Below are 123,553 nucleotides of genomic sequence, written 5' to 3' on the forward strand. Positions count from 1 at the left end.
AAGAGTGAAACTCCATTTCAAAAAAAAAAAAAAGAAGAAAGTGAAAATGAAAAATAGACACAATTAAAATTCCTGGAAAAGATGGGGTGGTTTTTACTAGGTCGATTTGTTGAGTATCCATAATAACTAGGGAACCTGAGTATACACACACACACTCATAGATTCTATGTTCTTATGAGTAACAACAATGCAGGTAATGTAACTCACATATAGCAGGGATAGAGTAAAGGAAGTTTTCAGTCCAGACTCTCTATGTACTATTCTTGGGTTTAAAAAGGAAGAGATATCAGTGTCAGAGATGTATAGAAATTGTTTTAATTGACAAATTAAAAACAAAGCAAAGGCCGCCAGCGAATTAGGAAAAGAACTATCAGAAGAAAAGTGGGTCCTTGTTCTAGTGCTCAAATGATGAGTGAAAAATACTGTTTCTACATATGGTCAAGATTATGAGTAAATTTAACATTAAGTGCATTCATATGTGTTTAATCATTGTTCTCAATTTGGTTACCATTTCCATTTTTGAAGTACACAAGATTGCTTAAATCCACACAGGAGATAATGTATTGTTCATGATTTAAGAAGTTAGATATGGTTTCTTAGCAAGAGAATTACAATAATGTTAAAATATTGGAACACAACACAGAAATACACTTACTGCTTGTTACTATTCCAGTTAATCAACAAATTGATGGAATAAAAGCAGGTTATACTTATTATACTCGTGGCTGTGGCCAATATTACTGTGAAGGCTGCCAGAGTACTTCCCGTTTTTCACCCCCTCGCTTCTTAGAAAGGCTTATGTTTTCAGCTAAAATGCTATTTATTTGGCATCAAATCAAAGATAAATTGCTAAGGAAAGCTTGAGTTAAGACTTTAGCCAAAGTGAATTTTATTCCTAAGTGGCCAAAACAAACATACAAAGCCCCAGCTGCTACCACTCCACCAGTCTCCCTTCCTTGCTGCTCAGAAATGTATCCCTTTATCCTTGAAGTATGACAAGTCACCAGCCCAAAGCCTGGGTTTTGGGAATGATGTCTGAGCCCCTGAAAAAGGCTGACTCAGCAGTTACGATGCTCATTGATGCCAAACAAGTCTTGTATTACGGTAATGGTGGGAAGACATACCTGAATGGTGAAAGGGGTGAGCTTCTTTTTGTTGATCGTTCTTTCATCAATTGTGTCGGGCACTGACAGGTTGATCATTTTACTGAAAGAGAAACAATTAAATTAAAGAAAGCAGGCTTCTGAATAACAAAGCCCAGTAACATTGAATTTAAATTCTAGCAATACCATAATCAAAGAAGATAGCAACAGAATTTGTGATGTTTAGATATAAAATCAGTTACGCCGTTTGACTAGACTCAAACTCTCTGCGGGAGAGGTGACTACTGCTGAAGCCATATTAATATATTGAGGTTGGAAATGAGGACCCCACTTCATTCTCTCACCTAAACAGCTGCAAAATTATCCTGATTTTCTTAGCACATTAGGAGATTCTGGGTGGATAACCAAAGTAATTCTACCATAAGTAGTTTATTTTCTTAGCCATGAAAATTGTCCCCATTATATAAAAGACTATCTATAAAATTCTGAGCTTATTATTGTCTACATTTCTATTTGACACAGGACCAAACTTTCTATCTTCAGCTAATCATATGATAACATTTTTATATCCTTCTCAGTGCCCTAGGCTGAGTACCAATGAGTCACAGGGGTCTTAGAAGGTAAAACTAGGAGATTGAGGGAAGACCATGGGGTGCCTTGGGTGGCAACCTAAAAGCTAGAATTTTGATTTTTTTATAGCAATTGAGCCTTTTAAAAATGAATTCTCAGGACAAACTAATAAATAAAATATCAAAAGTAGAATTGCTCTGGTCAGAGCAGAGGAGAAAGCTCAATGTCTTGCCCACCCATTGTTATCCTTTAAGTCCTGGGTCCCCCACATATTGAGCACCTCAAGTCACCTCACTTACAACATGGCCTGTGATGACAGAGAACCTGCTGAAGCAAGAGCTACAGAGGTATTTTCAAAGACACCATGCTGCATTGAGCAGCACCGTATTTAGAGGCCTCCCGTGGGTAGGATGCAGTCCCCCTTTTCCAGGTGTCCTTAATGTTTGAGTTGTGGATTTCTGTGCACCACTCAAAGGTTTCTTTAAGGACTATAGTTTAAGGACTGCTTCCATCATCCTGCTGCTATTATCAATTCTATCTGCTTTCATGGTGAGCCGTGCTCAGATGAAGCCAAGCAGCATATATTCCAAAAATATATAACCAGGAAAATTGTCCCCATCATAGAAAAGACTATCTATGTACTTCTGAGCTTATATAATGTCTACACTTCCACTTGATGCCTGATTCAACTTTATACTTTAAACTTGTCATCAGATAAACTTTTTAATGTCTTTCTATAGTCATTATTTAATCAGTACTTTATAAATTTCCCCCACTTAATTATCTAATACATTGATATCTAATGCTTTTGACTTGATATTACTATACCGTCCATGTTTATCTCTATAATGTGTATCCCTCCTCTCCACTCAAGCAATAGCAATTTTACATTTCTCATTATAAATTGTTTTTGAATTTAGTTTGCTGTCCTGGACCCGGCCAAGTGAAAGTCCAGAAAAGCCTTCTAGGTGCAGCTGAGCACCAAACAAAGTTGGCCTACGATAAATACAATTAATTGTTGATGGTCTAGAAAACGGGCAATTCTTTGGAAACCAAGAAAGAAGTATTATTTACCAAAGGACAATGCCATCTCCAACAGCATTAAAGAGATCATTTGTGTTTGGATTCATTGGGATGACATGCCGACAATCAGGATCATTTTCCAGGGCTTTGTTTATCCAGTTGACAAAGGCATACTTTTCTTCCTCTGCAAGTAAATGATTAAAGTGACTCATTTGCAAAGTGAAACTCTATTATAAACAAAATTATGCATGTGGATCTTAAATTCTCATTCCCAGCAGAGAGATGTGAGTTCATTCAGTCCATTATCTTATCATCTCATATTTATTAACATTTAAAAATCTCAGATCAGTTGGGAAATAGGCATTGAGTCTGTGTACTCCAAGTCATAAAACATAGAGCAAACAGATTTAAAAACTATCTCTTTATTTCTTTTCTTTGTTTTTTTTTTTTTTGAGATGGAGTCTTGCACTGTCACCCAGGCTGGAGTGCAGTGGTGCAAGCTCGGCTCACTGCAAGCTCCGCCTACTGGTTCACGCCATTCTCCTGCCTCAGCCTCCCTTGTAGCTGGGACTACAGGCGCCCGCCACGACACCCAGCTAACTTTTTGTATTTTTAGTAGAGATGGGGTTTCACCGTGTTAACCAGGATGATCTCGATTTCCTGACCTCATGATCTGCCCACCTCAGCCTCCCAAAGTGCTGGGATCGCAGGTGTGAGCCACTGAGCCCGGCCAAAACTATCTCTCTGTTTCTATAAATATGCATAATCCAGATATATATTTACATTTAGAAGCAAATATATACATATGTTTATTTTCTATATATAAATACATAAATAATAAAAAATATTTTATTTATATGTGCATGTATACATATATATACACATATAAATACAAATGTGGTATAATGCTTACAGGACAAAACTCAGGATTCCACTTTTAGCTCTGCTGGTTTACATGTTGGATCACTGTGGACAATCCTTATTGTATCTCTGAGTTTCTTGATATAATTACAATTAAATTGCTATAAAATAAAATCATTTGGATATAATCTTTTTTTCCTATCAGTAAAGCTGCCAGAAGGTGATTTTTAGATGTTTCAATAAAAACTCAAGTTATGTCTTCATAGCCTAGCACTGGGTTTCCCAAACTGTCAGTTTTTGAAAACAGTAGTGTCCCTCAGAGATATCCTGAGTCATAAAAGTTTGGGAAACACTGTGTAGTGTATCTCCGCCTTAAAGATTCATATTGCACATTTGACCCAGCAAAGGTTCTGAAAATTCCTGTATTTAAAAACAAAAGGCCAAACGTTGTCTTAGCAACTATAGATGGTATTTAATCATGACTTATCTTTTTTTTTCTTTTTTTTTTTTTTTTGAGACAGAGTCTTGTTCTGTCGCCAGGCTGGAGCGCAATGGTGCAATCTCTGCTCACTGCAACCTCTGCCTCCTGGGCTCAAGCGATTCTCTTGTCTCAGCTTCCCGAGTAGATGGGATTACAGGCATGCGCCACTGCACCCAGTAGAATGGGGTTTCACCATGTTGCGCAGGCTAGTCTTTAACTCCTGACCTCAGGTGATCCACCCGCCTTGGCCTCCCAAAGTGCTGGGATCACACCCATGAGCCACTGCGCCCGGCCTCATGAGCTTATCTTTAAGATCAACTAACATTTTGAAGAATTCAGTTTTGGAAATGTTGCAATAACTATACTGTTTGGCCTGTTGGAAGTTTCCATTATGGCTGTTGGATGGCAGCCTTCAGAATAAATATACAAATTTATTCCAAATCAATGAAAACATAATTTTTTGATCACTTAGCAGGTGTTAAAAATTATCATGAAGTTTAAAGATAGAAGCTTGAGTAGCTAATTTTGTCCATAAGATTTAGAAAGGAATCTGGGCAGCCTTTAATGATTGTTTAAATGATCAAATCATTTTGTATTGGACCCTACCCAGAGCTAGGACTGCTCCTATATTATGTACCCGGAACTGACCCACTTAGTCACAGGAAAATTAGGAGTCATCCATAAAGCTGTGTTTGCTTCTGTCTTTGTTTACATCCTTTAGGTTTGAATAACAAGTTTAGAATCTGTAATCCTGAAATCCTGCTCCCACCCAGGAGTTGAGCCTACCTGAATAGGAGTGTTGAGTGCCAACGCTAGACTGCTCTGAAGTACCACCGATCGCACAAATCCCTTCCTTCTTATTGATTGCTTTTCTAAAGGTCTTGGCAACATCTGTGCTTTTTAGGCCATGGAAAATCTGTAAAAATATAATGTATCTTTAGAAACTCAAGCAGTGATCAAGAAAATCACAAAGGAAAGAATATGTAATGTTGAAGCAAGGAGGTAAGGAATGCCTTTCTGGATATTTTTTAAAACAGAATTCAAGTTCCAAGTTTCAAATGTGTCTCCTTGTATTCTGCATGGTACTCACCTTGATAAACTCATCAAAGCTGATCCTTCCATCCTGGTCCAGATCACCTGTAGCCATCAGGTTTTCTGTAATTTCTCTTACTCTATACCCAGGCAAAGGCAAGCAAGCAGCCTTGAACAAGTCATTCAACTCATTGAAGCTGATGTATCCATTGCCATCAGTATCTGTAATGTACACAATATACTGCAGCTTCAGGACAATTCAGGCAACAACTTTTAGAGAGGTGAGGGAAGACTAGACGGAAGGTGAAGGGATGAGAGAGGCTATCCCTCAGGCATTGAGGCATGATCCCAGGGAAGAGTCAGAATCTCACAAGACGCCTGTTGCTACTGAATAGGGGCACTAACATTACTTTCAACATCCACAGTAAACGAGTCATAATTTCTATAAGGTACCTCTGTTTCCACAAAGAACTCTTATAGAAACTCTTAAGGAAACCACAGGTTTAGTGATAAAGAGTAAGAGAAAGTGTGTGATGGTATTAAAATCAAGGAAACAGCAAAAAAGAAGACAAGATATAAAAGATGAGACTTACGACCCATTTCCAGGAAGAAACTATGTAAGAGTAGACTCCATATTCCATGTTTCGATAGAGAAAGTCATTTTATTGAAGTATATCTTTCAAAAATAAGTTCTCCCAGCTCCTTTAAATGAATACTACTGGTTTCTTGTCATCTCTGAAATTTTGCTCATGTTCCCATTTCATTGAATCTACCCTGAAGCTACTCAGTGAAGAAGAGAATGATGCAATTTGGGGTACCAGGTCTACTCACCAACTTTGGCAAAAGCTTCTCTGAGCTCCATCATTTCCTCATCGGACACTGATCCTCTGGCCATTTTTTATTGCTTTAGGTAACAGATCTGGAGAGAATAAGAACATAAGGGATAACTTTTGTGCATTTGAATTCTTAAAATACCACATTAAGAAGCAATTCCCATTTATTACATGAAGAAATATTCTTCTGCATCCCCCATGATTTAGAACTATCTTTCCAAAATGTAAGTCAGAAATATGCTTTTTCTCAATCCTCCATGTGGTGGTCTCCAAGGATGGCTCTCAACAATTTCTTCCCTCCCAGTCTATACAGACTGCTCCTCACATCAAGAGATAGAGCTTATTTCCCTCCCCTAGAATCTGGGCTGGTTTTTTAACTGCTTTGACCATTAGAGGGTGGTAGAAATGATGTCTGGGGCTGGAAACTTCTGCTTCCTTCTTTTTGGAATGCTCATTCTTAGGATGCTCCCTCTTGGTACCCAATTGCCATGACATGAGACATTCAAGCCACATAAAGAAGCCAATGAAGGAGAACTGGGTGCACTGGTTAACAAACTTGCTGAGATCCCATCTGACAGCCAGCATCAATGCCAGCAACCTGAGAGGGCCACTTTGGGCTTTCTGGCCCATTTGAGCTCCTAGATGACCACATTCCCAGCCAACATCACATTAAGCAGAAGAATCGCCCAGCTGTGCTCAGTCAACCAAAAGAACAGAGAAGACAAAACGAGTGATGTCTTAAATCACTACGTTTTAGAGTAGTTACACAGCAATAAGCAACTAAAACACTTAACTTTTACATAAATGTCTTTTTTAAGAGGTATCTTCATGTTCATATTTAAAATTAGTATTTGACCAAGCCAACAGATACAGTTTATAACTTCAAAGGAAGTTAATCAAAATTCTCCATATTATTTAGGGATGAACAAAGGGAAGCTGACCCTCTCATAATTCAGCTATGGGAATCTGAGGCGCTTTCTAGGTCTTTTCTTCCCAGAAAAGCGAGTCTTGCTGAGAAACAGTGCTTGAGTAACTTCCCTTTTCCTGTGCATTACTGCTGCCCTCTAGTGGGTGAGAAGAAAATAAAACAGAAAATGGATGATAATCTCCATGCCCCTAGCTAATCCACACCAGCATGTTTCAAATCGGAGACCCACTGAAGCTTGCTGAACTTACTGGCGCAGAGGGGATAAGTGGAGTGGGACTGTGGGGGTTGGGGTGTTTCTAAGCATAGTTATGTTTTGGATAGTTCAGGGAAGTTATCGATTTAAAAAAAAATGTGTGACAGGATGTTGTTTTCGGTAGATTTCTTTTTTATATTTTCATATTATTCTATAGTGCTGTATTTGTTCCTGATGGCAACCAACAACCACACCAAACAGAAAACAGTCTTAACATCGAAACCTGTAGGCCAAAAATGCGTTACACGTAATTTTGCAAATCCATACCCATTATCCACAAAATTACCACCCTGCCACATACATATATCAGTGGTTTCAAACTTTTATTTCATCAAGCAACCCTTTGTTGACAGAAACCTTACATGTAAATCTTACGTGTAAGCAAACAAATAAAAATAACAACTCTGAGAGTCTTTGGTTGAAAAAACCCAAATGTCCCCCTGCCCCTGCTATCTTATCTCTTTGTCACCTTCATCTGTGGGAACTCCAGGGAGCATGATTTGAAAATCATAGAATTATATATGTATTCATTTAAATTTAAATGTATTCATTAAAAATATATTTTTGATATAATAAAAATTTTATTTTATTATTGTCTGAGATATCTAAGAAAGTATTGATACATTGGATCTTTTAAAGGATGACAGAAACTGTTGAGGGGTTAATTGTATTAAAAATACAGTCTCACTAACACATCACAATAACCCTAAGAGACAGGCATTGGCTATCTGGCTTTCTTGTCTTCTCTCTCTCTCCCTCCCTCTCATCCTTTTTTCTTTCCTTCTTCCTTCCTTCTTTCCTACCTTCCTTCCTTTCTTTCTTTTTCAGAATGCCTTTTTCCAAAAATAATTTGGCTAAGTTACAAAGATATATCCAAACCCAAGAGTTAAACCAACTAAATGATGTAATTGATAAGAAAGAAAGCATAACTGAAATAAGATGATGGTCGGGAGGAACTCTAATACTTAAAATACATGCCTAAGACCCTGCATGTTTTGCTACAAGTAGGCTGAAAATCTAGCTTCCAAGTTCTCTAGAAGCTAAGGCAAAAAGGAAAGTATCATCGGTTATACAATTCACTATCTATGAGACAAACCATTTTTCTTAGGGCAGCAGATCTGATGTCTGACAGCAAAATCTTCACACAGGCTTTAAGAAGAGGCCATTCGTGGGATGGGGTAAACACAGGTTTTGTGTTTCTTACAATGTCCTTCAGTGTAGGGTGATGGCATAGGTATGTATATTCTCATTGTATAGATCAGAAAACAGAATCTCAGAGAAGTTAAGATACAGATCTCAAATCACACAGCTGGGTGGAGAAGCACCCAAGACTCCAATCCTCAAGTCTTTTCTCCTCTCCCAGGCTGTCTGTTCAGGTACTCTGCCTTCATGTTCCTGTTGGACACACATCCCATCCATCCATTTATTCACTCAGCAATGAGTTATTAAGTATATGGACTATGGACAGTCCCACAGGAGATTTTTTTTTTTTTTTTTTGGAGACGGAGTCTCGCTCTTTTGCCCAGGCCGGACTGCAGTGGCACTATCTCGGCTCACTGCAAGCTCCATCTCCCGGGTTCACGCCATTCTCCTGCCTCAGCCTCCCGAGTAGCTGAGATTACAGGTGCCCGCCACCGCGCCCGGCTAATTTTTGTTGTATTTTTAGTAGAGACGGGGTTTCACCGTGTTAGTCAGGATGGTCTCGATCTCCTGACCTCGTGATCCACCCGCCTCGGCCTTCCAAAGTGCTGGGATTACAGGTGTGAGCCACCGCGCCCGGCCTCCCATGGGAGATTTTTAAAACTACAATATAGTGAGCTTGGCCAGGCATTCTAGTAGAAAGCTCTTGCTTTCCTGTGTTCAGAAATCAAGGCTTCTGTTTTAAGGAATTAGTATATAACTTAGTATTAATATACTTTGCTAAATCCTTGTGACTAACTTGGATTGGGTCTCTTTTATACCCTCTACCATATCCACATATGCATGAATAGAATGCTCTCCAGCTCTCTGGCTGGCCAGCCCTTCATGTTTTTAAATGTCTTAAGACCTATTGGTTCATAGGTGTTTATGGGATTATAAGATACATTCATTCATTTAACAAATATTTTATGAATGCCTACTGTAAACCAGGCGCTGTTCTTCATTTTAGGTAAGCACATCTATATTGACTCAGTTACCCTGAAAGCATGGAACAATGTCAAAGGTAAGGAGGACAAACAAGATCTCTGACTCTAAACCTGGCCCTATCCCTTGACACAAGAATGTTAGATTTTAGAGCACTATCAGCAGCTAGTGATAAATATAAGTAGAAGCAGAGAACAAGACTACATTCTAAGTGTCACAGGTAAGGCCAACGAAGAAGCAAAACAATTACAGTGTTGGGTAAAAAAAGAAAATCTAAAAAATATCCAAAGATCATGGTATAATGGGAAATTTTTTTTACCATAAAAATTGCAATGGTCCATTCATTTAAAAGACATAGCAAGTACACGTATTTTACAATCATATTATTTTTAAACCACAGCAGGTAGGTCAAGATGAAAAGCCTTAAGCATCTGTAACAATATTTTTCTACGAGATTCATGAGTGGAGAGGATCAACTCAGAGAAGCCAAACAGCAAGAACACCTTTAAATTTAAAAAACCCAAAACCCTTCAGTGATTTAACAGCAAATGCAAAAGAGAAGTGGATTGACTTAGTTTAAAAGGTAAAGTGGAGAAGGGATAATCAGCAACTGACATTGCTGTGATACTGTTTGTTGTTGTTGGGCAGAAACATGAATAGATACCTGGAGAGAGTCCCTTTTACCATCAGCATGAGCAGCATATCCTGGAAACACAATCTAACTTTTGGAGACAGAAGGAACCTCATAAATAATTTATTACAATGTCCTCATTTTATAAATAAGGAAGCTGAAGGTCCGATGAGAAGAAATGTTTTATCCATGTACAAATTCTCAAGGCGATGCCAGGCTGGAGCTTGTAAATGCAGGTGCTGATAAGTAGAGCAGGAAAAGGATGGAGTTACCATTAAAAGGGCCCCTAAGGTCCATAACTGAGCAGAGACCTTTAAGTAATTAAACTGAAGGTGCAAATGGCAGCAATTTCACAAAGCAAAGCAGCAGGAAGAGGACATAATTAATGTAAAAACAGGCAGACCAGATCATTTTTAAGAAATACATTGAGCCAGGTGCAGTGGCTCACACCTGTGATCCCAGCATGTTGGGAGGCTGAGGTGTGCAGATTGCTTTGAGCTTAGGTGTTCGAGACCAGCCTGGGCAACATGGTGAAACCCCATCTCTACCAAAAATACAAAAATTTTCCAGGTGTGGTGGTGCATGCCTGTGATCCCAGCTACTCAGGAGGCTGAGGTGGGAGGATCACTTGAACCCAGGAAGTGGAGGTTGCAGTGAACTGAGAGCATGCCACTGTGCTCCGACCTGAGTGACAGAGCGAGACCCCATCTCAAAAACAAAAAACAAAACAAAACAAAAGACACCACTGGTGTTGGAATCAAGTATTAGGTACTTTACATAGTCCATGAATGTGATTTCCTGGAAAAAAATGCACCCATTTGAATTCATGCATATTTGAAAATATGAGTTATGATAATATTAGTCAGATTAATAAGTAATATAAGTAAGATTAGTTGGTGATGGCTTTAGTTTGCAAATTACTGGCACCATATAGGCAGCAAACTGTAGGGACATTGCTGCAGTAATGGGCATGCTGAGGCATCTGGAGCTTAAAAGGAGGGGCTAAAGAAAGCACGTATCTTCCAAGGTATAAGTGAGTGGTTTCTTCAGCTCTGCCCGGCTGCTCCTGCATTGAGTGTGGCCCTTTTAAATGACTACATCATCTAAATATGCCCTGCCACAAACCATTTTTAGGTCTTTTGCAAATCCGTGGTCAATTTGGGAACTCCCCTTCTGAATTACTGCCCAAATCAAAAATCTATTATAAGAAGACAAATCATTCATCAAGGTCATGTCTGGGCTGCTAGTTTTGTGTGTGTGTGTGTGCATGTGAGAGCACTTAAATTTATTAAATCAATAGTTGTAGAATCTCAAGACATTGGCCAAAAAAAAAAAGCATTGGTTGTTCATTTTTTAAAATTATATTATTTTTAAAACCTTAAGAAAAAAATTGCCCCACCACAAACTGCAAAAGCCACAAAGCCTGTTCATTTCTTAAATCAGTGAGTTTTGAGCTTCTGCTTAAAGAGTGCTGGTATTTCCTAAGTCAGTAGCGAAGGGAATTTCTGAGGATGAGTTATCATAAAAGTACCTGAACTTAAGTTCTCTAAAGTCTGAATATAGAAACGATTTGTGGGAGTTTACTCTTGAACACAGTGTTGCAGAATTTACAGAAGAAAAAACATCCTCTAAAGTAAATGTAAAAATGTAAATGGAATTTTCTCTGAGGAGTTTCATAACTGATAATTAAAAGAAGCAGAAAGGCTGGAAGAGGTGACCTGTCTAGAGAGAGATGCTCAAGGGGTGGAATCATTTCTGAAAGATGGTAGTGCTGGGCTAGTCAGTATTTTGATTCAATATACTGATGCCGAATCATATAACCTGCCAGGATCAGGGAGGCATCTGTGACCTGGTATCACCTTGCCAAGGGACTCTTTTGAATGTGCCCCACTTTTCCTGCAACTTGATTCAGTAGTTAAAGTCAAACCGGACACTCAGGACTCAAGTTCCTAGCTCTGCCTCAATAAATTTCAGTACATTTCCAGAGGGGAAATTATACAACTTCCAAACATCTCAAGAACAATCAGTAATCCAAAACAACACATCATCTAGAATAACATTAGTATTGTAAGCTTTAGCATTAGACTATGACAACTAAAGAAACGAAAAATAAAATATGTAGGACTCTGAAGCAAAATAAAATACCCATACATTTTTAAAAAGCCATCAAGATTAATCTATTTAAGGAAAAAACATTGCTTTTACTTAATCCTGTCCCCTTCATTTTATGAAGTAGACTACTGTAGGAGATCTTACTTTGCGAATATATGGAATTTACTGTATATTCTTGGGATATCATATCTCTGTGGATACAGATATGCCTAAATTTTACATAAAGGATGATTCAGAAAATATAATTTTAAAATGACTTTGTTTTTAAGAAACCAAATAATTATAAATGGCCTTAAAAACAGATGGCCAGTTAAAGGGACTCTTATGAATCTTTTTATCAAGTCAGAATCTCCTCCAGATTGTCCTTTTTCTCCCTGAAGATACATGGATTCTCTCAAAGCCTGCTCCAGAGTGCAGAATTCTCTCTGCAGGCTCTGATGTAAATGCCACAGGGTGGAAGGTAGGGGAAGGCTATTCAGGAAGAGAGACTCAATGGCTCTGCTCTGACACTATTATCTCAGGCCACATAAACACTTATGGGAAGCTAGCAATCCAGATTACTCCAAACTTCATCAACCTCATATTTCTCTGGGTGCCTCTGGTTTGACCACTACATTGAGGGGCTTCTGAAGCTGTGTAGCACATCTTACAGAGCCTGGCTCTGTCGCCAGCTAAGGAGTTCTCATTCTTGCCTTCTCTCCCTTAGTACATTCCTGATACCTCTGTTTTCTACCAAGTTGCCCAGTCCCATTAAGGGTGTGACACAAGAACAAGCCTCTTGCAAGAAAAGGGGATACTCCAGGCTGGGGCTTGGGGAGGCCTTTCTGTGCCTTAGCATCTCTCTCCTTCCCTGAGCTATAGACAGTGATGCTCCTGGTACTAACATCTTTAAATTCTACAGCTACCCTTTAGCCCACATTCTACCAGAAGCACTTTAAGATCCAGACTTTCCCCTACTGAAAGCTCAGAGTACCCCAAATGCATCTTTTCAATAAATTGAATATTATTATGGGCTAGCTGTTTAACCATGATTTCACTATTACCTTGATATCAAATGCCATTCATTCATTCTTTCACTCCATATATGTGTCTACATACAAAGTACTGCCCTGGCTGCTAGGGGTTGGTGAGCGGCTTCAGGCATGAAGCCCACAGTTAAATATCAAGTTTCAAATGCAGCACATGGATTACAGCTAATTTACTGTGAAATGGTTAATGCAATGAAAAGAGTTCTGAAGATCAAAAACGAACAAGTGAAAAGGTTAAACACAAGGCTCTGAGGGAAAAATAAAACTAGATAAGTGTAAGAAATTAGCACAGAGGCTTATCAAAAAAATAAAAATATAAAATACCTAAAGCAGCCCAGGCAATTAAGATATTGAGATAATTAATATACTTGAACATCTCCAAAGAAATCGAAGTGGAAATAACTGGCAGGAAATGGAAGGAAGTGCCGAGCTTGGCAGTCAGGAGACCTAGGCTGTGTAACTTCAGGCTCCATCTTGCCTCTATGGGACTCAGTTTTCTCATTCGTAAATTGAGAAGCGGAGTCCCTTCTATGTTAAAAGTTCCAAAATTCTATGCAGTAGCTGACAAGTATACATACAAATTAGAGCTAGATTAGAAAGTATTGCAAATGAGCTGAGAAATAGCTGCTGGCGCCATTAGCAGCTGCAGCTTTGGCCCGGAGGTGCCTCCTGTGAAATGGAGCAAGTGGGGGAGTAGGCAGCTCCCAGCCCAGCCTCGCTCCCGGGGGCTGGGGGGCTGTGTTCCTGCTCTTACCTCAGCAGCACGTAAAGCTCTGTCTAGATGCATTCTCCTCACTGGCCCCAGGCAGATGCCCTCTGCTCAGCTCCCTAGCTGCTGGACTGCCCCGCGCAGATCAGGGAAGTTCCCAGAGCAGCACGTGAGACCTGTTTTATGGGATGTCACCACACACAGCTTAAGACACGTTGATCCAGTTCACTCCTAGTTTCTAGGCAAGACGGTACGCAAACTGTCCCAGAAAGAGAGCCATCTACTATTTTGTTAAAAATATCCAAATAAGGAAATCCTACAACCTCTCTGGTGTCTCATATCCCTACTTTGTAACCTAAATCTTTTCTGATACGATTAAAGGTCTCTCTTTCTTGGGCTATTCTCAGAGGAAATAACAGGAGCTGTTCAATTCATAAAGATTCCATCACATGCCTTGGTCTCTTTATATTCTTGTAACCTGCTTTGTTTGGGCTTATTCTCCAAATCTTTCATAGTTTTCTTTGCTATCTTCTGGGTCTGTGCCAACTTCCTTATAGAATGAATGTAGTAAGAATAGCAGTCATAGAATGTAGAGGTGGAGGGATCTTAGAGACGATCTATCTGGCCGCTCGCCTGTCACAGAGGCATGAAATGACACCCAAGTTAAAGACCATGCCCAACATCACAGAGCTTATTGGAGGTGTGGCTGGGACCAGAGTCCAGGCCTCCTTGTTTCTCTTCTTTCCTCTTTAATAAGTTTTAAACCCTAAGATAGGACTCTTCTCTTTAATTAAGACCTTCTCCACATATAGTAAGAACCATCCCCCAAGATTTCAAATGTCTTACGAATATAATTTCATGTATGTTTCTTGTACATGAAGGGGAATTTATCTAGGTATGGCAAAGGCACTGTTCAGGTTTAGGCTGCAATTAACATGTGCCAAATCACATACAAATACTGTGTACACTGGCATCTTCTAGGTCACGATGATTCTTACCCCCTGCATTTGTCTCTACATTTATTCTATTTTTTTTCCTTAAAGAGACAGATCTCACTATGTTGCCCAGGCAGGAGTGCAGGGGCTCTTCACAGGTGTGATCTCACTACTGATCAGCACAGGAGTTTTGACCTGCTCCATTTCTGGTGTGAGCCAGTGCACCCACTCCTCCTTAAATAACCTAGTGGTCCCCTGGTCCCATATTGATGCCAGACTTAGTGCTGACACCCAATTGACATGGCACACTACAGCCCAGAACTCCTGGACTCAAGCCACCCTCCTGCCTCAGCCTCCTGAGTAGCTAGGACTACAGGCGTGCACCACCACACCTTGTTGTACATTGATTCTTGACCTTGCACTAAGGCCCTCCAAATTTCCTTAGCAACCAAAGAGCAAACCCAATTAAAACAACTCACCACAAGATGAAATGTTCAAAAGACAAGACAGCAAAATTCATAGATCAATACTAAAATGACACCCTCAGACTTATCGCAACAATCATCATGGTTTCAGGCATCCTGTTCTGGAGACGGAGGAGAATCAGTGAGCCCTTCCTCCTCTGAGATTTGGTCCAGATCTCTGTAGTGTGGTCCCTGTTTCCATTCATCTCTCCTAGCAGATTAGTGTCTGACACATGTGAGGTACTCAGTAAATCAGCTGTATACATGAACAAAACAATCCATAAACTAATGGTATACAGGACTTGAAAAGCCCCCTATCACCTTCTTTGAGGAGTTTAACAATAATATGCTTCTGTTTATACTTAGACAATCCCATCCACTGAAAGGTACAGACACCCAAAACAAGGCTAATAAATGCTTCAAGTTCACATTAAACCACTTTGCTGGAAAGACAACTTTGGTGAGTTAATTTGGTGTCTAAAGGGCAGCTGCTGGCCCGAGGTAGTCTGTGAAATGGCACCTGTGCCTGCTCCCTAGCCCTACCTTGCCAGCCGCAAAAGCGTTTCTGTCTGAGATTGCAGATCCTGAGGCTGGGCTTCTTGGCACTGTTGCTGTAAAACCTGCTGGCTGCCAGTAATGCTTGGCAGTAGGTCTCTATCCAACTCTATACGGCCTGCTTGTAAGCTGAGTGCCGCTGAGGTGGGAGGGAAAGGAACCTTGGAGACAGGGCAGTGACTGAACGAGGGGCGAACCCACCTGGGATGCACATATGCGGTGTACCAAGGAGCATGCTGGAAATATAGGTGCTAGCATTTACCTGCATGTAATTTGCGTCTCACTGTCTGAACTATGATATTCTTCCTCCAGTAATTCTAAATGTCTGTCACTAAAAAAATTCATACATTTGTAAATTTCTTCCTTCAATAGACATCTGCCAAACACCTACTATACGCCAGGTCTTGTGTTAGATGCTGAGAATAAAGAGATGTGGCTCTGGCCTGTTGAGTAGGGGAGAGAGACACAGTAACTAGAATACAGGGGAACTTTTTAGATCCACAGGAAGAGGGAAAAAATAGCTCTCCCCTGGAGAGTCAAAGGCAGCCCCCTAGAGGAAGTGCCATTTGACCTAGATTTCAACAGAGCAGTAGGAGATTGCTTAAAGGTCGGTCTATTTTTTTCTTCATTCATCAGAGAGTCCATGCCCTCTCTATAGAAAGTCTATCTATTTGGAGTCAGAGAAAGGGCAAATAGCTACAGAACAAATGAGAAGACCAGTTGGTCGATAATAATAACCGTTAACATTAATGAGTGGTTAACTCAGTGCTAAATGTTTTATATGCATTCACATTTAATTCTCACCACAATCATATAGGGTATTACTATGATTCCCACTTTATAGATGAGGAAACTGAGGTTTAAATAACTGGCCCAGGGTCACACAGCTATAAACTGGAGTGGCCTCCTGCCTTTCCTGTCATTTCTGGCTATGAGATTCCTGTATCTCGAGTTTCCCTGCCATCCTTTGGGGTTACTCAAAAAGAAACCCTTAAAGGTCAAAGCTCTGACCTCATGTTAATTAGGGAAACACATATTTCTGCAAGACTTTACTTAGGACTGGGCCCTTCCTAGGCTCTTTAGGGAAGTTCTAAATGTGTCTTCGGTTTCTCAACATCTTTAAAGGAAGTATTAAGAAGAGCAAGAACACAACCAGGCTTGATCTTTTCTGCCTGTGTCCCCCCTGCCACTGGTGGAGAAAAGGGTCCTCTTTGCCCGTGGCCTCCACACCTCAGTCATTCACTCACATTTAATAAAGCACATACCTTGTCCTAGGTACTAGAGATACCAAGATGAACAGCAGAGAATCCTTGCTCCTGAGGGGAACACAGTCCAGTAAACAAAATAGTCATGTAAATGCAAGACTACACTCATATGAATATTTTCAAGATATTATTTGCATGGAGCTACAGGAGCACAGAGAAGGAAGTGCAGTGGACCCATGAACAACACAGGTTTGAATGGTGTGCATCCAATTATATGCAATTTTCTTCAATACAGTCAGCCCTCATTGTCCTCAGGTTCAGCATCTGCAACCAAATACGGATGGAAAATACAAGTATTCACAGAATGCGAAACCCAGGGCGACCAAGGGCCGACTTTTCGTACATGTGGGTACCACAGGGCTGACTGCGGGACTTGAGTATGTATGGATTTTAGTACCGAGGGGGTTACTGCAACCAGTGTCCTGTGGATGCCATGGAACAACTGTATTTAACTCTGCCTGGGAAGGGAAGAGAAGGTTTTCCAGAGAAGGTGATGTTGCCCACTGAGCTAAGTCTTAGGGAACTAGTAGTTTTCCAAACAGATAAAATAGAAAAGGGCATTTCAGGCAGAGAAAATAGCTCTGCAGGGCGGGGCACGGTGGCTCACGCCTGTAATCCCTGTACTTTGGGAGGCTGAGATGGGTGGATCACCTGAGGTCAGGAGTTCAAAACCAGCCTGGCCAACACGGTGAAAACCCATCTCTACTAAAAATACAAAAATTAGCCGGGCATGGTGATGGGTGCCTGTAATCCCAGCTATTTAGGAGGCTGAGACAGGAGAATCGCTTGAACTCGGGAGGCAGAGGTTGCAGTGAGCCAAGATCACGCCATTGCACTCCAGTCTGGGCCACAGAGCAAGGCTCCATTATAGAAAAAAAAAAAAAAAAAAGAAAGAAAGAAAGAAAAGAAAAGAAAGAGAAAATAGCTCTACAAAGTGCAAAGCAAACGCACACAGAGGAAGCTGTGGCAGGTTGGGTGTGGCTAAAGCCAGGGATGCAGGAGGAGACCTCCAGGATGAGAGGTTGGTGAGGTGGTGTCAGCGTGCTGCTCATTCTCACTAGCTCTTGTTTCTAGAGGCAAAACCTCGGTGATGCAGGCTATACTCCACTCACCACAGGTACTGTGAATGCAAACAACAAAATAATTCTGCCCAGAAACCATTTTGGTTTGTTTGTGTGTGCATAGCTTTCTCCTTATGTCACTGTCTCCCATTTAGAAAACACTGCAAAGACAGGAGGGAACTGACCATGTTAGAATGGGAAAATAGGGGCCCTGGAGGGTGAAGTCACTCCCCAAAGTCTCAAAGTGAGTCAGTGACTGGTCCAAAAAGAGAAGTAAGTGGAATCTCCAGAGTCTTAGTTTGATCTAAGCAATGCATGGGAAAAACACAAGTCAGTTGGCATTTTAAGAACCTAAAGTTTTATTTAAAAAACCCTTGAGATGCACAGTCTGTGAAATGTGCTTTACTTCTTAGATGTGTGGATCTAGGATACAGGCATACACCCAGGTAAAGGCATTCCAAACAAAAGCTAATGTTCCTCGCTTCCTTTAGGAAATTAGGATCATTATATATTGTTTTTAAAATGAATCAGCTAGGCAGTGACGTGGTATTGTGAAATGCTGGATTTGCTGACTCAACTATTTTTTGCTGTGTGTATTCGAATGTGTTACTTAAATTTTCCGAGACTCAGTTTCTTCATCTTTAAAGAAGGGGTGCTAATCATACAACCACACCGTTCATTTCATAGGGCAGCATTAGGATTAGGTGAGACAAAGCATTTAAAATCTATACAACAATGCCTGGTGACTGAAGGGAGGAAGAGAGGAAGGGAGGAAGGAAAAGAAGGAAGAGGGAAGGAACAGAGGAAGTTAAAAGAAAATGTAAAAGAACTAGAACTTTTGCAAAATTATCTTGGAGAACAAACCCCAATTTCTAGTATAAACTGTAGGAAATATTGTCAAGTCGCAACTTAAAAGCAACACTTAGTTGTGTGTATATTATGTGTTTTGTGTGGGTGTAAATCTAGATCTCACATCCATGCTCTGTGTTTTAATGTTCTCAGTCTGGCTTATTTTGGCTTTGGTACCACATTTCTTATTCAGAGTCCTTGAAGTCAGGTATTGTAGAACTGGTGCATGATACCAACCCAAAGCCAACAGCACTGGTATTAGCTCATCCTGAGTGGCAAAGGGGCTCCGGGCTTTGCCTTGCCTGAGATACTGACAGTGGAAAGCACCTTCTAACATTTGAGGAAGTGTGGCCAGAGTGGAAAAATGTACAGCAATCTTAAGAAAAGCCCAACCACATACACTATGAGCCATGAAAAGAGAAGAGATCTCTGGGCATCTGTGATGAGGACCACTGGGCAACATCTCCTCCCTGTCAGATGCACCAGTGCTCAGAACTGATTCCGTTATCCTGCACTACACTCTACCTGCCTCTCCACTCTCTAATTCTCCAGGCATTTTCACCATTGTAGTCTGAGCTGAAAAACAGAGAGACAATGTACAGCAGACATTTGTATACAAGCAATGATAACAGAAACTTCTATTTATTTTTAATAATGTGACCTCATTCTCAATAGGCTCCTTGGATTTTAGAATCTCTAATGACAAGCTTATTTGCAGAAAAAAACAAAAGGAGGAGTTACAGATAAATTGAGACAGGAAATTTTTATTAATTTGATGGGCTCTCTTTATCTTCATTTTTTTGGAAAGTTATAGTTTAGTTGGTAAATATTTACCAACACCAATGTACAATAGAATATGTATAACATTTCTTTTATCAAAATTTTAAGTGTCTAAATAGCCTAATATAATATCTTCATAGCTATTATTTTAAAGACTTCCCACCATAAAATCCTGAAGCATTTATATTTATTTCTCAAATATGTTTGGTATACCAGCCGACCTAACAAAAGGAGACTTGAGATCTCTTCCTGATAGAACATGTGGAATTATAGGCCGGGTGCAGTGGCTCACGCCTGTAATCCCAGCACTTTGGGAGGCCGAAGTAGGGGGATCGCCTGAGGTCGGGAGTTCAAGACCAGCCTGGCCAACATGGTGAAACCCTGTCTCTACTAAAAATACAAAAACATTAGCTGAGCGTGGTGGTGTGTGCCTGTAATCCCAGCTACTCAGGAAGCTGAGGCAGGAGAATCTCTTGAACTCAGTAGGCGGAGGTTGCAGTGAGCTAAGATTGTGCCTGGGCAACAAGAGCGAAAACTCTGTCTTCAAAAAAAAAAAAAAGAAAAGAAAAGAAAAAGAAAATGTGGAATTACAAATAATCACTCAATAATCACGGAATCACAAAAAGGTATATAGACATATTATCAGGAAGCAACTAGTGGATCATGTTAGAAGATACAAAACAGTTTAAATAGACATGGATTATACTTTTAAGAAACTGCCAACATAAAATGAGAGAGAGGAAAGGTGTGAATCTTGACTCTGCCAGTTACTGGTTCTGTGACCCCAGACAAGTCACTTAACCCTCCCTGAACCTCAGCTTGGTCATCTGGAATAAGGATATAATTAATAACAACTTTACCTAGCTATCTATGAAAATAAAAGAGTAATTATCTTTCAAGCGCTTGGCATGATGCCTAGTAAATATTAGGGGCTCGGTAAGTCAGTGGTGATGCTGAGTGGAGTAGATATGCTCCATATCTACATAGACGACAACGTGGGAAAATGGAAGGGGAAAATAACCCACATCACACCTAGTGAGTAGATAGATAGCACTTGCCTGATTTTATAGAGGAGGAAACTGAACTTTAGAGGCCCCAGAGACCTGCTCAGGCTCCACATTTACCAAGAGGCCAGAATATAAATCCAAATCTGTCTCTACCTTTGCTCCCCTTTCCTTATACCACATTTGCCTCTTTTGTGCCTGGGAGCTGCAGACACTCAGCTTTAAAGAACTGGTACTGGAGATATGATACTGGAGGAAGAACTGCGTGCAGTAAACAGTAGGGTGGGTACTGAGGGAGGAGAAAAACTGTGTGAATATCACCAGGTAGATGAAGTATCACAACTGTCATTCTCAGTGGTCACAGAAAAGAAACAGAATTCATGATATTTTGAGGGACAGTCCCAACATGAACGACAGCAAGAAAAGGAAAAAATCCAAAAAGTTTCCCAAGGTGCCTACCATATTTCATATTTTCTTTTTTTGAGATGGAGTCTCGCTCTGTCACCCAGGCTAGAGTGCAGTGGCGCGATCTCGGCTCACTGCAAGCTCCGCCTCCTGGGTTCACGCCATTCTCCTGTCTCAGCCTCTCCGAGTAGCTGGGACTACAGGCACCCGCCACCACGCCCAGCTATTTTTTTTGTATTTTTAGTAGAGATGGGGTTTCACCGTGGTCTCGATCTCCTGACCTCGTGATCCGCCCGCCTCGGCCTCCCAAAGTGCTGGGATTACAAGCGTGAGCCACCGCGCACGGCCATATTTCATATTTTCAGAGGGGAAACTTTAAAACTGTTTATAAAGCGTTAGAGGCCGGGCGCGGTGGCTCACGCTAGGCCGGGGGGGGTCAGAGGAGAGTCAGTGAAACCCCTTCCTATAAAAAAAAAAATTAGCCGGGGTGGTGGGGAAAAAGCGTTAGAAACAGTGGGGGAAGTTCAGTTCGCATTTTTAAGATGAGGAGAGGGTGCTCAACGGTGCAAAACTGCATGCATGATCTTCTCTTTTTTCCTTACTCCCACTTTGCACCTATTACCTAGCTTTCTCTATAAAAAATTTATATCCCACTCTTCTTTGTTCACGCTGGCCTTTCCGGTGAGGGTGATATGAGCCGAGGATGTCAAGGAGGTACAAAGTATCTACTTTTTAAATGTTACACCTGAGATTACTAGAGGCTGGGAAGGGTAGGGGGAAGGTGGAGGATAGATTTGTTTAGATACAAAATTACAGCTAGACAGGAGGAATAAGCTCTCATGTTCTATAGCACTATAGCATGACTATAGTTAACAGTACATAGTTTTAAAATAGTTAGAAGAGAGGTTATTGAATGTTTCCAGCACAAGAAATAAAAAATGTTTGAGATGATGGATATGCTGATTACTCTGATCTCATCAGTAGACATTGTATGTATTGAAACATTACTAGGTACCCCATAAATATATACAATTATTATATGTCAATTTAAAAGTAAATAAAAACTTAAAAAACATTTTCAGGATGGAAGCTATATTGAATGCACTCACATCTATTATAATCTCATGAATTATTATAAAAAGGTTTTTAATGGAAAAAAAAGTTGCACCTGAGGTTAATAAAGATCCACTTCTAATTTTAAACTTTGCCTAAGGAATGCTGAATAGGGAAAATAAGCAAATTTTATACAAATAACATTTGTGTATCCTTTTACTTCACACATTTGGATACATAGCTTGGATAAATTTTAGTGACTACTACCAGACTGAGGAAACAAAACGCAGGGTATTATTTAAATGCAAGGTAATTGTTCCATTAATTCACTTCCCTCTGGAAAGTGCAACCAGAAAAAGAAGGAAAGCAAATTATCTGGGAGATTGCAATTCACATGCATAATTAATCTGCCTGCTGAATTTGGTGTCAGCTTTTCTGCTATGGAGAACATAATCTCTTTTCCACTTTAGCTTATCCAGTCAAGAAGGAGTGTGTGAGTGAGTGTGTGTGTGTTTGTGTGTCTGTGTGTGTGTGTGAGAGAGAGAGAGAGAAAGAGAGAGAGAGGGAGGCAGACCCTCCCTTCTGTCTATGTAACCGATGCTGAAACAAGAATCAATGCTGCAACCACAGAACTGTGGGTTTGCTAGTTCCCCAATTTAACATAGCTTTTCCTTCCGCCAGAAAGAACAACTGACCATCTTTGAGAAACAGGCTCCTTGTACTTGTAAGTGGGGCTGACACAGCCATGGCTCTAAAGTTAAGCAAAACTTACTTAAACCCAGTAAGTGGATCACTTTTACCTCTCTTCCTCCACTAACATTTAAAACAATGTTTCATTCTTTCTCAGTTTTTAGGACACTTATATTTGGCCATTACTATACAATCATAGATAAGTGTGCTTGGGTATAAAAACTAGAATGTTTAATCTATTCATGTCTATCAGTCACAACAGACTAGAAAATGTGAATGCCACTTGACTAAAATTATTCTGAACTTTAAAGGCCAGGCACGGTGGCTCACGCCTGTAATCCCAGCACTTTGGGAGGCCAAGGCAGGCAGATCACGAGGTCAGCAGATCGAGACCATCCTGGCTAACACAGTGAAACCCCGTCTCTACTAAAAATACAAAAAATTAGCTGGGCGTGGTGGCGGGCGCCTGTAGTCCCAGGTACTTGGGAGGCTGAGGCAGAAGAATCGCTTGAATCCAGGAAGCGGAGGTTTCAGTAAGCCGAGATGGCGCTACTGCACTCCAGCCTGGGCGACCCAGGAGGCAGAGGTTTCAGTGAGCCGAGATTGCACCACTGCACTCCAGCCTGGGCGACCCAAGAGGCAGAGGTTTCAGTGAGCTGAGATGGCGCCACTGCACTCCAGCCTGGGCGACAGACTGAGACTCTGTCTCACAAAACAAACAAACAAACAAAAGACTAGGAACCTTTTAAAGTTTTTGAGGGTGGAGATCATGTTCTGTGACCCATGCAGAGCCCTATAATTGTTAACAACCAGCTTCTACTCAGTCAAGTGTACAGAGGGGCTGACTACTGATGCTGCTGCTGCTGATGATGACGATGATGATGATAATGATGATGATGATGATGATGATGATGATATAATGACACAGAATAATCTGTTTAATAAAAGCACTTATCATATAGATGCATTTATTTGGGGGTGTATTATGATTATTTGAGCTCAACTTGGGGGCTTAGTTACAAATAAGCACCATGGTTTGCTACCTGTTTATTCCAGGAAGTTGCCTGAAATTCAACAGTTAAGACAAAATTGATCCAATTGTAGAAAATTAAATAAACTACGTGAATGAATGAACTTGCCTTCAAATATGAAGAGGACACCAGACACTACCTCACAGGACTGTATGACAACTAAATGCTTTCACAGGGTTAAAGCACTTAGAAAAACACCTGATTCAATGTAAGTATTAGCGTTATTATTAGGATGATTAATTGAAACGCCTTCCATTCCCCCCACCCCCCACCGATATCTTACAAGATGGAGCAGTTATGCAATTTCTGGGCAGACTGATGTAAGCATCAAAACTGACAAACCAAAACAACAGGAACAGTCAATAGTATAAGGCAGGAAGTTGGATCAGAAGGGAACTGAGGAAAGCAACAAGGAGATGCCATCTGGGGAGTACCACGGCTACAGCAGCTGTAGGGAGATATCCCGAGGAAACCAACATTTAATCAGGAGGTGACTTCTGAGAGCCTCAAAATGAAGACACTGTGGAACATCAACACTTTTTTAAGAAGTGCATTTCCATCTGGCAAAATAGGAACACTTGAAACTCTCTAAATCTGCGGACACTGATTAGTTTTATATTTTGATGTGTCCTAATTCTAATGTTTATTTCTGCCGTGTTCAAGATACAGATGAAATAGTATCATTTCATTTGATATCTGTAAGGTGGGAAACTAGCAGATAAAAAAACACTAGGAAGAAAATTAGATTAACTGAAATAATGTCACTCTACTATAAAATCTACTGTTAGTCATAAAGTCCAAGCCTTTATAATCTTATTTTATAAGTGTTTGACTCTTCATAAATATAACCTTATAAGCAGATTTCTTAATTTTATTTTACCTAACCTGGTTTTAAAAGTTGCTTGCCATTTCTCCTGTATACACAGAAGGGCCTGTACTCTTTAGGTAACAAGGAGAAGTTGACTTGAGAATTTTCTGAGAATAATCCAAAGTGACTAAGTAAAAGTTAACAACTGCTCTTGTGTTCTTTGTCACCAAAGAGGCCCATTATTGGGTATATAGTTTTGGCAAGGGTAGCTAAGTTTTGGCCCAACCACTGTATTTATACTAAAAAAATAGATTATAATTTTCCCTGTGTGTTAGTCATTGTACAATTTTTTAAATTTCTTGAGGTCAATGTCTATATGATACTTTGAAGCTAAAATGAGACTAGGGCTTTGGTAAAGCTGAAGCATGGTAGAATGCAAAATATTATATTATTGTTGCATCTTCATTCATAGCAATAAATGGAAACTCAGTAAATATTAAGTTAATAAGTACAATCAAAGTCTTTCATGCGTATGTAAGAAGCTGAGAAAAAAAATACTTGTGACAAATTTTCAATTCAATAAATGCCATTAGTATCTACTATGTGCCAGGAAAGATGGAGAAGGAGCTCAGGTCTGTCAGCAAATAAGGACTTGAAACTAAATTAATGTGATTAATGTTATACTTACTCCAAGATCAAAGCATTTAGCAAATGCACACCAAATAAACAATTAGTGGGGGCAGGGAGAAGACGGGAAGGCCTCCAAAGGGGTATGTTTCTTGAAGTCCGCCTTGAAAAATGATCAGAAGTTTTAAAAATAAAGAAGAATGCAATTAAAGAAACAGTTGCAGTGAAAAAGGGTGAAAGAGAATGGAACTTTCTGGTGGCTTGTGGTCTGGTGCACCAAAATGTGGGTTAGCAGTGGCGGGGGAGGGGATGAGGTAGTGGGAGGTTGAACAGAAGGAAGTGACAAGAAATAAGATTGGGGAAGTGGGTCGAGGCAAGTTTGTAAAGGCACACAATTCTTTAGTAAAATTACGCATTAATTTAAAAATAGTTCTTCATCCCATTATTATATAAAACCTGCAATGGTATCTCTTATTTATAAAAATAAAAATGTTTGTAATTGTATTACAAAGTTTTTCTTCTCTCCCTCTCTCCTCTCTTTCTCTTGCTCTCTCTCTCTTTTATTCTTTCTTAAAACTGTGAGTGCCAAGATCTTGTTAGCTAGCTTCAGTAATAAAAGTCTACAATCACCTACCTCTGAGAAAAGTATGCTGGCCTGTAACACACGCAGTCAGTAGGAGCCTGAAATCCTGACCATCTACTGCCCCCCACCCCAACTGCCCAGTGACCTATGGCCGGTTCCTTCAACCATCTAGCCCATTCCTTATCTCTAAAGGTAGCTGAGAGGATTAAACGAGGTAATGCATAAAGAGTAGCTGCCTACACTACGTGCTCATAATTATTGAGTGCTATTATTAATTTCCTGTCCTCTCCAAGTTAAATGGTTACATTCAAATGAGACTTTACTTGTTGGTCTTCCCTTCCCCAAAGGGTTCAGAGATAGAATTACAAATGAAGTTAAAGGGCTGAGATTGTTTCCCAAATTACCAGTTGTTTCAAGGCATAATTTACAAAAGAGACAAAAATTTAAATGCTACAAAGAAAAGGGTCTCTGGGATTGCTAAGGAAATGTCCTCCTAGGCACAACTCCATTCCATCACAGCAGTGCTTGTTCAAAGGGCAAGACCTAGAAGATGTTTCCCCTGATGTTCCTGGGGGTGAGCTAGAATGAAGAGGAGTATCTTTGTAACATATGGGGTTGATGCTTTAGCAATGTAAACTTAATTTTAAACAGGGGACCTTTATATTTTGAATTAACTTTCATGTAGTTCTCTTTTATTCCTTCGTAAATATAAGAAAAATACTGACATTCCTTCGCATTTGAATTTATTTTATTCTCATTAATAGTTTTACTTAAAATAAGACACAACATATTTTTAATCTGTTCTTTTACGGGGTTCAAGTCCCTCTTCTCTCAGTTTCACATTTTTGCTTGTTTGAAACTATTCAGGTGAGATGTTGTGCAAAGTAACATTGGTGGTCACATTTTGCAGTTTCCAGAAATTCACATTTATAGGTAAATGATTAATTCTATTCAAATTTGTCTACAGAGACATTCTTTAAACAATTATACTTAATAGAAACCAAACTTATGACAAATGTATGTAAATTCAAAATCAAGATGTGTGTGGATAAGCCACCTCTATTTGCTTACTGATAGTCCTGACAGAGTAATTTTAGAAAACAAGGTGCTATGTAAAAGAAAAGTTCGGTTTTGATAAATATCCTGATTAATGTTTCCATTTCCAGTCTGAATGGCTTTTATAGTTATCATTTGTCAATGGTTCTTAGTGTTATATGATAGTGGTAATTAAGTAAAAGCTTATACTACAAAATCCGAAGTGTCTATGTTTGGGCAAAGTTTCTGGAATAAATATCCCATATAAACTGTATAAAAATTTCTATTGTAGATAAAAGCCTTTCTTCCAGAATTTGAGTGAATATTCATTGATATGGTCATAAGCATAACAAATAATTCAGACAATCCTACAAAAACACTACAATTAAGCATTACACAAATTGCTTTTATTTTTAGAGAACAAATGGAAAAGAGAAAACCTCTAATTCCATGTGGTTATAAAGCACACCCATTAAAAACCCTTGGCGCCAAAAATCACTCAAATAACCAGTATCACATTCAGTAACATATGACTCAAGATATTAACATATCCACTAAAGTACTGTAAAGAAGTTTTTTAGAAAAACAGAGCCTCAGGAACTAAAATTAAACTACCCCCATTAGGCCAATAAGCAGTACAATCTAAATTATCAATACGCGCTTTTCCTGAAAACATTTTAAAGAAGATAAAATCACAGTAAATAGCCTCCCTGAAATAGAGCAATAGAAATAAACCAGAACATGGTTTGGTTTTAAAAGGAAAAAGAAACCTTAATTTTGGGCAGGGGCGATAACTGCAGATAAGCTGAGAAGAACCCAGCCCGGAGAGCCGAGGTGCTCCATCTTGGATGGCCAAGCGAGGTGGCGGCAGATGTCCTGGCCAGTTAGACAGTGGCAGGAATAACAGAGGTCTCAGGTGACATGCTCATATCTCTGGTCCCCTGAAGGCAAAACCCATAATCCACAGAAACAGTGCCGGAGGGCATCACAAGCACTTAAAACCAACAAAAACACATGAAGAAAATTTACCTTGTAGGAAAAAAGCTGTCCTTGGTAGTACTGGTGTATGACCAGGAACCCCTTCTTTCTGATCTGCAGAACAGCTTTGTCAAGCCCGGGTGTGTGGTCACAAGGCAGGAAGTGACTAGAATGACAAATCATCAGCCAGGAAAGAAAAAGATTTTGTCTTTATAAGGACATTTTAACTTTTTTTTTCATGTCCCCGCCCCACCAAAAATCACCTGACAGAACAGGTCACAGTGAAATTCAGACACCTCCTACCACTTCCTCCTTTTTTTTTTTTTTTTTTTTTTGAGACAAGGTCCCGCTCTTTTGCCCACCTCTTTATAAGCATTTTTCTCGCTCCCTTTCTCCTCCAGCTGTCTTTGAGTAGTCCCTGGGCTACTTAAACCTTTCTGATTCTAGATAGCAAGGCGAGATCAGCCTGATAACTTGACTTCTTTGACTAGTTGCAAAAGCAAAGCCCAGGTGCCTACCTACTTATAGCAAAGATCAACAAATTTTTCATTTTTAGTGAAAGAGCCAGGGAAAAAAGGTGGCAGTACACCTGAAACAAATGAAAAGGGACTTCCTTGGGAAAGCCCCACCACACCTGAAATCAAACCTCTCTGGAGTCCTCTAACAGTGATCTTACTGGTGCAAACAAAACAGAATGATCTCTTTAAGTGAAGGACATGAAAAGGAAGGTTACTAGATTATTTACTCATTCTTTTATTTATAGAACATCTATGTGCTAGGGATCTGTTTAACCCAATTAAGTATCTCAATGATTTAAGCGTTTCCTATAAAGAGCAGCAGTAGATTGCACAGGCAGCTGTTATATTTAAATGGGTAGCTTAATTCCTTCTTACAGGCAGGATTTGTTTTTTGAATGCAGATTTTATAAAATTAGCAGGTGGTGGCAGGGGAAGCTCTATTCTGTACCCAAACCCCAGATGCTTGAGGGCAAATTCCTATCTTCAAATGGAGCATCCTCAATTGCTCACAACAGTTGTGAAGACTGTGGCACCCTGAGTTATGTTGACTAAATATTAGACATGTCTCCACATCGCCCGGAGACTGTGTGTGGCTCCAGTAGTCAATCTGCTGTTTAGGAATGAGGGTATGTGGCTGTGCTCCCAGGTCAGATGCTGTGCTGAAGATACCTGCTCCAGAGTCGACAAGCGTCCATGCCTGCTGGGCCACGGGCCTCTCAGGTGGTCACGGTATTCTGACTGGTTGGAGGGCTGCCCTTATAACTCTTTTGCTTTTTTGATTTCTCCTCTAGAAAGTTCCTGTTTCTGACCTTAAATGTTAAACCAAACTGTTCTGGTTTATCTACTTCATTAGCCAGTGGTGTGGTGACTTCATCAGAAGCCCACAGGGGCTATCTTGAGGAACTGGGTGGGCGGAAGAACAGGACGAGACGGTGGGGATTCTGGAAACGGTTCACCTCACAGAGAGCTATCAGCCCTCTTGTGATTTCCCAGGGAAGACTGAGGGGGTGATGGGACTGTTTTCTCCATTGGATAATCACTCCCAATTAATAAGTTGCAGAGAGCTTTCAAGAAGCACCTAAATTCTTTCAGGACACCAGAGGAACATCCATGCATCACTGTTACAGCACTGCTCACGCTACAAAGCAGCAAAATGCTCTCCTCATTCGGGGCCCTGCAGCAGGACCCTGCAGATAATGTTCTGATGGTGTTACAGATACAAGGGGTTGTAACTGTGGACCTCCCTGATCTGGTTCCACATCCTGGTGGTTTCAGGATGGCATAAAGGCCCAACAGTAACACTTCATGAAGGGGAACAGATATTTATTCCTTTACCTTGGAGAAGGAAAGCACAGTATTCTGTATCTAGTGGTGCCTGGTCATCTGAGGCCAGAGGAATCTATAAAGGAGAGCAAAATATATTTGTGCATTGGTTCAACAAGTGTTTGCATGCCTGTCTGAATTGGTGATTCAGCAATAAATGAGACACAATCGCTGTTCTCAAGGAGTATAGTCTAGTGGGGAAAAAAAATGTGAGTCAATAAATGCCATCTATAATAGAGGGGGGAAAAAGGCAGTGTGATATCAAAGCAGTTGCGGATTTGAGCAGAGGTGATGTTTGTTAAGTGAAGAAAAGGATTTAGGATTCCAGGCAATGTCTAGGTTGTAGAAGACGAAAGGCATTGACCTGGGTGCTGCTTATAGCCACCCAGTTAATAGAGTCGTCTTCTACCCTAGCATCCACGGTAGGCACCCACACCCCCTCAGCCACATCCTGGCTGGCACCATTGCAAGCCCTGCCTTACTCCCTCAATCTTAATCTCTTTATCTGCCTCTCATTGGTGTAAGTCTACCCAATTTCAGGCAATTGTTTAGGTCCTAGACCAAGACTTTTTCAGAGAAGAGTATTTTTTTGCTGTTGGTGTTTTAAATTGCTTGTGCAGCATAATAATAGTAAACAGAAGACTGACTTTTGGTTTTCTTACGTTTTTATGTTCTCTACAGACAGTGCGCCCCCTTAAGGCCTGAAGCGGGAGTGGACCTCTCTCAGCCCACCCTCTATGAGCCTCCACTGCCACCTGTCCCTGGCCTGGGTCTTGCCTTCCTCTAAGCCCTACCACCCTCTCAGACTTCATCCCACCCTCTCCTGCCCTGAAGCTTCTGGCCTCAGTCCCAGATATCAGATCACCTGCTACTCCCAGGCCTCTAAATATTGCTGAGGAAAGTCACAGAAACGCAAACTTGGAATGCTAAAAAGTCAAGATGCTTGACTTCAAATTACTTCTCAGAAATACTTTTATTCAATTTTATTAAGTCTTGAGAACAGGCATTCTCAACCTGGAGTCCATAGACCCCTAAAACTAAATGCATAATTTTGTGTGTATGTACTTTTTTTCTGGGAGAAGGGTCCATTGTATTAGTAAAGAGATCACAGACCCCAAAAAGTTGGGTATTTATTCTAAACTCTCTCCTCTTGTCTCAACCTTCCACTTCACTCTCCTATGCTTTGTCCTGGCCCAAGATTCTTCTGCTGTCCCTTCTTGACTGAGATGATCCAAGTCGTCTGGTATGAGCTTCCTCTGTAGTCTCCCTCTCACAATATCCACCTCTTCCTCCTCTCTTTCAGTCTTAATGGAAGCAGCATTCTTCTTTCTTCCCAAGGTCAGTGTTTCAACACTATCTCACTCTTAACCTTCTACTTCCTTAGATACCTTGCTCCATCAATTATCTCATGTTTTTCTAGCATCTTAATGCTAGCATCTTCAGCTCTCCCCACTTCCTCTCCATGCACTCATGGGATATGTACAAAGAGAAAAACACCTTTGCTTCACTCTACAGCCCACCCTCATCCCAACATATCATGGGCAGGGAATGAAGAGGAATTAAGATGGGTACAGTCCTTGCCATTGTAGAATGTCCACTATAGTTGAAGACACAGACAAGGAAAAAAGGCAAGTGAATAGTTATTTACTTGGAAGCACAACAGATGAAAAGCAGTGTCCCTGGGAGCACACAGCACTATCCCAGACATGGGACCTGGGAGGCAAAGAGAGTAAGCAACAAAGTGGTGAAAAGTAAAGATGCTGGGCCAGCTGTCTGGGGTCAAACTCCAGCTCTACTGTTGTACTAGCTGTGTGATCTTGGGCAAATTATTTACTTGCACTGGCCTCAGTTTCCTCATCTATAAAATGGGGGTAAGAACAGTGTCTATTTTAGACAGTTGTTGCAAGGGTTAAATGAATTGATATATGTAAAGAACTTAGAAGAGTGCCTGGCACATAGTATATCCTGTGTATATGTTAACTAATCTTTTAATATTTACATCAGGCTCTGGACTAGACCCCTAACATACATTATTTCATTTATTCCTCACACCAACTCTGTGAATTAGGTATGATTATTAATTTTTTTCTTTAATTTTTAAAATAATGGCTTCATTGCAATATGATTTACATACCATAAAATTCACCTTTAAAAAGTATACAATTCAGTGGTTTGTTGTATTTTAACAGAGTTGTGCAACAATTACACTATATAATTCCAGAACATTTTCATCATCCCCAAAAGAAACTCTGTACCTGTTAGAGATTCCTCCCCATTCACCCCCATCTCCTAATTCCCAGCCACAGCCAACCACTAGTTTGTTTTCTCTATATATAAATTTGCCTATTCTGGACATTTCATATAAAGGGAATTACACAATACATGTTCTTTTGTGACGGGCTTCTTTCACTTAGCATGTTTTCAAGGTCCATCCATGTTGTAACATGTCAGTACTTCATTTTATTACTTATTCCTTTATTTTGAGACAGGGTCTCACTCTGTCACCCAGGCTGAAGTGCAGTGGTGCGATTATAGCTTGCTGAGGCCTTGAATTCCCGGGCTCAAGCCATCCTCCCGCCTCAGCTTCCTGAGTAGCTGGGACTACAGGCACGCACCATCACACCTGGATATTTAATTTTTTTTTTTTTTTCTATAGAGACAGGGTCTTGTCATGTTGGCCAGGCCGGTCTCGAATTCCTGGCCTCAGGTGATCCTCTTGCCTCGGCCTCCCAAAGTGCTGGGGTTACAGACATGAGCCACTGCACCTGGCCTTCATTCCTTTTTATAGAAGAATGATATTCCACTGTATGAATATACCACATTTTATTTACTCATCACCTGATGGATATTTGGATGCTGTCTATTATTTGATATTGTAAAAATGCGGCAATTAACATGTGTGTACATTTTGTGTGTGTGGACATATGTTTTCTTTAATTTATTAATCAAAGTAATATATGTATTTAGTTTTAGAAGTCAAATATTACTTCAAGGCTTCTCATGAAACACCAGTCTCCCGACACACTCCTTCACCTCTGATTCCCATTCCCTAAAACCAAGTATTTTCAACAGTTTTAGCTAATTCTTCTGTTATTTTATTACATATTTCTAGATGTTATGCTTATGGTGTATCTTGATTGGGTTCAGATACATACATATATTTATGTATATGTATATGTATGTTCATATATTTTTTCCTTCCTACTTGAGAGATAAATATTTGACCCTCTCACATCCCCCAGTCCAACATATACATGTTAACCTTCCCATCATCCTCCAGAACAGTTCATAATACCCTTTTATTTAAATCAATACTCAGCTTTTACAGTGACTCAAAATATTCATAACTGAGTTAGGAATATTTTGCATTATGTTTTTGTATCTTTTTTTGATATGCTAGGTTTCTATGTACTTATTACTAATTCTCTATAAACTCTCCAACAGAGCTAAAATACAATTTAAAACATCAAGAAATGAATCCATTACTTGTTTCCCCCTTGGAGAGGCCCTTCCTCTGTTCGGTCCTGCTGCCCAGCTGCCTTCTAGAAGCTTCCCTACTTCATCACTCTGGGGACCCCTTTATTCTCCATCTAGGCTGAATCTCCTATTTCTGGACCACACACCATCTACTTTCTTTGTCTACTTCCTTGTTTTAATGAGCATATCCTCTAGTAGTTTCTTGAGAAAGAGAATATGGAACATAAATTTCATGAGACATTTTATAGCTGAAAACGATCTCCATTCTTTGAAATCCACACTGGAAATCATTTTCTCAGAATTTGGAAGGGATTATTCCTGTGTGTTCTAGGTTCCAGGGTTGCTGTTGAGACATCATGTCATTTTTGGTTTCTCTCTGAAAATTTTTAGAATTTTTTTAATGCCAGGTGTTCTGAAAATTGTTGGTGATTTGTTTTAGTGTAAGTCTGTTTTCACCTACTGTGCAAGTTACTCAGTGGTCTTTTCTAATTGGGAAGTTCAAGTCTCTCAGTTCTGGGAAATATTTTCTCTCTCCATCTTTCATTTCCTTTCCTCTGTTTCCTATGCTCTATTTCCCTTGGATTACATTTATTTGCATGTTATCCCTCTTGGATTAATCTTCTAATTTTCTTTTTTTCCTCCCATTTTCTGCCTCTTAGCCTTCCTATTCTACTGTCAGAATTTTTCTACATTTTCTTCAAAACTTCCATTGAACGTTTTATTTCTGCTTTCACCTCAAAATTTCTCTCTTAGTCTGTTTTGTGCTGTTATAACAAAATATCTCAGACTGGGTAACTTAAAATAAACAGAAACTCATTGGGTCACAGTCCTGGAGGCTGGGAAGTCCAACATAAGCTGCCAGCATCTTACGAGGGTCGTCTTGCTGCCTCATCCCATGGCAGAAGGCAAGAAGGCAAGAAAGCAAGACTGGGATAAACTTGCTTTTTTATAATGGCATCAATTCTACATGGGGCAGTGTCCTGATGGCCAATCACCCCTTAAAGGCCTCACCTCTTAATACTATCACAATGGCAATTAAATTTCAACATGAGTTTTGGAGGGGACATTCAAACCACAGCAATAGCTAAAAACTCTTTTTTTCTGAATTTTTTTTTTTTTATTTTATATAGCAACATGTGGGTGAGGATAAGGTGGGGAATGTCTTACTGCTCCTTATATAAACTTTCTACTAATCTTCCTATTTTTCAAGTCCCTCTTGCACTCTGCCTCCAAAGGTATCTGGTGCCTCGGAGTTCTGAGCTTTGCTGAGTGTCCATGGTGGGATTTGAATTACTTCTCTTTGGCGTCTGTCATTATAGGCTTAGAATTCAGCTTTTCCATATGTGTTAAGGCTAGTGTTATCACCTATTTCATGGTCTCCAACATGCTGCTGACATCTCTGGTATACTTATTGCCTCATTTGATATTGGTGTCTCCTACTAGGAATTCCATGAGGCCAAGGGCCGTGTTTGCTTTATTAACTTCTAAACACTGTATCCAACATTTCAAAGATGTTTGTTGAATAAATTAATGAAGCATGACACGGAAAGGAAAGGTGGAAATGTACTATAAGCATAATGGAATGGCATGTGTGAAAGATCAGGTGGGAGAAATAAAGGTACATCAAAAATATGACCAAAGCTGGATGCTACTGCAGTCAAGAGTGCGAAGCTGGGGGAAAGTGCAGAGAAAGAGAAAAACTGGAGGATTTTGCAGAGACCAAGTCATGGTGGATCTTTTAACTGTGTTAAGGAGTTTGGGCTTTACCCTGTGTATCAATCAGTTTTCCAGTGAAACAGAACACTAGGATGTGTGTGTATGTGTGTGTGTGTGTATGTGTGTGTGTGTGTATGTATTTATGTATGCATGTATGTGTATGTATAAAGAGATTTATTACAAGGAATTGCTTCATGTGATTAGGGAGGCTGACAAGTCCCAAGATCTTCATGACGATTCAGCAAGCTGGAGACCCAGGAGAGCCAGCGTTTCAGTTTGAGTCCAAAGGGAGAAAAAAGAGGGTCTCAGCTCAAAGGTGGTCAGTCAGGAAGAATTCTCTCTTACTCAAGGGATGGTCAACCTTTTTGCTCTATTCAGGCCTTCAGCTGATTGGATGAGGGCCACTCCCTTAGGAAGGGCCATTTTCTTGACTCAGTCTACCAAGTTAAATGTTAACATCACCCAAAAACACTGTCATCAAAACACCCAGAAGAATGTTTGACCAAATATCTGGGCATTCCATGGCCCAGTCAAGTTGACACATAAAAAATTAGCCATCACACCCTGCAAGCAATGGGGAGCCATTTTAGGATCCATATTTATTTCCTAGGGCTGTTTTAACAAAGTACCAAAAACTGAGTGGTTTAAAATAACAAAAATGAATTGTCTCACAGTTCTGAAGTTAAAAATCTGGAACTACAGTGTTGTAGGACTGGTTCCTTCTGAGAGTTGTGAGAGATAATTTGTTCCATGTGTCTTTTCCAGCTTCTGGTGGGTTTTCTGGCAACATTTGTCATCCTTGGCTTATAAAGGCATCACCCCAATTTCTGCTTTTATCTACACATTTGTGTCTAAATTTCCCCTTTTTAAAAAAGATGACAGTCATATTGGATCAGGGCCCATCCTAATGATCTCATCTTAACTTGATTGTCTGCAAAGACCCTATTTCTAAATAAGGCCACATTCATAGGAATTTGGATTTAGCACTTCAATATTTTTGGTAGGACACAATTCCTAACAGAGTCATAAGTGGAAAGTGACAAAATTATACTTGAGTTTTAGAAAAATCCCCCAAGCTCCAATGAGAAGAATAAGATGGCAAAGACTATGGGAAGAGTGCGGAGAATAAAGACTGGACCACCCCAGAGGTCTTTGCCTTGGCAGGGCATAAGGTGATGATGGTAGCAGTGGGATAATGATATGTAGGTGAATTCCAGAGACACTTGATAGGCAGAAAGGGGAAGAAAAGACTGATTGACTATGGAGGAAGAGAGATTGAATATGATGGAAGGAGCATGGGAAACTGGGTGGTACAGAGTAGTAACATTCAATGAGATGGGGAATTCAGGAGGAGTAGTTTGGACAAGAGGATTATGAATTTAAGAAATGCTACCTTTGTTCATTTCCATAGAATCTCTATTGGGCTGCTGTTCCCATCACTCTTCTGAAACTGGACTCTACTCAGTCTTCAATGTCCTTGTTTTTATGCAATATTTGACACTGTTAACAATCCTTTCCTTTTTCCAATTTCTCTTCTCCATGAACAGTTATTCATATTTAAGGGAAAAATAAACAAGTCTATTTTGAAATTCCAGTAATAATCTCCAATGTCTAAAACTGAACTCGTCATTCCTTTGACAAAGAAGCTGCCCCTAGCCCATCTCTTCCTTCCTTCATTCTGCCAAGAGTGGACTACACCCCCAGGATGGTCCAGAGTACTCCTTGAGTCCTACTTTTTTTTCTTTTTTTTTGCAATTCCCACATGTGGTCGAAGTTTCATTTATTTTTCCCTCATAGTATTTCTCGGTTTTGTTCTTTCTTTGCCACTTTTACCTTATTATCACATTTGGATTAGCTTCCTGATTTCCCTGTTTTTTTGCCTCACTGCTCCTCTCTCCATCCTGCATAGCAGCACCACATGACTCTTCATAAGGCTACAGTTTTCTCCCTTCACTCTCCTGCTCCCTGTGCATCTGAAGTTACTCATTCCTGCTAGAAAAATGTCCCAACTTTGCCTCAATCCATCTTCCAAGCCTCAGAGCAACAACGTAAGCCCTCTAGTGCCTTCAGGCTGGCCTGTCCTTGACCCTCTGGAAGCCTCACACATTTCTCATTATGCCTGTGAGATTTTTGTGCTCACTCTCCCTGCCTGTCTGTCCACTCCCCTTGTCTATAAATCTGAATCATTCTCCTAGAACCAAGAACAGAACCAACTACATAATTTGTGGGCCCCAGTGCAAAATAAAAATGTGGAGTCCTTTGTTTAAAAATTAGGAATTTTTAGACAGTGACAGCAGAGCATTAAGCCAAGTGTGAAGCCCTTCTGGGCACAGGCTAGGAGGCTAGCCTGACCAGGAATCTTCCCTTGACCACCAATCTATTCTTTCCTCTCCCGCTAAAGCCTATAGTACTTGTTTATAAGACATTCTTGACACTTATTGCATGCCACATTTGTCAACTAATCTTTATGACTATATATCTGTATGTATTTGTTACATTTTTATTCATTCCTCAAGCTCTTATTAGGATCATACCATGTACCAGGTACTCAGAAAACAAACCTAAAAGACTCAGTCTTATAAATTCTGGAAGTTTGCAATCAGGGAGGTTGCCAAACATAACAATTATAATACCTTGTGATAAACTCTGACAGAAAGATGCATATGGTACCAAAAGCAAAATGACAGTAAGATGCCAGGTAGGAAGGCATCTTAGAAGAAGTATAGCTTTAATCACAATGAGATATCACCTCACCCCTGTTAGGATGGCTATTATCAAAAAGATAGAAGGTAAGCATTGGCAAGGATATGGAGAAAAAGGGAACCCTTGTACACTGTTGGTGGGGATTCAATGCAAATTAGTATAGCCATTCTGGAGAATATGGAGGTTCCTCAAAAAATTAAAAATAGAACTACCATATAATCCAGCCACCTGTGCAGTCTCACACAGGCCTGTGCCCAGAAGGGCTCCACATTTGGTTTAATGCTCTACTGTCACTGTCTAAAGATTCTTAATTTTTAAACAAAGGACTCCACATTTTTATTTTGCACTGGGGGCCACAAATTATGTAGTTGGTTCTGTTCTTGGTTCTAGGAGAATGATTCAGATTTATAGACATGGGGAGTGCAGAGACAGGCACTTAAAAGCTTAATGAGAAATGTGCCAGGCATGGCAGAGGCATATACCCAAAGGAAATGCACTCAGAACAGATACCTGCTCTCCCATGTTCACTGCAACATTATTCACGACAGCCAATATGTGACATCAACGTAAGTATCCAGCATCAGATGAATGAATAAAGAAAATGTGGTCTATATACACAATGGAATACTACTCAGCTTTAAAAGAGAAGGAAATTTTGTCATGTGTGACATCATAGATTAATCAGGGGGACATTATGCTAAGTAAAATAAGACTGGCACAGAAAGACAAATACTGCCTAATCTCCCTTTTATGTGAAATCTTAAAAAGTTGACTTATAGAAGCAGGGAGTAGTTGAGCAATGGGGGGAGGGTAAGAAAAATGGGAAGATGTTGGTCATAGAGTACAAAATTTTAGTTAGACGGGAGGAATAACTCCTAGAGACCTATTGTACAAAAGGGTAACTATAGTTCACGTACCATATCCTTGAAAATTGCTAAGGGAGATTTTAAATATTCTCACGGGAAAAAAATAAGTGTATGAGGGGATAGGTAAGTTAATTAGCTTAGTTTAATTGTTCCACAATGTATACATACATCAAAACATCACACTGTATACCATAAACATATATTTTTTTATTTATCAGTTAAAAAAAGAAAATGATGTATAGCTGGGCCTTGAGAAATATATAGAAGCTGGCCAGATAAAGGAGGGAGAAAAGTGATGAAGGCCATTTCGAACAGAGGGGCCAGCATATATTAACAGAGCGGGATGCTATATACATCTCCCAGCTGAAATGTCAGCTTCTGGAGTACAGGAATTTCACCCATCCACAACACCTAACATGGTGCATTGCACGTAGAGCAATTTCAATGGATATTTCATTAGTTGAGAAGGCAAGCTGATTCTATAAACAATATGGCATTTTAACATTAAACCAAAGAGCTAAAGTAATTAGACATTTTAAATAGATATCTAAAATTCATTCTCTAAGCATGATAGGTCTTCCAGAGAATTTATGTACACAGCTGCCATATGAAGGTTGACTTTACATCTGTTTAATGTTAATTTGACTATCCCTTTCTGATAACAATGTAACAAAAGTTAATTACAGTTATTATTTTCAGGTAGATTAAGAAAGAAAGAGGGCTGTTCATGACTTGCAATTTTTTTTCATAAAATGTCAAACACATAAAAATGTTGTCTCTGCAGTATTCCTATGTATTAAAAAGTGGAACTCAGCAAATAATGCAGGCTACAACCATTTCAAAAGTAGAGGCCGGGCGCGGTGGCTTACGCTTGTAATCCCAGCACTTTGGGAGGCCGAGGCGGGCGGATCACGAGGTCAGGAGATCGAGACCACGTTGAAACCACGTCTCTACTAAAAATATAAAAAAAAATTAGCCGGGCGTGGTGGCGGGCGCCTGTAGTCCCAGCTACTCGGAGAGGCTGAGGCAGGAGAATGGCGTGAACCCAGAAGGCGGAGGTTGCAGTGAGCCGAGACTGCGCCACTGCACTCCAGACTGGGCGACAGAGCGAGACTCTGTCTCAAAAACAAACAAACAAACAAACAAAAAAAACAAAAGTAGAAAATTCACTTACCTGTAGCTTATAACAACTTCCTAGATATTCACTGACATTTTACAACCCATTTGCATTAACAGAGTCATTGAAACAGATGCCAGTTGAAATTAATTGTGCTACTTACCTTCAGTTTCCTAAGCTGGAAATACAGTATTTCCTCAACTTTTGTAAACAGAGATGATGCTGCTGCTGAGACAATGTTTGAGATTCTTCGAACCACCAAGAATACAAATATAGGAACAAAGGTTTTAAAATAAGCATACAGAAAATAAAAGAGTGTGCACTAAGTAATTCAATGGGAGAGTAAAAACGTTAAGTTGTGAGCATTTTAACGATGCTCACGTTAAAAGCTGAAAAAAAAAACCACGAAAAATATTGGTAAGAAAAATATTTGAGAGCATGGTATGTAGAAAAAGCAAAAGAGGCCAGGTGCGGTGGCTCACTCCTGTAATCCCAACACTTTGGGAGGCTGAGGCGGGAGGATCACTTGAGGTCAGCAGTTCAAGACCAGCCTGGCCAACACGGTGAAACCCTGTGTCTACTGAAAATACAAAAATTAGCGGGACATGGTGGCGCACATCTGTTGTCCCAGCTACTCAGGAGGTTGAGGCAGGAGAATCGCTTGAACCTGAGAGGCGGAGGTTGCAGTGAGCTTAGATAGTGCCACTATACTCCAGCCTGGGCGACAGAGCAGGACTCCATCTTATAAAAAAGAAAAGAAGAGAAAAAAGTAAAACAAAAAGATATGGAATCAGAAATCTTAGAGACAAACCCTAATTCCAGTATATACCAACAATCCTGGAGTAAGGCATTTTCCCTTTTCTCAGCTAAACTTGTCTGTACATTGAAAAAAAGACCACCTGTATCACATGGTTACTTCTAAGAATACATGAGAAGATGATGTATGTGTTAACATACATAACACAGAGGTCATAATTAGTGCCAAATTTTAGTTGAATCTGAATTTTATAAATTGTGATTTATATAAAATGATTCATCATTTCATTTTGCCGTCAAATTCATTCATTCAATCTTTTTGTATTAAGACTCAAGTAGGATTCATTTTGCATCTGTGGGATATCCCATGCTGGGTGCCTTAATCCATCACATGTAATACTTCCAGCAAATCTAGGATATCCATAGGTGGCATTTTTCTCGATTGTAAGGTAAGGAAATTGAGGTCCAGATGAAAACTCTATCTTATTTGCAGCTGCAATATAAAAATATTTCTGGCGAAGTTCTCCATTCCTTAAATAGAGATATGAATCAGCTGCTAATTTTCTATAAACTAGGCCAAAGGATAGTCAACATAGCTTCAGTGAATTCACATGACCGAACTTCCTTATTTCCATCACTCTTAGTACTTTTTATTAAGCAAGTATTTACTGTGTATAAGAAAATGTTGAAGATGACACAAAACAAACATAGGTAAAAAGAATCAGGAAATTTGATCAGCAGAGAGTGAAACTATGAAATTGGCCATTTTAGTTTAGTTTGGTGGCAGAAAAATGGAATGGAGGGGACATGGCTGGAAATAAGAAGGGTTAGGAAACCATGGCTGTGGACAAGTTATGAGGCAATGACCGCTAGGCCTGGGATGGTGGCAAGGGGCATGGGGAGCAAGAGGCAAACATAAGAGATATTTCAGAGGCTATTGAGGATAAATGAGACGGACAAGGATAATTTTGAGGTTAATTATCTGCTATTGGATGCTTGGATGTTTGTCCCCTTAAGCTCATATTGAAATTTGATCTCCAATGTTGAAGGTAAAGCCTAATGGGAGGTGGGAGGTGTATAGGTCATGGGGGTGGATCCCTCATGAATGGCTTGGTACTACTGAGCAAGTGAGTGACTGAGTCCTCACTGTTGGTTCCCGTAAGAACTGGTTGTTAAATAGAGTCTGGCACCTTACCCTTCTCTCTTGCTTCTGCTGTTGCCATGTGATCTCTGCACGCCAGCTCCCTTTCGCCTTCCGCCATGAGTGAAAGCAGCCTGGACCCTCACCACAAGCAGATGCTGGCACCATGCAGTGAGACAAATTGGGAGGCTGTTGCAGTAATCTAGGTGAGAGATGATGTGGCTTGGACCAAACTCTTAGCAGAGGAGACAAAAGTTGTCAGATTCTGTGTACATTGTGACAGTAGAGCTGATAGGATTTGCTGACAGATTCTTTGTGGCATGTGAGAAAGTAAAGAGTTAAGTACGAATCTAAGGCCTTTGGCCTGAACTACTAGAAGGATGGAGTTGCCATTAACTGATATGGAGAAGACGGGATGAAAATCAGGCCTGGGGATGGAGAATTGCAGAAGTCCAATTTTAGACCCGTTTATCCTATTAGGGATCCAGTCAGGAGATCTGAGTAGACAGTTGGATGTAGGTGTCTGGAGGTCTCACTGTAGATATTAAGTTGAAGTCATCAGCATATCAATGGTATTTAAAGCTGTGAGGGCTGGGTGCAGTGGCTCATGCCTATAATCTCAGCACTTTGGGAGGCTGAGGTGGGTGGACCACCTGAGGTCAGGAGCTTAAGACCAGCCTGGCCAACATGGTAAAACTCCATCTCTACTAAAAATACAAAAATTAGCCAGGTGTGGTAGCACATGTCTGTAATCCCAGCTACTCGGGAGGCTGAGGCAAGAGAATTGCTTGAATCTGGGAGGCGGAGGTTGCAGTGAGTCAAGATCGCATCACTGCACTCCAACCTGGGTGACAGAGCAAGACTCCGTCTCAAAAAATAAATAATACAGCTGTGAGGCTGGTTGAGATCACCTATGGAGTAAATATAAAGGAGAAGGGAGGGTGGTAGCAGGGTAAGGGATAATAAAACTACATATTGGGTACAGTGTAAACTACTCGGGTGACAGGTGCACTAACATTTCAGGCTTTACCACTATACAATTCATTCATGTAACCAAAACCCATTTGTACCTCTAAAGCTATGGAAATAAAAAAAAAGAAGAGATAAACCCCAAATTCTGGGGCATTCCAACATAAGAGGTTAGGAAATTAAAGAGGAACCACCAAAGGATACTAAGAAGAAGTTTCCAGAGAGGCAGGAGATAAATCAGATGATTGTGATGACTTAGAGGCCTAAGGAAGACTGATCTGTAAGGGAGGAGAGGGAGCTGCTCTGAAAAGCTGCTGATAGGCCATGTAAGAGGATGGAGAACCAACTGACCACAGAAGGCACAAACATGGAGGCCACTAGGAATCGTGTAAAGATAGTTTGATGGAAGAGTGAAGCCAAAGTCCCATTCAAATGGTTTCCCAAAAGAATGAGAGGGGAGAAATTGGAGACAGGAATTGTAAACAATTTCAGAAGATTGATTGTAAAAGGAAGAAGAGAAATGTCGAAGCTGGCTGAAAGGGGAAGTGGGCTCAAGAGTTGTTTTTCTTTTTTAAGAAGAAAGAAATAGCAGCATATTTCTATGATTCCAGGAATTACCCAGCAGCAGAGAGAAAGGGTTAGGGTGGGGATGGAGAAAGAGAGACGGGGAGAGAGAGAGACAGAGAGAGACATTTGTGGGAGCAATGTTCTTGAATAGATGACAGAATAAGATCTACTAAACAAGTGGAGGACTTGACCCTGGCTAGCTGCAGAGACAGCTAATCCACAAGAGCAGGAGAGAAAGCACAGTAAAGGGTCGCAGGTGCTGGGAGGTGCACCTGGGGAAATTCTTCTAATTGCCCCTATCTTCACAATGAATAAGGCTGGGGAAGGAGCTACACAAGGGCTGCAGTGAAAGGAGAGTGTCTGAAATATTGTCTAGGAGTTTGGAAGAACGAATGCTTTGGGGAAGATGGTATAATGGCTGAATAATATTCAAGGCTAGTGATGATCAGTTTAAAAATATTTTTCTTTTAATTAACTTTTAATTTTGAAATAATTTCAGAATTATAAAAAGGTGGAAAAATAGTTAAAAGAATTCCCATATACCCTTCACCCAACTTTCCCAAATGTTAACATCTTAACATTAATACTGTACCATAGTATAATTATCAATATTGGGAAATTATCATTGATCCACCATTATTAACTAAACTACAGACCTTTTTCAACTTTGATAGACTCTCCTATTAGTATCCTTTTTCTGGACTAGGAGCCAATCCAGATCTCCCATTCCATTTAGTTGTGATGTCACCTTAGCCTCCATTAATCTGGGATAGTTCTTCAATCTGTCTTTCATCACCTTGGCACTTTCAAAAAGGTCCATCATAGAATGTCCCTCAGTGTGGGCTTGTCTGTTTCCTCACAATTTAATTCAGGTATGTATTTTTGGCAAGAGTAACACATTAGTGATGTTGTTCTCTCTCTCAGCACATCATATTGTGGGATACATGATGTCTGCATGGGCCCCCCACTGTAAAGTTACTATTTTTCCCTTTGTATTTAAAAAGTAGGTGACTGGCAGGGCACGGTGGCTCACGCCTGTAATCCCAGCACTTTGGGAGGCCTAGGCGAGTGGATCACCTGAGGTCAGGAGTTCGAGACCAGCCTAATATGGTGAAACCCTGTCTCTACTAAAAAAACAAAAATTAACCGGATGTCGTGGCAGGCACCTGTAGTCCCAGCTACTCAGGAGGCTGAGGCAGGAGAATCGCCTGAACCCGGGAGGCAGAGCTTGCAGTGAGCCGAGATCGTGCCACTGCACTCCAGCCTGGGCGACAGAGCGAGACTGTGTCTCAAAAAAATAAAGTAAAAAAAGCAGGTGATTATGAATTTAAAATAAGGGCATTCCATGTGGGCTTTCTCCCACCCTGTTCGGTTCCACTGGTATAGGTATTGAGTAGGTGGAGAGTTGATTTAATATTGTGGTTTATCAAGTGAGCACCTTAAAGTGTAACCTAAAACAGTTACAGATGTCATCCAAGAGGAGGGTTAACTGCATCAATAGATTTTTGATGTAGACCAAAACAATCAATTATATTAATAGAAAGAATGTCTGATAGATTTTATATGATATCAAAGGCAGAAAACAGACCTGATTTGAAAGTTTCACAGGACTAACTTTCATACCCATCTTTAGTGGAAATGCTTCTGGGACTTCTGAGAAATACTCCTTAATTTGTTTTAGTCACTAAGGATTTATACACAAATGTATTGGAAAATAGCCTTCTGAAATCTAACATGTCCATAAGTAAGGAGGTTCTAGATTTTCATTAATGCATCCAATAAATCCTTATTGAACCAATATCTGGACCAAAACCTGAACACCTGGTGTGTGCTACAAGTGATAGAGAAAATTAAAAATACATCAAGTGTCTAATTAAAACATCCCAGGAACTCTGAAAAGTCAGAAAGCGGAAATATGATTAATTATTCTGAACTTCTGACATAGGAGATGTGCCTAACTAAGCATTTTTCTTACAATAAGATCTAAAACTACTCTGTGGCTTTAGCTGTATACTCTCAAAGAAATGTAGAGAATAGAGACCTGAGGTGAGACAGGAAATAACACTAGACCACAAGTCAAGGAGATCTTAAATCTAAATTTGATTGGGTGGCAACTTGTGTGTCCAAGTCAAGTTGGGATAGTAAAGTGGGTAAGAGCTCATTCTGTGGAGTTACAAAGGCCTGGGTCCCAAATCTAGTCCCTGGGTTTACGGTCTTCTTAATCTCTCTAAGCCTCAGTATCCTTATTAGCAGACAGGAAAAGTAAATAGCACTTACATCATAGCATAGTTGCGAGGCATAAATGAAGAAATGCATGGAAAGTACTTAGTATAATGACTAACACGCAGCATACGTTCTAAAAGTGCCAGTACTAATATTTAATCATTTTTATTACTATAATTAATGATTAGTCACCTTTCTGTGCTTAATTTTCCATATCTGTAGAGTGAGGAGAATCAACTAGACTAGAACTTCTCTAGCATGAATACATATATGAAAAAACTATCCCAGACTTCCAGAGTTGTCTTTAGCTATTTCTGCTACGTAAGCAGACAGCGAACTTGGGGTAAGCTGCCAGTGCACTTAGATCATAACTATAAATCCCAAATAAGCTTAAAATTAAGTTCAAAACACACAGGAAAATCACACTAAGATTTCTAATGATGTTAGTAGTGACTTTCTGGAATTAAATTCACGCTTTCCCCTGTGAGCCTGGTGCCGACCCCCGAGGCCCAGGGTGGTCTGCGTTCACTGCCCTGTTACCTACCGTGCATTTTGCAGCAGTTCAATTCCTCTGCTTTGCTTTCTTTGAACTACTGCTATCTCCGGTGATGTCATTTGGCCTTCACTTTGCACAACTCATTATTCTGTCAGAGCTGGATCTTTCCTCATTCGCCCTTGAAAATTAAGAGAATAACTTGGCCTCAATTCCAGATTCATCTCTTAATGCAGATCCTGTAGCTTTCCTGTTCTAAATCTTCCCGCAGCTCTCCACTGCCTGTCAATATCCTAATATTTAAGATCCTCTCAGACTTACATTCCTAGCCTGACCTACCCAACTTCTTCTCTAGTCAAACTAGGCCCTACTAAGCGCCCCTTTAGAATTTGTTAAGATTTCCTTTGTGGCCCATCTTGGTAAATATTTCAAGTGTACTGAAGAGGAATATGTGTTCCTTATTTATTGGATACAGGGATCTATATATCGATGAGATCAAGTGTATTACTTGGTTTATTGAAATCTCCCATATCCTTAGGAATCTTTTGTTTGCTTGAGCTTTTATTTTCTAAGAGACATGTGTTTTTTTTTTTTTAAAAAAAAAAAAGGTCCTCATTTTAGAGGTAGATTTATCAATAGCTCCTTGTCATTTTGTCCATTGTTGTTTCTGGTATTTAGAAGTTATGCAGTTAAGTGCAGACGGTCATATGCTGCTGGCACATCACCTTGATGAATCATTTCTTTGTATCCTTAAAAAATAAGCCTATTAGAGTCTACTTTGCCCAGTATTAATATATTGTTTGCCTAGCCTATGGTCAGCTTCCTTGATATGCTGTGGGCTACAGAATGGATTCTCTAGTCCCTGTTTCAGAGAAAGGGTCTCAATTTTGAGGCTCTCAGATTTATGCAGGGTGTTTTATTTCAGTTCTCTGCTTGCTGCAGACTAGGGAGTTCATCTCCACTTCCCATGTAGGTAGGACAATCCCAGTTCCCCACCCCTAAAAATCAGACCCCCCGTGGACCACCAGGACTTCATCTCCAGCTCACTTCGCTGACATTAAGTTCTTTTTCTTCTCCCAACATCAGGGATTTCCTTTTCTGTTCATCTCAGCTACATATTTTATCTGGCATTCCTATGTATTTTGGGTGGACAGGAGGCCATCCACATCAGCACTAGTGGTCACATAGACTGAAAATGCTAGCATTGATTTCTAACTAACTAAACAAACTATACATGCTTGAATGTAAAATGACTTTGTTTACATTATATATATATGTATGTATTTGTGTGTATGTATATAAAGAGCACAAGAACCATTTTAGTGTGATTTAGCAACAAATCACTTATATGTAACAAATCAGTAATATGTAACAGTAATGAGTATGGTACTTCCTCTATACAATCAACTTTTGAATTATCATTGAGAAAAAATAGTAGTTGACATTTATTGAACATTTTCAGTGATCCAGGAACTGTGCTGAAGCATTTTCAGGATGTTCTCATTTAATTTTCACAACTCTGTTTGGGGTAGGTGCCATTATTGCCTCAATTTTACAGATGTGGAAATTAAGACTTAAGGGGTCAACTTGACCAAAGTCATATAATGGTAAATGGTGCTGTCAGTATTCAAACCAGGTCTATCTGACTTTAGGGCTCAAATATGTAACCACTTCATATTTCATCTTACATAGCTTCAGTAGGCAAACGGGGCATACTGAGTATCCATAATATCTCTTTAAAATCATTAGAGATCTCTTAAAAATCATACAGGGGCCAGGCATGGTGGCTGTAATTCCAGCACTTTGGGAGGCTGGGGCAGGCAGCTCACTCTAGCCCAGGAGTTTGAGACCAGTCTGGGCAACATGTCGAAACCCCATGTCCACAAAAAAATTTTAAAAAATTAGCCGGGTGTGGTGGCATGCGCTGTAGTCCCAGCTACTCAGAAGGCTGAGGTGGGAAGATTGTTTAAGCCCGGGAGGTCAAGGCTGCAGTGAGCTATGATCATCCTACTGCATTCCAGCCTGGGCAACAGAGCAACACCTGTCTCAAAAAAAAAAAATTAAAATTAAAAAAATCATTAGAGGGAAGAAAAAATACTACCATGTAAAAATGGACAAGGGACTGGATAAGCCATTTACAACAGAATACCCTCAGTAATAAACATATAAAAAATGTTTAAACTCATTAATAATCAAATACTAATTATAATAAGATGCTATTTTCTTTCTGTACTGCAAAGGAAACAATAGAATGAAGACACAACCCATGGACTGGGAGAAAATATCTGCAAATCATATACTGGATAAGGGGCTAACATCCAACTTAAAGTACTCAAGAACAAGAAAACAAATAACCTTACTAAAAAATGGGCAAAGGACTTGAATAAACATTTCTCGAAAGACAACATACAAGGTCGGGCACGGTGGCTCATGCCTGTAATCCCAGTGCTTTGGGAGGCTGAGGTGGGAGGATCTCCTCAGCAGGAGTTTGAGACCAGCCTGGGTAACACTGTGAGACTCTGCTCTACAAAAAAAAATTTAAAATGAGCTGGGCACAGTGATGGGTGCTTGTAGTTCCAGCTACTCAGGAGGCGGAGGTGGGAGGATCGCCTGAGCCTGGGAGTTTGAGGCTGCAGTGAGCTATGACTATGCCACTGTACTCCAGCCTGGGGACAGAGCGAGACCCTATCTCTAAAATACTCAAAACAAACAGTATAAAATCACTATAAAGAGCATGTTATTAGTTTCAGAAGACAAGATCTTAATCTTATCTCTGACTATGGCTGCGTGGCCTCCCCAGAGGGTACTCACTTCCTGTACTTCACCCTGTTCCATCAAAAGTCTGTCCCTTCTACTTGGGAGAGGTGCTATGAAGTACCAGAAAGAAGGGTGCCTGTTAATCTTTGGGCAGATGTTTCTGAAGGGCAGAGGTCATCTGAGGGAGGTCTAGAGATCAAGCAGGAGATAAGGGCCAGTCTTCCATTTCGGCTAGAGCCATTCCCTTCTGGGGTTCCTTAATCCTTTAGCCAGAACATGTCAGCAACTCATTCAGGGAGTTCTGGCCTTTAAAATCCACATCTCCATGACTGTAAGAAGCTCTCAAAGCCCTCAATGCTCTACTACTTTTACAGCTCACACAAAACATTTATCTTTGACTCTTTGCCCCATGAAAGTAAGTACGAAAAATAAATGTATTTATTAAGAAACACACTAGGCCAACTAACTCTAGCCCTCTGGTATGGGTCTAGAAATCATAGCCATTCCAATTCATCACAGCTTGTCTTACAATGCACAGTACAAGATCAGCAAAACCGGCCCTTCTGGTTTTTAACTAACTGATTTCTATTAAGCAAGTGGTGCCAAACTGGATTTGTTATACTCATGGCTCCACTTTCAACCCCTGTGATCTCTCACTGTAACTCCTTTCAGAAAGCTGGTATCATCATTGACCCCATTAGTGCTGTCTTCTTTTTACCTTCACTGGGGACATCAAGTGTCTCACAACTATGTACTGCCAATGTCCTCAGTCAGTGAGTGTACAGGGTGAGGCACTTTGCTTTTTCTTTTCCTAAGTAGGAACACTTGGGTAAAGTGATACACCACGTTACAAATCCTCTGGAAGCAATCCCTTTTAATGTTGTGAGTCTGGGAGAGAAGTAGGGAGTTGGGAAGAAAGGAACGTTCTGGCTTCCTTTGCTCCCATTGAGAGCAGTGGTGACCCAGAGCCTCCACTGGGCCTAATTCAGATGGTTTGGGAAGTGATGGTGTGTGTGTAGCTCCTGGGCACAAGGAAGGTACCCCAGCAATGGCCACACAAGTTTTCCATGAGAAAACTTTCCAGGGCAAGGTACCATCCAATGAGAAGCAGAAACACAGACTGTCTCAAGGCTGAAAACACCTAAAACTATCTGGTTTGGTGGTTTGCATGCAACCTCTTGTAGCCATAGAACCTTTTCTTCAAACAGCAGAGCCTAGTATGCCAAACTCATACAAGCATAGTTGCTTTCTTGGAATTGCAGTGGGGAGAAGAATAAAGCCCCACAAACTGTCTTCCCCCATGGCTTCTGAATAGAGCTAGACACTATATTCTTTTCCTTGGTTGGGTATTACCTCACCTGGAAAACCTGGCAAAGGAAATGAAGAAATTTTCTGCTACCTGGGGCAGGGTAGAAGAGAAGAAATGTCCTGAAACTTTAATTCTACCCTGATAAAATTTGGCATCATATTATAAATTTGGCAACATATTATAAAGCGGAGATTGCAATTGTCAGAAATGTAGCAGAACTGTCAACAGCATACTAAACTATGTGATACTGAAATGTGAGTTACACTTCTAGTTGTCTAGTTCTGGTATAAGAAATACAAGCTCTTTACCAACACTCAACCCACAGAATACAATGGACTCTTACATGTCCCGCCCTTACTCCCATACACAACTTTTAGCCTCATACACTTACGAATAATACATATACTCAGTAGGGCAGTAGGCATAAGCAGAATGCTAGGTTTGAAAAGCAAATCATATCTACTGTTTAAGGTCATACGTTGACATTAGAATGAAGAATAAGCCATTACAAAGCATTTTTCTCACCTGTGGTTCTAATTGCTACAGGTGTTTGCTGAGGGTTGAATACAGAGCATGCAGTTCAGACACTTTATTGATATAGTACATGTTCCTCCTAAGTTTAGGACTAAATCCCAGCCAGTACAGGGACTCAGTAGACTCATCTACCAAAGTCCGGTGTGCACATTAGAAAAAAACCTAAGAAAGATCATGTGCATTTAACACCTTTCCCTCTAGCCATTCAAAGGAGCTTCACATTGCAGCCCTTTTTCACCTTTGTTAGGCGCACCAAGTGGCCTGGAAGATGCTGAGAACAAAGAGGCTTTCTTCCTTGGGTTACCGGTTGAAATTAATCATCCATTCAGCCCAGCTCAATCAATGGTGACAGCAGCTCGCAGACCCAACTCACGTGGGGGAGAGTCAAGGCCTCCTTACATCACTGTACCAGGACTCCTTCAGGCATGAGCTCTCCCACAGCTCCTGTGCCGCCCAGAGTATAAAGACCTGTGACAGAATGTAGGACACTGCCTAGAGCACAGCATTTGTGCCACAGTCTGAGAACTGCAAACTAGAGTTGCCAACATTTGGAGACATTAGGAAAGTTAAATGTGAAATTTTGTGGATAAATTTTGTGGATAAATGCCCAGGATGTATAGCCCTCCAATATTTCAATTAACGTAAACTATCATCACATAAAGCAGGGGTGTGGAGACCAGAAAACTGGGCTGTTTTATTTTAATTTTCTAACAACATCTACTGAGCACTGACTCTGTGGCTGGCACAGAACTAAGCCTCTGACACAGATTATCTCTTTAACTCCTCACAAGACCCTTTGGTAAGTACCATTTTAACCCAGTTTTACAAATGAGGAAACCCCTAGGGCTTAGGTTAAGTAGCTGGTCCAAGGGCACAGAGCTGACAAGTGGCGGCCAAATGTGAACCCAGCTGGGTAGAGCTGTGCTATGCTTCCTGTGCTTGAAATTTAATGCAGATGCCAGCATCCTCAATTAATGTAATAATTGTGAAGCTAAAATAAAATCGACATTTAAAACAGTGCTTCCACACACTAATGTACATTGCTCATGCTTAAGTGCTTAATATTAAGGAAACAAATATTATTTAACTTTTTTTGGTGAAGGACACAATCATACAATATATACAAATATCTAATATTAGCTGGTTGCAGGCAGTCTAAAATGATCACTGCAGCTAAAAAAAACCTCAAAAATGTTTCTGAGAATCAGAGGAGTGTGAATAAACAACACTATTCTACCAAAGCAATATAATAAAAAATTGTTAAAATAAAAAAAAAACCCTCAAGTAGTTATAATGCAGATAAGTGTAGTCTTTGGAAATGATTTAAAATTTCATTTCAATTGTCTAAATTATAAAGCCTCAAATTAATCATTATAAGTTGCTTTAATAAAGTTTAAAGTTTACCACCTAGTGAAGTAACTTATGCATAGTAGGTTTCCAATAAATGATTCTGGAATGAATGACTAAATTCATGAAGGCACTTTTGAAAACAGACATTGTCCTTTCCTTGTGTTTGGATTGTTTTTTTAATTCCATGATAAAGGTTACATGACATTTCCTTATTAGTAATTTTTTTAAAGGAATCCCAGGATCTCCAGTTCAAACAAAGGAAATAACTATCACCTTGAAAGACAAAAAGAAATAATTGGCTGAAAATAATTAAAAACAAATGAAGTGTTTGTCTTTACAGTGAGATATGGGGATAAAAAGAGTAGCAGCTTCAAAATATCTTTATTAACATTTGAGAAAATATAAAACTATTCTCTAGGCAACAGCATGAAAACACATGAAATAAGTGGGTACATTTAAGCCACTGTGACTGGTGAAGAAGACATTTCCCCGTACATATAATTAATATAAACAGGTAAATTCAGACCAACACCTCTTTCTCAAAAGCATTTTAGGGCCCTGTGTTACTCGGGAGACTCAGTAGTTGAACAAATATGTGCTCAAAAATAACTATTCATTCTTTAACAGTACTTTAAAAAACTAATATGAACATAAAAACACAAATTCCTCCATTATTTCCACAAGGTAAAATATTAGGTTAAAACTACAATGGCCAAACTGTTTAGTAAACCTCTGTCCTATTTTAAAGGTAAATAAATAAATAAGAGACAGGTCTATGGAAAATAATGATGTCTAGCAACACTTTTCACATCATTTCAACAGAACCAACAGCAAATCTAAGGTTCCCCAAGCATTTCCCACTTATTAGGGAAATCGATAGCATTACCTGCGGGGTGCCTGCGGTTGCTTCTGCATAAGGCTTTTATCTCATTTTAGCAACATTTAAAAAATGCAGGATGTCTATAACCTTGGCACTCATCATTACGCTGGCATCTTTAGTATAATTTGCTAATAGAGTGAAAGCACTGTGGTTCAGTTTGGGAAGCTTCTTCTGCCAAACTGCAAAGGGGATGGAAGAAAGAAATAGGCTGACTGTACGTACATCAGAAAAAGCAGACCCTTAAAATCAAAAAGGGAGCTATTCAGTATTTCAAAAACACATTATTTTACAAAAGAAGAACGAAAATTGAGGGGATAATATTTTCAAAAATATAAGAACTATAAAATAATCTAAATTGAATTTCGTTTGTCCTGTCTAAACTCATCCTATACTGGTATATCATTTCCATAGACAAAGCGAGTCAGATGTGTTAGAATAACATACATACATATAAAACATACCAAGCCATGGATTTAAGTTTCATAATAACTATCTCATTTGCCTAAATGTTTGGTACTAAGTGGTAGAAATAGAAGACAAAATGTTCACACCTGAGGAGATTACATATTAAAGCGCCCTAGGTTTTAGTCTCATACTTGCTAGAAGAAATCTGCAAGGAATGAAACCTGGATGCCTGCGGATTCCACGTGTGACAAAGCATTTTTTGAAAAAGCATTCAGAAGGCTTGCTTTCGACTACACAAAACTAAGCATAAATTTTAAAGGCCAAACGTCAGTCAGTAAAACTGAATTCCTGCAGTTCTCATGGTTCCAACGATCTTGAAGAGCATAGGTACCTGACTCAATTTACACTGCCATTTTTTATGCTCGAAAATATAAACATTTTTTCACATTTACAAAATATGCACGATATATATTACTTGAGACTAATCTTAGCCATCAGAGCTGCCTTTTGTTTTCAGCTTTGTACTTCTGAGAAACTAATGACTCTATGGTGTAGATACAGCAAAAGTGGAAATAAATTCATAGTCTGGGGCAGCAGTATAATTGGGACACAGTAAACTTACGAGGAAAAGAAACGGTACACTACTACTGTAAAGGAAAACAAGTTGCATAATATTTTCCAGAGTCTGATTACTTTTTTGTTTAAACTTTTCTACTTTTTTCATTGTTTTAAAATATGTTTGCTACTAAGGAGAAAAAGGAAGACATGGTTATGGTGTGAATCTTGAAAGATCCCCAAAGCTAGAAAGATTTATACAGAAGTCTCTCATTTTCCAACTTCTGTTATAAAGTTCCTGCACTAGTACTTCGAAAAAAACCAAACCTGGAAGGAAGCTCTACCTAGTTTACTTTCTGAGTTCGGATTTCCGCATCTGTCAGATGAGTTCTTTCTAGTGCTCTTTCCCCCTCAAATCTCCAGAGAAACACGCACATTTTTGCAAACACACACGATGTATCTATCACTGCACACACAGGTTCATCAAACACCATGACAGAGGCGACACGTCACAATATGATAACCAGAACAGAAGACGATGACAGTGAGAAATGGGTTTCTTTTACGGCCCGCTTGGATCCCTAATGCCCTTATTTCTACACAATCCAGCCTCAGCCAGGAACTTTAAAGGATCAGAAAGACAAAACAGGTTGCATGAAAGGAAGAGAAAGAAAACCGAATGCCCGCTTTTCGAGAGCACTGCAAAATTAGCCCCGGGACCCGGCTGCACAAAAGTGCAGCGTTAAAGAATGCCAGCCCATATTCTAGACACCCAAGTAAAGCATCCTGTAATCGAGAGAAGTAAACAATAAATAATAGTGGTCATTGCCATTAAGCATAAAAATAGTAATAACAATTGTCACCACGGCGTTCCGTACAGCAGCTGCACGTGGAGCCGGCTTCTCCTCCGGCCCCCACGGCCCGCAGCCTCCCCTGCAGCCCCACAGTGCGGCGGAGGAAGGCGAGAGGGCTCCGCGCGCGCCGCACGGTGGGCTGGGCCGGCCCCTCCCGGCGCCCGCCTCGCCGGTCCCGCCCCCGCGCCTGCGCGTCAAGTGGTTGGGCTGGCTTAGCGGGTCCCGGTTGCTAGGGTGTGTCTCTTTGGCCTCCTAGAAGGTGGGGATCTGTGGTGCTCCTTTGGGAACAGCCTCCTGCAGGAAGACCCTCGCTGGACCTTTACCTCGCTGCCTAGATTCCGAGGAAAAGGAGATAGGAGACGAAAAGCCAGTTGGTTTGGGAAGCGGTTGATTATCCTAAAGGGTAGTGTGGGAGTCCAGCACTTCCATGCACCTCTTTGGGTACTACGGAAGGGAGATTTCCAGCATCGTGTGGAACATATGACCAGGGAGTACACCTTGAGCGCTTGTGTACAGTTATCTTTTGGCGCTAAACGGCCCATTTATGCAGTTCCAGGGTGTTCCCTTCTAGGCTATCAATGGAATAGTGCCGTGCCAGGCACTTCAGATGTTGCCCTGCAAACTAAAAGCACATTTGGGGGGTGCATCTTCTCGCATCATTTCTAAACAGTATGAGTTGGGATCCAGCAACCCTGGGAAATCTCATTATAGTGAAACCCATCTTATTTTAGGATTGAATGGTTTTGGCCCAAGCATAGTGGTTGAAAAACAAGCCATTATAGAAAGAAAAGAATTTGTGAATGGTTAGATATGGTGGGTCTTCAGAGGCTTATCTAATGAAGGGATCTTCTACACATTTCTGACCAAATTCTCTTTCTACATTTATAGCGATAACATTTTGGAGAGAGAGAAAAAAAATGTCATTTCGACTATTCTGAACAATCTGTATTTACTAGTTGAAATAGCATTGGCACATTGAACTTTGTACTAAGATAGAAAATTGTAGAATGATCCTGGGTAGTAATAATACACATATTTTTAAAATTCTATGTTTACTTATAACCCTACATTTTAACTGGATTCTTTCTATTAATAGAAGTTCTAAAGAATTATTTTCTTACCCCCCTTTTTTTTTTCATAAAGGAATTCTGCCTGGATTCAGTAGAGTATTGGTACAGAATGATTTCCATTAAGATGTAATCTAAATTCTTATTATTTTTCAACAATTCAAACATATTCAAAACCTTTTCAATTCTCACTTAAACCAAGGATTATGAAAAACAGCACTTATTATTCATTAAAATGCAAAAGCCCCCACTACTTCTTCGAAGACCCTTACCTCCAAAATTCACTAAGCTGTCTTTACATGAGAAAAAAACCCATACAGGTATGTGTATTAATCAGATATGTGTATTAACATTTATGTATCTTTCATAGAAATTCCTTGACTTGCACAGGTCAGAATCACAATAAATACACTCACTAATAACTTGCAAATGTTTGTTGTCAGGTGATAACATCCAATTCAATTCTACAGATGCATTTGTTGATACTTATTGGTGGACTTAGTAGATTCAAGTTTACCTCATCGATAAACTTTACTTGTAACCCCAGAATTGGTACTCATAGGGCTTTCTCAGTCATGCGTGGATATGTGCAGAGCACTGAAAAATTTGAGTCACCCAACACACATGTCCCCAGCTGAGGTGGAACAAGGCTACCTCTGCCTTCTTGTTTCAGCTCTCATATTGTAAACAGGTACTGTCTTCCCTGTCTGTTTAGCGCTATGTTTCTTGAATGTTTGTGCTTTTAGTTAGTGATTTCACTGTGGGCCCCAAGCATAGGGTTGAAGTACTGTCTAGTGTTCCTGAGCACAAGAAGGCTGTGATGGGCCTTACAGAGAGCAAGATATGTGTTAGGTAAGTTTCCTTCAGGCGTGAGTAGTGTTGTTGGCCCTAAGTTCAATGTTAACAAATCAACTGTATATATTTATTAAAGTGTCTTTAAACAGAAACAAATATAAAACAAAATTATGTGTTGATCAGTTGATGAAAATGTTGAAACCAGAGGTTTGCAGGAACCTAGCCCCATATTTCTCCTAGGAGAAATGGTTCAGTAATGAGTAATTCATCGTTTGTAGAACAGAACTACTCCTAATAACGAGGACTGAATATATTTAGTGAGCCAAAACAGACCCTACCAGTTCCCTTCATTAGTTACCCACTGGGATAGTGATTGTAATCAATCAATCATATAAGTAAATGCAAAATTACCCTGTGATAAGTCTCTGAAGTAAAGATGAGCCACTTTTATAACTATAACTTTATATAATACTTAATCCTTTATTTCTGTGTGTGGTTTCTATTCCCTCATTATAAGCAATACAATTAGCATATTTTCTCATTTTCCCCTTCTCAGTCTCCTCTTCCATCTGATTTTAGTTGATTGCAGTTTTAGTGTAAACATTTATACTGTTCAAATATACCTAGTCTATAACTTGATTTATACTGTTAAATTATCATCTTTTGACCTATGGCTATTAACAATATGTAACTCAACTTACCTGTAATACTGCTGCAATTTCCTCTCCTACTTTCTCTCCCAACTTTTGTTACATGATTTTTACATCATCATTTCTACATTTCTATAATGTTCTGCATTTACAATCTGCTCTGTAATAATACAGTATGTAGATTTACAGCTCACTACCAGTTATCTTGTAGTTTCTCTATTCATCTTTTGTTTGAAGTTTATCTTCTAGTACAGAATTTCACAACCTTGGCACTATTGACATTTTGGGCTGGATGGTTCCTTTTTTTTGGTGGGGAAAGCAGAGCTCTGTTGCTCCAAAGGCTCTTGACAGTGGGCTTTGCACATAGTAGGTGCTCGAAATTTGTTTGTTTTTTAATTTCTTCTAAAAAAAAAAAAAACCAGGATACATGCGCAAAACGTGCAGGTTTGTTACATAGGTATACATATGCCATGTGGTTTGCTGTACCTATTGACCCAAGTTTTCTCCCCTCACCCTCCACCCACTAACAGGCCCTGGTGTGTGTTGTTCCCCTCTCTGTGTCCGGTGTTCTCAATGTTCAACTCCCACTTATGAGTGAGAACACACAGTGTTTGGTTTTCTGTTCCTGTGTTAGTTTGCTGAGGATGATGGCTTTCAGCTTCATCCATGTCCCTGCAAAGGACACAATCTCATTCCTTTTTATGGCTGCATAGTATTCCATGATGTGTATGTACCACATTTTCTTTATCCAGTCCATCATTGACAGGCATTTGGGTTGGTTCCATGTCTTTGCTATTGTGAACAGTGCTGCAATAAACATATGTGTGCATGTGTCTTTTTAGTAGAATGATTTATATTCCTTTGGGAATATACCCAGTAATGGGATTGCTGGATCAAATGGTATTTCTGGTTCTAGATCCTTCAGGAATCCTTATACTGTCTTCCACAATGGTTGAACTAATTTACATTCCCACCAACGGTGTAAAAGTGTTCCTATTTCTCCACAGCCTTGCCAGCATCTATTGTTTCCTGACTTTTTAATAATTGCCATTCTGACTGGCATGAGATGGTATGTCATTGTGGTTTTGATTTGTGTTTCTCGGATAATTAGTGATGGTAAGCTTTTTTTATGTTTGTTGGCTACGTAAATGTCTTCTTTTAAGAAGTGTCTGTTCATATCCTTCACCCACTTTTTGATGGGGTGGTTTGTTTTTTTTCTTGTAAATATGTTTAGGTTCCTTGTAAACTGTGGATATTAGACCTTTTTCAGATGGGTAGATTGCAAAAATTTTCTCCCATTCTGTAGGCTGCATGTTCACTCTGATGATAGTTTCTTTTGCTGTGCAGAAGCTCTTTAGTTTAACTAGATTCCATTTTGTCAATTTTGGCTTTTGTTGCCACTGCTTTTGGTGTTTTTTCATGAAGTCTTTGCCCATGCCTGTGTCGTGAATGGTATTGCCAAAGTTTTCTTCTAGGGTTTTTATGGTTTTAGGTCTTAAATTTAAGTCTTTGATCCATCTTGAGTTAATTTTTGTATAAGGTGTAAGGAAGGGGTCCAGTTTCAGTTTTCTGTGTATGACTAGCCAGTTTTCCCAGCACCATTTACTGAATAGGATATCCTTTCCCCATTGCTTGTTTTTGTCAGGTTTGTTGAACATCAGATGGTTGTAGATGTGTGGTGTTATTTCTGGGGTCTCTGTTCTGCTCCATTGGTCTATATGTCTGTTTTGGTAACAGTAACATGATGTTTTGGTTACTGTAGCCTTGTAGTATAGTTTGAGGTCAGGTAGCGTGATGCCTCCAGCTTCGTTCTTTTTGCTTAGGATTGTCTTGGCTATGTGGGCTCTTTTTTGGTTCCATATGAAATTTAAAGTACTTTTTTCTAATTCTGGGAAGAAAGTCAGTGGTAGCTTGATGAGGATAGCATTGAATGTATAAATTACTTTGGGTAGTGTGGCCATTTTCACGATATTGATTCTTCCTATCCATGGGCATGGAATGTTTTTCCATTTGTGTCCTCTCTTATTTCCTTGAGCAGTGGTTTGTAGTTCTCCTTGAAGAGGTCCTTCACATCCCTTGTAAGTTGTATTGCTAGGTATTTTATTCTCTTTGCAGCAGTAGTGAATGGGAGTTCACTTATGATGTGGCTGTCTGTTTGTCTGTTATTGGTGTATACAAATGCCTGTGATTTTTGCACATTGATTTTGTATCCTGAGACTTTGCTGAAGTTGCTTATCAGCTTAAGGAGACTTTAGGCTGAGACAATGGGATTTTCTAAAAATACAGTAATGTCATCTGCAAACAGAGACAATTTGACTTCCTCTACCCTTTATTGCTTTCTATTGCCTGATTGTGCTGGCCAGAACTTCCAATACCAGGTTAAATAGGAGTGGTGAGAGAGGGCATCCTTGTCTTGTGCCAGTTTTCAAAGGGAATGCTTCCAGCTTTTGCCTCTTCAGTATGATATTGGCTGTGGGTTTGTCATAAATAGCTCTTATTATTTTGAGATATGTTCCATCAATACCTGTTTATTGAGAGTTTTTAGCATGAAGGGGTGTTGAATTTTATCAAAGGTCTTTTCTGCATCTATTGAGATAATTATCTGTTTTTTGTCATTGGTTCTGTTTATATGACGGATTATGTTTATTGATTTGATTTACATATGTTGAACCAGCCTTGCATGCCAGGGATGAAGCTGACTTGATCGTGGTGGATAAGCTTTTTGATGTGCTACTGGATTCAGTTTGCCAGTATTTTACTGAGGATTTTCACATCGATGTTCATCAGGGATATTGGCCTGAAATTTTCCTTTTTCTGTTGTGTCTCTGCCAGGTTTGGGTATCAAGATGAAGCTAGCCTTATAAAATGAATTAGGGAGGAGTCCCTCTTTTTCTATTGTTTGGAATAGTTTCAGAAGGAATCATACCAGCTCCTCTGTACATCTGAGAATTCGGCTGTGAATCTGTCTGGTCCTGGGCTTTCTTTGGTTGGTAGGCTATTAATTACTGCCTCAATTTCAGAACTTGTTATTGGTCTGTTCAGGGACTCGACTTCTTCCTGGTTTCATCTTGGGAGGGTGTATGTGTCCAGAAATTTATCCACTTCTTCTAGATTTTCTAGTTTATTTGCATAGAGGTGTTTATAGTATTCTCTGATGGTAGTTTGTATTTCTGTGGGATCAGTGGTGATCTCCCCTTTATCAGTTTTTATTGTGTCTATTTGATTCTTCTCTCTTTTCTTCTTTATTAGTCTGGCTAGTGGTCTATTTTGTTCATCTTTTCAAAAAACCGGCTCCTGGATTCATTGATTTTTTTGAAGGGTTTTTCATGTCTCTAACTCCTTCAGTTCTGCTCTGATCTTAGTTATTTCTTGTCTTCTGCTAGCTTTTGAATTTGTTTGCTCTTGCTTCTCTAGTTCTTTTAATTGTGATGTTAGGGTGTCAATTTTACATCTTTCCCGCTTTCTCCTGTGGGCATTTAGTGCTATAAATTTCCCTCTACACACTGCTTTAAATGTGTCTCAGTGATTCGGGTACGTTGTGTCTTTGTTCTCATTGGTTTCAAAGGACTTATTTATTTCTACCTTAATTTCATTATTTACCCAGTAGTCATTCAGTGGCAGGTTGTTCAGTTTCCATGTAGTTTTGCAGTTTTGAGTGAGTTTCTTAATCCTGAGTTCTAATTTGATTGCACTGTGGTCCAAGAGACTGTTTGTTATGATTTCCGTTATTTTGCATTTTCTGAGGAGTGTTTTACTTCCAATTATGTGGTCAATTTTAGAATAAGTGCGATGTGGTGCTGAGAAGAATGTATAGTCTGTTGATTTGGGGTGGAGAGTTCTGTAGATGTCTATTAGGTCCGCTTGGTCCAGAGCTGAGTTCAAGTCCTGAATATCCTTGTTAATTTTCTGTCCTGTTGATCTGTCTAATGTTGACAGTGGGGTGTTAAAGTCTCCCATTATTATTGCGTGGGAGTCTAAGTCTCTTTGAAGGTCTCTAAGAACTTGCTTTATGAATCCGGGTGCTCCTGTATTGGGTATATTTAGGATAGTTAGCTCTTCTTATTGCATTGGTCCCTTTACCCATTATGTAATGCCCTTCTTTCTCTCTTTTGACCTTTGTTGGTTAAAGTCTGTTTTATCAGAGACTGGATTGCAACCCCTGCTTTTTTTTTTTCTTTTGCTTTCCGTTTGCTTGGTAAATATTCCTCCATCCCTTTATTTTGAGCCTATGTGCGTCTTTGCATGTGAGATGGGTCTCCTGAATACAGCACATTGATGGGTCTTAACTTTTTATCAAGTTTGCTAGTCTGTCTCTTTTAATAGGGGCATTTAGCCCATTTACATTTAAGGTTAATATCATTATATGTGAATTTGATCCTGTTATTATGATGCTAGCTGGTTATTTTGCCCTTTAGTTGATGCAGTTTCTTCATAGTGTTGATGATCTTTACAATTTGGTATGTTTTTGCAGTAGCTGGTACCAGTTTTTACTTTCTATATTTAGTGCTGCCTTCAGGAGCTCTTGTAAGGCAGGCCTGGTGGTGACAAAATCCTTCAGTATTTGCTTGTCTGTAATGGATTTTATTTCTCCTTTGCTTGTGAAGCTTAGTTTGGCTGGATATGAAATTCTGGGTTGAAAATTCTTTTCTTTAAGAATGCTGAATATTGGCCCCCACTCTCTTCTGGTTTGTAGCGTTTCTGCAGAGAGATCCGCTGTTAGTCTGATGGGCTTCCCTTTGTGGGTACCCTGACCTTTCTCTCTGGCTGCCTTAACATTTTTTCCTTCATTTCAACCTTGGTGAATCTGACCATTATGTGTCTTGTGGTTGCTCTTCTTGAGGAGTATCTTTGTTGTGTTCTCTGTATTTCCTGAATTTGAATGTTGGCCTGTCTTGCTAGGTTGGGGAAGTTCTCCTGGATAATATCCTGGAGAGTGTTTTCCAACTTGGTTCCATTCTCCTTGTCAGTTTCAAGTACACCAATCAAATGTAGGTTTGGTCTTTTCACATAATGCCATATTTCTTGGAGGCTTTGTTCATTCCCTTTCATTCTTTTTTCTCTAATCATGTCTTCACGCTTTATTTCATTAAGTTGATCTTCAGTCTCTGATATCCTTTCTTCTGCTTGATCGATTTGGCTTTTGATACTTGTGTATGCTTCATGAAGTTCTTGTGCTGTGATTTTCAGCTCCATCAGTTCATTTATGTTCTTCTCTAAACTGGTTATTCTAGTTAGCAATTCGTCTAACCTTTTTTCAAAGTTCTTAGCTTCCTTGCATTGGGTTAGATAATGCTCCTTCAGCTCAGAGGAGTTTATTATTATCCAACTTCTGAAGCCTACTTCTGTCAATTTGTCAAACTCATTCTCCATCCAGTTTTGTTTCCTTGCTGGCATGGAGTTGTGATCCTTTGGAGGAGAAGAGGTATTCTGGTTTTTGGAATTTTCAGCCTTTTTGTGCTGGTTTTTCCTCATCTTCGTGGATTTATCTACCTTTGGTCTTTGATGTTAGTCACCTTCGGATGGGGTTTCTGTGTGGACATCTTTTTGTTGATGTTGATGCTATTCCTTTCTGTTTGTTACTTTTTCCTCCCATCAGTCTGGGCCCTCTGCTACAGGTCTGCTGGAGTTTGCTGAAGGGCCACTCCAGACCCTGTTTGCCTGGGTATCACCAGCGGAGCCTGCAGAACAGCAAAGATTGTTACCTGCTTCTTCCACTGGAAGCTTCGTCCCAGAGGGGCACCCACCAGATGCCAGCTGGAGCTCTCTTGTATGAGGTGTCTGTCGACCCCTGCTGGGAGATGTCTCCCAGTCATGAGGCATGGGGGTCAGGGACCCACTTGAGGAGGCAGTCTGTCCCCCTTAGCAGAGCTCAAGTGCTGTGCTGGGAGCTCCACTGCTCTCTTCAGAGCTAGCAGACAGGAATATTTAAGTCTGCTGAAGCTGCACCCACGGCTGCCCCTTCCCCCAGGTGCTCTGTCCCAGGGAGAAAGGAATTTTCTCTATAAGCCCCTGACTTGGGCTGCTGCCTTTCTTTCAGAGATGCCCTGCCCAGAGAGGAGGAATCTAGAGAGGCAGTCTGGCTACCACAGTTTTGCTTAGCTGCAGTGGGCTCCGCCCAGTTTGAACTTCCTGGTGGCTTTGTATACACTGTGCAGGGAAAACTGCCTACTTAAGCCTCAGTAATGGCAGACGCCCCTCCCCCACCAAGCTTGTGTCCCAGGTCAACTTCAGACTGCTGTGCTGGCAGTGAGAATTTCAAGCCAGTGGATCTTAGCTTGCTCAGCTCCTTGGGGGTGGGATCCACTGAGCTAGACCACTTGGCTCCCTGGCTTCAGGCCCCTTTCCAGGGGAGTGAACAGTTCTATCTCGCTGGCATTCCAGGCACCACTGGGGTATGAAAAAAAAAAAAAAATCCAGCAGCTAGCTCGATGTCTGCCCACATGGCCACCCAGTTTTGTGCTTGAAACCCAGGGCCCTGGTGGCGTGGGCACCTGAGGGAATCTCCTGGTCTAGGAGTTGTGAAGACGATGGGAAAAGCATAGTTTTCGGGTTGGAGTGCACCGTTCCTCATGACACAGTCCCTCATGGCTTCCCTTGGCTAGGGTTGGGAGTTCCCGGACCCCTTGTGCTTCCCAGGTGAGGTGACACCACACCCTGCTTTGGCTCACCCTTCATATTGGGAAGATTTCTTTAAGCATCACTTCTCCACCCAATAAGACTGCCGTTTTCTTTTCTCCCATAGTATTCCATACTTACTCCTATGCACCACTTATTATAACTATTTACTTGCCTAGTTTCTATACTAAATTGTGAGATATTTGTTGGTAGTGAGGTTTGTGTTATATCACTGTACCCCCAGCACTATGTGTACAGCTGGCACATGGTAGGTGTTAAATGTTTATTGAATGAATTGATGAGAACAATAAATATTTGTTGTATTATCAAAGAAGGATGGATTGCATAGGGTTTAAGGTAGACTTTGAAAGAAAAAAATGATTTGAATTGGTTGATAAGATTTTCCACATAGCATGATGAACATATGAAAATGAAGTCGTACTTGATCAATTGGGCCTTTTTGGTTGTCAGAAATAATTGCAGTAAATAAGGCTTCATATTGGAAAGTAATGAGTCATCACACAAAAAGGTGAGGTAAAGTAGATCCTGTTCACTTAGATTTTTATATCCCAAACTAAGAAATCTGAATTAATACCGATTCTATTAATTCAGCGAAAACATGGTATGACAATATCAGAAAACCAATGGGAAATTAACTCTGAAGACTAGGACGATGGCAGTGATAATCAGGGAAAAAACTTTTTTTAATTTGTTTTCCCATTTTGTTTTCATGACATTGGGTTTGAAGAGAGGGGTTCATAAGTATATGGGACTGTGATATTTTGCTGTCTCTCAAGTGCCATATGGATCAAAGTTCAAATTTTGTCTTCAAGTTCAAGACTTGGTTCTGAGTCAGCAGAGGTTAACCCATTGCTGCTGGGGAGTGGGGGTCTGTTGGAAGAAAGAAAGGGACATTGGTGTGAATGACTGTGGAGGACTGAAGATTTCCAGAACCCATCTCAGGCCTTAGACGTTTTCAATATAGTTTATTTGTTTGGGGTTGCCAAAGCAGACCCCTAGAGCAACATGGAATGGCCAGGCTGAGATTTTACTGGGAGTGGATGGTTGTCGGGCGTACAGTGGACAGCTGATGAGAACACACACCTTCAGGGTTTCTTTTTCTCTGCATCCTCACTAACATCTGTTATTTTTTATCTTTTTAATAACAGCCATTCTGACTAGGGTAAGATAATATTTCATTGTGGTTTAACTTGTATTTCTCTAATGATTAGTGATATTGAGCATTTTTAAATATAAGTGTTGGCCATTTGTGTGTCTTCTTTTCAGAAATGTCTATTCATGTCATGCCTAAGGGGATTTTTTGTTTTCTAAGGGGATTTTTTTTTTCCTGTTGAGTTGTTTGAGGTCCTTGTATATTCTAGATGTTGTACCTTGTTGTATGGATAGTTTGCAAATATTTTCTCCCACTCAACAAGGTCTTAGTCATAAATTATTTTCCTAGACCAGTGTCGAGGAGAGTTTTACCTAGGTCTTCTTGTAGTATTTTTATAGTTTTGGGTCTTAAGTTTAACTCTGTAATCCATTTTGAGTTGATTGTTGTATATGGTAAGAGATAGGGATCCAGTTTCATTCTTTTGAATATGGCTGTCCAGTTTTCCTAACACTATTTATTAAAGATGGTGTCCTTTCCCCAGTGTCAGTTCTTGTCAGTGTGGTTGAAGATCAGTTGGCTGTAAGTATGTAACTTTATTTCAGGATTCTGTATTCTGTTCCATTGAGCATTTCTTGTAGAGTCACTCTTGGTTGTAACAAATTCCCTAAGCATTTGCTTGTCTGGGAAATACTTTATTTTTCCTCCATCTATGAAGGATAATTTTGCTGGATAGACTCTTCTTGGCTGACAGTTTTGTTTTTTTTTAATTTCAGCACTTTGAATATATCACCTCATTCTCTTCTAGCCTGTGAAGTTTCTGCTAAGAAATCCACTGTTAAGGCCAGGCACAGTGGCTCACGCCTGTAATCCCAGTACTTTGGGAGGCCGAGGTGGGTGGATCATAAGGTCAGGAGTTCGAGACCACCCAGGCCAACATGGTGAAACCCCGTCTCTACTAAAAAAAATACAAAAATCAGCTGGGCATGGTGGTGTGGGCCTGTAATCCCAGCTACTTGGGAGGCTGAGGCAAGAGAATTGCTTGAACGTGGGAAGCGGAGGTTGCAGTGGGCCGAGAATGTGCCACTACACTCCAGCCTGGGCGACAGAGCAAGACCTTGTCTCAAAAACAAAAACAAAATGACAACAACAAAAACAAAAAACAAAAAAACCCCACAGAAATCCACTGTTAGTCTGATGGGGTTTCTTTATTGGTGACCAGATGCTTTTCTCTTGGTTTTTAAAAGGTATGCTTTTTATCTTTGACTTTAGGCAGTCTCACTGTAATGTGCCACGGGGAAGACATTTTTGCATTGTGTTTGCCTAGGGATTACTGAAGCTCCTATATCTGAATGTGAATGTCTAAAATTCTTGCTAGACTTGGGAAGTTTTCTTCTATTATTTAATTACATAGGTTTTATAGTCCTTCCTTTGTCTCTTTGCCCCTGGGATACCAATAATTTGAATATTTGATCACATTATGTTGTCCCAAATATCACAAAGCCTTTGTGGATTCTTTTAGGTTCTTTTTCTTTATTTTTGTCTGACTGGATTATTTCAAAAGACGTGTCGTCAAGTTCTGAGTTTGTTTCTTCTGCCTGATCTTGTCTATTATTGGAGCTTTCAAATATATTTTATATTTTCTTCAATTAATTCTTCAGCTCCAGAATTTCTATTTGGTTCTTTCTTAAAAATATCTATCTATCTCTTTGGTAGATTTCTCATTCATATCCTGAATTCTTCTTCTGAATTGTTTGTATTTTCCAGAATTCTCTTGTATCTAACTGAGTTTCTTTAAAATTGAAATTTTGAATTATTTTTCTGGGATTTCAGCAACTTCTTTTTGATTAAGATCTATTACTGGAGAATTATTGTTTTCCTTTGGAGGTTTCATATTTCCTTGTATTTTGATGTTTTCTGTGTCTTTATATCGATATCTGTGTATCTGGTGTAACAGTTGCATCTTCCTATTTTTTAATTCACTCCATAGGGTAGGACTTTTTTTTCTGAAGATGTGTCTGTGGTGTTGGTTGGGTAGGGCACTTTGGCTTTGATTCTGGGTACATGTAGTAGTGTAGTCTCTGTATGATTTCTTTGGCTATAAATAGCATTAATACTTTCTGTGATTTCCTTAGAGGATTAGGCTGCAATTATTAGTGAAGGCTGTGGTGAAGTTGTGCTGGGGACAGTCCCCAAGGGTGGCAGGAGTAGGCTGACTCTCCCTATCTTTGTGCCCCAGAGTGGTGTATGCTGGCACCTGTGTTGGCAGTTACTGGTGGGCCAGTTCCTGGGCCTTAGGTGGTTTGCATGGATGCTGGTAGTGGCAGCAGTGGGCTAGGTGACTGAACAGGTTCTCATGTCACTGGGAAACAATTGTGCTATGGGTCATGGCAGTAGAGGTGGTGAATGACCCTCTGGGTCCTGCATGCTATGGGCTGGTGTTGGTGGTGGCTGTGCTACGGGTCACCACCTACAGCTCCAGACAGGCTGTTCTCAGGTTCTTCTGCTCTCTGCAGCAGCAGTGCTATAGTGCCATGTGACAGGGAGGAAGAACCTTGCTTTCACTCCAGATCCCAGGCATGCAGGCCATGTTACACTGTGAGGTTGTAGTCGCTACTTAGAGCCTCAGTCAGGCAGGTCTCTGGATCACCCGCCCCAGCCTTCAGTAGCAGCAGCAGAAGTGGGTGTGTGGAGGAGGAGGAGATGTCCTGTTCTCTATGTGTGAGCCTGAGTACTGAGACTCTTCCACCGGTGGGAGAGGAAATCAAACTAATGAGTATAAATTACTCCAGTTTGCCATTAAAGGGAAGGATAAATATGGTGAGATGGTGGTAGCTGGAAGGAGTTCTGGAGTCTATTGAAGTGTTTGCTGTGTTAATGTGTTTTGTTTTAATAGAGAGAAAATGAACTTAAATATATTGGTGTAGCTATTTTATTGAATCAGTTAGCTTTAATTAGTTCCACTTAAGTGGGAAGCAAACATTATTTTCTTACTACTGCCCTTCAAACTCATGTGGCACATGTATCTCTCTAAAAGCTTTTCTAGTCAGTTTTGTCAATTAGCTCTATCTCATTTTCAGATATTAAATTACTTGTTTCATCTAAATTAGTACTTCCATATAGTATACAATCAGGCTGTGCCCCTTCTCCCAGTTCAACCTAGGCCTGCTAATTCTTACACAAGCCAAGGGAAGGAGAGGCCTGATCAGTTCTTCAACCCTATTTTTTTACTCTCTTTTTCTATTCTTTTCATTTTTCTTTTTTCTTTTTTTTGACAGGGTCTCACTCCGTCACCCAAGTTGGAGTGCAGTGGTACAATCATGGCTCCCTGCAGCCTCAATCTCCTGGGCTCATGGTACCCTCCCACCTCAGCCTTCTGAGTATCTGGGACTACAGAAGCATGCTGCCACACTAGGCAATTTTTTTTTTTTGTAGGGATAGGAGTATTGCCATGTTGCCCAGGCTAGTCTTGAACTCCTGGCCTCAAGCGATCCTCCTATCTCAGCATCCCAAAGTGCTGGGATTACAGGCACGACCTACTGTGCCTGGCCCTACTCTCTTTCTCAACTCATATTATAGTTTTTGGTTCCTCTATAAGTGGGGCAAGGTGTGGGGAAGAGTTAAGTTGTTAAAAAGTTAAAAATTAAAGTGAGAATCAGCATCAGTCTTGTACCCCATGGAAATGTCAGGAGATACAAGTCAAGTAGTTAAAATGATTCTCTTATATTACTCTGATCAGGAAACAGCACTAGGTAAACCAATACATTTTGTTGTTCTGCAAGTATCAGTGCGGGAGGTGGATAGGGGAAGAGTGAGATTTTACTTTCTCCTTGTGGCATATATTCCTCTTCTCTATAAAAAGTCTCCCTCACTTGGTTTGAGATAGGGGACATCATCCCTCCTACACCCTCCATGGGGAGGGAAAAATCAGGGAAATGCATAGAACTCCAATAGCTCTGTTCAGAAGAAATACTCTCTCCAAACTCAGATCAGTCTCCAGCAATCCCATATAGACAACAGATGGGTAAAGGGTGAAGGGTTGAAGGAGTTATTTTGGCCACCCCTTGGCAAATTTTGCCTTAATGAATCTAGTATCTCCTCATTTGAATGTACAGATCCTCATCATTTATTGCACTCAGCTGAGAGAACAGAAAAATGTCATTTCACATTCTGTTGCATAGGAAAGAAAAGGCATATATGATTCCTGCCTAAGAATGCAAGCTCAGTGCATTTTCTGGACGTAAGATAGAAAAGAATACTTATTGTTATAACCTAAATGAGCTTATGGCACCTGTAACCCCTATCAGATTGTTATCATCTTCAAAAGACACATTGGTCTGATGTCTGGCATTTAAAAGAAAAGTAAATCTTTGGCCAAGGAAATTTCAAATGAGGGAGAGCTAATGATGTATGATAAATAGCAAAACTTCATCAGTTGTATCCATCCCTATTGCCAGAGTTTTAGTGATAACCTCTCAAAAATCTAGTCTATTATTGGAGCTTATATCTCCCCTTCTCTCTACCAATTCTGTTCCTCCAAGAATAGCTCTCTACCCTTTTAAAATCTAATACAATTTAGCCTTTTCACTTCTCCAGTTGCTCACTCAAACTTTATACCAGTCATGTCAACACACATCCTGGTAGCTGAGCAAGTGTATACAGAAACATTTTTAGAAGGTGAGAAAGGGGTGAGTGAGTAAAGAAAAGTTGTGAATGCTAAGATATTTTGTCTGTGAAATATTGATAAATATAATTTAATTTTTCTTTTTTTCTCTTGGTTTAGCCAAAACTGGTAAAACTGAGTCACTACATGTAGCATTCACTGAAGATGAAACCACTTCCATTAAAACAGATAAAACTCGTTTTCCTGATGTTTTCAGAAATCAGTCACTAACACCTATCAATATCCAAAATATCTTTCTTGATCACTGTGTACAAGAAAGAGTGACTGCAATTTCATCACCCCAGAAATCTACTAAGCATGTCTATGAGCAGATTCCAGATTCTGCTACTGGTTCCATATTTTTTCCACGTTGTCATTCAGCTTCTACTCGAATTTTTGGGAAACAAACAAACAAAATGGAAAGTTCAAGAAAGTTGAAAACTGTGAAAGATGTTTATACTGAAAAAAGCCTAGAAAACGTTTTAATTCTTTCTTCCAAGTTTTCCAAACCTGAAAGTACTCCTGGCTCAGTTATCACTCACAAACTTGAGAAAGTGCACCCTAAGCATCAACCTTTACCAGAGAGTCCAGGCTATGCTTATCAGCACATCTCGAGAGACTTAAGTGCAACAGTGCCAAGCCCTCAACCTACGACTGTATCTATGAAACCAGAAGGAAAGTGGCCTGAACATTTTAAACCAACTGCTACATTGACACTAAGAGTTACTCAATTTCCAGGTTTTGTTTCCTTGCCAACACCAGTTTTACCAAGAAAACCTCACAGGCAGTCTGTGATAGGTAAATACAATCTGAACATGGTATAATTATAGAGTCAAGTAGAGCAAAGAGGAGAGAAGGCATATAAGCTAATGGTACCCCTCCCCCTTTGGGTTTGCAGAGTGGGAAGGTGGAATCACCTTTTATCCATACATGTAATACTTGAGCTGTAGGTCAATAACAGAAGTCCTGACCTTGCGGATCTGCCAAGGCCAGACTGGGTACTCCATTCAGATGGTGATGATGGGAACCAACAAGGGAATTCAAAGGATCAGAAAAGCTAATATAAAGAAGCAGTGAGAATACACAATCATTCAAAAGGTGATCTAGAAGAACTTCAGAAGTAGAATGCCAATGCTGATAGATGCCTTCATGAATACATTTTCATGGATGATTGGAATCCATTAAATGATGAACAATTATATTGAAGTCATTCACTCAAGTGAATTTTTACAAGTATCCAAAGTCATCCCATTTGTTTTTCATTTTTCTAGAAACTCTTCTAACAGAAAATGAAAATGTAGAAAGTGTCCCAAAGCAAATCCCACCAAATCCACCTGAAGGTAAATGCTAGATTTATACAATTCTTTTAGAAACTGTATATAAGATTATATCTCTAGAAAGTTATGAGTGATTTTGAGTGTTTATGTGTGTGATTCACACATGCATAACACATGTATGTCTTACCTCATTTTCAGCTCCTTAAGTCATTTACAGAGCAGCTATTTTTAATATATTGACTATGAACCAAACATATTGATGTTGAGAATATAAAAGCTGATGTACTCTTAATCTGGGTGGGGTGGACAGACATACAAAAATATGAATTAACTATTTGCCATGTGCCAGGCAAATGAAACAAATGAAAATGAAAAATATCTTTGAAGAAAGATTACACCATCCTAGATGTTACATTATGTCTACAAACAATCTCTCAAATATAGTGTGTGGTAAATAATTCACAATTACCAGGCACACAAAGAGAAAGACAAAATGAATGAAAACTAGCCGAAACAATAAGCAGTAGAAACATATCCACAGAATTATTCGGTATTAGAATTACTGGACACATTTTTAAATAACCTGGTGATTTCTGGGTTTTTTTTCCATTACTAAGTAGTTTGTATTGGACTAGCCTTACCAAAATTGACTATTAAAGCTGCTAAAAATATATAAAGTAGCTATTGAAGGAACTGGACAGTAACCAATGTGAGTGTGACTTGAGTAGAACTGGACAGTAACCAATGTGGACATTACCATTCCTGAAAGAAGGGAAGCTCTGCCTTTACCTTGGCTTTTGCCTGAGGGTGTTTGTGGTGTGGGAGAATGGGTTACAAGTAGAATGTGGTGGTTTTAGTGGATTGAGGAGCTAGCAGTCAGACTTCAGAGCAGCCAATGTACTTGGGACTTGAGGGAGAAAATCTTGGTGAGGAAAGAATTGAAGGAAGGTGAATCAAAAATTCCGCATACAAGCTGGGCACAGTGGAGTGTAGCTGTAGTCTCAGTTCTTGAGCGGCTGAGGTGGAGTATCACTTTAGCCCAGGAGTTCGAGGCCCACCTGGGTAACAGAGTGAGACTCAGTCTGTGTTAGGCCATTCTTGCATTGCTATAAAGAAATACCTGAGACTGGATAATTTATAGGGAAAAAAGATTTAATTGGCTCACAGTTCTGCAGACCATACAAGAAGTGTGGTGCTGGTATCTGCTACTGGTGAGGGCCTCAGGGAGCTTTTACTCATAGTATACAGCAAAGTGGGAGCTTGAACATCACATGATGAGAGCGGGAGCAAGAGAGAGAGTGGTGTGGGGTACAGGTGCCACAAACTTTAAAACAGCCAGATCTTATAAGAACTCACTATCATGAGGGCAGCACGAAGCCATGAGGGATCCACTCGCATGAACCAGACACCTCCCACCAGGCCCCATGTCCAACACTGGGAATTACGTTTCAAATGAGATTTAGAGAGGACAACATCCAAACTATATCACTCCACCTCTGGCCCCTCAAATATCATGTTCTTCTCACATTGCAAAATACAATCATCACCTGCCAATAGTTCCTGAAAAGTCTCAACTCATTTCAGCATCATTCAAAAGTGCAAAGTCTCATGTGAGACAAGGCATGTCCCTTTGTATTAGTTTGGGTTCTCTAGAGGGACAGAACTAATAGGATATATGTATATATGAAAGGGAGTTTATTAAGGAGAATTGACTCATGCCATCAAAAGGTAAAGTCCCATGATAGACCGTCTGCTAACTGAGGAGTAAGGAAGCCAGTAGTGACTCAGTCTGAATCCCAAAACCTCAAAAGTAGGGAAGCCGACTATGTAGCTTTCAGTCTATGGCTAAAGGCCTAAAAGCCCCTGGCAAACCACTGGTGTAGGTCCAAGATCCTAAAAGCCAAAGAACTTGGAGTCTGATATTCTATGGGAGGGGCTGCCACAATGGTCTCTGAAATGTCTTTGAGGCCTTGTTCCTCTTGGCTATTCATATTTGGATCCTTTTTAGTTATTCAGATCTCTCTAGAAAATGGTTACTCTATAGCCTGCTGGAATCCCTCTCCCAAAGCTTTTTCTTTCCATGCTATATGGCCAGGCTGCAAATTTTCCAAACTTTTACAATCTGCTTCCCTTTTGAATATAAATTTCAACTTTGTCATTGCTTTGCTCCCACATCTGAGCATAGGCTGTTACAAGCAGCCAGGCCAAATCTTGAATGCTTTGCTGCTTAGAAATTTCTTCTATCAGATACCCCAAGTCATCACTCTGAAGTTCAGACTTCCACAGATCATTAGGGCATGAATAGAATTTAGCCAAGCTCTTTGCTAAGGTGTAACATGGGTGACTTTTGCTCCAGTTCCAAATAAGTTCCTCATTTCAATCTGAGACCTTGGCAGCCCGGACTTCACTGTCAATATAAATATCAACATTTTGGTCATGCTGTTTACCCAGTCTCTGAGACGTTCCAAACTTTCCCTCATCATCCTGTCTTCTTCTGAGCCCTAGAAACTCTTCCAACCTCTGCCTGTTACCTGGTTCCAAAGTGGCTTCCACATTTTCGTGTATCTTTATGCAATGCCCTTCTCCTCAGTACCAATTTTATGTGTTAGTTTGTTCTTGCATTACTACAAAGAAAAATCCAAGACTGAGTAATGTATAGAGAAAAGAGATTTAATTGGTTTACAGTTCTGAAGGCTATACAAGCATAGTTATGGCATTCCCTTGGCTTTCGGGGAGGCCTCTGAGCTTTTACTCATGGCAGAAGGCAAAACAAGAGCAGGTATAACACACTGCAAAAGCAGAAGCAGAAGCAAGAGAGAGTGAAGAAGAGGTGCCACACACTTTTTTTTATTTTTTGAGACAGAGTCTTACTCTATTGCCCAGGCTGGAGTGCAGTGGCACAATCTCAGCTCACTGCAACCTCCGCCTGCCAGGTTCAAGTGATTCTCCTGCCTCAGCCTCCTGAGTAACTGAGATTGCAGGCATGCACCACCACGCCCAGCTAATTTTTGTATTTTTCATAGAGACAGGGTTTCACCATGTTGACCAGATTGGTCTCAAACTCCCAACCTCTAGTGATCCTCCTCGGCCTCCCAAAGTGCTGGGATTACAGATGTGAGCCACCGCACCTGGCCTGCCACACACTTTTTTTTTGAGACAGAGTCTCGCTCTGTCGCCCAGGCTGGAGAGCAGTGGCGTGATCTCGGCTCACTGCAAGCTCCACCTCCCAGGTTTGCGCCATTCTCCTGCCTCAGCCTCACGAGTAGCTAGGACTACAGGCACCCGCCACCAGGCCCAGCTAATTTTTTGTATTTTTAGTAGAGATGGGGTTTCACCGTGTTAGCCAGGATGGTCTCGATCTACTGACCTTGTGATCCACTGGCCTCGGCCTCCCAAAGTGCTGGGATTACAGGTGTGAGCCACCGCGCCCAGCCTGCCACACACTTTTAAACAACATCAGAATTCCACTCACTACCACAAGGACAGCACCAAGCCATAGGAGATCTGCCCCCATGACCCAAACACCTCCCTCTGGGACCCACATCCAACATTGGGGTTTACATTTCAACATGAGATTTAAAGAGGACAACATCCAAACTATATCACAGTCTCTTAAAAAAAATCTGCATACAAACTCCAAGGGTGCTAGCTGATTTCTAAGCTGTGAATGTATAGAACAAGACTCCAAGAAACATAGTAGAAAACATCACCTGAGAAGATAAGAAATTTATCACAGAGTTTTGTGACTGCACAAAAGATGGATAATAGAGTTCAAGCTCTGCCAAAGTGTTGGGGCCTTTGCAAACACATTGGAATTTCTGTTGAAATTCCATTCTTTAGGAATAAAGATGACGTTCTAGGAAAGAGGACAAAACTAAAATAGCCAAGCCCTAGCAAAGCTCAAACCAATCCTTGATAATGGTGTTTTCTGCCTAATCAAGGAAAACCTAACATGTTGAGAGAGAGAAAGAGAGAGAGGGCATATTATCTGGACTTCTTAAAATAGTTCATCCTCGAAGTCCAACATTAAATTTAAAAAATTACAACACATTCTAAAAAATAAAATAAAATATCTGAAAAACAGTAGAAAGAAACAGGCAATAAAACAGCCCTATATTTGATTCAGATATTAGAGTTTCCAATGGATTTAAAAGTAACTATGATTACTATGTCCAAGAAAACAAAGAGATCATTGGAGAATTTCACCACAGAACTGGTATTTTTGTTTTTTAAAATGAGTCAAATAAAATTCTAGAACAATAAAAATAATATACCAAATTAATAATTCAAATAGCTGCATTTAATAAGAGGTTATACACAGCAGAACACTCTAACCATAACCCACCATTCCTCCCAGAACTTTTGTATCCTTATCTATGATGTAAATTAACTTCCGGGTCTCTTCCATGTCATGCTGCCATTTTTGCTTTATTGAGTTTCTTCTCTGGTAGTTTCCTCCTTAGAAAATTTAAGAATCCTCAGATTCTTGAGAGATCACCTCCTCTTCATCTCCATCTTCCTCATTTCTACTCAACAACCAACTGCGTGGGCTTAGAGCAGGGAGCAGGCCACATACTTATGTCTTAACTCACTCTCTTTCCCTTCTTGCTCCATTCTTTCTACCAAGCCAAGGCATCTCTATACTACATTATATATCTTTCTTTACTCTATGGTCAGCTTTCACATCGCTTGATCTGAAATGGGCACAGAGGTTCTATTTTAGAAATTAAAAACCTTTTTTTGTTTTCTTTGTTCTAGGATGCTTATTTTCTTTCATCAAAGCAGTAGCATAAGAATTACTGACATTTTAAAATATGTTTCTGCAAACAATGCAGCAATAATGGCTGCAAAAGTAAAATATATTGTATAACATTTTAAAATACCTTCCTGCCACATTTGGTGTATACTTGCATAGGACATTTTTGATGGAAAGTGAAACCCATAGGGTCATAATAAAGTAAATTTAAATTTAGATGGTCTTTTTTGGCTTACTCCTGAGATGTTTGTTTGTTTCCTATGGGGGATCTACAAACTAAAGGAAGAGTTTAATTACACAGGGCATTTGAATTATACATCAAAGTGATATTAAGGAAAAAGTGAGGCTGATGTCTTGCTGAGGTATTCTTACATGATGTTGCTTATTAATTTTATGAGCCAAGAAGTTCTTTATGTAATTCATAGTAAATTTTAAGAAAACATTTTTACACATAGTATACAAAGACTGATGTTGATGGAATCTAAATTATCTAGATAGAAATCTATGAGCATATGGTTTACTTTGGGGAAGATAATGGTGCATCTAAAATTACAAAACAAAACAGCACCCACTTTGGCAAACAGAACTAACTGAGTTTGGGTAGATGAAGGCTATGGGAAATCCCTGCCAGAGGATGTGTACGCTTAAGCCCTTGGGTAACTCAATATTATCGTAAGATAAAATACCTCTTAACTTTCATTCTAAGTGATAACACATTTAAATTTTATGTTTTGTTTTGTTTTGTTTATTTAGGTCTCACCAAAACTGAAAAAATAGAATCAGAGATACACGTTGTACGTGGTGAAGGTTTTAAGACTGTTGCAGCAACACGATATGAAACAATAACAGCCATGACCAACCTGGCCATAGTAAACTGTCAAGTATATGGAAGAAATGCACTTAATCTGAAGGTATGCTAGATCTTTTTAATGACAGTGTCCTCCTGTATTATCAATTATTTTTGCTTTAGATTTCCCAATATAGATTAGTTTCCATGGTATTGAGGGGAATTTTCCTATTACAATAGAGATTTCTTAGGAACACATTCAAATTGCATCTCTAAACCTATATTCCTAGTTTGTCTTTGGTTTAAAAAGACTCTGAAGTTCAAGTCAATCACAGTGCTTTTTGTATTAATTAGCACAAGAGAATTTGAATTCAGATTTATTGTATTTTTAAGTTATTAGCAATCTTTGGCTTTGTGACAAATCTAGTACTAGGATGGCTTTTCACTGAACACAAGCTCAATATCATGAATAGCAATAATATTAGTTATCATTTGTTAAATATCCACTATGTGCCAAGCACACATTACTCCTAAAACACAATTATGTAAAGTAAGTATTATAATCTTTATCCTACAGATAAGAACACTGAGGCTTAATGAAAGTAACTTGTATAAGATCACACAGTAAGCAAGTTGTAGAGCTTGGGTTTGAACCCAGAACTTTTTGGCCTCAAAATCTATGCTTTTTTATTTTAAGTTTTATTTTGAAATAAGTTCTAACTCATAGAAAAGTTGTAAAAATAGGAAAAGCTACAGAGAGTTTATTTTAAAAATTAGGGCATTAAAATAATATTCATATATACTGGGAAATTTGGAAAGCCAAATGCATGGCTGGGGCTAGACACATTCTTAGAAAAGACCTGAGAAGACCCTAAGCTTTTACATCTGGCTGAACTCTAAATGCAGTACAAACAGGAAGTAAAGGCTAAGGTGGTTGTAAATGGTCTGGCTAAGCGTTGAAGGAGTGCCTTAGCACAGAGTTGATCTGAAAAGATGAAGTTCTCTCTCTCTCCTCCTCTGTCTGTCTTCTGTTGTGTAAGGAAATCTCTGTCAAAACAATAACTGAACGTAAGTTAAAGGAGCAGAGATTTTAAAGAAAATATATGACGAAGAATACAGACTTCACAAAAAAGTTTAGAAAATTATTAAACAACCCAATAGCTATAGCTCATACCAAGCCTACAGAAATTCTGGAGCTGAAAAATACAATAACTGAAATGAAAACCTCACTGGAAGATTTCAATAGTAGATTTGATCAGGCAGAATGAAAATAGAAATAGAAACCAAAACAACAAACAAACCCCAAATAGAGGGAAAAATGTGATTTCCAGAGTTAACACATTATAATGATTAAGATGTCCAGTTCCAGTTTTTAACAAAAATTATGGAATATGCAAAAAATATGGCTTGTTCACAGAAGAAACTAACAGAAGCTCTATTTTTTCATGTCAGATAGGTAAAGTGCCAATGTCATAAAAAGGCTTGAGGGAGGCATATTTTATTCATGAGCATAAAAAGCCAATCATCATGCTTATGAACTACTAAAGGATTAGAAACTACTTCTGAGGAAGCACAGACATTGGACTTACTGGAAAAAGGACTTTAAATAAGCTGTCTTAAATATGTTAAAACTGCTAAATGAAACTATGGACAGAGAGCTAAAGAGAATAATGTGTGAACAGAGATTTTAATAAGGAGAATAATGTGTGAACAGAGATTTCAATAAAGAAATGGAAATGACAAAAGAAAAAACAAAACAAAACAATTCTGGAGCTGAAAACTACATTACCAAACTGAAAAATTCTCTAGAAAGTTTCAATACTAGAACTATTGATTAGGCAGAATAAAGAATTATAGAACTAGTAAATAGGTCAATTGAAATGATCAAGTATGAAGAACGGAAAGAAAAAAAATAAAGAAAAATGAACAGAACCTAAGGGACCTCTGGAACATCATCAAGTGTACTAACATACATTTAATGGGATCTCTGGAAAAAAGGAGAGAGAGAGAGAGAGAGAGAGGAAAGGGCAGAAAAAATATTTGAAGAAATATGGCCAAAATATTCCAAATTTGATTAAAAGCACAAATCTATACATCCAGAAAGCTCAATCAACTCCAAGAAGGATAATTGCCAAGAGATCCACAATAAGACGTATAATCTAATTGTCAAAAGCCAAAATCAAAGAAAGAATCTTGACAGCAGCAATCAAGAAGTGTTTTGTCATGTACAAGGGCTATACAATGAAATTCACAGCCAGTTTGTTGCCAGAAATTATGGAGGCAAGAAAGGAATGGGATGACATCTTTATAGTGCTGAAAGAAAAGCAATCTGTCAACCAAAAGTCTATACCCAGAAAATCTATCCTTCAAAAACAAAGGAGTAATTAAGACATTCCCCAATAAGCAAAAGCTGAGGGCGTTTGTTGCCAGTACACCTGCCCTATAAGAAATGCTAGAGAGTTGTTCAGGCTACAGTGAGAGAACATTAGACAGCAACTCGAAGTCTTAAGAAGAAATAAAGAACTCTGATGAAGGTAACTACATAGGTAAATATAAAAGTCAATATTATTTTGGTTATCAGTGTGTATTACTTTTTCTTCTTTATATCACTTAAAAGACAAATGTGTAAACATAATTATAAATGTATATTAATGAACACACAATGTATAAAGATTTAATTTGTGACAAAACAGAAGGGAGATGAAGCTGTATAGGAACAGAGATTTTGTGTGCCATTGGAGTTAATTTGGTGTCAATCCAAACTAGATTGTTGTAAATTTAGGATGCCAAGTGCAATCCCATAGTAACTACTACTGAAAAACCATATTAAAACATACACAAAAGGAAGTGAGGAGGGAATTAATGTGGCACACTACAGAAAATTAATTAAATACAAAGAAGGCTGTAACGAAGGGAAGGAACAAAACCAACAATGACAAAACATTCTGGAAAGGGCAAAAACGTAAAGGCAATAAAAGTATCTGGTTTTCAGGGTTGTGGCAGAAGGGAAGAAAGGATGAATAAGAGAAGCACGGGTGATTATTAGGGCAGTGATTCTGTATGATACTGTAATGGTGAATCTATTTCCTTGTGCATTTTGAAAACCCATAGAATATATAACACAAGGTGTGAACTATAATGTAAACTATGGACTTGGGTTGATAATGATGTGCCAATGTTGGTTCATTGATTGTACAAATATACCAACATGGTGTACAAGATGTTAATGTTGGGGGAAGGCTATAGGTACATGTGGCAAAGGGGTATGTGGAGAAGAAAAATCTCAAATTAAGAACTTAACTTTACACCTTAAAGAACTTGAAGAAAGAGAGCAAACTAAACCCAAAGCTAACAGAAGGAAGAAAACAATAATGATAAGAGCAGAGATAAATGAAATAGAGAATAGAAAAACAGTAGAGAAAATTAATGAAAACAAAGGTAGGTTATTTGTAAAGATTAACAAAATAAACAAATCCTTAGCTAGACTAAGTAAAAAAGAGAGAGAGAATGTACAAATAACTAACAGTAGTCATGAAAATTGAAATATTACAACTGGCCTTACAGAAATAAAGGGGATTGTAAGAGAATACTATAAATAATTGTACCCCAATGAATTATATAACCTAGATTAAATGGAAACATTTCTAGAAAAACACAAATTACCAAAACAGACTCAAGAACAAATAAAAATCCGAGGAGACATTTAACAAGTAATAAGATTAAATCAGTAACAAAAAACTTCCACACAAAGTAAAATCCAGGACCAGATGGACCTAATTTCAGGCAACCCTAATTTCAGACAAATCAGGCTTTAAACCAACAAAGATCAAAAAAGACAAAGAAAGGCATTGCATAATGTTAAAGGGCTCAATTCAACAAGAAAACGTAACTATCCTAAATATATATGCACCCAATACAGGAGCAGCCGGATTCATAAAGCAAATTATTAGATTCCTACAAAAAGACTGAGACTCCCTCACAACGAATAGTGGGAGACATCAACACTCCACTGACAGCATTATACAGATCATCAAGGCAGAAAATTAACAAAGATATTCAACATTAGACAAAGATGGATCTGGACCTTTACAGAACTCTACTCCTAAAACAACAGAATTCTTCCCATTTCCACATGACACATACTCTAAAATCAACCATGTAATCGAACACAAAACAAGTCTCAGCAAATGCAAAATAATTGTATTAGTACATTGTCATACTACTATGAAGAAACACCTGAGACTGGGTAATTTATAAAGAAAAAGAGGTTTAATGGACTAACAGTTCCACATGGCTGGGGAGGTCTCACAATCATGGCAGAAGGCAAAGGAGAAGCAAAGACACGTCTTACATGACGGCAAGCAAGCATGTGCAGGGGAACTGCCCTTTATAAAACCATCAGCTCTCATGTGACTTATTCACTTACAGCGCGAGAAAAACTCACCCCTATGGTTCATTTACTTCTCACCAGATCCCCCCATGACACATGGGGATTATGGGAGCTACAATTCAAGATGATATGTGGGTGAGGACACAGCCAAACCATATCAATAATCAAAATTATACCAAACACAATCTTGGACCACAGTACAATAAAAATAGAAGTCAAGACTTTTAAAATCACTCATACCATGCAATTACATGAAAATTAAATAACATGCTCCTGAATGACTCTTGGGTAAATCTGAAATTAAGGCAGAAAAGAAGTACTTTGAAATTAATGAGAATAAAAATACAACATATTAGAATCTCTGGTACACATCTAAGGCAATGTTAAGCAGGAAATTCACAGCACTAAATGTCCACATCAAAAAGTTAGAAAGATGTTAAATTAGTAACCTAACATCAAAACCGAAAGAATTAGAGAAGGAAGAGTAAACCCACCCCAAAGCTAGCAGAAGACAAGAAATAACCAACATCAGAGCTGAACTAAAGAAAATGAGACACAAAAAAGAATTCAAAAGATCAGCAGATCCAGGAGTTGATTTTTTGAAAAAGGTAATTAGTAATATGGGCCACTAGCTAGACTAATAAAGAAGAAGAAAAAGAAAATCCAAATAAACACAATTAGAAATGACAAAGGGGAAGTTACTCCTGACCCCACAATAATAAAAATAACCATCAGAAACTACTAAAGGCACCTCTATGCACACAAAGTTGAAAACCTAGAAGAGATGGATAAATTCCCAGACACATACATCCTCCCAAGACTGAACCAGGAAGAAATTGATTCCCTGAACAGACCAATAATGAGCTCCAAAACTGAATCAGTAATAAATAGCCCATCAACCAAAAAAAGCCCAGTGCCACACAGATTCACAGCTGAATTCTACCAGATGTACAAAGAAGAGCTTGTACTATTTCTGCTGAAACTATTCCAAAAAAATTGAGGAGGAGGGGCTCCTCCCTAACTGATTCAATGATGCCAGCATCATCCTGATACCAAAACCTGGCAGAGACATAACAACAACAACAACAACAATAACAAAACTTCAAGCCAATATTCTTGATGAACACTGATGCAAAAATCTTCAACCAAATACTGGCAAACTCAATCCAGCAGCACATCAAAAAGCTTATCTACCATGATCAAGTAGGCTTTATCCCTGGGATGCAAGATTGGTTCAACATATGCAAATCAATAAATGTGATTCCTCACACAAACAACTAAAAACAAAAACTATATGATTATCTCAATTGATGCAGAAAAGGCTTTTAATAAAAGTCAACATCACTACATGTTAAACACTCTCCATAAACTAGGTATTGAAGGAACATACTTCAAAATAGTAAGAGCCACCTATGACAGACCCACAGCCAACATCATATTGAATGGGCAAAAGTTGGAAGCATTCCCCTTAAAAACTGGAACAAGTCAAGGATACCCTCTCTTTTTTTTTTTTTTTTTTTGTTTTTTGAGATTGAATCTCTCTGTTGCCCAGGCTGGAGTGCAGTGGCGTGATTTTGGCTCACTGCAAGCTCCACCTCCTGGGTTCATGCCATTCTCCTGCCTCAGCCTCTGGAGTAGCTGTAACTACAGGTGCCCTCCATGACGCCTGGCTAATTTTTTTGTATTTTTAGTAGAGACGGGGTTTCACCATGTTAGCCAGGATGGTCTCGATCTCCTGACCTCATGATCCACCCGCCTCGGCCTCTCAAAGTGCTGGGATTACAGGCGTGAGCCACCACGCCTGGCAGAGGATGCCACCATCTCTCAACACAACTATTCAACAAAGTATTGGAAATCCTGGCCAGGGTAATCAGGCAAGAGAAAGAAAGAAAGAACATCCAAATAGGAAGAGAGGAAGCTAAACTATCCCTATCTGCAAATGGCATGATCCCATATCTAGAAAACCTCATAGTCTCAGCCCAAAAGCTCCTTAAGCTGATAAACAACTTCAGCAAAGTCTCAGGCTACAAAATCAATGTGCCAAAATCACAGACATTCTTATACACCAACAACAGTCAAGCTAAGAGCCAAATCAGGAACACAGTCTCATTCACAATTGCCACATAAAGAATAAGATTTTTAGGAATACAGCTAACCAAAGATGTGAACGATCTATACAAGGAAAACTATGAAACGCAAAGTTCAAAGGAATCAGAGATGACACAAGCAAATGGAAAAACATTCCATGCTCATGGATAGGAAGAATCAGTATTATTAAAATGGCCATACTGACGAAAGCAATTTATAGATTGAATGGTATTCCTATTAAACTACCAGTGACATTCTTCACAGAACTAGAAAAAACTATTATAAAATTCATATGGAACCAAAAAAGAGCCTGAATAGCCAAGGCAAACCTAAGCAAAAAGAGAAAAGCTAGAGGCATCATGCTACCTGCCTTCGAACTATACTACAGGGCTACAGCATGGTGCTGGTACATAAACAAACACATAGACCAATGGAACTGAATAGAGAACCCAGAAATAAGGCTGCATACCTACAACTATCTGATCTTTGACAAACCTGACAAAAACAAGCAATGGGGAAAGGATTCCCTATTCAATAAATGGTGCTGGGATAACTGGCTAGCCATATGCAGAAGATTGAAACTGGATCCCTTCCATACACCATATACAAAAATTAACTCAAGATATATTGAAGACTTTAATGTAAAATGCAAAACTATGAAAACCCTGGAAGACAACCTAGGCAATACTATTTAGGGCATAGGAATGAGCAAATATTTAATGATAAAGACACCAAAGCAATTGCAACAAAAGCAAAAATTGACAGATGGGGGTCTAATTAAACTAAAGAGCATCTGCATTACAAAGAAAACTGTCAATAAAGTGAACAGACAACCTACAGAATGGGAGAAAATTTTTGCAAACTATGCATCTGACAAAGGCCTAATATCCAGCATTTATAAGGAACTTAAACAAATTTACAAGAGAAAAACAACCCCATTAAAAAGTGGGCAAAGGCCATGAACAGACACTCCAAAAGAAGACATACATGTGGCCAACAATCATGAAAAAAGCTCAACATCACTGATCATTAGAGAAATGCAAATCAAAATCACAATAAGATACCATCTCACATCAGGTAGGATAGCTATTACTAAAAAGAAAAAAATAACAGATGCTTTTGAGGTTGTGGAGAAAAAGGAACATTTATACACTCTTGGTGGGAGTGTAAATTAGTTCAACCATTGTGGAAGACAATGTGACAATTCCTCTAAAACCTAAAAACAAATACCATTTGACCCAGCATCCCATGACTGGGTATATACCCAAACCAATATAAATTATTCTATTATAGAGATATATGCGTATGTTTATTGCAGCACTATTTGTGATAACAAAGTCATGGAATCAACCTAAATGCACATCAGTGATAGACTGGATAAAGAAAATGTGGTACATATACACCATAGAATACTATGCTGCCGTTAAAAAGAACAAGAACTTGTCTTTTGTGGGAACATGGATGGAACTGGAGGCCATTATACTGAGCAATCTAATTCAGGGACAGAAAACCAAATATTGCATGTTCTCACTTATAAGTGGGAGCTAAATGATAAGAACACATGGACACATAGAGGGGAACAACACGCACCAGATCCTATTGGAAAGTGGGGGGTGGGAAGAGGGAGAGGGTTAGGAAAAATAACTAATGGGTACTAGGCTTAATACTTGGGTGATGAAATAATCTGTACAAGAAACCCTCATGACGTAAGTTTTCCTATATAATAAACCTGCATGTGTATCCCTGAACTTAAAATAAAAGCTAAATTAAAAGAAAAGACCTAGAAAACATATTTAAGGAAATAATGGCTGAAATTTCCCCAAATCTGGAGATAACCAGCAGCACCAAAGTACAAGAAATTCAAAGGTCACCAATTAGATTAAATGCAGGAGGAATTTCCCAAGGTACATCATAATCAAATTAGCAAAAATCAAAGAGAAAGAATATTTGAAGCACAAAGAATAAAGAAACATATGACATTCAACAGAGCTCCAGTACAGCTTTCAGCAGATTATTCAGCAGAAACCCTGCAGGCTAGGAGAGAGTGTTGAAGGGGAAAAAAAAAAGAAACTCTCAACTGAGACTACTATACCCATTAAAGTGTCTCTTCAAACACAAAGGAGAGATAAAGACTTTCCCAGAATAACAAAAGTTGAAGGAATTAATAAACACCAAACCTGTCCAAAAAAATGCTACAGGGAGTCCTTCCATCTGGAAGAAATGGACCGTAAGGTGTAACAAGAAAACATTTCAAAATATAAAACCCACTGCTGAAAGTAAGAAAATTGAAAACTTGACAAATTCAGAATATATTAATACTGCAATTTTGGTAACTAAACCACTTACATCTTAAATATGAAGACTAAAAGACAAAACTATTAAAAACAACAATTACAACAACTGGTTTAAGAGATAGGCAATATGGAAGGATGTAAACTGAAACATCAAGAAGTCAAAATATGTAGAAGGTGCTATTAAAATGTGGAGTTTGTTTTTGATGCTTTTCCTTGTGAGCAAAGTTAAGTTGTCATCAGTTTAAAATTACCTATTATGACATGTTTTTTGTAAGCCTCATGGTAACCACAAAGCATAAACCTGTAATAGCACAGAATCAAAACATATTACTAGAGAAAACTACTTAAACACAAAGTCAGGTAGTAAGAGAGGTAAAAAGGGTGAAAGGATTCACACAATAAGCAGAAAACGAGTAACAAAATGACGATAGGAAACCCTTACCTATCAATAAAAACCTTGAATATAAGTAAATAAATACATGATATAAGCCCTAGCTATATGCTGTCTATAAGAAACTCACTTTCTCTATAAAGACATAGGCTGAAAATGAAGGGATGGACAAAGATATTCCACGTAAATTGAAACCAAAAAAGAGCAGGAGCAGCTATACTTATATCAGATAAAGTAAACTTTAAGTCAAGAATGGTAAGACAAGGAGGGCCATCGTGTAAAAACCAAGAGGACAGGCTGGTCTTGAACTCAGGCAATCCGCCCACCTCGGCCTCCCAAAGTGCTGGGATAACAGGCGTGAGCCACTGCACCCAGCCCTTGGTTATAAGCTTTAAAGAATTTGTTTGCTATTTTGCACATTTCTGCCTTAAGACTGTGTTTCTAGCAACTATTTAAACTTATGAACTCTTCATTGATAAAGAATAAATCTTGTATCACTAAAAGATGAATATGCCGTAAGATGTTTTTAGACAAAGAAAAGCTGAATTCATTTTTCTCAAGTTTATCTCTACTACAAGAAATGTTGGAAAAAAGCCTGAGGAGTAAAAAAAAAAAAAAAAATTATACCACATAGAAACCTAGTTAATTAAGAAACAATGAATAGCACCGTAAGTGGTAAATACATCAGTGAATATAAATGACCTTTTAAAACAATCTTGAAATCTCTTTAAAAGAATACTGATTATTTAAAATAAACACATTAACCATATATTGTGGATGTTATAGCTAATATAAAAGTAAAATATTTGACAACAGGAGTACAAAAGGTTGGAAGGGGCTAAATGTATGTATCTATTGTAAGGTTATTTTTTTTTCTTACCCTTTTCTATGGTGCTGATATTGTAAGGTTCTTTAATCATGAAGTAGTAGAATATTTTTTGAAGGGTGGTTGTGTTAAGGCACATATTGTGATCCTTAAAGAAGTCACTTTTTTAACAACACTAAAGAGAGTAACAAGAAAGTCATTTTTTAAAAATGATGTTTGAACAAATCGTCTGTTCACAGTAAAGAAGGCAAGAAAAGAATAGAGGAATAAGGCTGAGTGCTGTGGCTCATGCCTGTAATCTCAGTGCTTTGGCAGGTCAAGGCAGGAGGATTCCTTGATGCCAGGTGTTTGAGGACAGCCTAGGCAACATGGCAAGACCCTGTCTCTACAAATTTTCTGTTTAGAAATTAGCCAGGAATGGTGACATGTACTTGTAGTTCTAGCTACTCAGGAGACTGAGGAAGATCACAAGAGCCCAGGAATTTGAGATTTTAGTGAGCTATGATTGTGCCACTGGACTCCAGGCAGGGTGACAGAGCGAGACCTTGTCTCTAAAAAAAAAGGGGAATATAGAATAGAAGAATAGAAACAGATCAGACAAACAGAAAACAAGTACCAAAATGGTAAACTTTAGCCTAAACACATTAGTAATTTTGTTAAATGTAAATGGGTTAAACATCACAATAAAAAAATAGAGATTGTCAAACTGACTAATGAAGTACTACTCAATTATTTGCTATTTACAGGAAGCGTACTTAAATAAAGACACTGGTGGTTAAAAAGTAAAACTGGAAAAAGATAACAGTAGGCATTATAAAGCTCTTACGGCTGTATTAGCTGACTAAGTAGAAAATAATACTAAAGAAAAAGAATATTACCAAGTATAAAGAGAAGTTTGAAAATTTTTGAAGGATCAATTCATCAAGAAGACAGAACAATCTAAATGTGTATTGATGTAATTAGAATGCCTCAAAATTCATAAACCAAAATTTGACAGAACTAAAGTGAGAAGTAGAACAATTCACCATCATAACTAGAGATTAGACCTAACATATCTTGATCAAGAATTGATATGTGTAGTCAAAAACAATTCCATAAAGATATAGAAGATGTGAAATAACTCCAGCGACTAACTTGACCTAATTAACATTTATAGAATGATACATCCAACAACTGCAGAATAAACATTACTTTTCAGGTACACATAGAACAATTTCAAGATAGAACATCTGTTGAGCCATAAAACATGTCTCAGGAAATTTTAAAAGATTGAAATATTGTAGTTCTCATACCACAACAGAAATAAAATAGAAATCAGTTACAGTAAGATATCTAGAAAAGTACCAAATATTTGTGTTACATATTAATTTAAATATTAAAAAGCGCTAAGTGTTTGGAAATCAAACAACACACTAATTAAAAATAGGTCAAGAAAGAAAACACCAAGGAAATCGGAAATATTTTGAACTGAATGACAATGAAGACAGTACAGAAATTGGCATATTTAACAAGAAGTTTCAGGTAGATGCTAGATTAACAGATAGAAATCAGAGAAATAGAGGCAGAGATATAAAAAGGGAGTAAAGAAAATAAATATAAAATAGATTCAATTATATTTCAGCACATAGCAATGTTTGCTTGTTATTGATTGAAATAATTCTGTCACGCATATAATACTACGCTTACCACATACATAAATACTTAGTCTGATGTGGTTTGGATCTGTGTCCTCACCAAGTCTCATGTCAAATGGTAATCTCCAGTGTTGAAGGTGGGGCCTAGTGGGAGGTGATTGGATCATGGGGATGGATTTCCCCGTTGATGCTATTCTCCTGATAACAAGTGAGTTCTCATGAGATCTGTTAAAGTGTGTGGCACCTCCCCCATCTTCCTGCTGCTCTGGCCATCTAAGACCGCTTCCCCCTTCACCTTCTGCTATGATTGTAAGTTTCCTGAGGCCTCCCCAGAAGCCGAGCAGATGCTGCCACGCTTTCTCTACAGCCTGGACAACCATGAGCCAATTAAACCTCTTTTCTTTATAAATTACCCAGTGTCAGATATTTCTTTATAGTAGTGTGAGAACAGCCTAATACATAGTATTTCTACTTTGCTTCTATCTTTTACATACCAAAGAAATTATTATCACGACAGACTAAAAAAAAATGAACAGATGACGAGTATAGGCTTGTTAGTATATTGTGTAAAACATTCTCATTCAAATTATGTGCTGATTTTGTTTTACTCTTGTATAAACTATTTTGTGCCTTGTTAATGATTAACACCTTATCTCTTGTCACTTTCTTTTAGGGCTTTTTTATCTTAAATTGTCCAGACTTAACACCTTTGGCTTTCCAACTGATATATCTTAATTTATCATTTAATGATCTTCATTACTTTCCCACAGAAGTGAGTCCATTTTTATTGTTATGTACTGATATAACTTATTGTGAATAATAATTATAATAAAAATAGACATCTTTTAGTACCTTGAAGTTACTATAAAGTACTGTAAATGTATTTTGGATTGCATCTTTTGAATGGCTTATTTTCAGAAGCACAAAATGTACGGTACGTCTTTCTTAGGAAATCCCATGATGTAATCCTCAAAGACTATGTTGTAGTGAAGCTCTCAAATGTGTTCTCATAATTCTATAATGTATATTAAATATTTATTCTTCTAACTCTGAATATAATCTAAAATAAACCTTATTTATGTGCTAATCAGAAGCTTTAAAAACAAAGTAAACATGCAGTTTTGTAACAAGTTTTAATTACCAAAGGATAAAATTTAATATTCTGCTTAATAAAATGTATGAAGAATAATCAGATATGGGATGAGCTAATTTAATGTCATTTTAAGTGAATGAACCATTATGAGTAATTAGGACAAATTGTGTTTTTAGTGTTTTTGGTCATTGCTTCATTGATTACTGGGTAATTGGTGGTTTTGTGAATTGATTTCCAGAGTATTGTCTTTTAGCAAGTTGATTTTTGGCAAATGTACTTTCTTCCTATTTCAATCATATAGTATTGAAAACATATATTTTCCAGACTTTCTCTATAATATAATGTTTTTATTTTCAATTAGAGAAGTTATTTCTTTTCTGATACATAACACCAGTTTTATTAATTGGACCAGGAGAAATTGACAAGAATTCCCAAGGAATATAGAGATCTGAGTTCTTCACACTAATTTAACCTTTCTTCTAAGTAGATACAGATAATATTTGTGTATCTGCCAAAGAAAACTCTATCTACTAAAAAATAAATGTATGAAGACAAGAGAGCTAGTCACATGTAAGATATAAAGTGCTCATTATTAAAGTGACAGAGATCAACTTGTCATTAAAATGCATGTCTGTGTTATATAGCAATAGATAAAATATTCCAATGAAGATGGTAATATCTAGGCTAAGAGGGGCTGTTTTGGGGACAGGCTAATGAGGCCCAGTTGTTAGCATGGCATAAAGACAATGAATAGAAGGCTGGGGACTGAGGTAAGTGGGGTGATTCAAATTATTACCGGTTTCATGGAAAATTCAAGATGGTTGAATCAGGCAGATTTCAGTGTCCACTAAAATAGGATGGGAGAAGGTAGAAGCAGAAATGTTAAATAAAGAAGATTAATATAGCAAACTCTATATACATATACTCTGTCTTCTCTAAGATTCTTAAACAGTCATAAAATCAAATATAGTAATAAGTATAATAATGTATTGTTAGGTCTGTAACATATATGGATATGATATATATAGAAATTATAGACAAAAAAGGAAGAAGGAATTGAATATATATGAAGAACATTTTCATATCTCACTGGAATTAAGTTAGTAAAAATCTGAAGTAAATTCCGATAAGGTGTATATTATAACCTCTAAACAATCACCAAGAAAATAACTCAAGAGAACATACTGAAAACATTTATTGAAGTCATAAAATGTTACACTAGAACATAGTCACTTGATGCAAAAGAAGGCAGTAGAGGAGGAATTAAAAGAATATAAAACATAAAGAAAGCTGAAAGTGAAATGACAGATGTAAATCCAATCATGTCAATAATAACATTAAATGTGAATATATCAAACAATCCAATCAAAAGATACAGATAGTCAGACTGTACAAAATTATACAAGTTCTTATACAGATTCAATGATATGCTGTCTGCAGGAAACACACTTAAGATTAAAAGAAACACACTTAAGATTGAAGAGGCTGAAGCCAAAAGCATGAGAAAATATATATCATGCACACAGCAACAATAGAAATGCTGGAGAGACTATGCTAATATCAGACAAAATATATTTTAAAGCAAAAATGTTACTAGAGATAAAAAGGGACATTTGTCAATTTATCAGATAATAGAACATTATAAACAAATGTTTATTTAGTAACAGAGCCCCAAAGTATATGAAACAAAAACCAAAAGAATTGGAGGAATAGAAAATGCAACTATAATAATTGGACACTTCAATAACCCACTGTCAATAATGAATAGAAAAATTAGGCAGAAGAACAAGAGGGAAACAGAAGAATTGAACAACACTATAAACCAATAAGACCTAATAAATCTGTATGGAATGTATTAGGGTCTAACTCAAACCAACAGCAGCAGAATACACAATACTCGAGTTCATATAGAACATTTTCCAGGATAAATCATATGTTAAGCTACAAAATCAGTCTCAATAAATTTAAAAGGATTGAAAAATTACAAAAGTCTATTTTTGGCTGCAATGGAATTAAATTATAAACCAAAAACTGAAAGAAATTTGGAAATTCACAAATATATGGAAATTAAGCAACATACTCCTAAATAACCAGTGGGTCAAAGAATAAGTTGTAAGTGAAATTAGAAAATATTTTTAGATAAATGAAAATGAAAACACAACATACCAAAATTTCTGAGATGCATTATAGAGTACCCAGAGGGAAATTTATAGCTGTAAATGTAAATCTTTTAAAAAAGAAGAAATATCTCAAACTGACTTTTCATGTAAAGCTACTAGAAAAAAAGAGCAAACTAAACCTAAACAAAGAATAAGCAAGGAGATAGTAAATATTAGTACAGAAATTAGTGAAATAGAAGCTAGAAAAACAGAGAAAATTTAAAAACTGAAGTTATTGCTTTTAAAAAATCAACAAAATTGACAAACCTTACGCAGACTCACAAGAGAAAAAGACAGAAGACTTATGTTACTAAAGACAAGGATGAAAGAAGAAACATCACTACTGACCTTACAGAAATTAAAAAGATTTAAAGAAAATACTATAAATAACTGTGTACCAACCAATTAAATAACTTAGGTGAAATGAACACATTCCTACAAAGACACAAGAAGGGACTTTAGAAAATATGAATGGCTCCATGATCCTAAAAATTATATAGAAATGCAAAGGATTACAAAGAGCCAAAATAATTTTGAAAAGAAAGGCAAACTTGGAGGTCTGATGCTTCCTAATTACAAGAATGAACTTGCTCTACTCCACCAATTTTGGACCTTTATGATGATAACAAGGTTGAATTTAATGTTAAAGAGAACTAATATAAGACCTTATTAATATTCACCAGAGAGAAATATACTAATCAAGTAAAGATCATATTTATTTATTTGTTTTTCTTTTTAAAATTTGTATAAATTTAAGAGGAAGATAATAGATTTAAATGGTTTATTCTATTTTTTAAATTTCACATGAAAAATCAGTGTACATGAAATTACTGTGATGTCAGAAATAATCTGGCTATGATATCTAACACTTCTCTGATCACTAAGGTTAATTCCACCTATCTTCCTGGTTCTGCAGATACCTCCTTCCTCCCTCATTATTCCATGATGTCCTCGTATGAAACCGTGAGCTTGATCAGAAAGGGTGACTTTCACACTTAGAAAAGGACCATTCTTGAGTCAAGGGTGTATGAGTACAGTGGTTGCACTATTTCACCGTATCATACCTATTAATGCTGGTCACTTGTTTTGAAGTTGACCGAGGGTGTTTACTGAGTTACACGATATAGCCAGTTAATGTTGCTATAATGATTCTACATTAGTTCACAGAGTTTATAAAAGGTAACAAATAATGACTTGCATACTTTATTATTCCACTCATGTTTGTTTCTCTTTTCTGTTCCCCAGATATTATGTCTTAAAAATTTACAAATACTGAAATTGAGAAATAATCCTATCAAAGAAATTCCTTCTGAAATTCAACAACTTGAGTTCCTTAGGATTTTCACCATTGCTTTTAATTTAATTACTGTTCTTCCAATTGGGTAAGGTTGATAGTCTGAGATTATAAACACAGAAAATAATTCATAATTTTGAAAAAGATCAATTTCCCCTTTGAAAGCAGCTAGCAGCTTTTTGGCCATTTAGTAATTCGTATTCTATTCTAATTAGGTAATACGCTTCTTCTTATGGTGTTAAAAACAATCCTACCAGCTACATACAGAGCAATTAATATGGGTCTAGTGACTATACATCTAGAAACACATTATCTGAGTATGGGTTAAATTAACAGGAATTATCTAAAGCAGTTCAGGTGAGAGCCTTGCACCTGTCTCTTGACAGCCTTTTTGGATATGGAAAGAGCACTGAATTTGGGATGAGGAAATCTAGACCTTTGACTTTAAAGTTGATGATAATTATATATTTGATCTGGAGAAAGTAATTTAACCATTCTTGGCCTCAATTTCCTAATCTATAAACTAAGGAGATTGGCTTATATGATATCTAAGACCCTTTCAACTCCATAAGAATGCTGATATTTGGACATAAAAGAGATGGGTTTCTTCCCACGTATGGACTAGTAATTATTTAACTCCTAATGAAAATTTTAAACCAAAACCTTAACCAAATGTCAAAACAAGATACTTATTCCAATCAGAGTTTAACAAATTGAATCTCTAAGTGCAAAGAGAAAGGGAGTCATAAACAGTTGAATAATACTTTGCAAAGTAAGAGTCTTATCTGTAGTAATTAAAGAAGTGCATCCAGATTCATTTATAAAGGTGTTCATTCAGTATTGTTTGTAATTAATGATCTAACAAATTGTACATTCATAAACATTCAGTTATTTAAAAGAATAAGAAATTATATTTAAAAATTATACCATTTCTGTATAAAATACATATACATATCACACATTACACATTACATATATAAAAAGAAAGAATAAACACTAAAGAAGTAAGAATGTTACATATGGGTATTTTATTTCTGTTTGACTCATCTGGATTTTTCCACAGTACATAAACTGTATTTTCCCTGCCCTGACACTATCTGCCATTTCTCTAAGGAAATCCTGTTTCTTTTTATTAGAAAATAGTGTTTAAAAGCCAAGATCTTGGTGTTGGGTATCCTCATCACCATTAGGATATCATTCCTTCTAAACCCTCTCATTGGAGAGAGCAAAGTAATATATGTATGTATACTAACCCATGTGTACACACATATCTGTAATTGTTTATATAGATATAAACACATAATTATATATATACACACACAGAACTATATACGTATAAATATGTATGTATATATACAGCACCTAAACATGAATTCCTACTGGATAATCTATAATCATAATTATACACTTTCAATAATCATAACTACCATTTAAACAAAATAAAAATTCCTAAAGCAAGTGAAATGTGATTATAACTAAAAGGTCAACATTTTATTCATTGTTTAGATATTGGGCAAATAAGTATGCATTGTTGATTATAATCAAAAAGTTTGCAGAAGCTATTTTTAAAAAATATTAGTGTTTCTAAAATAAAGCAGTGTATTTTTATTAAATAACGTAGGATATGTATGCATATCAAGGGAAGAGTGACAGCATATTAAAGCCAAGAATGAAAAACATAATGGGGAAAACTTAACTTTATTGACCTCGAAGAAGACTTCAAGCAAGCTCTGACATAATAAAAATGTTTATTTGCAAAGCTTGGTCAATGAAAACTCACCAGGAGGGCACTTATACAGTGAAGAATAAAGGTGCTGAATTCTTCATATCTAAGGGTTGTTGTCAGAACTCTACCTTGCTGAGCAAAGAAGACCTCACAGAGAGTGGTGAGACTTGGAGATCAGTAACTGAATTAAATTGAGTGAAATTTAATGAACCAAACAATTATGTAATATATTTGAGATATTCTGGCTCCATGTAAATTCTGGAGTTTGGACATTATTACCATCACAAGCAATTGCACTGATACATTTTGAATGTTATACTTTCATTCTTGTAATTAATTCAGCAGATGTTCATGAAGCATCTATTAATACTGTGTGCTCCTAGGAGCTTGCCACCTAAAAGGAAGGCAGACAATTGAATACAATTGAGTAAAGTAAAATAATGGAAATGTACACAGTAAAATGTATGAGTTACATGTAACTCATTCTGAAGGGTGAGAGATGGTTCCCTGGAAGATGTAGTATTTGATCCAAAGATGACTGAGTGTGAATTGGGTGGATTAAATAGGAGAGACAACAAAGGATAGTTGGGCCGATGATAGGGTGGATATTTCTTCAATGAAAAGTTACAACGTATATGAAAAGAAGCAGCATATATAACATGAGATGGGAAATACAAGCAGTTTGCTGTTTTTGAAGCTTAGAGGGCAATGCCAAGTGGTAATAAATGGTACAGTAAGCAGGGACCAGATTATCTAGGAAGCCTTATGAGCTAAGGTAAAGAATTTATGCTGTATGCAACAAGAAACCATTACAGGTTTTCCATAGGTGAGTGGTAGAGTCAAACTTACATTTTAGGTTATTCTAGTGGCAGTGTGGAGGATGGATGTGAGGGGATAAACAGAATTAAAGATGACCAGTTGGAAGGCCATTGCAGTAGTTCAAGCAAGAGATGAAAAGAACTTGGACCAAGGCAATGGTAGTGAGCATGGAGAAGGAGGAACAAATTGTTATGAAATTGAAGTAAAACCTGCAAGATCTAGAATTGAGACACAGAGGCAATAAGGAACAGAAGAGTCAAAGTAAAAAAAAAAAAAGTCAAGGTAACGCCCAGATTTCTAGTTAGAGTGAAACAATTCAATCATGTAAAATATATTTATTGAGTATTTACTAAATACTGGGCTCTGTCCTAAGCATTGGGTTTAGATTGTTAATGGAAAAGGGGCATGATCTTTTCCCTTATGGGGTTTAGAATTCAGAGAAGGATACAGGAATTTTAATAAACACCATAATAAATATATGAATATATAAATATAAAACATTCTAAGGGCTTTGACTGAAAAGAACGATATGATGTCAGGAGAAAAAAAATTGAGTCACTAAGAAAGGTGTATCTGAGGAAATGACATTTAAGCAGAAGTTTATAAATCCAGGCCAAGAATAGGAAAAAGAATATTCATGCAGTGGGAATAACATGCGAGGTAAGAGCTTGGACTCCTCAAAGGCTGACAGGAAGCCAGCATGGCTTAGAGTAAAACCCACGTGAGGTTTAGTAGTTGGATAGGGACTATATCCCATGAAGCTCTGAGGGTCAGGTGAAAATACTTATAATTTATTTAAAGTGCATTGAGAAGCCATTGGTTGTTTTTAATCACAAGAGTGGCAATGAAGGCTGAGGAGGTTTGAATGAAGGAAAATAATGAGTTTTGTTTTAGATTAACATGTTGATTTTAGATTTCTGTTTTCCATCACAAATCTGGACCTAGACCTATTAACCTCACAGGAGAGTTTTGTGCTGGAGATATTTCTGGAGAAACATCTGTGTTTCAAATACAGACAGATAAAGAAGAAATTATAAAGACTGAGGAAAAGCCTCAAATTGCATAAAGAGAACCAAGTGTATCATGGAAGCCAGGGAAGTGGATTGTTTTGAAAAAGAAGGATGACCAACAGTGTCAAATACAATAGAGAAGCTCAATAAGAGTAAAGGTGAGAACAGTTTTAGTGGAATGATGGAAATAAAAGCCAGCTTGCAGTGGGTTGTGATGGAATGGGAAGAGAGAAATTGGTAATAATGAGTGTAGACCATTCTTTGTAGAGCTTTAGATGCAATGTGAGAAAAGCGATTAGATAAAAGCTATAGAGAATGTGGGATCTTAGAAACATTTGTGTTGTTAGTTTTTTAAAGACTCAGGCATATTTACAGGATGTTGGAAAGAAACAATTAAGGAATAGATTGAAGATGTGGAAGGATGACAGATGATGCAGAATTTCACAGGAGATGGGAGGGGAAGAAGTCATCAGCTCAGGTGGAGATTCTGGTCTTGAACAACAGGAGTAACCCTTATCTCCTAAAACTGGAGGTAGGTCCTAAAAATGAACATGTAAAATATATAGTTATATGGGTAAGAAAACAGGAAATTCATTTAGTCAACAAAGATTTATTTAGCTCCTATAATGCATCAGTTGAGAGAGATTACTATGAAATAACTTCAGATAATCTTTGAGAGCAAGAAGAATAATGATTGAAAAGAAGTTTTAAAGAAAGTTGTATTGATTTAGTATTGATATTGAGAGGAACGGAAAAGAACAGAGCACAGAAAAGTGAATGTTTGAGAGATGATGCTGCGGGCTTAGCTGAGACTGGAAACCAAGGATTCATGGTGACATGAATCTGCATTTCTGCTGATTATCTTCAGTAGCTCAGTCATTCATGGGTAAGATGGAGAAGGTAGATTTTAGCCTCCATAAAAAGACTTCTTTGGGAATGTCCATAGCAGTTTTATCTGCAATATCCTGAAAAAGTCTGCAATTCAAATGTCCATCAACAAAACAGTGGAAAACCTAATTGTTTTTATTCGCAATAATCAAAAGGTGGTAACAACTCAAATGTCCATTAACAGATTAATGAATAAACAAAATGTGATATATACATACATAGAATATTATTCATCCTGAAAACAGAATGAAATGCTAGTACATGCCTCAACAACAATGAGCCTTTTGAAAACATTATGCTAGGTGGAATAAGTCAGATATAGAAGGATAAACATTGTGTTATTGTGCTTATATAAGGTACCTAGAATAGAAAAATTTACAGGGACAGAAAGTGGAATATAGGTTACCGGGGGCTGAGGTATAGCAGAGACGGGGGAATTGGGAGTAGCTGTTCAATGGATATAGAGTTTCTGTTTGGGATGATGGGAAAGTTCTGGAAATACAGATAGTGCTGATGGTTGCATAATACTGTAATTGTAATTAATGCTGCTGAATGGCACACTTAATGGCTAAAATGGCAGATTTTATGTTATCTATATTTTACTATACAAAAAATACATAGAGCCTGGGCAACATGGTAAAATCCCATCTCTACAAAAAAATACAAAAAATTAGCTGTGCACAGTGGTATGTACTTGTAGTCCCAGCTACATAGGAGGCTAAGGTGGGAGGAGCACTTGAGCCTGGGAAGTTGAGGCTGCAGTGAGCTTTGGACAACAGAGTAAGACCCTGTCTCTAAAAAAAAAAAAAATACATACATATATATATATAGTTATTAGTAACCTCAATGTTTTTATCTTTCCTCCTAGTCTTCCTTCTTTCTAAAATTTTTAGGTATAATTTATATACAATAAAATGCACAAATCTTAGATATTTGATTCAAAGTGTTTAACAAATATATGCACCCATATGACTACTATCCAAAACAAGATATGGGGTGTTCCCATTATCCTAGAAAGTTTACCCTAGAAATGTCCTTATGTACATTTCTAGTCAATTCCCAGACTTCTAACATCATAGACTTATTTCGCCTGTTCTGGAAAATTCTAAAAGTTGATTGATACAACAAATGTTTTTCTTTTTTTCTGTTCCCAAAGCTTTTGTAGAAAAGATAAAAGATAAAAAAGGGAGGTGCGGTGAAGTAAAGGACAGAGACATGTTTTAGACTCATGCCCTGAGGTTATGCAGAAACAACTGTCACAAAGGTTAAAACAAAAAGTCTTTATCTTTTTCTCAGTGGATAGCAGGAGAAAAATGACATAGGAAATAGCTACTTCAACTAAGGGAGTCAAATCTTTGCCTTACTTGTTTGACTCAATTTGCTTTAATTGGCAGGTAGGTTCTTTGGGAAAGAGAAACTATTTGGAACAAAAAGAACCTAACAGCCTACTTGAAAGCCCTCCTTAAGAGCAGATCTGAAATTGTACACATTTATTTCCCCATATTGTTATTTATTAAAGAAGGGGATTAAATTACCTTGCCTCCACATATCTGATGAAAAGGGATAGCTACATTTTATTTCATACCAAATTGGATAAATTGCTTATCCTCTTATGGCTTCCATTTTTTTAATCTGTAAAAAACAATCCTACACTGGTATGTTAAAAGATCATTCTAAATTGCCATATAGTAGGCTTTTAATAAATATATCAGTGTGGTGGTCATCACTGTTAATACATGAAATTATTATTGCTAGTCTAATCTTGCAAGCTAACAGTAGGGCTCTAGTTTAGGCAGCTCATTGGCCAATAATATGCTAATAAATAAAGCAATGAAATAAACGTAAAAAGTTTTACATATCCTAAAAAATGTGATAGATTTGGTACTGGTGGGACATAGAGTATCAGACCAAACTGAGGCTGTCTGAACAGATTTTCTCTGTAAAAATCATATATAGATGACATAAATTTCAACTCTAGAACCTGTTCAGCTTCCTCAGTGCTGCCTACACCTGTTACATCTCACAATCAGCAGGAATATGTCATCCATAGTGAAAGCCTGGAAGCAAACTAGGTTGCCAGAGCCAAAGTAATAAGGGAAGATAGAATGACTCCAGAAACTGCCTGAGGCAAGAAAATGATATGATATTGAATTGAAAGATAGAGCAAATGGTATTAACATTTTCTTTACAGAGATGATAAGAAGTCAGAGATGAACATTGAATTGAATAGGCATTTCTTTTGTTTTCCTAGTCAATCTCATTAACTTCTCAGAGCAAATTATTTTAAATTAATTGGGGTCACCATTCCTTTCATTCAGTTATGATTTACTCAGCACTTAACGATGTACTAGACACTATCTAAGGCATTGGATATACAGAAATATGAAATGAATCCGTGCCCTCTAGAAGCTCATAATTTTAGGAGGCAGACATTTATTGCACAATGTGATGGGTACTATGAGAGAGTAAGCAGAGAAGTAAGGAAGAGGCATCTCACCCAGTCTGAAGGATTTGGGAAGAGTTTGTTGGAAGAGATGACATCTGAGCCAAGACAAAAAAATGAAAAGACAATGATCAGAGTCAAGCTTGGGGAAATTTTACGTGTTATTTAGAGATATGTGAGAACTGGTTAATTCAGGGAATTTTAGCAAATAAATGCTTGACCACAGAGGAATATGGGGGTTGTGAGAGGCAAGCTGGACAAGTAGCATGGGACCAGATCATAAGGACCTTTATATGCCATGTTAAGATAGTAGGAAGTTAGTGAAAAATTCTGCTCATGATGCCTTAGTTGAAAATCATACAAATAACTTCCCACCTTTTATTTATATGGAAAACAAGAAAGTCTTTGAGAACAGCACATACAGAGAAGGGGGTGTTTACTAGGAATTACGATGACTATGATACTGAGCCCTTGAATTCCAGTCTTCAAGAAGCAATTCCCACTTCCAACCCCTAGGAGTCAGGGCTTCTGACAGCACAGCTACGTTTTTACAGAGTGTTTGTATTCTTTGGTTCTCGCCTTTAGGTACTTGTCTTGATGGAAAGAAAGATCAAAGGTATTTTACTAGAAAAGTCTTAATGCAATTGTAGTGGGTTGAATAGCATCCCTCACAAATTCATGTCCATATAGAACCTCAGAATGTGACCTTATTTGGAGATAGGGTCTTTGCAGATGCAGTTAGTTAATATAAGGTCATACTTACACTAACTTGGATAAGGGTGGGTCCCAAATTCAATGGCTATTGTCCCTATAAGAAAGGCATGTGAAGACAAAGGCAGAGGTTGGAGTTATGCTGCCACAAGCCATGGAATGCCAAAGATGGCAGGCAACCACTGGGAGCTGGGGGAGAAGCAAGGGATAGTTTCTCCCTCAGAGCCTCTGAAGGGAACCAGCCCTGCTAACACCTTCATTTCAGACTTCTGGCCCCCTGAACTGTGAGAAAATACATTTCTGTTACTTTAAGCCACCCAGATTATGGTAGTTCGTTACGAAACTAATGCAACAACAACAACAAAAAAGTATCTTAGTGATAATGAAAATTTTTCTAAATAGGGCTTTGTCCACTCCAAAAATCTCAAACTGGTCTTAATGGATAGATGACTAATTCTTAGGAATTTTCATAGTAATTACATGATCTATAATGAAAAGAAGTCTATATAAATTTCAAGATCTTAGAAATCTGGTTTCTATACTCCTGCCTCCTTACTCAGGTACTTATTTATTCCCAGTGATGATACATAATCATTTCTACAATTAATTTTCTCTTTCTATTTAAGGTTATTTTCCTTGTCTTATCTTGAAGAACTTGATGTTTCCTATAATGAACTTACTTTTATTCCAAATGAAATTCAGAAACTCAGGTATTTTGGAAGTACATAGAAAGTTATATGCCCCTTTATTATATATTTAATAATGATTGTGATGGAGAAAATTGAGTCCTTTCATTTATTTAATAGCTATAAAATGTAATCTGTGAAGTACAAAGTTTACCAAACACATAATTTGAATGATTGGCGTATAGTATTTTTAAGACATAACATTTCCAGAAATTATTTAAAGAACAGTACAGATGACTACTTAGCAGAATGATAAGCTACTTATGTCCATTTGTCTGTGTTTGTACCTGTGGCTCTTATTATGTTTCATTTATTTTTTGTAAGGAAATACATTTACACAAAATGCTAATAATACAAAATATAATTTTAATGCAAAGCTTCAATTCTTTCTAACATTAATAAAAGTCTGGAGTTTATCTATGTCCTTCTAGGTCAGTAATTTTTTTTTTATTATTATACTTTAAGTTTTAGGGTACATGTGCACAATGTGCAGGATTGTTACATATGTATCCATGTGCCATGTTGGTGTGCTGCACCCATTAACTCGTCATTTAGCATTAGGTATATCTCCTAATACTGTCCCTCCCCGCTCCCCCCGCCCCACAACAGTCCCCAGAGTGTGATGTTCCCCTTCCTGTGTCCATGTGTTCTCATTGTTCAATTCCCACCTATGAGTGAGAACATGCGGTGTTTGGTTTTTTGTCCTTGTGATAGTGATGGTTTCCAGCTTCATCCATGTCCCTACAAAGGACATGAACTCATCATTTTTTATGGCTGCATAGTATTCCATGGTGTATATGTGCCACATTTTCTTAATCCAGTCTATCGTTGTTGGACATTTGGGTTGCTTCCAGCTCTTTGCTATTGTGAATAGTGCCACAATAAACATACATGTGCATGTGTCTTTATAGCAGCATGGTTTATAGTCCTTTGGGTATATACCCAGTAATGGGATGGCTGGGTCAAATGGTATTTCTAGTTCTAGATCCCTGAGGAATCGCCACACTGACTTCCACAATGGTTGAACTACTTTATAGTCCCACCAACAGTGTAAAAGTGTTCCTATTTCTCCACATCCTCTCCAGCACCTGTTGTTTCCTGACTTTTTAATGATTGCCATTCTAACTGGTGTGAGATGGTATCTCATTGTGGTTTTGATTTGCATTTCTCTGATGGCCAGTGATGATAAGCATTTTTTCATGTGTTTTTTGGCTCCATAAATGTCTTCTTTTGAGAAGTGTCTGTTCATGTCCTTTGCCCACTTTTTGATGGGGTTGTTTGTTTCTTGTAAATTTGTTTGAGTTCATCATAGATTCTGGATATTAGCCCTTTGTCAGATGAGTAGGTTGTGAAAATTTTCTCCCATGTTGTAGGTTGCCTGTTCACTCTGATGGTAGTTTCTTTTGCTGTGCAGAAGCTCTTTAATTAGATCCCATTTGTCAATTTTGGCTTTTGTTGCCATTGCTTTTGGTGTTTTAGACATGAAGTCCTTGCCCATGCCTATGTCCTGAATGGTATTGCCTAGGTTTTCTTCTAGGGTTTTTATGGTTTTAGGTCTAACATGTAAGTCTTTAATCCATCTTGAATTAATTTTTGTATAAGGTGTAAGGAAGGGATCCAGTTTCAGCTTTCTACATATGGCTAGCCAGTTTTCCCAGCACCATTTATTAAATAGGGAATCTTTATCCCATTGCTTGTTTTTGTCAGGTTTGTCAAAGATCAGATAGTTGTAGATATGCGGCATTATTTCTGAGGGCTCTGTTCTGTTCCATTGATCTATGTCTCTGTTGTGGTACCAATACCATGCTGTTTTGGTTACTGTAGCCTTGTAGTATAGTTTGAAGTCAGGTAGCATGATGCCTCCAACTTTGTTCTTTTGGCTTAGGATTGACTTGGCGATGCGAGCTCTTTTTTGGTTCCATATGAACTTTAAAGTAGTTTTTTCCAATTCTGTGAAGAAAGTCATTGGTAGCTTGATGGGGATGGCATTGAATCTATAAATTACCTTGGGCAGTATGGCCATTTTCACGATATTGATTCTTCCAACCCATGAGCATGGAATGTTCTTTCATTTGTTTGTATCCTCTTTTATTTCATTGAGCAGTGGTTTGTAGTTCTCCTTGAAGAAGTCCTTCACATCCCTTGTAAGTTGGATTCCTAGGTATTTTATTCTCTTTGAAGCAATTGTGAATGGGAGTTCACTCATGATTTGGCTCTCTGTTTGTCTGTGATTGGTGTACAAGAATGCTTGTGATTTTTATACATTGATTTCGTATCCTGAGAATTTGCTGAAGGTGCTTATCAGCTTAAGGAGATTTTGGGCTGAAACAATGGGGTTTTCTAGATATACAATCATGTCATCTGCAAACAGGGACAATTTGACTTCCTCTTTTCCTAATTGAATACCCTTTATTTCCTTCTCCTGCCTGATTGCTCTGGCCAGAACTTCCAGCACTATGTTGAATAGTAGTGGTGAGAGAGGGCATCCCTGTCTTGTGCCCATTTTCGAAGGGAATGCTTCCAGTTTTTGCCCATTCAGTATGATATTGGCTGTGGGTTTGTCATAGATAGCTCTTATTATTTTGAGATACGTCGCATCAATACCTAATTTATTGAGAGTTTTTAGCATGAAGGGTTGTTGAATTTTGTCAAAGGCCTTTTCTGCATCTATTGAGATAATCATGTGGTTTTTGTCTTTGGTTCTGTTTATATGCTGGATTACTTTTATTGATTTGCGTATGTTGAACCAGCCTTGGATCCCAGGGATGAAGCCCACTTGATCATGTTGTATAAGCTTTTTGATGTGCTGCTGGATTCGGTTTGCCAGTATTTTACTGAGCATTTTTGCATCAATGTTCATCAAGGATATTGGTCTGAAATTCTCTTTTTTGTTTATGTCTCTGCCCGGCTTTGGTATCAGGACGATGCTGGCTTCATAAAATGTGTTAGGGAGGATTCCCTCTTTTTCTATCGATTGGAATAGTTTCAGAAGGAATGGTACCAGTTCCTCCTTGTACCTCTGGTAGAATTCAGCTGTGAATCCATCAGGTCCTGGACTCTTTTTGGTTGGTAAGCTATTGATTATTGCCACAATTTCAGAACCTGTTATTGGTCTATTCAGAGATTCAAATTCTTCCTGGTTTAGTCTTGGGAGGGTGTATTTGTCAAGGAATTTATCCATTTCTTCTAGATTTTCTAGTTTATTTGCGTAGAGGTGTTTGTAGTATTCTCTGATGGTAGATTGTATTTCTGTGGGATCGGTGGTGATATCCCCTTTTTCATTTTTTATTGCATCTATTTGATTCTTCTCTCTTTTCTTCTTTATTAGTCTTGCTAGCGGTCTATCAATTTGGTTGATCTTTTCAAAAAACCAGCTCCTGGATTCATTAATTTTTTGAAGGGTTTTTTGTGTCTCTATTTCCTTCAGTTCTGCTCTGATTTTAGTTATTTCTAGCCTTCTGCTAGCTTTTGAATGTGTTTGCTCTTGCTTTTGTAGTTCTTTTAATTGTGATGTTAGGGTGTCAATTTTGTATCTTTCCTGCTTTCTCTTGTGGGCATTTAGTGCTATAAATTTCCCTCTACATACTGCTTTGAATGTGTCCCAGAGATTCTGGTATGTTGTGTCTTTGTTCTCATTGGTTTCAAAGAACATCTTTATTTCTGCCTTCATTTCATTATGTACCCAATAGTCATTCATGAGCAGGTTGTTCAGTTTCCACGTAGTTGAGCAGTTTTGAGTGAGTTTCTTAATCCTGAGTTCTAGTTTGATTGCACTGTGGTCTGAGAGACAGTTTGTTATAATTTCTGTTCTTTTACATTTGCTGAGGAGAGCTTTACTTCCAACTATGTGGTCAATTTTGGAATAGGTGTGGTGTGGTGCTGAAAAAAGTGTATATTCTGTTGATTTGGGGTGGAGAGTTCTGTAGATGTCTATTAGGACCGCTTGGTGCAGAGCTGAGTTCAATTCCTGGGTATCCTTGTTAACTTTCTGTCTCATTGATCTGTCTAATGTTGACAGTGGGGTGTTAAAATCTCCCATTATTATTGTGTGGGAGTCTAAGTCTCTTTTTAGGTCACTCAGGACTTGCTTTATGAATCTGGGTGCTCCTGTGTTGGGTGCATATATATTTAGGATAGTTAGCTCTTCTTGTTGAATTGATCCCTTTACCATTATGTAATGGCCTTCTTTGTCTCTTTTGATCTTTGTTGGTTTAAAGTCTATTTTATCAGAGACTAGGATTGCAACCCCTGCCTTTTTTTGTTTTCCCTTTGCTTGGTAGATCTTCCTCCATCCCTTTATTTTGAGTCTATGTGTGTCTCTGCACGTGAGATGGGTTTCCTGAATACAGCACACTGATGGGTCCTGACTCCTTATCCAGTTTGCCAGTGTGTGTCTTTTAAATGGAGCATTTAGCCTGTTTACATTTAAAGTTAATATTGTGGCCGGGCGTGGTGGCTCACGCCTGTAATCCCAGCACTTTGGAAGGCCGAGGCGGGCGGATCACGAGGTCAGGAGATCGAGACCATCCTGGCTAACACAGTGAAACCCTGTCTCTACTAAAAATACAAAAAAATTAGCCGGGCGCGATGGCGGGCGCCTGTAGTCCCAGCTATTCGGGAGGCTGCGGCAGGAGAATGGTGTGAACCCGGGAGGCGGAGCTTGCAGTGAGCAGACATCGAGCCACTGCACTCCAGCCTGGGTGACAGAGCCAGACTCCATCTCCAAAAGGGACTGTCCAGGAAAAAGTGTTATTATTTTGTTATGTGTGAATTTGATCCTGTCATTATGATGTTAGCTGGTTATTTTGCTCGTTAGTTGATGCCGTTTCTTCCTAGCCTCGATGGTCTTTACAATTTGGCATGTTTTTGCAGTGGCTGGTACCGGTTGTTCCTTTCCATGTTTAGTGCTTCCTTCAGGAGCTCTTTTAGGGCAGGCCTGGTGGTGACAAAATCTCTCAGCATTTGCTTGTCTGTAAAGTATTTTATTTCTCCTTCACTTATGAAGCTTAGTTTGGCTGGATAGGAAATTCTGGGTTGAAAATTCTTTTCTTTAAGAATGCCAAATATTGGCCCCGACTCTCTTCTGGCTTGTAGAGTTTCTGCTGAGAGATCAGCTGTTAGTCTGATGGGCTTCCCTTTGTGGGTAACCCGACCTTTCTCTCTGGCCGCCCTTAACATTTTTTCCTTCATTTCCACTTTGGTGAATCTGACAATTATGTGTCTTGGGGTTGCTCTTCTCGAGGAGTATCTTTGTGGTGTTCTCTGTATTTCCTGAATCTGAATGTTGGCCTGCCTTGCTAGATTAGGGAAGTTCTCTTGGATAATATCTTGCAGAGTGTTTTCCAACTTGGTTCCATTCTCCCCATCACTTTCAGGTACACCAATCAGACGTAGGTTTGGTCTTTTCACATAGTCCCATATTTCTTGGAGGCTTTGTTTGTTTCTTTTTATTCTTTTTTCTCTAAACTTCCCTTCTTGCTTCATTTCATTCATTTCATCTTCCGTCAGTGATACCCTTTCTTCCAGTTGATCGCATCGGCTACTGAGGCTTCTGTATTCTTCACGTAGTTCTCGAAACTTGGCTTTCAGCTCCATCAGCTCCTTTAAGCACTTCTCTGCATTGGTCATTTTAGTTATACATTCGTCTAATTTTTTTTCAAAGTTTTTAACTTCTTTGCCATTGGTTTGAATTTCCTCCTGTAGCTCGGAGTAGTTTGATTGTCTGAAGCCTTCTTCTCTCAACTCGTCAAAGTCATTCTTCATCCAGCTTTGTTCCATTGCTGGTGAGGAACTGCGTTCCTTTGGAGGAGGAGAGGCGCTCTGCTTTTTAGAGTTTCCAGTTTTTCTGCTCTGTTTTCTCTCCATCTTTGTAGTTTTTTCTACTTTTGGTCCTTGATGATGGTGATGTACAGTTGGGTTTTTGGTGTGGGTGTCCTTTCTGTTTGTTAGTTTTCCTTCTACCAGACAGGACCCTCAGCTGCAGGTCTGTTGGAGTTTACTAGAGGTCCACTCCAGACCCTGTTTGCCTGGGTGTCAGCAGCGGTGGCTGCAGAACAGTGGATTTTCGTGAACCGCAAATTCAGCTCTCTGATCGTTCCTCTGGAAGTTTTGTCTCAGAGGATTACCCAGCCGAGTGAGGTGTCAGTCTGTCCCTACTGGGGGTGCCTCCCAGTTAGGCTGCTCGGGGGTCAGGGACCCACTTTAGGAGGCAGTCTGCCCGTTCTCAGATCTCCAGCTGCATGCTGGAAGAACCACTACTCTCTTCAAAGCTGTCAGACAGGGACATTTAAGTCTGCAGAGGTTACTGCTGACTTTTTGTTTGTCTGTTCCCTGCCCCCAGAGGTGGAGCCTACAGAGGCAGGCAGGCCTCCTTGAGCTATGGTGGGCTTCACCCAGTTGGAGCTTCCTGGCTGCTTTGTTTACCTAAGCAAGCCTGGGCAATGGCGGGTGCCCCTACCCCAGCCTCACTGCCGCCTTGCAGTTTGATCTCAGACTGCTGTGCTAGCAATCAGCGAGACTCCGTGGGCGTAGGACCCTGTAAGCCAGGTGCGGGACACAATCTCCTGGTGTGCCCTTTTCCAAGCCCGTTGGAAAAGCACAGTATTAGGGTGGGAGTGACCCGATTTTCCAGGTGCCGTCTGTCACCCCTTTCTTTGACTGGGAAAGGGAACTCCCTGACCCCTTACGCTTCCCTAGTGAGACAATGCCTCGCTCATGCTGGGAGCTGTAGACCAGAGCTATTCCTATTCGGCCGTCTTGGCTCCACCCCACTATACTGTTTTGATTGTGACTTCAGAATAATTTTTAATAACTAGTAGGGAGATTATTTTTCAATAATAGTCTCTTAACTATTCTCTTTAGAACATAATCTTTGAGATCATTTTGTATAATTTCTAGCACATCCAGCAACACACATAATCACAAAGGTAGAATTTTAATTGCAATTGCATAGAGTTTACTCATCAATTTGGGAGAATTTATATTTTTGATGATAAATTTTTCTACTCTAAAACATTTTTTCATTTTTTCAGATCTTGTTTTATGTTCTTCATAAGAATTTATGACTCACTTCATATTTTCCTTAATAACCTTTTCTGAGTGTTTCATAATTGTGATTGTTACTATGAATGTAATGTAATATTTCTCTTATTTCCACTTGTTTCTAATTATTGTCAGTACAGAATAGAGAAAAGCTATGTACTTCTTTACATTAACTTAAAACTAATGTACGTAACCAAGTTCTCCCGTTAGTTCCGATTTAGTTTTACTACATTTTATCTTGTTTCCTAGGAACATAATCTTCCATTTAGCAGAATAAGATAATTTTATCTTTGCATTTAAAATATTTAAATCAATTATTTAATTTCCTATGTGACAATCTCTATATTTTAGTAGGAGAATTCAGCCTGTTCATATTTATTATGACCAACATATTTAATTTTTTGCTTTTCATTTTACTTTGTACTTATTTATTTTCTTTCCCCTTTTTGTACCTATTTTTTAAGGATGCTTTTCTTCTCTTTTTAAATTTTTGAATTTATTTTATTTTTAATTTTTAGAGACAGGATCTCACTCTGTCGCCCAGGCTGGAGTGCAGTGGCATGATCACAGCTCACTGCAGCCTTGAACTCCTGGACTCACAAATCTCCTGCCTCAACCTCCTGAACAGCTGGCACTAGAGGTGTACACCACCATGCCTCGCTAATTTTTTTATATTTTGTAGAGACGGGGGTCTCACTATGTTGCCCAAGCTGGTCTCAAACTCCTAGCCTCAAGTGATCCTACCACCTCTTTTTTTCTATCTTATTAATTTTGGCATTCTATTGTACTACCCTAATCTGTTAGTGGCTACCTTTCCTTTTCCCAAACTCATAATCAAACACATTTTCTTTAATATTTTATAACGGCAAAATAAAAACTACTTCCCCCACCATGATGGTCTGTCTCCCCACTGCTGCCTTCCACTGTTCGTTGAGACCTTTAGAACACTGTTATTTTCCTGCTTTCTTTCCAAACTCATCTTCCCCTTATTCAACTCTAGGCTTTGCTGAAATAGTTTAGAAACTTTTGTTTCAGATTCTCATTAGTATTTTCCTTTGCATCATGTCTCTTTTTATTAAAGAATGTTTATTTAGCACTTAAATCTTACAAGCATTTTAGTTCATTCTCCTTTTATATTTATCTGTATGTATTTCAAGACTCATTGTTTACAGCTGTTTTGCTCCTTTCCTCTCACCTGGAACCTGGCCGTGTCTCTTTTGATTCATTGGCTGTTGAGCGTTTTTCCTTAAGTATTTTCCTCAGATGGAATACATAGGTAATTTTTTCTCTGAATCTTTAACCCTGACAAATAAATGATGTCCTGAGTGAGTGGACAAGCTTTCATTCAGCGTGTCTCACAGTAGCCTCCATCATTGTGTCCTCCTCTAGTTTCCAGGGTGCTGGGGAGGCACCTGATGCCAGTTTGATTCTTTTTTCTTCCTAAGTGACTTTTCTTCTTAACTGCAAAGACTAAGATTCTCCCATAATCTTTGACCTTTCAGAATTTTATTAGATTATGCTTACAAGTTGTGTTTTTCTTAAGCTGTCTTTCCCGGAATTCAGTGAATTCTTTGAATCAGCCAGCTCAAACTTCTCTTTTCTAGTTAAGAAAATATGTTTAAATAGTTCCTCTCCTTCTTCATCTGTTTCATATCTTCTTCATAAAATGCCTATTGTTTACATGTTAGGTCTCCTAGATCTGTCTTCCATGGTACCTAGATTTTTCTCATGGTTTTTCTTTATTTATTTATTTTGTTTTGAATTATTTCTTCTACTTTGCCTCTAATTTGGATCCCCATGAAGATCATGTTCTTCTTTGATTCATCCACTTAACTTTTTAGTTTTACAAATCATGCATTTTGGTTCCAGAACATCTCTGTGTGTCTGTGTGTGCTGTATTTGAATCTTGTTTCCCCAACTCCCTCCCCAACTTTGTATCCATCCCTCCACAGAAGATGCTTGTCCCAGTACCTTTGCTTTGTGTGTTCTATGTGTTTTTCTCTTCTGGCCACTCTTTCTTCCATGCAAGTCCAATGGCAGTCACAGAACACCACTCAGAATGCTAAGAAAGTGAGTGGTGGACCAGGAGGAAGCTTCTCTGCACCTCAGGGTGCTCAGCTGCCAAGGCAGTCTCAACACAGAGCTATTCTAGCTTTAAGGATGGCTTAGCAGCCAGGTGCAGTGGCGCACACCTGTAATCCTAGCACTTTGGGAGGCCGAGGCGGGTGGATTGCCTGAGGTCAGGCATTCAAGACCAGCCTGGCCAACACGGCTAAACCCCATCTCTACTAAAAATACAAAAAGTAGCCAGGCATGGTGGTGGTGGATGCCTGTAATCCCTGCTACTTGTGAGGCTGAGGCAGGAGAATCACTTGAACCCAGGGGGCAGAGCTTGCAGTGAGCCGAGATCAGGCCACTTCATTCCAGCCTGGGCAACAGAATGAGACTCCATCTCAAAAAAAAAAAAAATGTTTAGCCTGCCTAGCTCTCTTAGAACTCATTGAGGGGAAGGAGGCAGCTAAACAGGTGTGTCCTTCGAGGTAAACCAACTCAGGCAGGGAGAGCCTCACCATGGCTATTCAGGTGAGCCGTGGTGAACCTTCACTAGCATTTGCCTAGAGTGTGCCACACTCATTCTGATTGTCCACATAGAATTTGTATTTCTCAGCCTGGGCTACTGTAAAAAAACACCATAGGCTGGGCAGTTATAAAAAACAGAAATTTATTTCCCATAGCCTGGGAAGTCCAATATCAAGGCCCCCGCAGATGTGGTGTCTGGTGAGGGCCCACTTCCTTATAGATAGCCATCTTCTCACTCTAACCTCACATGGCAGAATGGGTGAGGGCTCTCTCAAGTCTCTTTTATAAGGGCACTAATCTCACGCATGAGGGCTCCCGCCCTGACCTAGTCACCTGCTAAAGGCCCCACCTTCAAATACCATCAACTTAAGGTGGAAATTTCAATATTTGAATTTTGGGGGGACAGAAACATTCAGACCAGAGCAGGGCTCTCTGCTGCCGGCCCCTAGGCTTGTGATTTGTGCAGAAGAAAAGGTGGCCATGGCAGCTCTCTCATTCAGGACTGAGGCAGAGCCTGGGGTCTTGCTCACGTTTTTCAGACCATGAGAGGTGAATTAGTCAAACTCTGGTTGAGGGATAAAGAGAGCTGGGGTGCCATCTTCCTAGCCTCATTGTTTTAAATACCCTTGTTGATCACATTTTAATGTTGTAAGCAGGAGTCATAAATAAGTTACACTGTGTAGATATGAGATGTGAAACTAGACTGTAAATGAGAATCTAGAGGCCCTCAGCAGTTTGTTTCCTAAAGTTCATATATCAGCCTTTTCACCTCTAATACATTTGACAAGTTGGACCAGCCTTTGATTTGATTTTTATGTGTCTCTCATGAACAGACTCTTTTCTGTCTGCTTCTAGGACTAATTAGAAAGGAGATACATGACTGTACAAAAATACCATTGAGGCAAGTGAAAATAAGAAAATCAGTAATGTTGGTTCTCTTTGAATAAATAATAAGGGTTATTAGAAGTAATTGACACAGAAAAAACCCAGAGGACCCAGTTAATGAAAAGTCAAAGCACAAAGTAGCACATATGTTTTGATATCATAGATTTCACTATTTTGATTGGGCTTGAATATGTGTTGATGTTTAATTTGTCTATGAAAATATATTCTGTGTATCATACTATACTATATTTTATGTAATATGACATTGATTAGTCTTGTGTTTGTAGATATTTTTTCATAGTGATGACATATTGCAAAAATCCAAACTATATACTTAAACCGTGCTATTCACTCAAATGCACTTATTTGCATAATACTATATTGGTTCAATTGCTTTATAAATTAATTCTCTTGATTCTAAAGAAATACTTAAATTCATACTTGTATTTTATTGGTACTAGTTTGATGCCAATTTTCATGAACAATTGAGGCAGAATTTTACTTTAATATTATGAATTGTATAATACCTTTTAAAGTATGGTTTCCTTTATTTACAGATCACTTGAAAAACTGACTGTTGATGGGAATGAACTGAATTTTTTCCCACATGGAATTTTGAAGCTTAACCTGACAAAAATTCAGTTTGAGAATAATTTCACTCATCCTTGTTTTTGGAGAGATAATTCTTTGAATAATCCACAACAACTTACTCAAATTATTTCTTTGTTCATTGTCCAAAATAAACTACATAAATTTTATGATAAGATCCCAGTAGAAGTCCAGAAGTTACTAAAATGGTAAGCAAATGCTGAAGCCCTTTTAACCAAAATACACCTTTAAGCATTTAAAATGGTGAGCAAATGCTGAAGCCCTTTTAACCAAAATATACCTTTAAGCATTTAAAATGTTCTTCATTACAGGCTTAGATGACAGTGTTACTAACACGCACACGTACTCCATGACACACACAAAACCATACACACAATTCTCCAAATCACTCCATCCAGTTCTACACGTATAGTAATGTAGTCTGAATCCGGCCCCATTGTGTGATATTCTCAAGTTGTTACTTAAATCCAGTGTGAAATGTGAGTTGTCTCTATGGCTGTTGCATAAATCTTTTCTATAAATTTCTAAGTTCATAGAAGTGGATTCTTCCAAAAAAATTATTTGGCTCCAGACACACTCTTCTGGGTGGTGTTTCACTCCATTGGGATTGTCATGGAGACCAGGAATAGAGCAGGCATGCATGTAGTAACCTCCCTCAGGGTATCAATGACCAGTGTTGGAACCATTGCCTAATCTCAAGACCAGGGTACTTAAACTCCCACATCCTTACAGTCCACTTAGGCTTGTCGCTTATTTTCTTCAGATGGTAGAAGACCATTTATATTGAATTATTGACCATCAGTGCTTAGGTTATTAATTTAACAAATATTTGCTATATGCCTAAGTAAAATGGCTTCCCAGGAACATATAAATTATAAACATTGACTCAATAAAAGGCAGAAAACCTAAACAGCCTAGTAACTATTGGAGAAATTGAACAGTGGTTAAATATCTACCAGTGAAAAAGGAACCAGAAGTTTTTGATTTTAATGTATTAAGATGTCAACATTCATGAATGCACATGAGAAAGTAAGAAAAATCACAAAGGCAGTAATTTTTTTGAAGAATTATAACCTAACTAGTGTGTGGTAAACAGATATGAGATCATGAAATTTGGATTCACCACAAGGTACTTGGGAAGCTGAACTTGAGATTCCTGAATTAATTGTGGACCCCAAAAGAGGCTAAATGGTCCCAGAGCAGTGAACTAACTCTCCCAGCAGAAAAAAAGTTTTTGAGAGAAACATCCTTGATTTAGACTGTAAAGGTTCCAGAAAATTACATTCAAATGAATATTAGCTCACAGCTTGAAGAAATTTCTAAATATATGAGGAAACGAGCCACCAGGAAAAAAGCAAAACAAACAGATACTAATTTCCAAGGACCTAGGATATTAGTATTGAACTATGACCAGGAAAATATGAGAAAGAAATGTTAAGTAAAATGAAATTCTAGAAACTAAAAATATAATAGTTAACATTAACTCAATGCATGAGTTAAATAGCAGATTATACATGCCTGAAGAGAGATCTGAAGAAATTATAGTAAATATGTAGACAGGAGGTAAAGAGATTGGAGAAAAAAGGACAAGATTTAACATACACTTGGAGACTCAGAAAGTGAGAACAGAGAGAATGGTGGGAGTCATTATTCAATGAGATAATGGCTTCAGATTCTTAGAAGTAATAAAAGATGTGAATTCGCAGACATCATCGGGAGCTCTATAAAAGCTAAGTAAAATACCTTGTGGTAAAACTGAAGAACCCCAAAGACAAAGATAAGAACCTAAAATCAGCCAGGAAAAAGAAAATCACTTACAAAAAACAACAAATCAACTGCCAGCAACAGTGGACCAGTGACTGAAAAAAAATATTATTTTGCCCAGCAAAGCTTTCAAGAACAACAGAAAACATGGTATTTTCAGATAAACCAAAACAGAATTTACTCCCAATAAATTTTCACCAAAGGAAGTTGAAAAGGATATACATCAAAAAAAGAAAAATGATTCCAGAAGCAAGTTCTGAGAGGCAAGAAGGAATGGTGAGAAAAGCAGTTGGAAAATATGTAGGTAAACAAACATGATCTCTATGAAATACTAATAACAATGTCTATGATATGGGGTTTAAAAAGTATAACTAAAACCAGACATCAAACAGTTAGAAATATAATTTTTAAAAGATACTTTTTATGATAGGAAGAAACAAACCTAATGTAGGAATATATTAAGTGAAAAATGTGCAAAACATTTATGGAAAAAAGCTAAAGATTTATAAAATAGTAAAGAAGGCTGAAATAAATGGAAGAGTTACAGATATTTAGGGATAATAAGACTCAGTACTAAAAACACGTTATCCCCAAATAGAACCATAAATTCAATGCGATTCTGGTGAAGATGCCAATAGAATTTTCTCAGAAACTTAATAAGCTGATTCTAAATTGTATATGGAAAAGGAGAGGATCTGAAATAGCCAAAATAAACCTGAAAAAAAAAAGCCTAACATAAAAGCCTTGCCCACCAGACATCAAGACTTACTACAAAGTTAGAGAAGGTAATAAATGTTGGTATTAAGTGCAGGGAAAGGCAAATCAACCAATGGAAGAGAAAACATAGTCCAGTTATTTTGTTCTCATGCATGTGGGAAAACTTGACATTTTGACAGAATAGCACTGTGGATCAGTAGTGAAAGAAAGACTGGAATAAAATGATGCTGAGACATTTAGTCATTCACAAGGAAAAAACAATGAAATCAGATTCCTGCTATATATATTTCACCATCAGACACACAAAAAAATCATTTCCATTTTGATTAAAGATTTAAATATGAAAAGCAAAAGTTTAAAGCTTTTACAAGGAAGTGTAGAAGGCTCTCTGTATGACTTCGTGGTAGGCAGACATATCTTAACTGCAATGCAAAAAATGTAAACAGTAAAGCAAAGTTTTATAAATTTGACAAAAGTGTAATATTTACATAAATATAAGATACTATCAATGAAATTAAAGGACAAGCCATTAACTGGAAGAAGATATTGCAGTGCTTAAAATAGTTGAATTTTATATATATATATATAGTAGTCGTCCCTTATCCTTGGGAGAGGCATTCCAAGACCTCCAGTGGATGCCCGAAACCATGGGTAGCACTGAACCTTATATACATTGTGTTTTTCTATACATGAATATCTGTGATAAAGTTTAATTTATAGGGGTGGTGGCGCCTGAGGTCACCATGGCTACGGAGGGCAAAACCGCAGAGCCGGTGGTGCCTTTGTTCGTGGATCAATACTTCACTTGCTGGTACAAAGCAGATGTCAAAGGAAGATCTTGTGAGGACCACTGTATACCACAGCACTCTAACCGAATATGTGTCATCACATTGGCAAAATCTCATCCAGTTCTTCAAAGTGGAAAAACAAAGGCATTCCCTGTCAGATCAGTACCAACTGTAGCAGACTTCAGAACAAGGTCTCTGGGAAATTTAAGCGGGGGGCACAGTTTCTGACAGAACTTGCACCTCTCTGTAGGATTTACTGCTCAGTTGGCGAAGAATATACTGTATCTAGTTGTGTTAGAGGATGTTCGATGGAAGTGAATGAAAAACATTCTCCATAAGCCATCTATTCTTCAAGAAAAGCCATCCACTGAAGGCTACATTGCAATTGTTACCCAAATTTGAAGAAAGTAAAAACATAACAGAAGGGTTACTGACACAAAAACAGTATGAAGAAGTCATGGCGAAATGCATTAATGCCACAACAGCAATGTCATAGGGACTGACATGGAGCAAAAAGCCAAGTGGGATTCTTGTTACCTGGCCTAAACCATCAGTGCACGAAAGGATAAGAACCAGTATATGTGAAGCATACTTCACAGCCATAGGCGGAGGAGGCCTGGTGCTTCACTTACCTTCGTTTCCCCTCTCTGGCTTGCATAATGAGCCTTGGTTCCCATTTGTCTTCGGCCTGCCAGATCTGGCCTGCCCATGTACTTACCCTGTTCTCTTGCATCTCTCTAACAACTGGCATGCGAGGAATGTTTTTCTGATTAAAAACAAACAAACAAAGCTCTTTGAAGAAAACTTAGAAAATATAGAAAAGTTTTAAGTAGCTAAGTAAAAATAATTTACTCATTATCCCATAATCCAGAAGTAAATACATTTGACCCTTGAACAACATGGGTTTAAACTGTTAGAGGGTACCATAAACGAATCAAAAATATATCATTAACCAAACACAAAACCCACTTATAGAGCAGGCTGACTTTTCATATACTCAGTTTCCAAAGGGTCGACTGCAGGACTTGAGTTATGTGTGGATTTGCGTATATGTGGAAGGTCCTGGAACCAATCCCCCATGTAAACCAAGGGATAACTGTACTACATTTTAACCTACTTGTGTTTGAACATTATGGTATGGTTATTGCTTTTGCCTCATTGTCCTATTAGTTTGAAATTTAAAAAAACCTAACCCGCCTTTCTTACCCAATCTGCTATAATGTGACTACCAAAAAGTCTAGTCCCAGCCCATCTGCCTCAACTCCTCTCCCTTTTAGGTTGTAGGGAAGAGGCTGGAGTGCAGATTATATCTTCTGCCCTCCTTATGCCAACAAGATGGCCTTCCCCTCTGAAACAAAGTAAAACTGCAACACTGTGACTGCTTAAATGAGGGATATGTGGAAAGGCTATGAAAAATACAAAAGCTTTCCTAGGAAATGTATTATAATGCAGTGGAAGCTAATTCTTGAAATATGCATATTGTAGTCACTCAGTCTCACATACTCTAGTTACCAGCAAATAAGTTACTGAGAATATGTCATTCAAAGGCATAGAAGCCTTTGAAAGGAACAAATGCTTTCACATCATTTAAACTAAAAAAAAAAAAAAACTCCAACAACTATGAATTTATAGTTTAAGATCAGTTTACACTGAATTTCAAATAAAAGGACTATAAAACTTGTCATTTTTCTGTAAGGGCTGTAACACATAAATACATTTCAATATCCCTGTTTTTAAATAAAATACACATTTATACAGAAAAAAGTTTATAAATTAGGCACAGTAAGAGATAACTAATAACTAACAATAACGAATAACTAATAAAATAATAACTAATAATAAAATGAGACAATTATAACAGTATGCCAGTATCACTACTGTTGCACTTTGGGGCAATATTAAGTAAAATAAGGGTTACCTAAACAAGTACTGCAATACCACAACAGTTGATTTGATAACTCAGAGGGCAACAATGGGTAGCGTCTACAATGTGGATACATTGGACAAAGAGATAATTCCTGTCCCAGGTGGGCAGTTTAAAACTTACAAATTGCTTATTTACGGGATTTTTCATTAATTATTTTTGGACTACAGTTGATAACTGAAACTGTGGAAAGCAACACCTTCAATAAGAGGACACTACTGTATGTCTTCCATAAATCAATAAGAAAAGATATAAACCATAGACTAGTAGATAAGAGATAGGAATACGAAATTCATGGATGACGATATACAGATAGGTGATAAACATGAAGAATGTGAAATATCACTAGTAATCAAGAAACTGCAATGTAAAATAGCAACAATCTTTTTTTAACCTACCTATTTTATCAAAATTTAAAAGATTGATATTGTGCTAGCTTTGGATGCCCAAAAATATGACTATCATCATGTATCATTGTTGGTACTATAAATTGGTGAAAGCTTCTTGGAAGGCAATTTGACAGTTTCTTAGACGTTAAAATAGCATCTTAAATCTCAGGAATCTGTCTTATAGAAATAGTTACATGTAAACACAAAGTTAGATATAGGGATTATAACTGCAGCCTAAATCTGCATCAGTCAGAGGGTGGTAAGATAACTTATGGCATATTCATACCATAAAACATTACGATGCTATTAATAAGAAATGGAAAGTTGTCCAAGACATTTTATTAAATAAAAAAAGCAAAGCAAATTGTTCCCACAGACACGTACATACACAGTGAGGATGCAAACGTGAGAAAGATTCCATTTTTGTAAGAAACAGTTACGTATCTAGGAGCCGGAGGGGACAACCCAAGCGAAGAGCCTTAGTTATTCTAGGGAGAGGAGTTCCAGTGATTGAAGAGAGGAATAAGCAGGAATCTCTGTGTTTTTCTCTATATATTTCCTTATTGTTTGGAAATTTTACAAGGACTCATTTTCATGTAAATAAAAACTGACACAAGTGAATTATAAATAAAAGCAGCTGGAGGAGGAGCTGATAACAAATAGTTGGGGACATAGGGGAAAGATTTAGGGATGAAATAGTATTTGAGAAGGGTCTTGAAGGACCAGTAAAATTTGGAACTATGTCTTGTGTTCAAGGGACATTCCAGAAAGAGGAAACAAAATGGGAAAAGAGGGATGTGTACAAAGAGAAAAATAAATATTCAGCCAGAACAAAACATCCATAAAGAGTAGTGGAGCAGGCGTGGTGGCTCACTCCTGTAATCCCAGCACTTTGGGAGGCTGAGGTGGCAGATCACAAGGTCCGGAGATTGAGACCATCCTGGCTAATGTGGTGAAACCCCGTCTCTACTAAAAATACAAAAAATTAGCGGAGTGTGTTGGCGGGCGCCTGTAGTCCCAGCTACTTGGGAGGCTGAGGCAGGAGAATCACTTGAACCCAGGAGGCTGAGGTTGCAGTGACCCAAGATTGTGCCACTGCACTCCAGCCTGGGCAACAGAGTGAGAATCCGCCTAAAAAAAAAAAAGAGTAGTGGTGGCTGGGCATGGTCGCTCACGCCTGTAATCCCAACACTTTGGGAGGTGGAGGCAGGCTGATCACCTGAGGTCAGGAGTTCAAGAACAGCCTGGCCAACATGGCAAAACCCTGTCTCTACTAAAATCACAGAAGTTAGCTGGGCGTGGTGGCACATGCCTGTAATCCCAGCTACTTGGGAGGCTGAGACAGGAGAATCACTTGAACCCAGGAGGCAGAGGTTGCAGTGAGCTGAGATCATGCCACTGGACTCCAGCCTGGATGACAGAGCAAGACTCCGTCTCAAAAAAAAAAAAAGAAAAAAATACCGAGAAGTGAGCTAAAAAGAAATAAACAGAGTTAGCTAGCTGTCCATTGGAGATCACTGAATGCATTGGAAGTTTTTTCTTCAGGCCTTGAGAGTCACTAAGTCCAAATAGTACAAATAGACCTGGCAGTATGTCACAGATAGACTAGTGCAGGGGAAGGCTGGGTGGAGGTCAGTTAAAACACTCATGTCCGTTAACAGGTAAGGAGGGATTGATCCAAAGTAATAAGCATGGGTAGGAACAGGCAGGAAATGCAAGACAAATTATGGAGGTAAAATTAACATACCTAGGTATGTGAGCCGAGTGAGAAAGGGAGGATGAAAAGTGACTAAGGGTTCAATCTCATCAAAGATGACTGTGATATTAGTAAACATAAGAACAGTGAGGGAGGGATTTGTCACCCAACCACAGTCATCCTCCAATGTCTACCCTTGGCTTTAATCCTGAATTTCTAGCTACTGAAAATTTTCGGTACTGTCCTACTTTTGCTGAGTTCTTTGGATTGCAGCTCAGCTGTAGGCTTGCACTAAAGTCACTCTATGCTCAGCTACTGCTGTCACTCCAATGGCTGCCCTGTCAATTAGCAGCTATGTATGTCTTTTCTGTCCTGTACAACTTATCATTGCTGTCTGCCTCTCCCTGTCTCTCTACCGACATTGTATCACCTGAGACAGAGAATCCACTTCCATTGAGAATGGGGTCAGAAGACTCATGTTCCACAGAATTTTACCTTGACTTCCTTGACCATGAGAATGATAGAAATTTTTGTTTGTATTTTTTCTTTTATTTTTAGTTCTCACATAATTATACATATTTATAACATACAGAGTGATATTTCAGTACATGTATATAGTACGTAGTGATAAAATCAGCTTAGTATATCCATCACCTTATTTACCATTTCTTTGTGTTGTGAACATTTAAAATCTTCTAGCTTTTTGAAAATACACAATAAATTATTGTTAACTATATTCACCTACAGTGCTATAGAACACTAAAACTCCTATCTACCTGTGATTTTTTTTCCATTTTTAACCTCTCCTATCCTCCTCTTCCTCTTACCCTTCCCAGCCTCTAATAACCACAATTCTACTCTCTACTTCCATGAGCTCAGTTTGTTTTTAGTTTCCACATATGAGTGCCTTTCTGTGCCTGACTTACTTCACTTAACATAGTGTCCTCTAGGATCATCCCTGTTGCCACAATTGACAAGATTTTATTCTTTTTATAGCTGAATAGTATTCCATTGTGTGTATATACCACATTTTCTTTATCCATTCATCTGTTGATAAACATTTAGGTCAACTCCATATCTTGGCGATTGTGAATAGTGCTGCAATAAATACGGGGGTGCAGATGTCCCTTCAATATACTGATCTCCTTTGCTTTGGATAAATACCCAGTAATAAGATTGCTGGATAGTATGATAGATTTATTTTTAGTTTTTTTGAGAAACTGCCATCCTCCATTGTGATGGCTGTACTAATTTACATTTACCACTGAAAGTGTGTAAGAGTTGCTTCTTTTCTGCGTCTTTACCAGCATTTTTTACTTTTTATCTTTTTTATAATAGCCATTCTCACCAGGCTAAGATATCTTATTATGGTTTTGATTTGCATTACCCTAAATATTAGTGATGTTGAGCATTTTTTCATATACTTATTGGCCAATTTATACATCTTCTTTTGAAAATATCTATTCTTTGGTCATTTTAAAATAAGATTTTTTTTTTTTTGCTGTTGAATTAAGTTCCTCATATATTCATTAGTGCCTTGTCAGATGAATACTTTGCGAATATTTACTCCCATTCTGTAGGTTGTTGATTCTGTTGATTTTTCCTTTGCAGTGCAGAAGGTTTTTAATTCGAGATTAGTCCCATTTGTCTATTTTTATTTTTGTTGCTTATGCTTTTCAAGTCTTAGCCATAAAATCTTTGCCTAGGTCAATGTCCTGAAGCATTTCCACTATGTTTTCTTCCAGTGGTTTTACAGTTGGTTTAAATACTTAAACATATTCTTATAATCTGATGATTGTAAAATGGTATTTCTTTGCTATTTTGTTTTGTATTCCCCGATTATCAGAGAGATCGAAAAGCTTTACCTATGTTCTCTTGACATTCATTTTTTCTTCTTCTGTGAATAGTCTATTCCTGTACTAATGTTAATGTACTAATGGATTAATAGTTTTTAACTGATTTCTAACCATTTAAAAATACATTATGGACTCTAATTCCATACTAGGTTATTATAGTACCTTTATTTTTAATGATATATTTATTTTGTATCATAAAATATAACATGTTTATTATAAAAAATTAGAAAATAAACACATTATAAAGAAACATAAAACCCCTGTGATCACATTTCCCAAGAATAATAACTATTTTCAATTTGGGGTCTATCATTAGAGTTTTTTCTTGTTATGCATATATATACTTTTTTGTTTTAAAAAGCTAGGATTGTATTATACATATATCTGCTTTATTGTTTAGCTCTTTCAGCGTTTAGTCTTTCACTTAATGGGTAGCACTCATCTAGCTGGTAAGCAAAATGAAGATAAGGGCCATATTTTATACTATTTGGAGTCTTGCATAGCACAGAGTCTTTAGTAAAAATTTATTAAATATTGACTTGCTGTTTCCTCCATTTCAGCACATCCAGATGTGAATGGTGTCATGGTCCGAAGTTTGGTGAAGGTTTTCGTGTCATCCGATCCTGTGATATTTTTGGAGCATCACAGCTTCCAGTTATGTTTTATGTCTGTTCTCCTTCTTGTTATAGAAGAATAAAGGAAAGCAGTTTTGTTTTAGATGGTAGTCCTAGTAGAAGAATAGCTCTAGATGTGGAGTTGTCAAAAGAATTATAGTACAATGATTTATCGTATGTATATACATATATATATTCATATATATATATATATATATAAACTTTACTGGCTTTTACTACCTATATATCTACATATAGTAATTCATCTCTTTGAAAGTAGAGGTTCTGTTTGGAAGACAGACATATAAGTGTCTTTTCATATGAACTCTCTTTGTAATTCTGGCTCCTTATGAAAGTTTGTGATTGTTAGGGAATTGTTGCCGAATAATTACTCAAGGAGGATTAGTAAAGCCTTTAGATTTGAATAAAGCTCTAGAAAATTTCTAGCAGAGCCTGTTTACTATAAAAGAAAAAATGTTAGAATCCTTTGCACAATGGGTTATATCTTACAACTGGTCTTTTCATGCATCCATACTAAGTGACAAGATAGCATTGCAGAGTCATCAGTGGGGTTTGTGCTGCATAGCACTTCAACGTCACACATCCAAGTGCTCAATGCTTGTGCATTTCTGTGGAAATCAGACCAGCACCTACCATCTCAATTGTAGGTTGTTTTGGGGGAATAAAAGATTAATTCTATCCCCACTTGTTTGTTTAAATTAATGTCCCAGGTTCTTAGAGAACTGGTACAGTCTTTAATTGTTACCTTGAACTTCATGTCCTAAAGCTGAGAAACTGGACATTAGTCTGATTCCATAGGCTAACACCAGCATCTACCAAGGCCTACAGTGATAGCCTGACACAAAAATAAAATACAGCTTACAAAATAACATTGCAAAGCAGCATATACATACAGTAAAACTTACTTTAAGAATTAACGTTTGGTAAGAGAAAGATAAAAGGGCATTTTGATATACAAACAACTTTAGAATGGCATAAAATTGTTTCACATATCTTTACACATAGTTCACTTAAATCTCAAATATCATTGCTAAATTTAGTGATGTGAAATGATTTAAATTTACACAGCTATCATCATTAATGTCAGAAAATATACATTATGTCATGTTTGTGTGTATCTTTTGGTGATATCATTTCAATAAAGATAAATCAGGCAAAATAATTTTTCTATTGATTTCAATAAATTGTGATGCTTACATGCTTTTCCTTGAGACTCTGTTTCATTTTTCAGCAGAATCAGGTAAACTTTGCTTTGCTTGATAAGTATACACTGTATTCTCTACCATAAGAATAAAATTATTTATAATGAGAGAAGTAACTACCATATTACATATGTATACAGAAAGGGATATTTATAGTATGATAAATTAATTCATTAAAATGTAATATACTCATAATTACAAAACAAGATGAAGAAAATAATACTAACTCCCTGTGGCATATAGCTTATTAGTACTCACCCTTGTTCCTGAAATATTTCTTCGGGAAGAAATATGTTTATTTATTTACTCAAAACATGTTGGGTTTTGGTTTAACTGAGTAATTTCACATTGAAATAGGAAATAAAAAAGAATAGCTTTCAAGGTAAATGACAAATTCTGAGGGATGTTTCAAAACTAAATCTATCAAGCAAATGGAAAACAAAAAAAGGCAGGGGTTGCAATCCTAGTCTCTGATAAAATAGACTTTAAACCAACAAAGATCAAAAGAGACAAAGAAGGCCATTACATAACGGTAAAGGGATCGATTCAACAAGAAGAGCTAACTATCCTAAATATATATGCACCCAACACAGGAGCACCCAGATTCATAAAGCAAGTCCTGAGTGACCTACAAAGGGACTTAAACTCCTACACAATAATAATGGGAGATTTTAACACCCCACTGTCAACATTAGACAGATCAATGAGACAGAAAGTTAACAAGCATATTCAGGAATTGAACTCAGCTCTGCACAAAGTGGACCTAATAGACGTCTACAGAACTCTCCACTCCAAATCAACAGAATATACATTTTTTTCAGCACCACACCACACCTATTCCAAAATTGAACACATAGTTGGAAGTAAAGCTCTCCTCAGCAAATGTAAAAGAACAGAAATTATAACAAACTGTCTCTCAGACCACAGTGCAATCAAACTAGAACTCAGGATTAAGAAACTCACTCAAAAC

General features: G+C 38.3%; 2 protein-coding genes, 1 non-coding gene and 1 pseudogene across 4 annotated transcripts in view; 2 read left to right on the forward strand and 2 right to left on the reverse strand.

Annotated features, from left to right (window-relative positions):
- The window catches only part of LCP1 (lymphocyte cytosolic protein 1), a 73,636-nt gene extending 27,775 nt beyond the window's left edge, over nt 1-45,861 (reverse strand). The window contains exons 1-8 of one of the 2 annotated variants that reach the window (XM_058437867.1): nt 45,732-45,861; nt 29,665-29,728; nt 27,863-27,977; nt 5,902-5,989; nt 5,129-5,292; nt 4,825-4,954; nt 2,748-2,880; nt 1,125-1,206 (exon numbers count right to left, since the gene is read on the reverse strand). In XM_058437867.1, coding sequence (XP_058293850.1) covers nt 1,125-1,206; nt 2,748-2,880; nt 4,825-4,954; nt 5,129-5,292; nt 5,902-5,965 — 573 coding nt within the window. In that variant the 5' untranslated portion in view covers nt 5,966-5,989; nt 27,863-27,977; nt 29,665-29,728; nt 45,732-45,861. Of the gene's footprint in view, nt 1-1,124; nt 1,207-2,747; nt 2,881-4,824; nt 4,955-5,128; nt 5,293-5,901; nt 5,990-27,862; nt 27,978-29,664; nt 29,729-39,694; nt 39,780-45,731 lie in introns of those variants that run through there. The other variant, XM_032150836.2, reaches the window with a different exon arrangement.
- A 9,624-nt stretch (nt 45,862-55,485) lies between these two features.
- Nucleotides 55,486-121,520, forward strand: LRRC63 (leucine rich repeat containing 63). The gene is made up of 9 exons (XM_032150841.2): nt 55,486-55,711; nt 69,346-70,023; nt 70,497-70,565; nt 76,012-76,169; nt 88,342-88,440; nt 92,166-92,302; nt 100,438-100,521; nt 111,561-111,800; nt 121,307-121,520. The coding sequence occupies exons 1-9, from the start codon at nt 55,627-55,629 to the stop codon at nt 121,518-121,520; spliced, it is 1,764 nt and encodes a 587-aa protein (XP_032006732.1). The 5' UTR covers nt 55,486-55,626.
- On the reverse strand, nt 77,492-77,595 carry LOC116467715 (small nucleolar RNA U13). Its single transcript, XR_004247921.1, has one exon. It is a non-coding gene; the product is annotated as a small nucleolar RNA U13 (small nucleolar RNA).
- LOC116467249 (protein Abitram-like) lies at nt 114,837-115,377 on the forward strand (annotated as a pseudogene).
- Nucleotides 121,521-123,553: the final 2,033 nt, after the last annotated feature.

The sequence above is a fragment of the Hylobates moloch genome, unplaced genomic scaffold (assembly GCF_009828535.3).
Source record: "Hylobates moloch isolate HMO894 unplaced genomic scaffold, HMol_V3 SCAFFOLD_4, whole genome shotgun sequence".
NCBI lineage: Eukaryota > Metazoa > Chordata > Mammalia > Primates > Hylobatidae > Hylobates > Hylobates moloch.

Excerpts from the sequence above, each read along its gene's own strand:
- LRRC63 (XM_032150841.2), top strand. The coding sequence starts at position 55,627 with ATGCAAAAGCCCCCACTACTTCTTCGAAGACCCTTACCTCCAAAATTC. Across the intron at positions 88,441-92,165 it reads TTCATTACTTTCCCACAGAA|ATATTATGTCTTAAAAATTT; the intron begins GTGAGTCCATTT and ends TCTGTTCCCCAG. Across the intron at positions 111,801-121,306 it reads GTCCAGAAGTTACTAAAATG|CACATCCAGATGTGAATGGT; the intron begins GTAAGCAAATGC and ends CCTCCATTTCAG.